The sequence below is a fragment of the Chiloscyllium punctatum genome, chromosome 5 (genome assembly GCF_047496795.1).
Source record: "Chiloscyllium punctatum isolate Juve2018m chromosome 5, sChiPun1.3, whole genome shotgun sequence".
Taxonomy (NCBI): domain Eukaryota; kingdom Metazoa; phylum Chordata; class Chondrichthyes; order Orectolobiformes; family Hemiscylliidae; genus Chiloscyllium; species Chiloscyllium punctatum.
In genome coordinates, this window is record NC_092743.1 from 74904354 (window position 1) to 75048532 (window position 144179).

Consider the following 144179-nt stretch of genomic DNA (forward strand, 5'->3'; position numbering starts at 1 on the left):
GAGCCAGGAGGAGACATGAGAAGTTGTTAGCGGATAGGATCAGGGCAAACCCTAAGGCTTTCTATAGGTATTTAAGGAATAAAAGAATGACGAGAGTAAGATTAGGGTCAATCAAGGATAGTAGTGGGAAGTTGTGTGTGGAGTCCAAGGAGATAGGGGAAGCACTAAATGAATATTTTTCGACAGTATTGACTCTAAAAAACGACAATGTTGTCAAGGAGACTACGGAGATACAGTTTACTAGACTAGGTGGGATTGAGATTCACAAGGAAGAGGTATTAGAAATCCTGAAGAGTGTGAAAATCCCCTGGGCTGGATGGGATTTATCCTTGGAGCCTCTGGGAAGCCAGGGAGGAGATTGTCGAGCCTTTGGCATTGATCTTTAAATCATCATTGTCTACAGGAATAGTGCTAGAAGACTGGAGGATAGCAAACGTGGTTTCCCTGTTCGAGAAGGTAACCCTGGTAATTATAGACCAGTGAGCCTTATTTCAGTTGTTGGAAAAGTGTTGGAAAAGGTTATAAGAGTTAGGATTTATATTAATCTAGAAAATAATAATTTGATTAGGGATAGTCAGCACGGTTTTGTGAAGGGTAGGTCGTGCCTCACATACCTTATTGAGTTCTTTGAGAAGGTTACCAAACAGGTAGATGAGAGTAAACCAGTTGATATGGTGTATATGGATTTCAGCAAGGCATTTGATAAGGTTCCCCACAGTGGGCTATTATACGAAATGTGGAGGAATGGGATTGTGGGAGATACAGCAGTTTGGATCAGTAATTGTACTGATGGGTCGGTGTTGGGTCCACTGCTGTTTGTCATTTTTACAAACGACCTGGATGAGGGCATAGAAGGGTGGGTTAGTAAATTTGCAGAGGACACTAAGGTCGGTGGAGTTGTAGATAGTGACGAAGGACGTTGTAGGTTACAGAGAGACATAGATAAGCTGCAGAGCTGGGCTGAGAGGTGGAAATGGAGTTTAATGAGGACAAGTGTGAGGTGATTCACTTTGGTCAGAGTAACCGGAATGCAAAGTATTGGGCTAATGGTAACATTCTTGGTAGTGTAGATGAGCAGAGAGATCTCGGTGTCCATGTACACAGATCCTTGAAAGTTGCCACCCAGGTTGACAGGGTTGTTAAGAAGGCTTACAGTGTTTTAGCATTTATTAATAGAGGTATCCAGTTCCAGAACCATGAGGTTATGCTGCTTCTGTACAAAACTCTAGTGTGGCCACACTTGGAGTATTGTGTACAGTTCTGGTCACTGCATTATAAGAAGGATGCAGAAGCTTTCGAAAAGGTGCAGAGGAGATTTACTAGGATGTTGCCTGGTATGGAGGGAAAGGTCTTACAAGGAAAGGCTGAGGGACTTGAGGCTGTTTTCATTAGAGAGAAGAAGGTTGAGAGGTGACTTAATAGAGACATATAAGATAATCAGAGGGTTAGATAGGGTGGACAGGGAGAGCTTTTTTCCAAGTATGGTGACGGCGAGCACGAGGGGGCATAGCTTCAAATTGAAGAGTGATAGATATAGGACAAATGTCAGAGGTAGTTTCTTTACTCAGAGAGTAGTAAGGGTATGGAATGCTTTGCCTGCAATGGTAGTAGATTCGCCAAGTTTAAGTACAGTTAAGTCGTCATTGGACAAGCATATGGACATACATGGAATAGTGTAGGTTAGATGGGTTTCAGATTGGAATGACAGGTCGGCACAACATCGAGGGCCGAAGGCCCTGTACTGCGCTGTAATGTTCTATATGTCTATATGAATTGGCCGTGCTAAATTGTCCATGAGTGTTAGGTGCATTAGTCAGAGGGGAAATGGGTCTGGATGGGTTACTCTTCAGAGGGTCGGTGTGGACTGGTTGGGCCAAAGGGCCAACTAGGGAATCTAATCTAATCTAAGTTCTGTGTTTTACAATCTTATGCTCCACAACCACCTGACATTGACTAGGCCAGATCACTCAAAACATTCTTAAACAGGTAGCCCAGACCGTAACTTTGCAATTTGTCTTGGTAAGTATATAGTGAAAATTACCTGGAATAATTTAGGTAGGTTGATTACCAGGCTTTAAAACAGACAAAAGTGTATTCTTAAAATTATGGAATGAAACTCAAAGAACAGACTATAGAATACGCACAGAACTAAGTCTATCCAAACTTGACTTAATTATGCTGTTTTGAAAGTACATAACCATCCCAATAAGCAAACCCCTTAAACATAGAGTAAAATTGAAAGAGAAGCAGCAGATTCAAACCACTACAAATGGCGGAGGAAAGATCACAGAAGTGCTTCACAGGAGGCTCCCAAGCACTGAGGATGTCACCTAGACAGGGGACGAAACATTTGCAAGTCAAATTCCCAGCTCGGCGAACAGAACCACAACAACGAGCACCCGAGCTACAAATCTTCTCCCAAACTTTGCCTTTGCTCTTTCTGACAAAGGTACCTGCCAGTAGCCTCTGAATAAGTCCAACTTAGTAATGTAAGTTACTTGTCCCACCTTTTCAACACAGTCTTCCAACTGTTGGAATTGGATTTGCATCAGTCTTTGTAATAGCATTGACTTTGCGATAGTCCAGGCATAACCATTGGGTACCATCTGGTTTTGGCACCATGACTATGGGTGAGCACTAGTCACTGTAACTCACTTCAATTATGCCATCTTGGAACATATGCCAACCTTAGAGGGTTATGCCTGTAAGGATGTGGCTTAATCAGAACAGCATCTCCTATATCTACATCATGCACAATTAGATTAGTACTTCCCAGTTTATTTTTGCATATGTGATAGTAATAACTCTTTAAGGTCATTTCGATTTTTCTCAGGAAGGTAACTCAATATAATTTATCCTAATTTTTGATGACTTCCTCATTGTCCAATTAGATGTGAGGATATTCCAATTCAGAATCCTCTGAACTTGATTCTTCCTTCTCGGTTGTAATAATTAACACCTCCTCCTTTTGCTTTCCTTCCCTATCAACATACCTTTTTGAGAAAATTCAAATGACACACTGAAATTTCTTCCTTTCTGGAGTCCCTATTAAGTAGTTCACCTCACTTAATTTCGTCTCTATTTGATAAGGTCCACTTAACCTTGTTTTTAAAGATTTGTTGATTACTGGAGGTAACATCAACACCTAATCCCCAATGGCAAAATTGCAAGTTTCTGATTTCTTATCTGCTTCTTGTTTCATTGTATGCTGCAATATGTTTAAATGCTGTCTAGCCAACTTCCCAGCTCTAGTTAGTCGTTCTCTAAAATTTGACACACAGTCCAAATGGGTGGTCTCTGAATTCTGACTAATTCATTTCTCCTTTATCAATTTTAACGGTCCTCTTACTTCATGCCCAAAAATTAATTCAAATGAACTGAATTTGGTCAATTGATTTGGTGCATCTCTGATCGCAAAAAGCACAAATAGAACTCCCTTATCCTAATCATCTGGATCATCCTGACTACAAGGTCTCAACATGGTCTTTAGTGTGTGATACCATCTTTCTCATGCTCCCTGTGATTCTAAATGGTATGCAGTAGATTTGAAATGTTTCATTCCCAAGCTATCCATAATCTCCTTGAATAGTTTGGATGTGAGGTTTGACCCTTGATCTTACTGTATCTCTATTGGTAGTCCATATCTAGTAAAAAAGCATTATGTAATTCTTCTACAACCTTTTTTGCTGTGATATTATGTAATGGAACTGCCTTGGGAAATCTAATTGATACATCCATCCTTGTTAACAAATACTTATTCCCACTTTTTGTTTGAGGTAGGGGACCTGTCGGAGAGCGGTGAGTTATTGATTTGAATCTTTAAAAACTTAATTCGAGCACGGGAGTCCTACATTTCTGTTTTTCAGCAGCAGCAGCAGCTTGAAGGGTAGGAGCTTGGAAAGGGGCCTCTTGGGAGCTATAGAGTGACTATATACCTGACATTGGAGAACAGAGGTTTCTGGAAAAAGACAGACTTTTTTTATTTCCATCCAGCTATATAAGTGAGTGTTTTCTAATCCCAAGACCCTACCTTTGTAGGGCCTCCCACTCAACCTTTTAACCTTAAACATCAGGTAAGCGTCTCCTTATCACATTCTGATAAAGGGATTAGCAGGGATGACAGTGCAGGGAGAGGAATGTTCATCCTGCATGATGTTTGAGGTAAGAGACACCAATAGTGTCCCACCCAAGTACATTTGCAGGAAGTGCACTCAACTCTTGCTCCTCCAAGACCACATTAGGGAACTGGAAGAGGAGTTGGATGAACTTCGGATCAGTCAGGAGACAGAGGCTGTGATAGATAAGAGTTACAGGGAAGCAGTTAACCTTAGGCATGAAGAAAGCTGAGTAATTGTTCGAAGGGGAGAAACAGTCAGCGCAGGGATGCCCTATGGTTGTTCCCCTGAAAAACAAGTATACCGTTTTGGACACTGTTGGGGAGGATGACTTACCTGGGGTATGTAGTGAGGTGCAGGTCTTAGGCACAGAGTCTGTCCTTGTTGCACAGAGGGAAGGAGGGAAAGGAGCTGAGTGTTAGTCATTGGGGAATCAATAGTCACAGCGTCAGGTAGAAAGTTTGTTGGGAACAAATGGTTGGTGTGTTGCCTCCCAGGTGCCAGAATCCGTGATGTCTCAGATCATGCCTTTGGGGTCCTGAAGGGAGAGGGTGACCAGCCCTAAGTTGTGGTCTGCATAGGTAAGAAGAGGGATGTAAGGCAAGATTTCAGGGAACTAGGATGGAAGCTGACAGCTAGAACAGAGTTATTATCTCTGGTTTGTTACCGTGTCACGTGATAGCTAGGTGGGAAATTTGCTGGTGTTATTCGGGTGGGTTTAAACTAACTAATGGGAACATGAAGAATAGTTCCAGTGCACATGAGGATGAGAGTAGGGAGGGCATAGACAGGATTTCATAGTCACAGGAACGTGCTGGCAGATAGCAAGCTGGTTTGAAGTGTGTCTACTTCACCATCAAAAAGTATCCGAAATAAGGTAGATGAGCTTGCAGCATGGATAGATACCTGGGACTTCGATGTTGTACCATTTCGGAGACATGGATAGAGCAGGGTCAGGAATGGATGTTGCAGGTTCCAGGGTTTAGATCTTTCATTAAGAACAGGAAAGGCGGTAAAAGAGGGGAAGATGTGGCCTTGTTAGTCAAGGACAGAATAACGGTGGCTGAAAGAACTTTTGATGAGGGCTTGTCTACCGAGGTAGTATGGACTGAGGTTACGAACAAGAGAAAAGAGGTCACACTGCTGCGAGTTGTTTTCCAGGAATTTGGAGGAGAGGATTGGCAAAACGATTCTGGCTAGGAGTGAAAGGAGCAGGATGGTCATTAAGATGGACTTTAACTTCCCCAACATTGACTGGAAATGCTATAACTCAAGTATGTTGGATGGATCAGTTTTTGTCCAATGTGTGCAGAAGGGTTTCCTGACACAGTATGTCGAAGGGCGGACAAGAGGGAAGGCCACACTGGATTTGGTGCTTGGTAATGAATCTGGCCAAGTGTTTGATTTAGTGGTAGGTGAGCATTTTGGAGAGAGTGACCATAATTCAGTTACATTTAGTTTAGCAATGGAAAGGGATAGGTACATGCCACAAAGCAAGAGTTATAGATGGGGTAAGGACAATTATACAGCAATTAGGCAAGATTCAGGATGCATAGAATGGGGCAGCAAAATGCAGGGGATCGGGACAATCGAAGTGTGGAGCTGGTTTAAGGAACAGATATTGTGTGTCCTTGATAGGTATGTCCCTGTCAGTTAAGGAGGAAGACGCAGGTATACGTGGAATGGTTGGTAAGTTTGCAGATGACACTAAAGTCGGTGGAGTAGTGGACAATATGGAAGAATGTTGGAGGTTTCAGGGATAAACTTGAATTGGGCTGAGAGGTGGCAAATGGAGTTCAATGCAGATAAATGTGAGGTGATTCACTTTGGGAAGAATAACAGGAAGGCAGGATACTGGGTCAATGGAAATATTCTTGGTAGTGTGGATATGCAAAGGGATCTTGGAGTCCATGTACATAGATCTAGACCATACAGAACCTCATTACCTCAGGAGATCTCCCACCCACAGCTTCAACCTCATAGTCCGGGAACCCCGCACTGCCCGGTTCTACCTCCTTCCAAAGATCCACAAGCCTGACCACCCTGGCCGACACATTGTCTCAGCATGCTCCTGCCCCACTGAACTCATCTCTACCTACCTCGACATTATCCTATCCCCCCTAGTCCAGGAACTCCCACATACGTTCGAGACACCACCCACGCCCTCCACCTCCTCCAAGACTTCAGTTTCCCCGGTCCCCAATGCCTCATCTTCACCATGGATATCCAATCCCTCTACACCTCCATCCGCCATGACCAGGGCCTCCAAGCCCTCTGGTTTTTCCTCTCCAGACGTCCCCAACAGTACCCTTCCACTGACACTCATTCGTTTGGCTGAACTGGTCCTCACCCTTAACAATTTCTCCTTTGAATCCTCCCACTTCCTCCAGACGAAAGGGGTAGCCAAGGGCACACGTATGGGCCCCAGCTATGCCTGTCTCTTTGTTGGCTACGTAGAGGAGTTTATCTTCTGTAATTACACTGGCACCACTCCCCACCTCTTCCTCTGCTACATTGATGACTGCACTGGCGCCACCTCGTGCTCCCGTGAGGAGGTTGAGCAATTCATCAACTTCACCAACACATTCCACCCTGACCTTAAATTTACCTGGACCATCTCTGACACCTCCCTCCCCTTCCTGGACCTCTCCATCTCCATTAATGATGACCGGCTTGACACTGACATTTTTGACAAACCCACCGACTCCCACAGCTGCCTAGATTACACCTCTTCCCACCCTACCTCTTGCAAAAATGCCATCCTGTATTCCCAAGTCCTCCGCCTCCGCCGGATCTGCTCCCAGGAGGACCAGTTCTACCACACAACACACCAGATGGCCTCCTTCTTTCGAGACCGCAATTTCCCTTCCCATGTGGTTAAAGATGCCCTCCAACGCATCTCGTCCACATCCCGCACCTCCGCCCTCAGACCCCACCCCTCCAACCGTAACAAGGACAGAATGCCCCTGGTGCTCACCTTCCCCCCACCAACCTTCGCATAAACCAAATCATCCGCCGACATTTCCGCCACCTCCAAACAGACCCCACCACCAGAGATATATTTCCCTCCCCACCCCTTTCCGTCTTCCACAAAGACCGTTCCCTCCGTGACTACCTGGTCAGGTCCACGCCCACCTACAACCCACCCTCCCATCCTGGCACTTTCCCCTGCCACCGCAGGAACTGTAAAACCTGCGCCCACACCTCCTCCCTCACCTCTATCCAAGGCCCTAAAGGAGCCTTCCACATCCAAAGATTTACTTGCACATCCACTAATATCATTTATTGTATCTGTTGCTCCCGATGTGGTCTCCTCTACATTGGGGAAACTGGGCGCCTCCTCGCAGAGTGCTTTAGGGAACATCTCCGGGACACCCGCACCAATCAACTACACCACCCCGTGGCCCAACATTTCAACCCCCCCTCCCACTCTGCCGAGGACATGGAGGTCGTGGGCCTCCTTCACCGCCGCTCCCTCACCACCAGACGCCTGGAGGAAGAACGCCTCATCTTCCACCTCGGAACACTTCAACCCCTGGGCATTAATGTGGACTTCAACAGTTTCCTCATTTCCCCTTCCCCCACCTCACCCTAGTTCTAAACTTCCAGCTCAGCATTGTCCCCATGACTTGTCCGGACTTGTCTAACCTGCCTATCTCCTTTTCCACCTATCCACTCCACCCTCTCGTCCCTGACCTATCACCTTCAATCCCTCCCCCATTCACCCATTGTACTCTATGCTACTTTCGCCCCACCCCCACCCTCCTCTCGCTTCTCTCTCCACGCTTCAGGCTCACTGCCTTTATTCCTGATGAAGGGCTTTTGCCCGAAACGTCGATTTCGAAGCTCCTTGGATGCTGCCTGAACTGCTGTGCTCTTCCAGCACCACTAATCCAGATCCCTGAAAGTTGTCATCCAGGTTGATAGTGCTATTAAGAAGGCATATGGCATGTTAGGTTTTATTAGTAGATGGTTTGAGTTCCGGAGCCATAATGTCATGCTGCAACTATAAAAAATGCTAGTGCGGCTGCACTTGGAATATTGTGTACAGTTCTGGTCACCCCATTACAGGAAGGATGTGGAAGCATTGAAAAGGTGAAGGGTTGACTTACCAGGGATGTTGCCTGGTCTGGAGGGAAGGTCTTATGAGGAAAAGCTGAGAAACTTGGGTCTGTTCTCATTGGAAAGAAGAAGGCTAAGAGGGGACTTGGTAGAGACATACAAGATGGTCAGAGCATTAGATAGGGTAGATAGTGAAAGTCTTTTATCCTAGGATGATGATGTCAGCTTGGATGAGGGGGCACAGGGCTCCAGTCTGAAAAACAACCCTCCACCACCACCCTCTATCTTCTACCTTTGAGCCAGTTCTGTATCCAAATGGCTAGTTCTCCCTGTATTCCATGAGATCTAACCTTGCTAATCAGTCTCCCATGGGGAACCTTGTCGAACGCTTTACTGAAGTCCATATAGATCACATCTACCACTCTGCCCTCATCAATCCTCTTTGTTACTTCTTCAAAAAGCTCAATCAAGTTTGTGAGACATGATTTCCCATGCACAAAGCCGTGTTGACTATCCCGAATCAGTCCTTGCCTTTCCAAATACATGTACATCCTGTCCCTCAGGATTCCCTCCAACAACTTGCCCACACAGCGAGATCAGGCTCACTGGTCTATAGCTCCCTGGCTTGTCCTTATCACCTTTCTTAAACAATGGCACCACTTTTGCCAATCTCCAGTCTTCCGGCACCTCACCTGTTTCTCAATTTCCCTCTGACTATTGGGGGGTCTATAATATAATCCCAATAAGATGATCATCCCTTTCTTATTTAGTGGGCGGCACGGTGGCACAGTGGTTAGCACTGCTGCCTCACAGCACCAGAGACCCGGGTTCAATTCCCACCTCAGGCGACTGACTGTGTGGAGTTTGCACGTTCTCCCCGTGTCTGCGTGGGTTTCCTCTGGGTGCTCCGGTTTCCTCCCACAGTCAAAAGATGTGCAGGTCAGGTGAATTGGTCATGCTAAATTGCCCATAGTGTTAGGTAAGGGGTAAATGTAGGGGTATGGGTGGGTTGCGCTTTGGGTCGGTGTGGACTTATTGGACCGAAGGGCCTGTTTCCACACTGTAAGTAATCTAATCTTATTTCTCAGTTCCACCCAAATAACTTCTCTGGATGTATTTCCTCGAATAACCTCCCTCAGCACAGCTGTAATGCTATCCCTTATCAAAAATGCCATTCCCCTCCTCTCTTGCCTCCCTTTCTATAGCATTTGTATCCTGGAACATTCAGCTGTCAGTCCTGCCCATCCCTGAGCCATGTATCTGTAATTGCTATGATATCCCAGTCTCATGTTCCTAATCGTGCCCTGAGTTCATCTGCCTTCTCTGTTAGGCCCCTTGCATTGAAATATATGCAGTTTAATTTATTAGTCCTACCTTGTCCCTGCCTGTCCTAACCGTTTGACTCACTTCTCAGCTGTACCCATCTCAGATCGATCTCTTTCCTCACTATCTCCCTGGGTCCCACCCCCCACCTTACTAGTTTAAATCCTCCCAAGCAGTTCTAGCAAATTTCACTGTCAGGATATTAGTCCCCTTCCAATTTAGATGCAATCCGTCCTTCTTGTATGGGTCACTTCTACCCCAAAAGAGATTCCAATGATCCAAAAATGTGAATCCTTCTCCCATACACCAGCTTCTCAGCCATGCATTCATCTGCTCTATCCTCCTATTCCTGCCCTCACTAGCTTGTAGCACTGGGAATAATCCAGATATTTCTACCCTTGAGGACCACCTTTTTAAGTTTCTACCTAACTCTCTGTAATCTCCCTTCAGGGTCTCAACCTTTTCCCTTCCAATATCGTTGGTTCCAATGTGGACAATGACCTCCTGCTGGACCCTCTCCCCCGTGAGAACATTCTGCACCCTCTCTGAGACATCCTTGATCCTGGCACCAGGGAAACAATGCACCATTCTGTTTTTTTCGCTGCTGACCACAGAAACGTCTGTCTGTACCTCTGACTACAGAATCCCCTAACACAATTGATCTCTTGGAAGTCGACATACCCCTCATTGCATTAGAGCCAGTTTCAATACCAGAAACTTGGCTGTTTGTGCTACTTTCCCCTGAGAATCCATCACCCCCTATATTTTCCAAAACAGCATACCTGTTTGAAATGGGTATATCCACAAAAGACTCCTGCTCTAGCTGCCTACCTCTCTTACCCTTCCTGGAGTTAACCCATCTATGTGACTGTATCTGAGACTTTCCTCCCTTTCTATAACTGCCATCCATCACATACTGTTGCTGTTGCAAATTCCTCATTGTTTCTATTTGTCTCTCCAACCGATCCACTCTATCTGATAAGATTCGCATCCAACAGCATTTATGGCAGATATAATCCGCAGTAACCCTTAAACTCTCTTTAAACTCCCACATCTGACAAGAAGTACATATCACTGCTAAGGCCATTTTTGCTCCTTCACAATCTACACACCCAGAAAATAACACCATCTTATTCCTCAACAAACACTGCCCCAGGTTAAATTAATAGCTATGGCTTATATTTTAAGTTTAATCAAGAGACTTATCTCCAAAAGCATATAATCAAGAAAGAATCCACTGTACCCACTACTGCAGCCTTTCTCTTGGACAGACTTAAAACAACAATTAACTTATCTGATTCTGTGCCCAACAGTTCCTCCAAGATTAGTTGTGAATTTCATTGTTTGTTAATTTTCCCAGATGCACTCCGATGTCCAGCGATACACGAATTCAAACAGCAAAGGCAGTAACTGTGCAGGTTTTTTCTCTCTCTCTCTCTCTCTCTCTCCTGCACTGTCCTCACCATGTGCTTCCTTTGTCTGTTCTTCTCCCTTTTCAACTGCTGTTGTTTTGACTTTTTTTTTTCCAACATTCCAAAACAATGCAACAGCATATAAAACAGTAATTGCTGCTCCTGGAATTCGACAAAATCACCTCCAATACCTAAAATACCTCAAAAAAAAAGGAGCAGCTTTTACAGCCAGAAATTTTTCCTGTCCTCCATTTTGGATTACCCAGAATCCTTCTCGCATTAAAACAAATGTGCCTCAGATCACCTGTCCCTTTGTATTATCATCTGCTCCCTGCCTATCCCAGTTGCACTGACTTCACTATCTAGTTCCTTACAGGCTTTAATGACTACCTCTTTACTGTCCACTAACCTCCTCATTCGGTTCTCATCCCCCTGCCACAGTAGTTTAAACCCTCCCCAACAGCATGGCACTGGTAACAATCCTGAGATTACTACCAATGATGTCCTATTTTTTAACTTGACTCCTAACTCCCTAAATTATGCTTGTAGGACCTCATCCCATTTTTTACTTATACATTGGTGCCTATACGCATCACGACAACTGTTTGTTTACCCTAGCCCTTCATAATGTTGCAGCCAATTTGAAACATCCGTGACCCCTGCCCCTGGAAGGCAACATGCCACTTATGAGTCTCATTTTCGACCACAGAACCACCTGTCTACTCCCCTTACCATTGAATCCCCTATGACTATACTCTTCCACTCTTTTCCACCCTTCTGTACAGCAGAGCCAACCACAGTGTCATGTAACTCCAAAATAAATACCTGTTTGGAGGGAGATGATTGCAGAGGACACCTGCACTTCCTTCCTACTCTTTCTCTGCCTTTTGGTCACCCATTCCCTTTCTCTGTCAGCAATCCTAATTTGAGGTGTGACCAGCCTAAACACACTATCCACGAACTCGTCAGCATCATGGGTGCTCCAAAGTGAGTCCATCCACAGCTCCAGAGCAGTCATGCGGTCTTTTATAATGCTTGAAAACAGTAGTAGGCTTTTTCATAATAGCTTCTTCAGTAAGTCTCCTGTTCTCTTAAATATAATGCGTTAACATTCTTTCACTCCGTATTAAAATTCATTATTTTTTCCACAATTATTTTTCTTACTTAGCAATGGAATTTTGAATGTCAGTCAATTCAGGTTTGAAGCTAGTTCAAATAAGTGTTGAAATAAAACAGAGTTCTGAAGAAACTCAGGTGACATGGTAGCATCCATGGACAACCAGTTGATGTTTTGAGTCAAATATGAATCTTTGGAAATGTTGAAAATCAATTCTGCTTAAAATATCAATACTTTTTCTGGTGATTACAATTATTTCTCAAAAATGGAATTACAGTACAAATAATTCCTAAATTTAAATTCCAAAATACACTATCTCTCATATCATTTAATTGTTCTTGTTATTTAAAATTGGAACATTTATGAAAAAAAAATCCTTTATCTTCTCTCCTCTTGAAACATTTAAGGAACAAAGTTAGCTGCAGGGTTGCATAACAACTGCAAAACTAATGATTTAACTGGTCGTTCAGTGAAATGGAAAAATGTCACTTGAGGGCAGGGAATGAAATGTGTAATTCCCAGATTAGATAAATCTATCCTCCAATTTCATTGGCTCTCCCTCAAGGATTTAATCTGAAATGGAACACTTTAATTGTTTACCTATTAAATGCAATGAACTGCCTCAAGCAGTTTCTGTTCTGCCAAATAAATTGCAAGTACAGCAACTGACAATTATTTGTTATAAAGAACAAAAGGCAGTCATCTGCTTTTAGTTTATACCAGTGGTTTTTAAACCTTTCTATTTGAACAGACACATGATAAATATCAACACTTGCTCAGGATTCCTTGTACTAACTTTCTCAGGATTCTCTATACTAACCTTAAAAAGAGTATGAAGTTTTTATTAATTACTCGATAGTTGATTTCTTCAAGTCCTATTTTTAAGTGAAAGCAGAGGACCAGGTTCATTAAAATAAGCAGTTTACATGTGGCATCACTGGTAGCAAGTTAAAAACTTGAATTCTGAATGTAATGTCACGTAGATTAGTTGTTCCTAATCTGGAGTCCTGAGAGACTTTGTAGATGATCTATGAAATATCTTCTCTTGTAGGTGCAAAAGAGAGAGAGAGAGAGAGAGAGAGAGAGCAAAAATAGAAGGGGAAAAAGAGAAGAAAAAATTCAAAGCAAGTCACCAGCTTTAAAAAGAATTAATAATCCTCAGTTTTTGTGGTGGCAACCACTTTGGCCACCAAAGTTTTCAGCGATGAATTTCAGATTTACTTCCAGCGGAGTGGTAGTGGAGGGTAGTTAGGAGGCCAGCTTCTGCTGAGATGACTGTGCATTCAATTTCAATACATGCAGTGACTGAGTGCCATTATGATGTTACATATCCTGCTTTTAATTTCCAGCTCTTTTGTTCTATTACATTAAACCCTTGTTGGTTTGATTGTTGTAATCATGCTACAATTTGACTTGGTAAATTTTCCACCATGTTGCAATAATGTAAATTCCTTGCGATTAAATAATGTTGAGAAACTATTTTGGATTGCACAGATCTGTAAAGTATTCTGAAAAGTATTTACATTCCCCTAAATACTCATTTTAATAAAATTGCAGGAAGGAAGCAACAATAGCTTATGATTATAAAGTTTCCAATTGAACCTGTTGGACTGTAACCTGGTGTTGTGTGATTTTTAACTTTGTCCACCCCAATTCAACACTGGCACCTTCACACCACTTTATAGAGTATATTTAACATCATAAAACATTCCAAAGCAATTCAGAAGCATTATGTAACAAATATGCCACAAACCTGTAAGGAGAAATTAAGGCAAATAACTAAAACCTTGGTCAAAGAGACAGATTTTAAGGAGTGTCTTAAAGGAAGAAAGTGAGTTAGAGAGCCAGTTTAAGATATGGAAAACTTACCACAAATGATTAAAAAGCTGCTGCTTTTCAGAAGTTTGAAGAGCTGGAAGAGATTGCAGAGATAGCAACAAGGCCATGGAGGGACTTGGATACAAAGAGAAGAATTTAAAATCAATGTATTGTTTGTTCCATTTCTTTCATTTGTAAATCGCAAAACATAACTTTGAAAAAAATGTTTGTGATTTACATATGAAAGAAATGAAGCTAACATGGTCATTCTAACAGATGAGAGACTTAACAAACAATCAAGGTATTTTCCATTGCATAATTTCAGTTACATCACACTGTAAACTTTTGCTATAAATTCTGTGTCTTACAATCGTGTAATCCACAACCACCAGATGAAGGAGCAGCACTCTGAAAGCTGGTGCCGTTGGACTATAACCTGGTGTTGTGTGATTTTTAACTTTGTACACCGGCATCTCCAAGTAATTTGTAGTTTAATTGCAAGCCAATGTAGGCGAGTGAGCACAGGTGATGTTCACCATATCTAATCCTCTGATTATCCTTGAATTATTACTAAGCAGTTGCCTGTTTTCTTAAAAGTATTATTCAAACATTGCATATATACAACTTTTTTAAATTTTTTGATTATTATGTAATTATATCAGTTAAATTGGAGGTTTGTGATTACTAATCTATTTGTAAGGGGATCCTTCAACCAGAACAACGTAAGAATAATTCATTTAGAATATATTAAAAGTGTCATGGATGTATGGCTGCTGAATAAGTGAAATTGATTATGATTGTGTAATATCCTGTTTCAGCTCTTGATTTGCAAAATGTGTGACTGCACACAATAATAACAAGTGCTCATACTGCAGATAGATAGAAGGTGCAGACAAAGGGAAATAAAGGTGTTTGAGTTGTGGAATGTGGAGGTATTTCAACTAAAAATGTCAAAAAAATTACCGCTGCATTTTTTTGATTGAACCATTTTTTTGTCACGTATTTTATGATGAGAAAACAGTAAAAGAGAGTTGAAAGCTTTTCCACTGGCACCACAATCTAGATCATTTAAAAATGTGGTGGAAGTTGGTACTATTGTGCCAAATCCTAAGATTAAGATTATGGAGTATCCGGAACAGTGCATGTGTTTGAGCTTGGAATGCTGAATATTTTAGGATGTATTACTAAAGGAAGTATAATACAGTATTAGTAAAAGTTAGTATGGTGGGTAGGGAATGCTTTGTGGCTCTCAACATCACCCTCCTTAACAACGTTTGGGCTATTAACCTTCATTTGTTTTTTTGACTCTGAAATGACTTTAGAACATAGAACATTACAGTGCAGTAACAGGCCCTTTGGCCCTCGATGTTGCACCAACCTGTGGAAGCAATCTGAAGCCCATCTATCCTACCATTCCATTTTCATCCATATGTTTATTCAATGACCATTTAAATGCCCTTAAAGTTGACAAATCTACTACGAGTTGTAGGTAATGCATTCCATGCCCCTACTACACTCTGAGTAAAGAAACTACTTCTGACATCTGTCCTATATCTATCACCCCTCAATTTAAAGCTATGTCCCCTCATGCCAGTCAGCACCATCCAAGGAAAAAGGTTCTCATTGTTCACCATATCTAATCCTCTGATTATCTTATATGTCTCAATTAAGTCACGTCTCAACCTTCTTATCTTTAAGGAAAACAGCTTCAAGTGTTTTCCTCATAAGACATTCCCTCCATACCAGGCAACATCCTAGTAAATCTCCTCTGAAACATTTCAAAACCTTCCACATCCTTCCTCTAATGTCACCAGAACTGTATGCAGAGTTTTGTACAGCTGCAACATGACCTCATGGTTCTGAAACTCAATCCCTCTACCAATAAAAGCTAACACACCATATGCCTTCTTAACAACCCTATCAACCTGGATGGCAACATTCAGGGATCGATGTACATGGACACAGGGATCTTACCATTAGCCCAGTACTTTTTATTCCTGTTGCTCCTTCCTCACACTTTTCTGCATTAAACTCCAATTGCCACCTCTCAGCCCAGCTCTGCAGCTTATCTATGTCCCTCTGTAGTCTGCAGCATTCTTCAGTCCTATCCATAACTCCACCGACCTTAGTGTCATTCGCAAATTTACTATTCCATCCCTCCACGCCCTCATCCAGGTCATTTATAAAAATGACAAACAGCAGTGTCCCCAAAACAGATCCTTGTGCTACACCACGAGTAACTAAACTCCAGGATGAACATTTCACATCTTTCAGCGACCTAATTTCTGATCCGAACTGCCCTCAATCCAATGCCTCCTACTTTGTGCAATAGCCTACTGTGGGGAACCTTACTGAAATCCATTTACATTGATACCTTCTACAAACCCACTGACTCCCACAGCTACCTGGACGGCACCTCCTCTCACCCTGCCTCCTATAAAAATGCTATCCCTTATTCCCAATTCCTCTGCCTCCAGGACCAGTTCCACCACAGAACACATCAGATGGCCGCCTTCTTCAAAGACCGCAATTTCCCCTCCCACATTATTGAAGATGTCCCCCAGTGCATCTCATCCACTTCCGTATCCCTCCCCTCCAACCGCAACAAGGACAGAACTCCCTTGTCCACACCTTGCCCCACCCCACCAATCTCTGTGTACATTGCATTATCCTCCACCATTTCTGCCACTTATACACAGACCCCATCACCAGAGATATACTTCCGTCCTCACCCCCATCTACTTTCTGTAAAAACCATTCCCTCCATGACTCCCTCGTTAGATCCATGCACCCCCCCCCCCCCCCCCCACCAACCCAGCCTTTCCTTCCAGCACCTTCCCCACCACCACAGGAAATGCAAAACCTGCACCCACACCCCCCAACACCTTCGTCCAAGACCCGAAAGGAGACTTTCACATCCATCAAAATTTCATCTGCACTTTCACACATTATTTACTGTATACATTGCTCAAAATGCGTTCTTGTCTACATTGGGGAAACAGGACACCTACTCACAGAGAGCTTCAGAAAACATCTCTGGGACATCCACACCAACCAACTCCACCACTCATGGCTGAGCACTTCAACATTCACTCCCAGTCTGCCGAGGACATGCAGGTCCTAGGTCCCCTCCATCGTCACTCCTTTACGACCCAACGCCTGGAGGAAGAACACCTCATAATCCACCTCAGGACTCTCCAACCCCATGGCATCAATGTGGATTTCACCAGTTTCCTCATTTCCCTCCCCCTACTTTATCCCAGATCCTACCTTCCAGTTCAGCACCACCCTTATGACCTGTCCTTCCCGTCCATCTTCTTTCCCACCTATTCATTCCAGCCTTGTCTCTGACCTATCACACTCTCAGCTACCTTCCCCCCAGCCCCACTCCCTCTCCCATTTATCTCTCTGGCCCCTAGGCTCCCAGCCTCATTCCTGATGAAGGGCTTTTGCCTGAAGCATTGATTCTCCTGCTCCACGGATGCTGCATGACATACTGTGTTTTTTATAGCACCACATTCTTGATTCTAATGTTCAGCAACTGCAGTCCTCACTTTCACCTCCATATACACCACAATCAACCACTTCACCCTCATCCACCAGTTTAGTCACCAACTCAAAGGACTCAATAACATTTGTGAGGCACAACCTACCCTGCACAAAACTGTGTTGTCTATCCCTTGTCAACTTATTCCTCTCTAGATGATTATAAATCCTATCTCTTGTAACCTTTTCCAATACTTTACCCACAACCAAAGTAAGGCTCACTTGTGTATAATTACCAGGGTTGTCTCTACTCCCCTTCTTGAACAAGAGGACAACATTTACTAACCTCCAGTCTTCTAGCACCGTTCCTGTGGACAATGATGACATAAAGATTAAATCCAAAGGCTCTGTAATCTTCTCCCTGGCTTCCCAAAGAATCCTCGGATAAATACCATCCCCAGCCAAGGGGACGTTTCTATTTTCACTTTCCAGAATTGCTAAAATCTCCTCCTCATGAACCTCAATTCTGTCTAGCCTAGCAGCATGGATCTCAGTATTCTCCTTGACAACACTATCTTTTTTGAGTGTGAATACTGACGAAAAATATTAAGTTAGCACTTTTCCTAACTCCTCGTACTCCACACACAATTTCCTACAAATATCCTTGATTGGCCCTAATCTTCCTCCTAATCTTTCTCTCGTCATTCTTTTATTACCTATGGAAAGCTTTAGGGTTTTTTGACACCTTACACTCTCCATCACAGAAACTGCCTACTTCCACCACCACCATATTTTTTATCTCTGTATCAACTGCTGAAACACTTACTCAGCAGTTACATTTCCAATGTTGTAAAATACTACAGATGCCCTGCCCAAACCAACCATACTTCATTGAATCCACAAAAGTACACAAAAACAAGCAAATCACCCTCCTTCCACTCATGATGATACAATTTGTCAAATACCATCTCCTCCCTGGAACAGCTTTCCCAACATCTTCCTTTATATCTGATCTTTTAAAAAAAAGGACAAATCTGATTACACATAGCATTTCTTTTTATCAGTAATTATAACCATTGATTTGCAATTCACAGTCAACAGTCCAGAATTTACAGCTAATTCTGGGTCTGGAGGATGGGAAAAGCTTCTGGCTATAAGATCTGCTCTTTTTTTCAGATATTTATGTTGTTGGAGGTGATTTCCTTGCATTCCAGGAGCAGCAATTACTGTTTTATATACTATTGCATTGTTTTGGAATGTTGGAGTAAAAAAATGTCAATGCAACAGCACTTTTAAAAGGGAGAAAGACAGATAAAAGGCAGCAACCATATGGTCATTGAAAGAAACCTGCACTGATAACTGACACAGCAGTGAGTCTGCACAGTTACTGCCTTTGCTGTCATGTATCTCTGGACATATGAGTGTGTCTAGGAAAAAATAACAAATAGCATAATTCACAGCTGACTTTGGAGGAAACTGTGTAGGAGAGCTCACAGCACAGGAACAGGTAAGTGTATAGTTTTTAAGTGTGACCTTGCTGTAAGTCTGCTTTAGTTAGTAGAGAGGGTTCTTCCTTGATTATGTGTTTTATTGAAATCTGTCTATTGATTAAATTTTAAAAATACAAACCATTAATACTAAGCTAGCCTGGAGAACTTTTTTTTAAAGAGCAAACATATGGTGCTGTTTTCTGGGTCTGTAGGTTGTGAAGAAGCAAAGTTGACCTTTAGTAGAGTAATATGCTCTTCCTGTTGGATGTGGGAATTTAGCGAGAGTTTCTATGTGACTGATGATTGTATCTGCAGGAATTGTCTTTGGCTACGAATCCTATCAGATTGCGTGGATCAGTTGGAGCCAGAGTTAGAGGCAATAAGGAATTTAAAAGAACTGGGGATGTGATAGATGGCAGTTCTAGGAAAGAAGAAAAGCCATAGACACAATCAGATAAATGGATTAACTCCAAGAAAGGTAGGAGGGGTTAGCAATAGTGCGGGGGTCTTCTGTGGCTATGCTTATTTCAAACAAGCATACTGTTTTGGAAAATGAAAGGGGTGATGGACTCTCAGGGAAATGTAGCACGTATAGCCAAGTTTCTGGTATCAACACTGGCTCTAATGTCATGAGGGGTACGTTGAATTTCAAGCAATCAATTGTGATAGGAGACTGTCTAGTCTGAGGCACAGACAGACATTTCTGCGACCAGCAATTAAAAATCAGAATGATCCTGGTGGCAGGCTCAAGGATGACTCAGAGAGGGTGCAGAATGTTCTCAAAGGGGAGAGGGTCCAGCAGGAGGTCATTGCACATATTCGAACCAATGACACAGGAAGGGTAAAGAATGAGACTCTGAAGGGAGAATATACAAAGTTAGGCAGGAATTTAAAAAGGAGGTCCTCGTGAGTAGTAATATCTGGATTACTCCCCGTGTTACGAGCTACTAAGGGTAGGAATAGGAGGAGAGAGCAGTGTAGCTGAGGAGCTCGTGCATGGGTGAAGGGTTCACATTTTTGGATCATTGGAATCTCTTCTTGGGTAGAAGTGACTTGTACAAGAAGGATGGAATGCACCTGAATTGGAAGGAGACTAATATACTGGCAGAGAGAGTTACTAGACCTGTTTGGGAGAATTTAAACTAGTAAGGTGGAGGGTGGGAACAGTCAGGGCAGAAAGGAACAAAGTAAAGAACAAGATAGGATTGATAAATTAAACTGCATTTACTTCCATGCAAGATGCCGAATAGGGAAGGCAGATGAACTCAAGGCATGGCTAGGAACGTGGGCCTGGGATATCATCGCAATTACTGAAATGTGCCTCAGGGATGGACAGGACTGGTGTCCATGTTAATGTTCCAGGATATAAATGCTGTAGGAAAGAGAGAAAAGAGGGCAAAAGATGAGGGGGTGTGGTGGTGTATTTCATAAAAGAATAGCATTACTACTGTACTAAGGCAGGATATTCCCGGAAGTACATCCAATGAAGTTAATTGGGTGGAATCGAGAAAGAAGAAAGATACGATCACATTATTGGGATTGTGTTATAGATCCCCAAATAATTAGTGGAAAATTGAGAAATAAATTTGTAAGTAGATTTCAGTTATCTGTAAGAGTAATAGGGTGGTGATGGTAGGAGATTTTAATTTTCCAAACATTGACTGGGAGTGCCATAATGTTAAGGGTTCATATTGAGATGAATTTGTTCAGTGTGTACAAGATAATTTTCTGATTCAGTATGTGAATGTACTTACGAGAGAAGGTGCAAAACTAGACTTATGCTTGGGAAATAAGACAGGGTAGGTGACTGACGTGTCTGTGGGGTGCATTTTGGGGCCAGCAACCATAATTCTATTCATTTTTAAATAGTGATGGAAAAGGATAGACTGGATCTAAAAGTTGAAGTTCTAAACTGGAGGAATGCTAATTTTGACGATATTAGGCAAAAACTTTCAAAAGCTGATTGGGGGCAGGTACTTGCAGGTAAAGGGACAGCTGGAAAATGGGAAGCCTTCATACATGAGAGAATGGACAGTATATTCCCGTTAGGGTAAAAGGAAAAGCTGTGGGTGTAGGGAATGCTGGATGACTACAGAAATTGAGGTTAAGAAAAAGGAAGCATATGTCACTACAGACAGGAGAGATTGAGTGAATCCTTAGAAGAGTACAAAGACAATAGGAGTATACTTAGAGTCATAGAGATGTATAGCACGGAAACAGACCCTTCGGTCCAACTTGTCCATGCTGACCAGATATCGCAACCTAATTTAGTCCCATCTGCCAGCACCTGGCCCATATCCCTCCAAATTCTTCCTATTCATATATCCATCCAGACGCCTTTTAAATGTAGCAATTTTACCAGCCTCCACCACTTCCTCTGGCAGCTCATTCCATACACGTACCACCCTCTGCATGAAAACATTGCCCCTTAGGTCTCTTTTATATCTTTCCCCGCTCACCCTAAACCTATGCCCTCTAGTTCTGGACTTCCCCACCACATGGAAAAGACTTTGTCTATCCATGCCCTTCATAATTTTATAAACCTCTAATAAGGTGTCCCCTCAGCCTTCGATGCTCCAGAGAAAACAACCCTAGCCTATAAAACCTGTCCCTATAGCTCAGATCCTCCAACCTTGGCAACATCCTTGTATATCTTTTCTGAACCCTTTCAAGTTTCACAACATCTTTCCTAAGGAAGAAGACCAGAATTGCACGCAATATTCCAACAGTGCCATAACCAATGTCCTGTGCAGCCACAACATGACCTCCCAACTCCTGTTCTCAATACTCTGACCTATAAAGGAAAGCATACCAACTGCCTTCTTCACTATCCTATCTACCTGCAACTCCACTTTCAAAGGAGCTATGAGCCTGCACTCCAAGGTCTCTTTGTTTAGCAACACTCCCTAGGACCTTACCAGTAAGTGTATAAGTCCTGCTAAGATTTGCTTTCCCAAAATTCAGCACATCATATTTATCTAAATGAAACTCCATCTGCCACTTCTCAGCCCACTGGCCCATATGATCAAGATCCCATTGTAACCTGAGGTAACCTTCTTCGCTGTCCATTATACCTCCAATTTTGGTGTCATCTGCAAACTTACTAACTGTATCGCTTATACTCACATCCAAATCATTTATATAAATGATGAAAAGTAGTGGACCCAGCACCGATCCTTGTAGCACTCCACTGGTCACAGGTTTCCAATCTGAAAACAACCTTCCACCACCATCACCCACTGTCTTCAACCTTTGAGCCAGTCCTTATCCAAATGGCAAGTTCTCTCTGCATTCCATGAGATTTATCCTTACTCATCAGTGTCCCATGGGGAATCTTGTCGAAAGCCTTACTGAAGTCCATATAGATCACATCTTCGCTCTGCGCTCATCAATCCTCTTTGTTATTTCTTCAATAAACTCAATCAAGTTTGTGAGGCATGATTTCCTGAGCATAAAGGCATGTTGACAATACCTAATCAGTCCGGTCCTTTCCAAATACATGTACATCCTTCCCCTCAGGATTTCCTCCAACAACTTGGCTACCACCAACGTCAGGTTCACTGTGGGAAGCTAGGGAAGTGATTGCTGTGCCCTTTGTTGACATATTTGTATCATTGATAGTCACAGCTGAGATACCAGAAACTGTTATTGGATTGTGCTTGGTATATGTTGGGGAGTCAAGCACTGAGTTACTCTCCAGAATATTCCTCGCTTCTAACTTGTTCTTGTCTCCAATGTGATCATGTTATGAGTCCAGTTGAGTTTCTAGTCAACTGAAACCTCCAGGATGTTGAGAGTGGGCGATTCAATGATGGTGATGCTACTGAAGGTCATGGGGAGGTAGTTAGATTGTCTGTTATTGGTGGTTGTCATAACCTGGCATTTGTGTAGTGTGAATATTATTTTTAGCCCAAGCATGGATACTATCCAGATTTTTTTTTTATCTGAACATGGATTGCTTCAGTCTCTGAGAGCTGCAAATAGCACTGAACATTGTGCAATTATCAACACACTTCCTTACTTCGATGTATATTAAGCTCATTTTTGAAGCCCCTGAAGAATGTTGAGCCTACTACACAAAAATGAGGAACTCTTACATAAATGTCCTGGAGCTGAGATGATTGACCTCCAAGAACCATTTTCTTGTGTCCCAGGTATGACTTAAATCAGCAGAGTGCTTGCCCCAATACCCACTGATTCCAGTTTTGCTAGGGCTCTTTGATGTCACACTCAGCCGAATGCAGCCTCAATGTCAAAGGCAGTCACTTTCACCGCACCTTTGGAATTCAGCTCTTTTTCCATGTTTGAACCAAAACTGTAATGATGTCAGGATCGGAGTGACCCCTGAGGAACGCAAACTGGACTTCACTGAACAGGTTATTTTTGAGCAGATGTTGCTTGTCATAGCACTATTCATGACATCTTCCATTAGAACTGATGATCAAGAGTAGACTGATGGGACAGGGTTCAATTTGTCCTGCTTTTTGCGTAAAGGGTACGCTTGGGCAATTTTTAACATTGACGGGTAGATACCAGTCTTGTGACTGTAAAGGAACAGCTTGCCTAAAGAAGTGGCAAGTTCTGGCTCACAAGACTTCAGTACCATTGCTAGAATGTTGTCAGGCCCCATAGTCTTTATAGTATCCAGTGCCTCCATTCGTTCCTTGATATCATGTGGGGTGAACAGAATTAGCTGATGACTGATATGTATATTACACAGGGCCACTGGATGAGGCCAATATGGATCATCCATCCATCACTTCTCACTCAAAATTGCTGCAAATTCTTCAGCATTATCTTTTACACTAGCGTGCTGGGTTCTTCCATCATTCAGGATGAGGACATTTGTGGAACCTCCTCCTTCAGTGAGTTGTTTAATTGTCCACCACCACAAATTCTTACAAGTTTGTTTCTCAATTTCCTGCTATGAGGGTTTCTATAGTTTTCCCTTTCCTTTTTCTCAATTCCAGGCAAATAACTTCCCTGGATGTACTCCCAGGAATAACCTCCATAAGTACAACCATAATGTTATCCCTAACCAAAAAGACACTCCCCCTCCTCCCTTGACCCATTTCTACAGAATTGTACCCTGGAATATTAAGCCTGCCTGTACTGTCCATCCCTAAGCCATGTCTCTGTAATCGCTATGATATCCCAGTCCCAAGTTCCCAGCAATGTCCTGAGTTCATCTGCTTTACCTGTTAGGCCTCTTGCATTGAAATAAATGCAGTTTAATTTATCAGACCTACCTTATTTTCTACTTTGTTATGACATGGCCTGATTGTTTGACTTGCTCCTTTTCCCAACTGCACAGCCTCAGACTGATCTGTTTCCTCACGGCAACCCCCGCTCCCCCCCACCCCCGCCTTTCTAGTTTAAATCCTCCTGAGCAGCTCTAGCAAATCTCCCACCAGTCCTCTTCCAACTCAAGTGCAATCTATCCTTCTTATACAGATCACTTCTACCCCAGAAGAGATTCCAATGTTCCAAAAATGTGAATCCTTCTCCCCTGCACCTGCTTCACAGCCACATATTTATCTACTCTGTCCTATTCCTACTCTCACTCACACATGGCACCAGGATATTACTAGCCTCAAGGACCTACTTTTTAAATTCCTGTTTAGTTTCCTATTTTGTCTCCTCAGAACCCTATCCTTTTCTTTTCCTATGTTGTTTATTGTAATGTGTACAATGATCACCTGAGAATATTCTGCACCATCTCCGAGGTATGTTTAATCCTGGCACCAGGGAGGCAACACACCATTCTGATGTCTCATTGTCAGGCTGCAGAAATGTCTGTGCCTCCGATAAGAGAGTCAATCAATTGCTTGGAACCTCATGCACGCCTCATTGCATTAGAGCCAATCTCACTTCCAGTAACTTGACTATGAGTCCGACATTTCTGAGAGTCTGTCACCTCCTACATTTTCCAAATCAGTAGATTTGTCTGAGATAGGAATAGCCACAGAGACTCCTGCAAAAGCTACCTCCCTCTCCTATTTTTCCTGGACATAGCCATCTACTTAACTGTATCTGCAGTTTTCTCCCTTCCTGAAACTGCCACCTATCACACCCTCTTAGCACCTGTAAATTCCTCATTGCCTCAGAAGTACTGCTCTAACCAATCCATGCAATCTGATAGAAATTGTAACCAAACACCCTTCCTGTGGACATAATCATCAGGAACATTGAAATTCTCCCAATCTGAAGGAAGAGCACATCTCTCCCCTGAAGGCCATCTTTGCACTTTAAAAATCTACAGACCCAGGAAAACAGCAGTCTTACTGCTCTAAAAAACACTGCTCCAGAATAAATTAATACCTATGTTTTATATTTTTAAAGTTTAATCACTTTTAAAATAAGCCACTTAGCTCTTCTGCTGCTGTGAGCAGGTTTCTTCAAGGTCAGCTATCTGTTTGTTTATTTGTTTGTTTCACTGTTTGTTTATTTTTCTCAGAACAAACTCTCTGAAGTCCAGAGATATTTGACACTCACAGCAGAGGCAATCAGCTGTGAAACTTCATTGTCATGTCAGACAGTGTGCACGTTTAATGATCTTTTTTTTTAACCTCCCATGCGTTACCGGTTTTGCCTTTTTTTAAAGTGTTGATGTTTGATCTCTTTGTTTCCCAAAATTACAAAAACAGTCAACAGCTTATGAAACATGAATTATTGCTCCAAGGATTCAAGGAAATCAGCTTGAACACTGAAATACGTCAAAAAAGGAGCATGTCTTACAGCCAGAACATTTCCTGTCCTGCACTTTGGATTCTGATTCTTGATAAATCTTAAGGGATTTGATCTGGACCATAATAAATTGGGGGTTCCTGTTGGGATCCACATCTCTAATTCCAGGTTAGGTTTAGGATAACTGAACTCAAAGAAAGTGAGTGGTGTGTGTTGATGTTCTCCTTTCAGGTGTTGCAAATGGATGTTTTCAGTAAGGAATACCAGTGGCAAAGAGCTTCTTGGGTATGAAAGAAGTCGCTTGGGGTGGTTTACAGAAGATGAGTAAGGCAAAGCATTCAGAATTGGCAGACACACTGGAGTTGAGGTTGAGGTTATCTGTGCCTGTGAGGAATGAGGAAGTAATTGCAGAATAGCTCAGTATTTATAATTGCCAGAAATGAAATTACAATCATTGGAAATAGCAAAAATTTAATTGTAAATGAAAGAGATTAAATTATAGGCAAAGCATAAGATAATTGCAGCAGAACAAAGGGCAAAATAACTAAAATAACTTCAATATAAAAATTAAATGAAACATTTTGAGTTGCAATTGAAATGAGAAAAAAAGGGATAAAGGGACAGAAGAAAGGAAGAAAGCAAGAATTTTTGAACTTCAGAATTTGCAAGTGAACAGTGAAAGTCAATTTAAAATGGCAGAGGTAAAAGTGAAAGGTGGAAGCAGTGTTGAGGATTGGTGGGGATATGTTTGAAAATGATCAAGTGTTGCTTAGGTTTGACAAGCCAACCTTGTCTATCTTAAACATTGCAGGCTAGAATGCCCTGCGGCATGGTATATTGGGGAAACCGAGCAAAGGCTACGGCAACGGATGAATGGGCACCGCACATCAGTCAACAGACAAGACTGTTCTCTCCCAGTTGAGGAAAACTTCAGCGGTCCAGGACCTTTGGGTGGCCATCCTCCAAGGCGGACTTCAGGACAGGCAGCAGCAAAACGTGGCCGAACAGAGGCTGATAGCTAAGTTCCATATCCATAGGGAGAACCTCAACCAGGACCTTGGGTTCATGTCACACTACAGGTGTCACACTATACACACACACACACACAGACACAGACACTTCTATACACACATACACATGGACACATATACACAGACACACACAGACACTCATACACACCCTCACAGACACACACACTCCAGCATTCACACAGGCATCCTCTCAGAGATTTAGACCACTCTACAATCATGCACACGCATATACACTCTCTCACACACTCTCAACCCCCAACCCAGACAGACAGACACAAATACCCACATGCACACATATTTTTTTGGGTGAATTTGTATTTGCAGAGTTACATTGTACTTTGCTCAAAAACTGTATTAAGTCATGTAAAACTCTTATCTCACTTTTTAGATTAGAATCAATCAAATATCATGGCACAGAGAGAGAATGCAGGGGCTAACACCTTCAACATATTGTCTAGCTAACACCAATTGTTACAGTTAACCTGAGAATGCAACTTTAAAAAAAAGGTTTTGTGATTTACACATGAAAGAAGTGAAACTACCATGGTATTCGAACAGATGAAAGACTCAACAAGCAATCAAGGTATTTTTCAATGTATAATTTTAGTTTCATCACACTGTAAACTTTTGCAATAAATTCTGTGCCTTACAATTGTGTCCTCCACAATCACTTGACAAAGGAGCGGCGCTCTGAAAACTCATGTCCTTTCAATTAAACCAGTTGGACTATAACCTGGTGTTGTGTGATTTGTAACTTGATAAAATTCTTGGCAGTGGAAATGAACAGAGACATCTTGGTGTTCAGGTGCTCAAACACCAGAAATTGGCACCCAGGTTGATAGGGTTTTTAAGAAGGCATATGGTGTGTTGGCATTTATTGTAGGGGGATTGAGTTTTGGAGCCACAAGGTTATGCCTCAGCTGTACAAGACACTGGTAAGGCTACACCTAGAGTGTTGCGTATAGTTCTGGTCACTGCATTATTGGAAGGATTATGGAAGACTGGGAAAGGTTAAGAAGAGATTTACCAGGTATGGAAGGAAGGTCTTACAAGGAAAGGCTGTGGGAATTGAGCCTGTTTTCATTGAAGAGAAGAAGTTTGAGGTGACTCAATGGAGACATAAAAGATAATCAGAGGGTTAGATAGGGTGGACAAAGGGGGCCTTTTTCTTCGGATGGTGAAGGCTAACACGAGGGGGCATAACTTTAAATTGAGGGGTGATAGATTTAGGACAAATATCAGGGGTCGTTTCTCTACTCAGAGAGTAGTAGGGGCATGGAACAGCCTGCCTGCAACTGTAGTAGACTCGTCGACATTAATGACATTTAAACAGGCATTGGAATTACGTATGGATAATAATGGAACAGTATTGGTTAGATAGGCATCAGATTAATTCCACAGATCGGCGCAACATCAAGGGCTGAAGGGCTTGTACTGCACTGTAATGTTCTCTGTTCTATGTTCTAAGATTATGAATTAGTCGATAAATCAAAGTTTGGCTTCAGACATCATTTTCAATCTGTGAGGATTTGAAACTGGGGAATGAGAAATTGTCAGGTGGTAAAGGAAAAGAAGATCGCATTGAAGATAATGAAGATTGTTCACCACAGGGTAAAAGGAACCCCTTGAGGTAGGGCAAAGAGGAGTAGAAAATGTTTGGTGTTTTCATTGTAATAAAGTAAGACATGTAAAATCAATGTGTACTTGGTTTAAAGCACTGGGAAGACAAATGTGGTAAAAGATGGTGAAGGAAAGCATGATGGAAACTGAAAAGTTGCAAAAGAATATACAATCTGGTCAGGGGTTATTTGCGAAGAAAGTGTCAGATTTCTACAAATAATTTAATTGTGTGGGTAAGATTTATTCGTGTACTAGGAGGAGCATGTAAAGAAATTAAGATTTTAAGAGATATGGAAGTAAGTCAATCTTTGATGGTGAATGATGAGGAGATATGTAATTCAGAAGGAGTATTGACAGAAAAGGTTACAATATGTGTAATTCATGGTGAGAACAGTATGTTTTATTATATAAGGTGAAGTTGCAGAGTCTGGTGAAAAGTTGCGAAGAGTAGTAAGGGTAATAGAAAAATTGCCTGTTCCGGAAGTACAGTTTATCCTCGGTAGTGATATAGCTGGATAGGAGTGATGCCTACTGTGGGTAAAAAGCCAGTGAAAAATCAGACAACAAATGTTACAGGAAGTAGATTCTCAGATATGACCTGACTGTGCAGTAATAAGGTCATAAATGCACAGGTTGAAACAGGGAGGAGAAATCAAAGAGTGAAGTTGAAGTTCAAATTATCAGAAACTACGTTTGATCAGGACAAGGAAAAGGATGACCTGCAAAATATGGCTTTGGATTGTGAAATAGATGCACAGAGGCCAATATTATATCACCAAGTCACCCTTTATTTATTTGTGCACAGTACACTGGCTGTGGCCAGCCACCTCGGAGTCAGTCCCTTGAACCAAGGAGATTCTAAATTCCTGTTTATGTATTGTGTTGATTCATAGTTATACAAAATATAACAGTAACAATACGCAAGAGAAATAGGGACACAACCATAAGGTGCCTGAAATCTCACAAAGCAAGCAGCACTATATCAAACATATATTTTTAGTTTATTAGCCAATATAAGTTACAAACAGAGGTTAATGTGAATTACAAGAAACAGCAATTTACAAGGAGAGGGGTGGCAAAGCCAGACCCAAACCCTACCATACAACTAATTTGCAGGGACATGAGGACAAACCTCAAATCCCACTTTCAGTCATCACAACAATAACAGTAACAAATACATATAAGACAGTCCAATCAAATAAGAAACAGTACATAGAATACAGATATTCTCCAGCAAGCCAACAAGCTACCCGTCCCTCTCACCTTCCAGCCACTCAAAGACAACCTGTCTCTACGCCCTTCCAGCTCTCCATCTGCCCCATACCTCTTCCGGCTCTTGGTTTGCCCTGACACACCTTCTGGCCACCTTTCGGACAGCCCATTCTAGTTCCCCACCCCCACCCCGACCCCGACCCCGACCCCGACCCCGACCCCACCTCACCCCCCCCACTCCGCCTCACCCCCCCCCCACCCCACCTCACCTCCCACCCCACCCCTTCAGGATGACAGTGATCAGGACGGCCTACCCACTTCCAGATTCCATAACCGCTCTTCGCTCCTACTGGTCACCTCAAGGATAGCCCGCCCCTGTACCTTCCGGGGTGACAGCGCTGAGGACGGCCTATCCACCTGCTGGCTCTTGTCCACCTTGATATGCCATCCCGCCTGTAGACTGCCCTGACACGTCCAGGCCACATCTAGAACAGCTCGTTCCGCCTCCCTGGGACGATGGCAAGCAGGGCAGCCCACAAGCCCTCTGGATCTCGGCCTGCCCCTACGCACCTTCTGGCTCTTGGCCACTCTAACAAACCATCTGGCCACCTCTAGGACAGCCTGTCTAGATTACCCCTTTTCGGGACAAAAACGCTCAGAACAGCCCACCAACATTCCGCCTTTCAGGGCGACCGGTCATCAGGGTAGTTTACCCACACTCCGGCTCTCGGGGTGACAGTTTTCAGAATGAACTATGAGCCTCCCAGCTCACAGTAAGGCCTGCCAGACCCAGCGATACACAAAACAGTGCAGGTGATAAATACAACAACCAAAAAGACAGACTCAATTACCAACAAGCAGAGTTGTTTCTGGTATACAGAGTCCATTAACATAAACAGTTCTCTTCAGAATGCTGAGTCCATTTCCAGGATAAGAGTCCACTCCAGTATGCAGAGCCCATTGCCAAAAACAGAGTCCACAACCGAAGGCAGAGTCTACTCTTGAAGACAGCAAATGCACACCCCACATCACACACGCAGCCTCCATAGAGGTCTGGTCCATCTATAGAGAACCAGGCCCACTCACGGGAATACAGTTTGTTGGAAAGGTTCAGTTAACTCACAGGGGTTTGGTCTATTCCCGAAGGCAGATTCCACTCCCGAAGGCAGATTCCACTCCCAAAGGCAGAGTCCACTTCAGCATGCAGCAAATGCTCACCTCCCAGCACACATAGAGATGTTCATTGTATACAGAGGCCTAGTCCACCCACAGAGGGACAGGCCTACCCATAGAGGAACAGTTCATTTAGAAAGGTGCAGTTGACTCACTGGGGCTCAGTCCAAACACCAAAACAAAAGTGAAAACATACGCAAAAAAAAAGAAAACCAGCATGCAAGGGCTAAGCCCTGCCCCAAAATCCTCAGCATAGTCCTTTTCTCAAAGTAAAAGAAAAGAGTAACACACAGGCTGTAACCAGCCAGGGAAACAACAATACCCTAATGAGAACTGAATTACACCTGAAACACATTAACTGTATAGATCAGGCAGTTCAGAAATCAGTCCTCAATAAAAAAAAGGAACACCAGTTAATACACTTGCTGTGTAGATCAACCGGTTTAGGAATCAGGTTTCCCTCAAAAAAAAGCAGAAACCAACAGCAGTACACAGTGACTGTGACAAGCCAGCTCAGAATCAGTCCCCTGAACTGAGAAGAATCCAAACCCCTGTTTATATTTTTTTTGACTCATTGTTATACAAAATATAACAGCACCAAAACACTAGACAAATAGAGACACAAGCATAAGGTACCTGAAATCTCACAAAATAAACAGCACTACATAAAATAAAAATAAAGTTTTCACACAAATCACACAAATCTTTTTAAAAGATACTACAATGAAATATATCTAGCAAAGAGTCTGTTTCAGTCCCTCAGGGCAAAGTTTACAGCAGGCAAAAGCCCACAATATACAATTGCAAACACTTTACATACTACTTGCACCCTGGCACAACAGAAAGCAGTCTACAAAATACAACATAGCCGAAAACAACATTCAACAATGAAAACCACTGATTACATAACTCAACTCCCCCCGACACCCTTCAGTCCCCAGGTACCCTACACATTGCCTGACACCGGTCCAAACTCCATACTGATCAGTAGCTTTCCTGCGGGATAGTCATCTGCCTTCCAGTCTTCAGCCATTTTCCTCCAGCCCGGTCATCAATCCTCTGGCTCACGTACTGGCTGGCCCTCCCCTGGCTAGCTTTCTTACAGGAATGCTGTTGGCTACCTAGCCCCTGGCCACCCCATGTCATTGACCTTCCAGCTCCCAGGTGCCCATGTACTGACAAGCCCACTCTGGCCCGTGTTCATCCAGATCAATTGTCGGCCACCTGGTCCCTGGCTTCCCCACGCACTAACTGGCCTGCAGCCTGTCTTCCAATCCATAGGCTGACCAAGGACTATCAATCCCACAGCACATCATGGTCCCCAGCTGACCTTCTAACTTCTAACTACCCAGCTCAACACACATGAAAACCCCAAACACAATCACTTTTAAGACCTATGTACAATAACGAAGTTTACAAAATCCTGACATAATAGGGATTCCCAACACCTAGGCAAAGTCCATACCCAAAGACAGAGCCCACATCCAAGAGCAGACATGAAAGCAAGTGCACGCACAGAAGCAAAGTTCACTCACGAGAATAGATTCCATCAGCAGAAACATGGTCCACACACAAGAGATTAGCCGACCTGCAAGGGCACGACCCACAAACCTACAACACAAGGCCGGGCTGCATCACCGAGTCATCCTGGAACTCACAGGTCTCTCCAACAGTATCATTGGCTGTTTATCCAGTCATTTCAGGAACCAGTTCTAACAAACAAACAACAGTACATACTGGCTGCAACTCAGCCAGCACAGAAATCAGTTCTCATCGCCAGAGTCAGTCACCTGAACTGAGGAGTTTCTAAACACCAGTTTTTTTTTAACACGTCATGTGTCTGCAGGTGTAGGACACAATGAAGAACAACGATTGCCATAAATCTCTATTCATATTCCACCACTAGGAAGGAAGAAAACACCCGCCTGGCCAGTGACAAGCAGTGCCCACCTCAACAAAGGGTAATGTTGAGTGATCAAATATTGGAAAGGGAGGGCAGGGATTAAATCAAAACAGTTGTAGGGGGAAATAAAACCCTCCACTCCCCGCAGTGCCCACCTCTCTCTGAAAACCTCAAGGGTGTTAGTAGATACCACGTGCTCCTTCCAGAAGGACATCTGGGCCTGCACATAACTGCAGAAGAGGGTCAGGCAATTGGCCATTACCACCTCCCCCACCCCACCCTCCCTGCGCTAGCCAGCTGCTTGGAACTGTTTATGGCAGAGTGGTGCTGGAAAAGCACAGCATATCAGGCAGCATCCAAGGAGCAGGAAAATCAACATTTCAGGCTAAAGCCCTTCATCAGGAATAGAAGGGCTTTTGCCCGAAACGTCGATTTTCCTGCTTCTCTGATGCTGCCTGACCTGCTGTGCTTTTCCAGCACCACTCTGATCTAAACCCTGGTTTCCAGCATCTGCAGTCCTCACTTTTGCCCACTGTTTATGGCCAGCCTGTCCTGTCCCAAGATCCTTGAGAATGTCATCTGACCTGCCCTCCCCCAATGTACTGGGCGAACACAATGTATTTGGAAAGGCAAGGACTGATTCGGGATAGTCAACATGGCTTTATGTGCGGCAAATCATGTCTCAGAAACTTGATTGAGTTTTTTGAAGAAGTAACAAAGAAGATTGATGAGGGCAGAGCAGTAGATGTGATCTATATGAACTTCAGTAAGGCTTTCGACAAGGTTCCCCATGGGAGACTGGTGAGGAAGGTTAGATCTCATGAAATACAGGGAGAACTAGCCATTTGGATACAGAACTGGCTCAAATGTTGAAGACAGAGAGTGGTGGTGGTGAAGGGTTGTTTTTCAGACAGGAGGCCTGTGACCAGTGGGGTGCCACAAGGATTGGTGCTGGGTCCACTACTTATCATTTTTATATAAATGATTTGGATGTGAGCATAAGAGGTATAATTAGTAGGTTTGCAGATGACACCAAAATTAGAGGTGTAGTGGACAGCAAAGAAGATCTCCTCAGGTTACAATAGGATCTTTGTCAGATGGGCCAATGGGCTGAGAAGTGGCAGAGGGAGTTTAATTTAGATAAATGTGAGGTTCTGCATTTTGGGAAAGCAAATTTTAGCAGGATTTATACACTTAATGGTGAGGTCCCAGGGAGTGTTACTGAACAAAGACACCTTGAAGTGCAGGTTCATAGCTCCTTGAAAGTGGAGTCACAGGTATATAGATGGTGAAGAAAGTGTTTGGTATGCTTTCCTTTATTGGTCAGAGTATTGACTACAGGACTTGTGGCTGTACAGGACATTGGTAATGGCATTGTGGGAGTATTGCATGCAATTCTTAATTCTTTCCTTTGTAAAGATGTTGTGAAGCTTGAAAGGGTTCAGAAAAGACATACAAGGACGTTGCCAAGTTTGGAGGATTTGAACTATAGGGAGAGGTTGAATAAGCTGGGGCTGTTTTCCCTGGAGCGTCGGAGGCTGAGGGGTGACATTATAGAGGTTTACAAAATTATGGGGGACAGGGATAGGATAAATAGACAAAGTATTTTCCCTGTGGTGGGGGAGTCCAGAACTAGAGAGCTAGTGAGCGGGGTTTAGGATGAGCGGGGAAAGATATAAAAGAGACCAAAGGGGTAACCTTTTCACACAGAGGGTGGTACACGTATGAAATGAGCAGTCAGAGGAAGTGGTGGAGGCTAGTACAACATTTAGAAGGCATCTGGATGGGTATATGAATAGGAAGGGTTTGGAGGGATATGGGCCGGGTGCTGGCAGGGGGGACTAGATTGGGTTGGGATCTCTGGTCAGCATGGATGAGTTGGACTGAAGGGTCTGTTTCCGTTATGTACATTTCTATGACTCTATGACTGGGAAAAGACGGCAGGGCGTGGGACGGTGTAGGAGAAGTAGGAGAAAGACATGCGTGGCACTTTCTGTCCCACCCCTTGGTTATCAGTGATTGTGGGCAGTGCAGGGGTCCAATCCCCGTACCCAGGATGCAGAGACATAGCCACTGCAGGATGCAGGGCAGCAGTAGACCATCCCAAGGTCAGTGTTGGAGTCCGGATCAGCAGGGCAGCTCCTTGGCTCAGGGGCCTCAGGGCCAGGTGTCGGGAGGTGATGGCTAGGCACAGAGGCCCTAGGGTCACCCACAATCGGGCGGGGCCAGGACACCAAATCAGGGGGCCGTGGGGCCCTGTGGCCACGGGCCCAGTGTGGGACAATCCTGGCGCAGCCAGAAGGGCACTGCCAAGCCAGGGCGAGAGTCCGACTCCAAGGGGGTCACAGGTCTACACCCACGGTGGCAAGCCTGACATAGCACATCCTCTGCTGCACCCCCTGCGCTGTTTGCTCACCCTGCACCTGTCAAAGGCTGATGCACCAGCCACCCCTGGCCTGGATCCCACTGACGCTCCACGACACCATCCTGAAGGAGGGTGAGAGGGTGCAGCAAGACCACCTGCGACTGCCAATGCAAACAGGACAGCCTCCTGGATGGGGCAGCCCCCAACATGTCCCACCTCACGGCAGAAGTGACACCGCATGCCATCCACTGTCCAGAAGGCATGTTAGGCCACGCCCTCATGGAGTACACTCATGGTAACCTCCTCCCATCCCAGGCAAATAAACTCCTGGAGTGTACGTTTGAGGACTGGTCCATCAGACTGAGCACGAGCTGCTCAACTAAATCGACTTTCCCCGAGAGGTTGGAGAGCGGTGAGGAGGTGCTCATAGGCAATAAAGGGTGGATGTTGGAGACTACAAATTCCTGGACTGTGACCTTCAATGGGTCGATGGTAAGAAATGTCTTGCCCTTTCAGCCTGTTCTGCACAACCAGGTGGACTGCCTGCTCGGTCCGAAGGAAGAATGTATGTGGGCCACAGCGATGATGGCCCAGGGACCGAACACACCAGCCACAGCCATGCCGGGGCGAGAAGAGGGTCGAGGCCACAGCAAACGAGCCCAAGGCAATGGCCACCCTGGCACAAGCATGGCCTGGACCCGCCACACCGGGTCCGCCACTGCGTGCCACTGGACGACTCCAGAAGATCTTCAGCACAGGAGGCCAAGACTGCACCTGTGGATCTGGGGATGTCCAGGCCCCTGAAGCAGCAGCAACAGCTCACAACCCAAAAACAACAAAAAGGCAATGCTGAGTGATCAAAAAAGTAAAAGAGAAGGGGGCAAGGATTAAGTCAAAATAGAGTCGAAGGAAGAAATAAAGGACTCCAAACGTCCCGGTGCCCACCTAGAGGGTGTTGGTAGACACTGCATATTCCTTCTCCAGGAACACCTGGGCCCACACATAACTGTGGAAAAGGAGTAGGCAATTAGTCATAATGACGTCCTCCTTGGCTTGCTGCCTAGACCTGTTATGGCCAGCCTACCTAAGCAGGGAAGCAGACTTACGAGGTGGTCTGACCTGCCGTCCCCACCCCTATACATCAGGTGTCCAGCGTGAGGCTGAAGTGCAACCAAGAACATAAAAGAAAGTCTTTAAGGAAACTAAGAAAGGAGTGCAAACGCTCACACCCCATATTTGCATGGTGCACAGACTCCACAGCACGACAGAACAAGCAGTAGGGCTGGGTGCCCATGAACCACTGCAATCTGTGTTTGCAGGAGTCTGCTGCATGCAACTCTGTTTAACCCAAGTCCTCAAGTGAAAGGGGAAGGATTCCTGCATAGAGAGCCCTCCACTGGGGGCCCCTACCCCTGGTGGCAAATGGGCATGCCAAGGCATGTCCGGATGGTGGATAAGGGAGAAGAGGTGGACAGTATGCAGCAGCAGTTAATGCAGGGTCCGCCATTTTATGTCCCTAAAGGGGACAAAACTAAAATTCTGGAGGTGTCACTGGTTGTGGGGCACAGGCTCCTGAAGGAAGCATGGAACCTTGGGGCCAATGTGAAACCCCGGCTGGGCAGGGATATTGCATGGATGGGATTCCACTGCACACCTGAGCATCCTCCAACTGGTGCACTATGTTGTGACCAAGTACTGCTGTCTTAAGACGTCGAATGGCAGTGGCCATGAACCGAATGTCTACCACTTCCCTGCTCACCAAATCGTGTGGCAGCATCCAGCCCAGGCCACCGCCACCCAGCACGTGAGTACAGAGGTGTGTATTCCTGAGCGACGGCTCCCTACAATAGCTACTGCTTTTGTCTGCTGCTTCTGTTGGAGGGTAGGTGCGATGTGATTTCACCATGTTCCAGACAGTGATCAGGTAAAGGAGAAGCAGCGTCCTGAAGCCAACGTCCAAATTATCATGACCAATAAACAGGAGCTGCGTGCTGTAGTTGAGGTTGGGCACATGGTGGAAATAATACGTCGCCAAAGCACACCACCAAGGAGGAGGCTCAACATAAAAGTATCATTGCAAGGTCTGAATGTGGAAAGTCACCACCTGGTTGTGGGCACACACCAAAGGCTGACTGCTCTCCTCAATAGTGAAACTCAGAACCTGTGTTATGATCTAGTGCATCTTTTTGTCCCAGAAGAAGCGAACCAACGTTCTCTGGATTTCAACGACATAACCAGGAGGAGGGACAAAAGGGACCAGCTGGTACCATAGCATGACAGTCACTGGCTGGTGTTTGAGCAGCACTCAACTCCTGTAAGACAGCACTCAGAACAGTCCTGTCCAGCGGCCTAGGCGAGCCGAGACTTTGGCCTCCAGCTCCTGCCAATTGGTCAGCCAGGATTCCTCAGCCGGGCTAAGGTAGACCCCCAGCCAGAGGAGATCGGTACGACTCCAACTGAACTCCCATAACTCCTTTGGCAGAGAGTCCACCTGCCACAGACCAACCAGTAGTCCAGAACACTTAACCCACTTAATCCTGGTAAAAGATGCCACCAAGTGTACCGCCTGGCACTCGTGCATCCTCCACAAGTCAGCTGGGTTGTTGAAAGTGAGTAGCACTTTGGCATAAGGCCAGAGGACCACCCCCATGTCCACACAATGCAGAACCAGCCCCAATAACCTTCTCCACAAGAGGCACAGGAAAGGCTCCATGCACAGGGAATACAGTTGCTTGACAGGGGGCAGCCTTGATGTACCCCTCTCCCAAAGCGAAGGGGCGCTGTCAGGGACCTGTTAACTTTAATCAGACACTCTGTGGCGGTGTACAAAGTTGGATCCAGGTGACAAACTGCATCCCAAACCCCAATGCCTGCAGAGTCCTGAGCAGATACTCATGCTCAACCCTGTCAAATGCCTTCTTCTGATCGAGAGACAGGAAAGCACTTGGCAGATCAGCCTGTCGACAGAAATGAATCAGTTCCTGGACCAGAAGGGCACTGTCGTGTATCCTCTAGCCTGGGACCGTGTAGGACTGGTCTGGATGAATCATGTGGATGAATCAGCACAGAAACCAGGTGAGAAGGCAACACCCTGGTGAAAATTTTGTAATCCATGCCAAGGAGGGAGACCACAGATGCCAGTTCTTCAGAGAACAAAGGTCCCATGTCTTCAGCAGCAGGACAATGAAAGAGCACCAAGAAAGAGCAGCTCTCCCGCTGTGAGACACTCCTTCAGGACCTGCGTGTGGTTGCTCCCCAGGATATCACAGATGCGCTGAAGAACTCCACAGTGAGCCCATCTAGCCCTGAGGATTTGCCTCTCAATAACCAAGTGCGCTGGTTAGTGCCTCCAAGCTGATATGATCATTGAGCCTTCCTGCATCCTCTAGGCTGAGCTGCGGCAGGTCCTCTCACAGAACTCTGTGAGCAACCTAGCTGGATAGATCGGAAGAGAACAGGGCCATGCAAAAGGAGTGTAAAAGTCCTGATGCCTTCCGGATCTGAGATGAGGGACCCTTCATCAGCCAGCTGCTGACAGGTGCCGCACCTTCTTTCCAGCGAGTAGAAGGGCAAGCGGCATTCCAGGTTCTGGAGGGGCCCGATCCATGACCATTGGATCAGAGAGGTCCCAGAGAGCGACCTTTTTCTCTTCTTACACACCGCAGGGCTGGGTCCACGTTGGGCTGATCGAGACATGACTCCAGGTCTTCTCCAACTTCTCGATCCTGCATTTCCGCCTCTCTGTCAACCCTCTCGTGTACACCTGACAGAAAAGACGACGTGTGCCTTGCCCATGTCCCAACATAGCATCAGTTGCTCCAGAATCAGCAAACGAGTCCTGGAACTGCTTGTCCTCCAGCAGCAGATTGTTATAGTGCCAGTATGCAGATCTGAGCCAGGCGCTGAGTGGAAGGAGTTCCGCCTACAGCAGGTGATGTCTGAGCACAGTGCCTGTCACATTGAGGCCGCTGGAAAGCAGTAGGCATATGCCTATGAAACGTACAGGTGATCAATTCTGTACTTACCAACTCCAGGCCTCATGAAGGCAGTATGGATATTCCAGCAGACACCCACCAGGTTGAAGGATTGACTAAGTCCCCAGTCCTCCTCCCTGACACCAAAGCAGATCATAGTCCCTGTCCGTGAGGATGCAGTTAAAATCCACCCCCCAAGGACAACATACTAGCCTTCTTTGATGGAGGAGAGATGAGTGGACACTTCTTCGTAGAATTATATTTGCCTGGGAATGTAGATGTTCATGAAATGACGCATCACGCCCTCCAGCCACACAGTCAGATGAAGCAAATGGCCTGGCACAGGCTCCCCTGCCCCCAAGATCTCCGGCTGAAAACGGGGGGCCAATAAGATAGCCACAATGTCAGATCTGCAGGTGAAGTGACTCATGTAGACACCCACTTGTCACTTCAAAAGCCAGGTGGCTTCATCTCCCGAAGTGCTGTGCATTTCTTACTGGAAGGAATGACAAGATCTGGAATCTGTGCTGTGACTCCCTCCTTCCTTTGATGTTGAAGCTGTCTATGGTAGTCTTCATGCTAGCAGTAGTGTGTAACCACCATCAAAACAGTTCAAACTTAATACTTTCTGGGAGGACGAGGGAGGGGCGCAAAGATTCGTCATCATCACCAGGAGTGCACCAAGGAAATTGCTGACCCTCTTTCACTCATTCAGGTGCTTGGTGAGCAGCCTGGGCCAACCTGTATATCTGTTCAAAGGATCTCCAGTGATTGAGCGCCTGCTGGGCTCTATTTCGACGACTGATAGTTTCCTTGACACAATCCCAGAGATCCCCGAGGGTGAAGATGGGGGAACTCGGGGTAGAGTTGTGGGTTTTGGTACCTGGGAATCAAAGACCTCACTGGAGAGGGACTCCGTGTCATCCCCAGTGCCCACCACAAAGCCTGAATCCTCCTCTGGGCATTCACCCTTGGTCACTGGTCCCTTCCCCACCGTGAGAATGGGGGCTGGTCCAGCACCACCAGGTGGCCTCAAACCCCCAGCAACCCCACACCCAGAGTCATCGGCTGGGACTTCCTCTGTGCACTCCATCCAGGAGTGCCCCAAGGTCATAGAGTCATAGAGATGTACAGCACAGAAACAGACTCTTAAGTCTAACTTGTCCATGATGACCAGGCATCCCAACCCAATCTAGTCCCACTTACCAGCACCCAGCCCATATCCCTCCTGTTCATATGCCCATCCAGATGCCTTTTAAATGTTGCATTTTACCAGCCTCCACCACTTCCTCTGGCAGCCCATTCCATACACACATGACCTCTGCATGAAAATGTTGCCCCTTAGGTCTCTTTTATATCTTTCCTCTCTCACTTTAAACCTATGCCCTCTAGTTCTGGACTGCCCCACCCCAGGGAAAAGACCTTGTCTATTTACCCTATCCATGCCCCTCATGATTTTATAAACCTCTATAAAGTCATCCCTCAGCCTCCAACGCGCCAGGGAAAACAGCTCTGACCTATTCAACCTCTCCTTATAGCTCAGATCCTCCAACCCTGGCAACATCCTTGTAAATTTTCTCTGAACCCTTTCAAGTTTCACAACATCCTTCCAATAGGAAGGTGACCAGAACTGCATGCAATATTCCAAAAGTGGCCTAACGTCTTGTACAGCCGCAACATGACTTTCCCAACTCCTATACTCAATACTGTGACCAATACAGGAAAGCATACCAAACGTCTTCTTCACTAATAATGTGCGACTCTACTTTCAAAGAGCTATGAACCTGCACTCCAAGATCTCTTTGTTCAGCAACACTCCCTTGGACATTACCATTAAATGCATAAGTTCTGCTAAGATTTGTTTTCCCAAAATGCAGCACTTTGTTGCATTTAAATCTAAATTAAACTCCCTCTGTCACTCCTTGCCCATTGGCCCATCTGATCAAGATCCTGTTCTAATACGAGGTAACCTTCTTCACTGTCCACTACACCTCCAATTTTGGTATCATCTGCAAGCTTACTAACTTTACGTTTTAAGCTCACAAGCAAATCATTTATATAAATGACAAAAAGCAGTGGATCCAGCACCGATCCTTGTAGCGCTCCACTGGTCACAAGTCTATAGACTGAAAAACAATTTTTCACCACCACCTTCTACCTTTGAGCCAGTTCTGTATCCAAATGGCTAGTTCTCCCTATATTCCATGAGATCTAACCTTAATAACCAGTCTCGCGTGGGGAACCTTGTCGAATTCCTTACTGAATTTCATTTAGATCATGTCCACCGCTCTGCCCTTACCAATCCTCTTTGTTACTTCTTCAAAAAACTCAAGTCAAGTTTGTGAGACATGATTTGATATGGTTACTACTTTTACGTGGCTGAAATTCATGCACAATGAATTACGGTAATTCCACAAGTGCTATGGGGAACTGAACCCAGCTGAGCTGAACACAAAGGGAGGGTGTCACCTGACTGACCTGATGCATCTTAAAGGTTTGCATCAAATTCTTGTATTTCCCGGTTTTCTCTCATCTACTGATGTTTTAATTTTTTTAAGCTGACATTTTAAGTTTTTATTTCTGATAAGAGTTATCAGACATTTGACTCAGCCTTACTGATCATTGTTGCCATGAGAAATTGTTGAAGGCTGCAGGGTAATTATAGTGAAATAAATGCATATAGGCCTATCTATATATGGAAAATGATTGCGTGATAAACTTTGCATCATTTTGAACTAATTATAGTTCTCCCTCAACAAAGAACTTCAGAAATCCATAGCCTAACAAGAGTGGGGATTGCACATCAAATATAATAGCACAAAAAATGTTACATTGAGCCAATTAATTTATGCACAGGATAACACTGTGACTCAAATGTTGATCTATTACCTGTGAAGATATTTACAAGCATGTTGCCAGGGTTGGAGGATTTGAGCTATAGGGAGAGGCTGAACAGGCTGGGGCTGTTTTCCCTGGAGCATCAGAGGCTGAGGGGTGACATTAAAGAGGTTTACAAAATTATGAGGGGCATGGATAGGATAAATAGTCAGTCTTTTCCATGGGGTTGCAGAGTCCAGAACTAGAGGGCACAGGTTTAGGGTGAGAGGGGAAAGATATAAAAGAGATCTAAGGGGCAACGTTTTCACACAGAGGGTGGTACGTGTATGGAATGAGCTGGCAGAGGAAGTGGTGGAGACTGGTACAATAGCAACATTTAAAAGGCATTTGAATGGATATATGAATAGGAAGGGTTTGGAGGAATATGGGCCAGGTGCTGGCAGATGGGACTAGATTGGATTGGGATGACTGGTCGGCACGGTTGCACCGAAGGGTCTGTTTCTGTGCTGTACATCTCTATGATTCTATGACTGTATGTGGAAAATTCCAGATTTTTTGGCCAGCACGATGGCTCAGTGTTTAGTACTGCTGCCTCACAGCACCAGGGTCCCAGGTTCAATTCCAGCCTTGGGTGACTGTCTGTGTGGAGTTTCCTCCAGGTGCTTGGTTTCCTCCCACAGTCCAAAGATGTGCAGGTCAGATGAATTGGCCATGTTAACTTGTCCATAGTATTAGGTGCATTAGTCAGAGGGGGAGTGGGTTGCTCTTCGGAGGGTCATTGTGGACCTGTTAAGTTGAAGGGCCTGTTTCCATGTTATAGAGAATCTAATCTAATCTAAAAAATGGGGGTCGACTTTTACATGAGATCAACTTTTATGTGAATATATGTGTAATTTGAAGTAGCAGCAAAAGTGATAGAAGGAAAAAGGAGTGGATAAGATGTAGGTTTGCTCGCTGAGCTTAAGGGTTCATTTCCAGACATTTCATCACCCTCAAGGTAACATCTTCAGTGGGCCTCAGGTGAAGCACTGCTGAAAATTCCTGCTTTCTATTTATATGTTTGGGTTTCTTTAGGTTGGTGATGTAATTTCCTGTGGTGATGTTATTTCCTTTGGTGAAGTCACTTCCTGTTCCTTTACGCAGAGGGTGGTAGATGGGGTCTAACCCAATGTGTTTGTTGATAGAGTTCCAGTTGGCATACCATGCTTTTGGGAATTCTTGTGCATGTCTTTGTTTGGCTTGTCCTAGGATGGATGTGTTGTCCCAGTCAACGTGATGTCCTTCCTCATCCGTATATAAGGATATTAGTGAGAGAGGGTCATTTGTTTTGTGCCTAGTGTGCCTAGTTGGTTTTCATGTATCCTGGTGGCTAGTTTTCTGCCTGTTTGTCCAATGTAGTGTTTATTACAGTCCTTGCATGGTAACTTGTAAGGGACATTAGTTTTGCTTGTTATCTGTATAGGGTCTTTCAAGTTCATTAACTGCTATTCTAGTGTGTTGTTGGTTTTGTGGGCTACCATGATGCCAAGAGGTCTGAGTAGTCTGGCAATCATTTCCGAGATGTCTTTGATGTAGGGGAGAGTAGCTAGGGTTTCTGGGCATGTTTTGTCTGCTTGTTTGGGTTTATTGCTGAGAAATCGGTGGATTGTGTTCATTGGGTACCCATTCTTTTTGAATACGCAGGATAGGTGATTTTCCTCTGCTCTGCGTAGTTCCTCTGTGCTACAATGTGTGTTGGCTCATTGAATTAATATTCTGATGCAGCTTCATTTGTGGATGTTGGGGTGATTGCTTCTGTAGTTCAATATTTGATCTGTATGTGTTGTTTTCCTGAAGATGCTGGTTTGAAGTTCCCCATTGGCTGTTGGCTCTACTGTGACATCTAGGAATGACATTTTGTTGTTGTTTTCCTCCTCTTAAGTGAATTTTATGCCAGTAAGGGTATTATTGATAGTCTTGAAGGTTTCCTCTGATTTGTTTCGTTGAGTGATGACAAAGGTGTCATCCACATAACGGACCCAAAGTTTGGGTTGGATGGTTGTCAGAATTGTTTGTTCAAGTTTCTGCATTACTGCCTCTGCTAAGAACCCTGATATTGGAGATCCCATGGGTATTCCATTGGTTTGTCTGTAGGTTTTGTTGTTGAAGGTGAAGTGTGTGGTAGAGCATAGGTCCACTAGTTTGATTATACTGTCCTTGTTGATAAAGTTAGTGGTGTTTGGTGTATGTGTCTTTGGGTCTTCTCATAGTGTGGGAGTGGATAGGATTTGGGAGGTTGGTTCAGTCGAGGATTCAAAAAAGGAACTTGGATTATTATTTAAACAGGAGTAAGGTAAAGGGTACAGGATAAAAGCAAGAGAACCACTGGGAGACTCTGAGGAACAGAGGGGTGAATGTTGAAGACCAGGTTAATAAGGTACTTAAGACAAACAGGACCCTTGCCTTGATCAGTCATCACATAAGAGTAGGAAAGTCATGTTGGAGCTGTCCAGAACTATGGTTAGGCTACAGCTAGAGTGCTACCTGTAGTTCTAGTCACCACACGGTAGAAGGAATGTGATTGTAGTGGATGGGGTGCAAAGGAGATTCACCAGGATGTTGCCTAGGATAGAGCATTCAATTATGGAGAGAGTCTGGATAAATGCAAGTTTGTTTTCTTTGCAACAGAGGAAGTCGAGGGCATGGGCGAGTGGGTGTGTTATTGGGAGAAGACCTGAAAGGTGTATAACAGGAGGAGAGGGAATAGCTGCTCTCTATTCGCCCTTAGTCGAAGGTTCAATAACAAGGAGGCATCATTATAAAGTGAAAGACAAAGGTTTAGGAGGAGATTTAACAAAATCTTTTCACCCAGAGGACGGCGAGGGTCTGAAAGAGTACCTAAGGCAGGAAACAATCTTAAAAAGTACTTGGATGAGCATTCAAATCATAACATTCAAAGCTTTGGGCCTAGCGCAGGAAAGTGGGACTAGTGTAGATAGTAGCATACTTTTTACAGTACAGACTCAATGTGAAGGGCTTCTTCTGTACTGTATGGCTGTAATTTTATAGCGGCACGAGGTGAAATCTTCATTTGGATAGCCTGTGCAGACATAATAGACCAAACGGTCTCCTTTGAGTGTTTCAAAGTTGAACTTAAATCAAGCTTCAACAGTTATCAAAAGTAAATGCCTTAGGGGTTCATGTAGCTGGGGGAGGAATAAAAAGGAGAAAAGATTAACATCATATAATTAAGGATACTTTAAACCTCATCTATATATTTAATATATAGCTTCTGAGTGTTCCTAAGTAAATAAAGCCTTACAATATAAAACTATCATTTTCAGTTAAATTCTGAAGTTAAGAATTTATCTCATTTACTCTATTTCCCTATTTGAATTAAATTTGAAACACTGGTTTTATACTCAAACATCAGAACTTCTGCATAATACATGCTCCATCACATTTTGCAAACTTCAACTCTAATACTTAATAATAGAATTAGGTACATAATCACAAAGAGTATGTTAAAATAATTTAAAATCAGTAAAATCACCAATCAGATTAAAACAATCTAAACATTGATATGAGCATATTATGCAATAAAAAGCTACATTCATCCCATGCGTATACAAACACCCACCCACCATCTGGAAATATGCTAGAATCTTACTCAAGTCAAATATGCCACAAGTACAATGTGTTGTTTGGCTGGTCACAAAGTCCAAGTAAGTCAATAACAGTTGCAGGTTAAATAAATAGAACCTTGTTTTAGAACCTGACTGACAATGCCATACAGCAGGAAACTGATCTGCCTTAATCACAGAAATACTGGCTATTCTGGATGTACGTATGCTCGCTGAACTGGAATGTCCATTTCCAGACGGTTTGTCACCCTACTAGGTAACATCTTCAGTGGCCCTCCAGGCGAAGCACTGCTGCAGATTCCTGCTTTGTATTTGTATGTTTGGCCTTCTTTGGGTTGGTGATGTCATTTCCTGTGGTGATTCCATTTCCTGTTCTTTTTTCGAAGGGGTGGTAGAGGAGATCTAACTCAATGTGTTTAATGATAGAGTTCCAATTGGAATTCTCATGCATGTCTCAGGCGAAGCACTGCTGAAAATTCCTGCTTTCTATTTATATGTTTGGTTTCTTTGGGTTGGCAATGTCATTTCCTATGGTGATGTTATTTCCTGTGGTGAAGTCACTTCCTGTTCCTTTATGCAGGGGGTGGTAGATGAGGTCTAACTCGATGTGTTTGTTGGTAGAGTTCTGGTTGGAAGGCCATGCTTCGAGGAATTCTCATGTGTTTCTTTGTTGGACTTGTCCTAGGATGGATGTGTTACCCCAGTCAAAGTGGTGTCCTTCCTTATCTGTATGTTAGGATACTAGTGAGAGAGGGTCATGTTGTTTTGTGGCTAGTTGATGTTCATGTATCCTGATGGCTAGATTTCTGCCGAGTTGTCCAATGTAATGTTTGTTGTATGATACATGAACATCAACTAGCCATAAAACGATATGACCCCTCTCAGCAGTGAAGGCAACCCAGGTAGCAGCAGCAAAAGTCTTGACTGTCGGTGGGGTCCAGGCAGCATCAGAATAGGTAGAGTCCAGGCAGTCTCAGTGGAGGCAGGCCCTGGCAACAATAGTGGAGGTAAACCAGGTAGCAGCAGTGAAGGTAAGCCCAGGTAACGGTGGGGCCCAGGCAGCAGTCGTGAAAGCAGGCACAGGCAGTTGCAGCAGCAACAGTCCTGAGTATTGGTGAGGTCCAGGCAACAGTAGAATAGGCGGAGACCAGGCAGTAGCAGTGGAGGCAGGCACAGCAATGGTATTGGAGGTAGGCCCAAGCAATGGTAGTGGAGGCAGGTCCAGGCTGCAGCAGCAGTCCTGAATGTTGGTGAGGTCCAGGCAACAGAATAGGTCAGACCCAGGCACCAGCAACAGTCCTTGAAGTTTGGGCGGGGCCTAGACAGCAACAGTTAAAGCAGGCCTAGACGTTGGTGAGGCCTGGCTACAGCAGGAGCAGTGGTGGCTACTCATGCAGCTTAATATAGCCCAGTAAGAGAGAAATAAAATACAAAAATAAACAGAGGATAAAAAAGAGAGAAATAAGGAAGGAGAGGATCAAATATGAAGGTAGACGAGCCAGTAATATTAGAAATGATAGTAAAAGTTGCTTTCAATACATAAGAAACAAACGACAGGCAAAAGTAGACATTGGGCCACTTCAAACTGATGCTGGAAGCCCAGTGGTGGGAGATAAGGAAATAGCAGGAGAACTTAATAAGTACTTTGCGTCAGTCTTCACAGTGGAAGACATGAGTAATATGCCAACAATTAAAGGGAGTCAGGGGGCTGAGTTGAGTATGGTTGTCATTACAAAAGATAAAGTGCTAGAAAAGCTAAAAGGTCTTAAAATTGATAAATCTCCTGGCCCCGATGGGCTACATCCTAGAGTTCTGAGGGAGGTGGCTGAGGAAATAGCGGAGGCGTTGGTTGAGATCTTTCAAAAGTCACTGGAGTCAGGGAAAGTCCCAGATGATTGGAAGATCGCTGTTGTAACCCACTTGTTCAAGAAAGGATCAAGACAAAAGATGGAAAATTATAGGCCAATTAGCCTAACCTCGGTTGTTGGTAAAATTCTAGAATCCATCATTAAGGATGAGGTCTCTAAATTCTTGGAAGAGCAGGGTCAGATTAGAACAAGTCAACATGGATTTAGTAAGGGGAGGTCGTGCCTGACGAACCTGTTGGAATTCTTTAGAGATGACAAGTAGGTTAGACCAGGGAAACCCAGTGGATGTGGTCTATCTAGACTTCCAAAAGGCCTTTGATAAGGTGCCACACGGGAGGCTGCTGAGCAAGGTGAGGGCCCATGGTGTTCGAGGTGAGCTACTGGTATGGATTGAGGATTGGCTGTCTGGCAGAAGGCAGAGAGTTGGGATAAAAGGTTCTTTTTCGGAATGGCAGCCAGTGACAAGCGGTGTCCCACAGGGTTCAATGCTGGGGCCGTAGATGTTCACATTATATATTAATGATCTGGATGAAGGAACTGGGGGCATTCTAGTGAAGTTTGCCGATGATACAAAGTTAGGTGGACAGGCAGGTTGCAGAAGGATCTAGACAGTTTGGGAGAGTGGTCCAGGAAATGGCTGATGGAATTCAATGTGAGCAAATGCGAGGTCTTGCACTTTGGAAAAAAGAATACAAGCATGAACTACTTTCTAAACGGTGAGAAAATTTGTAAAGCCAAAGTACAAAGAGATCTGGGAGTGCTAGTCGAGGATTCTCTAAAGGTCAACATGCAGGTTGAGTCCGTGATTAAGAAAGCGAATGCAATGTTGTCATTTATCTCAAGAGGGTTGGAATATAAAAGCACCATTGTGCTACTGAGACTTTATAAAGCTCTGGTTAGGCCCCATTTGGAGTACTGTGTCCAGTTTTGGTCCCCACACCTCAGGAAGGACATACTGGCACTGGAGCATGTCCAGCGGAGATTCACACTGATGATCCCTGGAATGGTAGGTCTAACATACGAGGAACGGCTGAGGATCCTGGGATTGTATTCATTGGCGTTTAGAAGATTAAGGGGAGATCTAATAGAAACTTACAAGATAATACATGGCTTGGAAAGGGTGGACGCTAAGAAATTGTTTCCGTTAGGCAAGGAGACTAGGACCTGTGGACACAGCCTTAGAATTAGAGGGGGTAAATTCAGAACAGAAATGCGGAGACATTTCTTCAGCCAGAGAGTGGTGGGCCTGTGGAATTCATTGCTGCAGAGTGCTGTGGAGGCCAGGACGCTAAATGTCTTCAAGGCAGAGATTGATAGATTCTTGATGTCACAAGGAATTAAGGGCTATGGGGAGAATGCGGGTAAGTGGAGTTGAAATGCCCATCAGCCATGATTGAATGGCGGAGTGGACTCGATGGGCCAAATGGCCTTACTTCCACTCCTAGGTCTTATGGTCTTATGGTCTTAAAACCAAAAGTAAATGAGAAGTCAAATGTTTCCCCATCCAAGGGAACTCTCTTCTTCCCCACAGTGCACTGGCTGTGGCTGGCCAGCTCAGAGTTGGTCACCTAAACTGAGCAGATTCTAAACTCCATTTTTTAATGAAACAATACAGAATACAAACAGTTAACAGTAAACGAAAATCAGCAATTCACAAAAAAAAACACTATTTACAGGGGAAGGGGCAGCAAGGGCAAACCACACCATTCAATCAGTTTTCAGGGAAAGGAGAGTGAACCTCAAATCCCACCTTTAGTCATCAAAAAGGAAACAGTAACAAACACAGACAAGACAGACCAATCCAATGAAAAACAGTACTTAAAACACAGACTCCCCCCTCCCAGTAACCCATCCGAACATCCCACCGTCTGACCACTCAAAGGTAACCTCCCCCTCTGTCTCTTACAGCTCTCAGTACACCCCATGTCCCTTCTGGCTTCTTGGTCCACCCAAATGCACCGTCTGGCTCTCGCACACCCCGACTCAGTGGAGGGGGGGGGTGGGAGGGGGGAGGGGGGAGGGGGGGAGTGGGGTTGGGGGGTGGGGGGGGGGAGGGGGGGGGAGGGGATGGGCTGGAGGGGGGTGAGGGGGGAGTGGGGTGAGGGGGGAGTGGGGTGGGGGGAGGGGGAGTGGGGTGAGGGGGGAGTGGGATGGGGGGGGAGTTGGGTGGGGAGGGGGTGGGGGGTGGGGGGGGGAGTTGGGTGGGAGGGGGGTGGGAGGGAGGGGGTGGGGGAGGGGGGAGTGGGGAGGGGAGGGGGGAGTGGGGGTGGGGGGGGTGGTGGGAAAAGGAGTGGGGGGAGTGGGGGGGTGGGGGGAGTGGGGGGATGGGGGAGTGTGGGGTGGGGTAAGTGGGGGGGAGTGGGGTGGGTTGGTGGGGGGGTGGAGTGAAGGGGGCGGGGGTGGGGAGGGGGGAGTAGGGGGTGGGTGGGGGGATGGGGGGATGGGGGAAGTGGGGGGGGAGTGGGGTGGGCTGGTGGGGGTGGGGGTGGGGAGGTGGGGGTGGGGAGGGGGGAGTGGGGGGGGGGAGTGGGGGGTGGGTGGAGGGGGATGGGGGATGGGGGGAGTGGGGTGGGTTGGTGGGGGGTAGAGTGGGGGGGGAGGGGGGATGGAGGGGAGGGGGGGATTTGGGGGAATGGGGGGTGGGTGGGGGAGTGGGGGGGGTTGGGGGGGATGGGGGTGGGTGGGGGAGTTGGGGAGGGGGAGGAGTGGGGAGGAGTGGGGGGTGGGGGTGGGGGTGGGGAGGGGGGGAGGGAGTGGGGGAGGGAGTGGAGAGGGAGTTGGGGGAGGGAGTGGCGAGGGAGTGGGGAGGGAGTGGAGAGGGAGTGAGTGGGGGGGTGGGGGGGGGAGTGGGGGGGAGGGAGTGGAAGGGGAGGGAGTGGGGAGGGAGTGGAGAGGGAGTGGGGAGGGAGGGAGTGGGGGGTGGGGGGAGGGAGTATGGGGGTGGGGGTGTGAGGGGAGTGGGGGGTGTAGGGAGGGTGGGAGGAGTGGGGGGGAGGGAGTGGGGGGAGGAGTGGGAGGGGGAGGGAGGGAGTGGGGGGGAGGATTGGGAGGGGGAGGGAGGGAGTGGGTGAGGAGTGGGAGGGGGAGGGAGGGACTGGGGGGGAGGAGGGGAGGGAGGGAGGGAGTGGGGGAGGGAGTGGGGGAGGGAGTGGGGGGGGAGTGGGAGGGGGAGGGAGGGAGTGGGAGGGGGAGGGAGGGTTGTTGGGGGGGGTCCCAAGATGTGTGCTCAGTTCATTGCTGTTCCTGACACAGGACCGTGCAATGATGCACAGCTCAAATCATTTTAGGTTTGCTGATGACATGACAGTAGTGGGTCTCATTAGCAAGAATGACAAGTCAGCATACACAGAAGAGGAGCAGCAGCTAATAGACTGGTGCAGAGCCAACAACCTGTCCCTGAATGTGGACAAAACGAAAGAGATAGTTGTTGGCTTCAGGAAGGCACGGAGTGATCACTCTCTGCTGGACATCGATGACTCCCCCATGGAGATCATGAACTGCACCAAATTTCTTGGCGTTCACCTGGTGGAGAATCTCACTTGATCCCTCAACACCAGCTTCATTGCCAAGAAAGCGCAGCAGCATCTCTACTTTCTGCATGGGGTTGAGAAAAGCCCATCTCCCATTCCCCCATCCTCACCATATTCACAGAGGGTTTATTGAGAGTATCCTGAGCAGCTGTATCACTGCCTGGTTTGGTAATTGCACCGTCTCAGATTGTAAGACAGATAGTGAGGACAGCTGAGAAGGTCATCAGGGCTCTCTTCCCTCCATTACAGACATTTATGCCACATGCTGCATCTGCAAGGATAACAGCATTGTGGATGACCCCACACATCCTTCATTCAAATTTTTTTCCCTCCTGCCATCTGGCAGAAAATACTGGAGCTTTTGGTTTCTCATGGCCAGGCGGTGCAATAGTTTCTCCCCCAAGCCATCAGGCTCCTTAGCACTGTATGATTATTCTCTATTCTATTTGCAAGTTTCAGACGACTTTTTGAATTGCTGCTAAAATAATGCTTTATTAATGATCATTCATTATTACATTGTAATTTGTCCGCCACTGTGCCAATTGTCTTGTCTTGTCGTGTCAGGAATTACTGTGCTGTCTTGCACTTTTTGCATTTTTATATGCACTTTATGCTGCTCTGTGTATGACTGTACTCTTGTGTAGTCTGTGTGTTCATATATCACCTTGTCCTGGAGGAACACTGTCTCATTTTTATTGTACCAGCTGTATATGGTAGGCAGGTGGGACTAGATTGGGTTGGGATATCTGGTCAGCATGTACGGGTTGGACCGAAGGATCTGTTTCATGCTGTACATCTCTTTGACTCTATGAACATACACTGCCCGCCGAAGTGTCTGGTCCAGCCAACACCTTTGATAGAAATGCTAACAGCTTGATACAGATTCAACACAAAATGCTAATAACCACGGTTGCAGTAATTGTCCTTCTCAGGAAGAGCGATTAGTACCCATTACTGCAGCAATGGACTTCCACGCAGACATTGAAACTGACAATGTCTGCATTGAAACTAACAACAACTGTGCTGAAATTAACAAAAGCTGCGCTGGAACTGACAATGACTGTATCAAAACTATCAACAATTCCGCAATGATTGCCATAAACAAAACATGTTACAAAGATAATAATTGTATCACTGACCTATTGTATCACAGGATGTATAAAAGTATCTTGACATGTGCTCTGGGTGGAGAGAAGAATCACAGCTGACCACTGTGTTGTTGGCATCTCTCTCTCCCCGGAGCTCTGGTATTTCCTTATACAATAAACTCTGTCATTGAAACCCAATGCTGATCACTCTGGCCAAGAGCCAAACCTCAGTGGAATGCACGTTCCTAGGTGGAGAGTGTGGACACTGTAAATAACCATGATACCCTGTCAGCCCATAGTAGCATGACACAGATTGAGTAATGGTGGTGGTCGGGTGGGTAAAAGGTCCCACCGGTAGAGAGCACACGGGGCTTGAGTTGGTTTCTGGACCTATCAGGAGGCGCTCATTTAGTAGAGGTGGCCGGGAGAGTAGAAAAGTTCTACCCTCCCATAGGGTGGCACGGTGGCTCAGTGGTTAGCACTGCTGCCTCACAGCACCAGGGTCACATGTTCGATTCCAGCCTCAGTTGACTGCCTGTGTGGAGTTTGCACATTCTCCCCGTGTCTGCATGGGTTTCCTCTGGGTGTTCTGGTTTCCTCCCACAGTCCAAAGATGTGCGTTTCAGGTGGATTGGCCACGTTAAATTGCCCATAGTGTTAAGTGCATTAGTCAGAGGGAAATGGGTCTGGGTGGGTTACTCTTCGGAGGGTCGGTGTGGAGTTGTTGGGCCGAAGGACCTGTTTCCACATTGTAGGGAATCTAATCTAATCTAAAAGTCTCACCGGTAGAGAGTACACCCTATTGAGCCAGCAGTCCCAGCCAACCGGTAGTTTCCGACTGGTAGTGGTGGCCGGTAGGGTAGAGAAGTCCCATCGGTAGAGGGTACACCTTGCTCGGAGGCTGCTACAACCGTACGGATGGTGCTGAGACAGTATTATTGGCCAGGGGGTAGAGAAGTCCCCACTGATTAGGAACACTTTACTGTTGGTGGTATTCGGGGTACACAATCTGCTAAGTGGCAGATCAAAGTTTTAAAGGGGACACTGCAAGTTTCCTTATTGAGAAATACAAGGCAGAGCAAATGAAAAAAAGTGGTTGGGATCTATCCCAGACATTAGTGCAATAGAGAGAGTGGATAGATAAGCAGAAACGGAATGAAACTAAAAAGATAGGGATAATGTTAGTATACCAATTAACAGGCCTAATTAAACAACTGAGTGCCTCTATGAGTAGGTAGAGAAAGGACTAGGAACAAGTTAAAAACTGGAGAGCAGAATGAAGGATCTAGAATTCACATTAGAAAGAACACAAGAGGAGAGAGAAATTGACACAGTCAAAGGTTTCTGATCTATCCATTACACCCTGAGTCCCAGAACAATTTGCTTTTACAGTAAGGAACAGGCAGTACACGTGGACTCACCTGCCAGAAGGGTTCCACAACAGCCACACTATTTTTGACAGGGTGACGAGCGACATTCCTGATGAAGGGCTTTTGCCCGAAACGTCGATTTCGAAGCTACTTGGATGCTGTGCTCTTCCAGCACCACTAATCCAGAATCTGGTTTCCAGCATCTGCAGTCATTGTTTATACCAGAGAGTAACTCTGCCCTCCAATATGTAGATGATATTCTAATTGTCTCAGAGTCGGGGCCTGGGCACCAGGAAGCTTTATGTCCAGTATTACATGAATTGACAACTGCAGGGTTAAAAGTCAGCCCCACAAAGGCACAGATTGGCAAAACACAAGTCTTATACCTGGGACACCTTATTTCACACAGACTCAAAAAAACGCCCAGTGACCGCAAGAAGGCAATCCAACAGATTCCACAACCTGCTACTGTCAGGGGAGTCAGAAAGGTTATGTGGTTATTCAACTAAAGTTGGAGCTTTATACCAGAGTTCATGAAATTGGCTAAACCAATCCAGAGATTAACTAAAGGAGGCAAGCCACTTTGGAACCTATAACCTGGTGGCCAGAACAGGAGGAGGCACACAGTCAACTTAAAACTTGACTCATATCGGCTCCCGGGCTAGGGCTGCCAGAACCCACCAAGGATTTTCACACCTATTGTAGTAATGAGGGAGGATTTTACTCCACAGTGGTCACCCAAGACCAGGTAACAGGAGAAGGCCCGTAAGGTATTACTCAACTTCAGAAGGGCCAGTTGTCACCAGGTTGATCAGGTGCATAGCAGCCTTAGACTGCACTGCTTGGACCATTAGGGTTAGCGAGCCATAGTAATGACAGGGAATGTCATCCTCCACACTAAACACACCCCAGTAGAGATGCTAAACACAGGGAAACTGAGGGCCATCTCCAATATGAGAAGGGCAAAGTGGGAGGCAGTTCTTTTATCCCCAAGTCAGTCTGTGGTAATAGTTAATACGGGAGAAAACCCTGCTGAGGGAATTCTAGATGCAGGGGATCTACACAACTGTGGGGATATAGATGGGGACAAAGATAGAGGGAGAGTAAAAGAAACCCCACTAGAGTTGTGAGTATATATACACAGACAGTCAATATGTCTTCAGTGCAGTCACTACATGGTGGCATGGGGTAGCAGAGGGTTCACCACCATGGGGGGACACCCTATCAGACACCAATTAAGAATTCCGGCACTATTGCATGCCAGTGAACAGCCAAAAGAGGCAGTAGTAATAAAAATGAAAGCCCATCGAAAGGAGCCAGCAAAAGAGAGCCCAAGTTGGCTAAAATTTAAAGGAAACCAGGCAGTAGACCAAGCAGCTCAGAAAGCTCTGGAACAAGAAGCCTGTGACTTGGCTGCAACAGCCGCTATTGAATTAGCAAAAGATACTATCCAAATTCAGCAGCTACAGGAGGACACCCCGCAGGAAGAGAGAGAGCAATGGAAACTGCAGGGGGCATTTAAAGGGGATGATGGTGTCTGGAGGTGAGCAGACAAAGTTGTAGCACCAGCGTGTATACAGAATACATTCCTCGAATTGCACCATGGGCTCTCCCATACAGGTAGTGAGGCCGTGATAGCAAGACTAGGGAGAGAGAGTGGCGGTGGAAGGGAATGGGAAGAGATGTGGCCAAGTACTGCCGCAGAGGCATGGTTTGTGCACAATATAACCCAGGGAGACCCATAAAAGTTAAGATGGGACATCAGCCCAGACCAAAGGGACCCTGGGTACACCTTCAGGTATATTTTACAGGGCCACTGCAACCTTCCTGTGGGTAAAAGTATTGCTTGATCATCATCGACCAATTCACCCGTTGGGTAGAAGAATTCTGACCAAAAGCTGCACTGTGACCACTGTAGCCAGAATATTCGCGGAGGAGATAATCCCTAGGTGGGGGGGGGGGGCACGCCTTCAGATCGACTCCGACCAAGGGACACATTTGACAGGCAAGGTCATGAAGACTGTCTGCCAATTACTCGGCATTAGACAAAAATTTCTCATCCCGTATCACCCCCAGAGCTCAGAGATGGTCGAGAGAATGAATAGAATGCTCAAAAATACTTTAGCTAAGGCTATACAAACCTCAGGCAGAACATGGGCCATACGGGCTAACACCATATGAATTAATGATTGGGCGAGCAATGCAATTGCCAGAGACAATAATTACAGGTGGCACCGATGTGAGTCCACTAAAAGACAAAATTCGGTGATATGTGATAGAATGGAGCTTCCAATTGAAAGGGATATAGAAATCTGTAATTGATAAATAAGATAAAAAGGACAACGCAGGGGAACTCAAATTCTTCCCTGAGGTCCCATCAGCAGGAAGCCACGTCCTAGTGCGAGCATTGCCTGACAAACCAGGCTTTGCCCTAAAATGGAATGAGCCATACAACATGGTTATAAATGGGGATACCTGTACATGCATAGATATGAAAGGAAAAGGCACATGGAAGCACTGGAAGTGTTTAAAGGCTCCCGTGAACAAATTAATGTCATTAACCATTCCCCAGGTGCAAACAGGAATGGTGGACAAGACAGTCATCCCGGGAGGAATACCGAAATCACACTAGAAACATGACTGCACCTCCTGACACAAGCAAAAACTTTAACTGATAACTTTATTTTGACTGCAAAATGTATATATCTGTATGTCTTTCACTGCGTTTAAGTGTCACAGCTGTCAGATTTGAGGATAACCTCTTCTATAAAACCCACCTAAGCTTGCATGGGAACCGAATTGTCTGCTACCCACTGGCATGATCGGTGGAATCCCTACTTGTGGCCACCCTGGTGTGGACCCCTTGTGGCCTGTATACAGTGGACACCTTGGGAACGCTGTGTAAAAGGCAGTTAGCGAAATACAAGCATAGACTGCAAGGTAAATGTGTGCAGCCAACTGGACCACCGGCCTGTGGGGCTGGGCCCACCAGCCTAGGAAAGGGAATACCTATTTAAAACACAGTAATTCCCCATTCTGTTTCACAGGACAGGGATGGGGATGTGTTTATGCCCTGGTTCCCAAAAATGACTCATGTGTCCAGACTCAGAGCGCTTATCAGCATTGTACAGTCACCAGGGGATAGCTTACTTGCACCTGCCGTGAGCAGGCATGCTTGAATGTGACCGCAGGCACCCATGTCATCTCTGCCACCTGTTCGATACTCACGAGCTCGGGGGAGCACCCAGGGGATCATGGGCAATGTGGGTGGACAGACGGACAGAAGGACAGGACAATGTATGTTACCGAGCAGCGAAGGGATTTGTTTATCTATTTAAGGGAACTTATGCGACAGACACCCCAGACCTCCCAAACCTGTTCGCAACCGGTGGGGGACATGGTTGAAGAAGGATAGTGACTCACTTCATCAGTCAGGAGTTCTGTGCTGACTGGCAGGTTCCCACCACTCTGGGGTCATCATTGGGATATGGATTCTTGGGATCGCTGTCTTTGGGGTGCACAGCATAGGTCATCAGCGCTAAAAACCTAAATTACCTTGTATGTGGCCTGACAATCTTAGGCAATAGTACCTCAAAAGCTCTAGAAGCAATGAATACAGAGCTGGATTAACTCAGATTCTACATGCAACAGATAAGTTATGCGGCGCATTATCAATTTGCACAGCAAGGAGGAGTTTGTATAATTATTGGTGACAATTGTATCACCCAAGTGATTTATGCCTCTTATAACATTACAGAAGCCATAACTTCGGTGGTCATGAAGTGCTTTGAAAGGCTGGCCATGGCATTAAATAACTCCAGCTTCCCCACGACTCTTGACCCGCTCCTATTTGCCTATTGGACCAACAGATCCATGTCAGATGCCATATCACTTGCCCTTCACTCCTCCCCAGAACATCTTGACACCAAGAACAGCTATGTAAGAATCCTACTCATCGAGTTCAGCCTTCAACACTTACATTCCGTAGAAATTGATTACTAAACTTAGTGATCTCGGAGTAAGCCCCTTTCTCTGCAACTGGATCCTCAGTTTCCTGATCCACAGGCCACAATCGGTGAAGATTGGGGACAATATTTCATCCTCACTAACATTCAATACTGAAGTCACCACCACACCCCCCACCCCCCACCCCCTCGGGGGGGTGTACTCAGCCTTCTACTGTACTCACTGTATATCCATGACTGAGTCACCAAATACCAGACTAATGCCACTTACAAGTTCGCTGATGACAGCACCATAGTCGGTCAAATCTCAGATGGTGACAAAACAGACTACAAACAGGAGGTGGAACACCTGAGAAAATGGTGCACTGACACTGAGAACAACCTAGATCTCAATGCCAGCAAAACCAAGGAACTCATTATTAACTTTCAGCAGGATGTTATTCATGCCCCCCCCACACATTAACAGCACAGAGGTGGTACGAGTGGAGAGTGTCAAGCTCCTGGGAGTGGTCATCCACAACAAGCTTTCTCGGACTCTGCATGTGAATGTGCTGGTTACATCTCTTCTTCCTCAGGCAGCTGAGGAAATTTGGCATGATGGCGAATACCCTTGCCAACTGTTATTGGTGCACCATTGAGAGCATTCTGTCTGGATGTATCACTACCTTGTATGGCAACTGTAACATTCAAGATCAGAGACAGTTACAGAGAGTGGTGAACTTGAATTAACAAAGGCTGCACTGGAACTGACAATGACTGTATTGACACTGTCAATGATTGCCATTAACAAAACATGTTGCAAGACAATAATCACATCACTGACCTATCGTATCACAAGAAGTATAAAAGTATCTTGACATGTGCTCCGGACAGAGAGAAGAATCACAGCTGACAGCTGTTTTTCTCTCCCTGGAGCTCTGATATTTCCTTGTACAATAAATTTGTCATTGAACCCGACTCTGACTCCGAGACTGATGAGTATTGGTGGTGGAGACAGTGAATTCAATAGCAGGCTGTATAATGGCTTAGTATCAAGAGGCAAAGTTTGCATTCTTTCTTTCTGGAGATGGTCATTGCCTTGCACTTGTGCAGCATGAATATTACCTGCTACATGTGGGTTTTATGCTGTTTACAGAAAGACAAGAAAGAGCAAAGAGTATGATGATGCTAGCGAACGAGAATTTGATACTGTTCAGGTCTTGTGGTACTTGTGCTGCTGACGTCCCCGACTCCCTCATGTGCAAGAAGTGTGTCCAGCTGCAGCTCGTCTTAGACCACATCATGGCTCTGGAGCTGCAGATGGATTCACTTTGGAGCATCCGCGATGCTGAGGATGTCGTGGATAGCATGTTCAGCGAATTGCTCACAACGGAGATTAGGATTGCTGAGTGAGAAAAGGAATGGGGTGACCAAAAGGAGCAGGAAGGTAGTGCAGGATACCCTGTGGTAATCTCCTTCCAAAACAGGTTTACTATTTTGGATACTGTTGAGGGAGATGGCTCACCAGGGGAAGGCAGCACTAGCCAGGTTCGTGGCGCCATGGCTGGCTCTGCTACACAGAAGGGCGGGAAAAAGAGTGGAATGGCTCTAGTCACAGGGAATTTAATTGTAAGAGGAGTAAATACATAGTCCTGTTGTCTAAAATGAGGCTCCTGAATGGTATTTTGCCTCCTAAGTCAGGGATGTTTCAAATCGGTTACAGAACATTCTGAATGGGGAGGGTGAACAGTCAGTTGTCATGGTGCATGTAGGCATCAATGATATAGATAAAAAATTAGATAAGACCTGACAAGCAGAATTGAGAAAGTTAGGAGCCAATTTAAAAAGTAGGACTCAGTAACCTCAGGATTGCTACCAGTGCCACGTGCTCATCAGAGTAGAAATGGAAGAATAGGCAGGATGAATGCTTGAAAGATGGTACAGGGTGGGGGTGGGGTTCAGATCATTGGGACATTGAGACTCATTCTGGGGGAGGTGGGACTATTACAAATTGAGTGGTCTATATCTGGGCCAGACTAGAACCAATGTCCTTGGGGGTGCTTTTGCTAACGCTATTAGGGAGGGTTTAAACTATTTTGGCAGGGCGATGGGAACAAAGTGAGGAGGTTAGTGGACTGTAAGGAAGTAGTACCTAAAGCCTTTAAGGAAATAAATAATGAAATCAGCATGAGTTAAGGTTAGGGTGATGCTGGAAAAGCACAGCAGGTCAGGCAGCATCCAAAGAGCAGGAAAATCAATGTTTCGGACAAAAGCCCTTCATCAAGAATGTGGCTGGGAGCCTCAGGAGTGGAGCGATAAATGGGAAGGGGGTGGGACTGGTGGGGAAGGTAGCTGAGAGTGCAAGAGGTGGATGGAGGTGAGGGTTAAGGTGATAGGTCAGAGAGGAAGGTGGTGCAGATAGGTTGGAAGGAAGATTGACAGATGGGACTGGTCAAGAGGATGGTGCTGAGCTGGAAGGTTGGAACTCGGGAAAGGTGGGGGGAGGCAAAATGAGGAAGCTGGTGAAGTCCACATTGATGCCATGGGTTTCGAGGCAGAAGATTAGGCGTTCTTCCTCCAGACATCAGGTAGTGAGGGAGGGGTGACGGAGGAGGCCCAGGACCTGCATGCCCTCAGCAGTGTGGGAGTGGGAGTTGAAATGTTCGTCCATGGGGCAGTGGAATTGATTGGTGCAGGTGTCCCGGAAATCTTCTCTGAAGCACTCTGTGAGTAGGCGGCTGGCCTTCCCAATGTAGAGGAGACCACATCGGGAGCAACAGATACAGTAAATGACATGTGGAAGCTCTGATGGATGTGGAAGCCTCCTTTGGGGAGGGAGGAGGTGTGGGTGCAATTCCTGCTGTGGGAGGGGAAGGTGCTGAAAGGGGAGGGTGAGCTGTTAGTGGGCATGGACTCAACCAGGTAATCGCATTGCAATTCCTGTGGTGAAATCATCATGATCTGGAGCAAGATATAGGTGGTCTGAATAGCAAGTTTGCAGATGGCACTAATATTGGTAGATTAGCAGATAGTGAAGAGGACTGTGAGAGAATGCAGCAGAATATAGATAGATTGGAGAGTTGGGTGGAGAAATGGCAGATGAAGTTCAATCCAGGGAAATGCAAAGTGATGCATTTTGGAAGATACAATTCAACATAAATGGAAAAGCTCTGGGGAAAATTGATGTACAGAGAGATCTGGATGTTCAGGTCCCTGAAAGTGGCAAAGCAGATAGATAGAGTGGTCAAGAAGGCATACAGCATACCTTCCTTAATTGGACAGGGCATTGAGTAACGTCATGTTGCAGTTGTATAGGACTTTGGTTTGGTCACATTTAGAATACTGCATTCAGTTCTGGTCACCATATCATTGAAAGGATGTGGATGCTTTTGTGCCCAGGAAGTTGTCTGACATGAAGAGCACAAGCTATGATGAGAGTTTGAGTAGATTAGGATTAGTTTCATTAGAAAGACAAAGGTTGAGGGGGTACCTGATTGAGGTCTACAAAATCATGAGAGGTATAGACAGAGTGGATAGCAAGAAACCTTTTCTCAGAGTGGGGGACTCAATTAGTTGGGGTCATGAATTCAAAGTGAGAGGGGAAAGGTTTAAGGGAGATTCACGTGGAAAGTTCTTTATGCAGAGGGTGGTTGGTGCCTGCAACACATTGCCAGCAGAGGTGGTAGAGGCGGGCATGATAGAATCAGTTAAGATGTATCTAGACAGTTATATGAATGGGCAGGGAGCAAAAAGATACAGATCCTTACAAAATAGGTGACAAGTTTAGATTGAGGATCTGGATCGGCACAGGCTTGGAGGACCGAAGGACCTATTCCTGTGCTGTAATTTTCTTTGTAATTCAGTATTCAAAGATTAGTACTGAACATTATGCAGTCATCTGTGAACTTCCCTACTCTGACATAATGATGGAGGATGGTCATTGATAAAGCAGCTGAAAATGGTTGAACCAAAATACATTCTGTAGTCATACATGAATCAATCTCTCATTCTGTCTGTATTGTGCAGGTGACCTCTGCCCCAAAGTAAATATGAATTATCCAGAAGTATGAATCCTTGTCTCCTGTACCAGCTCCTCAAACACATATTCATCTGCCTATCCTCCTAAACCAACTCTTAATAGCACATGGGACTAGGAGTAATCTCAGCGATTACTGTCCTTGAGGTCCTGCATTTTAACCTCCTGCCCAACTCCCTTTATCAACTCTACAGGACTTCATCCTTTTCTCCATCTATGTCATTGTACCAATATGTGCAACAATCTCTGGCTGCTTATGCTTCCCTTTGAGATATTGCTGCAATCACTCTGAGATGATGTGCTTAACCCTGGCAGAATGGAGATAACACACCATCCTGGAGCTGCAGAAACACCTGTGTGAGCTCCTGACTAGAGAGTTTCTATCACAATTTCTCATTTAGACTTTGCCATGTACTGCTTTACAGCAGAGCCAATTGTTGTACTAAAGACTGCTATTTTTCTCTGAAAACCCCCCAACAGAATCTAAAGTGGTATAATTGTTTCAGAAGGTGATAGCCACTGGCGATTCCTGCACTACCTGGATACCTTTCCTGGAGGCCACCCAGTTACCTGACTGAGGCTGTGGGACCACTGCCCTGCTAGCTATCTCTTTCTGCCTCCTGCATGCTCCTCAGTGTGTCCAAATGCTGCTTCAACCAATCCATACAATCTGAGAGGCGCCGCACCCAGACATACTTCCTGCAGACATAGTCGCCAGAGACACTTGACATCTCCCTGATTTCCCAGATTTGATAGGAGGAGCATACTACTCCACTAACTGTCATACCTGCCCCTTTAACAACTAGCAGACTTAGGAAAATAAAGATCTTGCCCTTACCTTATTTCTGTTCGGCCTCCTCAACAAAGCCTTGTATTCACCAAGGCCCACGTTTAGACCAGCAAAGCAGCACCTTTCAAAATAGCTGTGAAAATAGGTGGGAGAAGACATAGTAATTCCTCCCTCCCTCATTTCCCTAAACTCTCACAGCTCAATCCTAACATTTTCATCTCTGCAGCTCACACTCGGTGTTGGGAGCACTTTAGGCCTTGCTTTAACGCTTGCAATAGGAAGTAATTTCTCTTTCTCACCTTTTCGCAGGTTGCAGCCTAACTTTAATACCATTGTTGGCCATTTTTCTCAAAAACTTTCTTATAGGTTCGGTGAGATTAATAAAGTAAAAATTCCCATGCCTAAGAAACACTGACCAGGCTTCAGAAATTGAATTGATGTTCCAATGGCTCGAGAGTCAATTAGAGTATCATGGCCTGGAATATGTATCAATACCCGTGGAATCACTGACACAGCTGATTCTGAGAACTGCCCAGGATATTGAATTTTCCAATAGGAATTTCGCTGCTGCTGGAAGCCTCTGAAACAGTCTATTAAAGTCAGAGAATTCGGAGAACTTTGATTCACTAAAGCCTAATTGCTCATGGAGAAATGTTAGACAATAAAAAAGGATAGTCAAATCTCTAAATAAACACTAAATTGACTTTCCTGACTCATCATTAACCCACCTCACCTCCCTTTCCTGGTCAGACCTTGTACCGAGCCTAGTTAAATATACAGTATTTGCACGAGCGAACATTCCCTACTTCAGGCTGATCCTGATGAACCCTTTCCCAGGTTATGGTGCAGCTGTAAAGCCTGCTGACCACACCTTCACCCCCTTCTCCCCCACCACTCCTGCTGGAGGCAATAATACATCTCCTAAAGTGTAGTGGCAAGTGTCATGAAAGAGAAGCATGACTTGATCTGTCGCATTACTCACATGCAACTCGGATTTCTTCCTGGTTATCACTGATGGATGCATTCAGAACAGGCCTGACTTGGAATCTCGGCCAGAAAAGATGCCGACAAATAAGTGGGTCATTTTAAGAATGATTAGCACTTTTGAAACTGCTACAACCATAATCGGAATATCTGAGCTGTCATTTACATGCTTATATGATGAAAATTCATTGATGGCTTTTGTCTTCCTTGCATCCACCACGGTAACTTTTCCCATGATACGGTGTCGACGTAATCATCCTCTAGAGATTTGGCATTTCTCATTTAGTGTGAAGCCTGCATTCTGCAGGTCCATTAACATGTCCATTTAATGATGTTTCTTTTTCATTTCATCATCCATATTGCAAATTATTCCAGTTTCTATTCTAGGATTTTTGAGTCATCGAATCCCTACAGTATGGAAGCAGGCCATTTGGCCCATTGAATGCACATCTCCAAAGATCATCAAACCTAGATTCGCCCCCCTCCCTGTCCCGGTCACCCTGCATTTTCCATGGCTAACCCACTTAACCTGCACATCCCTAGACACTATGGGCAATTTACCATGGCCAATCCACCTAACTTGCATATCTTTGGATAGGGGAGGAAATGGGAGCACCCAGATGAAACCCATGCAGGCATGGGGAGAATGTGCAATCCTCAGACAGTTGCCTGAGATTGGACTTGAACACATATCCCTGGCACTTTGAGGCAGAGATTTGGAAATCTTTGGTGCAGAGGAAATCATAAATGGTAGGCAAATGAAGTAATATCACCCATAAGTTATAAAGTATCACTGGGTCAGAATCCTGAAATTCGCTTTCTAGATACATTGTAGGTCAACCTACAGCAAATAGTTTCACTAGTTTAAGAAGGTAGCTCAATAACATTTTCTGAACAGCAACAAGAAATTGGCAATGAATGCTGGCCCAGCCAGCATTACCCACATCCCAAACAGTAGTCAGCAATCTTAACTCTGGGTCTAAGGGTATCTGTCAGAATCCACTGTTGGTATCCAATTTTGCAAAAAAAACTTCCTTGTTGTCAACCTTTGCAGCAATTGTTGACAAATGTAAAGGATGGATTTCTCTTCCAATTTCTGTGTTTAATTGAGTGAGATCCAAACACATTCATAGTTCTGCATTTGTCTTAGGAACAGTTATTAGCTGTGAGCAGCATTGTTGGTTCTGGCACTGGTAATATGGTATCACTTTCTATCAAACTGTCAAACTAATATTTTACATTTCCTGTAAGAACTCTAGGAACACTCCTGGGAGCATACAAGCTGACATGCTGAACATGACTGCTTCTTCAATTTCCATAAAACTTTGGAAATTCTTGAAAAATTATTGCTGTCTTCATTCTAATGTACCATTCTTTCTAAGAGTCAAGTCTTCTAAACAAATTGCAAAAGAAGTTAGAGTTAGAAGTTAGGGCGGCACGGTGGCACAGTGGTTAGCACTGCTGCCTCACAGCACCAGAGACCTGGGTTCAATTCCCGCCTCAGGCAACTGACTGTGTGGAGTTTGCACGTTCTCCCCGTGTCTACGTGGGTTTCCTCCGGGTGCTCCAGTTTCCTCCCACAGTCCAAAGATGTGCAGGTCAGGTGAATTGGCCACGCTAAATTGCCTGTAGTGTTAAGTAAGGGGTAAATGTAGGGGTATGGGTGGGTTGCGCTTCGGCGGGTCGGTGTGGACTTGTTGGGCCGAAGGGCCTGTTTCCACACTGTAAGTAATCTAATTCTAATTCATTATAAGATGAGTAAGATGTTAGCATTGGAGGAACTTTGGGTTACAGGAGATTATACAGGTAGGAAGAGGCAGTATCATGAAATGATCCAAGTACATAGCTGATGATTCTACATTTTAAGACTTCAAAATGAGCTTAGAGGCAATAATGAGAGTTAGGATATGTCACACAGAGTATTGAGTAAACTGAAGATTATGGTGGGTGGGAGAACTGAAATGTTGCTATCAACTAAATCTATCAACAAAGAGAAAAAGAGAATGCATGTGCAGTTTTCCTTTTCTCTAGATTTTCAATTCCATGATTCATAGTATAGCTTTTGGCATAGCATGGCACAGTAAGTACAGGGGTCATTTCTTTTTATTTTACTTTTTCTCAAAGAAATAACAAAAGCCATTTGTTCAAAGATTTCTTCTAACAAAAAATCTTGACAGGGGATAAGCAACTGAATTTTCCATTCAACTATGAGGAATCTTTCTTTAATTTTACCTTTTGTTACAAGACTTGCATGAGCAAAATGTACAAAGGCTCAGGATGGTCTACAAAGGAAAGATCTTTTGATTGGATGTGAAGTCTTTTCATATCACAATTGATCTCCAATAATCATTTTAGTTAATTTTCATGCTGGGTAGAATAAAGCCAGATGCAGCCTTTCAAATAGAACAATTTGCGTATAAGCGCATTTGATTCCATAAATTTCATGTGTCCCAATTGTAGAAGTTGGCGTCATATTAAAAACAAAACTCATACTAATTTTTGTCCTTTTCCCATGGTGCTTCAAAAATTAGAGCAATGTAATTTTCTGAAATAAAAATCTGTTCTTAATCAGTGCATGCATTAAAAAAAACATTGCAACTGAAAGAAAGCTATATTTTGACCATAAGGATGAATGATTATAAAATAAATTTGATATTGATTCAAGATAACATTAATGTGCACTTTTTTTAATGTAACCAAATATCCCATGAAGGCTGAAAGGATATCTGACACTGAACAAGAACTGAGTGATGAGTTAGGGTGATTGATCGAAGCTGTGAATCAAGAAAGCAAGCTTTTTTTAAGTCAGTGTCTGTAGTTAGGAAAAGCTGTCACAAAACAGGGGGTGGCAGTAGATTATAGAATCCCTACAGTATGGGAGCAGGCCATTTGGCCCATCAATTCCACACCAAGGCCCACCCCATCTATGCCTGTAACCCACATTTCCCATGGCTAATCCACATTACCTAGACATCCCTGGAACTATGGGTAATTTAGCATGGCCAATCCACCTAATTTGCACATCTTTGCACTGTGGGAGAAAACCCACACATACATGGGCAGAACGTGCAAACTCCACACAGATAGTCACCTAAGGCTGAAATCAAACCTGAGTCCATGGTGCTGTAAGACAGCAATGCTAATCACTGAGTCACTGTGCCATATATTGGAATGAAGCTCTGGGGTGAAGAATGAGGATTTGACATCAATGACAGGATATAGATAGCAGATATGCAGGACTTAATATCGGGGGACATCTGCTGCTTTGAGCCACTTGGATAAAACCAGAAAGATTGAGGATAAAATAATTTGAATAATCAAAGCTTGTGGTGATGATGACATTGTAATTTTGGTGGGAACAAGCATACAGTGGAGATGAATATATTGTGATAAAAGTAACTGATGAACTAGAACATGGTTCACAGTGGAATTTAGAACTGAATTCAGTGTGAACAAAATCACAGTAGATTTGGACTACACTGAACAAAGCTGATATGGGGAATGGAATTAGCTGATTTGTAAAATTTCTGAGTTGTAAAATCATAGATCTTACCAATATTTGACTAAGATAACTTTGTCCCTCAGATATCAAGCTGTAATAGGTTCAACAGCAGAGTTGAGAGTGGTGGAGGCACACACATAGAAGATAACCTATTGCTTAGTGTTAGTGTGGCCATGATGCAGTACATAGATCAGAAAAAAGAGATTGGAACCTGAGAACATGGAGGAGAAGAAAATAAAGGAGATGTGCTGAATATATTAACGTAGGTAAAAATGTGTGGAGTTTGCACATTCTCCCCGTGTCTGCGTGGGGGTCCTTCAGGTGCTCTGATTTCCTCCCACAGTGCAAAAAATGTGCAGGTTAGGTGAATTGGCCATGCTAAATTGCCCATAATGTTAGGTGAAGGGGTAAATGTAGGGGAATGGGTATGGGTGGGTTGCTCTTCGGAGGGTCGGTATAGATTTGTTGGGCCGAAGGACCTGTTTCCACACTGTAATCTAATCTAATCTATCTAATCTGTAAATGATTGGTGGATTACAGAGAAAAGCAGTGGAGGAAAATAATGTTATCAACTAGAATGAAATATTCAGACATTTCAAAACAAATGAGAAGGATTCACAACAATTCACAAGCCTAAGGCATGCTTACCTTCATTGGAAAGGGCATTGAGTATAAGGATAGGAAAGTTAATCTGCAGATTTAAAGAACTTCAGTTGTGTCACGTTTGGAATATTGCATACAGTTCTGGTCACCACACTTCCAGAAGGATGTGGATGTTTTGCAGAGGGTACAGAAAATGTTACCAGGCTGTTGCCTGGTTTGGGGGATTTTAGCAATAAAGAAAGGTTGGATAGATAGGGTTTGTTTTCACTGGAATGCAAGAGGTTGAGTGGCGAGCTGATAGAAGTTGATAAGATTATGAATAGCATTAATAGAGTGGAAGGTAAGAGGCTTTTTTCCCAGGTTGGACAGGTCCAATACTAGGGGACACAGGTTCCCTAGTGCTGGGGTGGGGTTAGGGAGTTTACAAGAAATGTACAAAGCAAATTTTTCACACAAGAAGCAGTGAGTGCCTCGAATGCACTGCCAGAGGAGGTGGTGAAAGCAGACACAGTAGCAGCATTCAAGAAGTACTTGGACATATAGATGGAACAAATAGATAGATAGAACAATACAACCCTGGCCCTTTGACCCTCGATGTTGCGCTGACCTGTGAACTAATCTAAGCTCATCTCCCTACACTATCCCATCATCATCCATGTGCTTATCTAAGGATTGTTTAAATCTCCCTAACGTGGATAAGTTAACTACATTGGAAGGCAGGACATTTCATGCCCTCTGAGTAAAGAACCTGCCACTGACATCTGTCTTAAATCTATCACTCCTCAATTTGAAGTTATACCCCCTCGTACAAGCTAACGTCATCATCCTTGCAAAAAGACTTTCACTGTCTACCCTATCTAATCCTCTGATCATGTTGTATACATGAACAGAAAGGCAATAGAGAGGCTTAGAGGGCCAAAGGGCCTGATCCTCTGCTGTATTGTTCTTTGTTCTTATGTTCTTATAAACACAAAGATTAATTGTAATGAGTGGAAAAGACTAGATTTTTTTAAGCCATTATCTGCAATAATTTGCAATTCTGGACTATTCTTGTTTTAATACAAATAATTCAGAATTTCCTTGGTCCTTTACTGCCTTTGTAACTTTGCACCAACTGCCTCACCCTCCTGGGAATCACACACCTATCTGGATGGATCTTTGGTGTGACCACGTCCTTAATACTCCTGTCTATAAATCTTTCTGCCTCCTCTATGCTCCTCAGTCCAATATACCCTAAGTCCAATGCTGCTCTAACCAATCCATGTGAGGTCTGAGAGGAGCTGCAGTTGGACAGACTTCCTGCAGACATAGTTTTCAAGGATATTTGACTTCTCCCTGATCTCCTACATCTCATAGGAGGATTATACCAATAACTGCTATTGCTACCCTCTGGATTAAAAGAAAAAGTAAGATCTTACCTTTCCATACCTTGCTGCTGTTGGCAATCTTCTGCAAAGCCTGCATTTGACTTCAACAGTAGCATGTCGACCTCAATGCTAAGACTCTACTAATTCTAAGCCACAACCAAACTTTATAATATTCTCTCTCCTGTGTTTTTTTAGTTGAAGGGGGAAACAGGAAAGGATTCAGCACAATTAAAATTAACTCTGGTATGATCATCTTGCCTGGTCTACATGTGACTCCAGACCCACAGCAATGTAGCAAAATCTTAACGACCCTCTGAAGTGGCCTAACAAGTCACTCAGTTCAAGGAAAATAAGAATGGTCAGCAAATGGTCAACCCTTATCAGTGATAGACATCATGTGAAAGAATCAAAATAAATAGATCCAAAAAGGATGGATTAATATCACACCAGCTAGGGGCTAGAACAATTCTTTTCCATACTATCAATCATAAACAACAAATTTTATCTATTCTAACTTATTCTTGCACGTGATACTGTTTTGATATAGAATCCCAACAATGTGGACGCAGGCCCTTCAGCCCAACAAGTCCACACCAACCCTCTGAAGAACCCACCCAGACCCATTCCCCTACTGCTCTCCATTTACCCTAGATTAATACACCTAACCTACACATCCCTAAATACTGTGCACAACTTAGGCATAGCTAATTCTAACCTGCACATTTTTGGACTGTGGGAGGAACGTAGAGCACCTGGAGGAAACCCACACAGACACAGGGAGAATGTGCAAACTCCACACAGACAGTCACCTGAGGCTGGAATTGAACCCAGGTCCCTAGCACTGTGAGACAACAATATTAACCACTGAGCCACAATGCCATCATTTATGCTCCATCTAAAGTCTATGTTAATTCAGTGTTATCGGTCACAACCTAGCTGGTGGGTTGGTTCATTCACACTGACAGACAGAGATTGAGAGTTTGAGGTGATGGATGGCTTAGTGGCATTGTCTGATGCCTCTGCTTCAAAATAGGAAAATATTATCGAAAATAATAGTTAGTATTTTGTTTCTGTTTGCAATTTCTAATGGTAACTCGGATCCCTAAAGAATAAAAAGTAAAATGTGCATCATTCAGACTTCTAAATTAGTGCCAAATAACTCTGTACTTTTATTTTACAATGCTGACATACCTTGATCATTAAGCTGGAACACAAAAATCACCTCAGAATTATAGATTTATGATTCTGTGACAAGGGGATTTCTTACCCTAAAGGATTAAGGACTTAACACTTGCTGGCAGGGTGTACAGGAGGGTCTGAAGAAGGGTGGCATGGTGGCTCAGTGGTTAACACTGCTTCCTCACAGCACTAGGGTTCCAGCTTTGATTCCAGCCTCAGGTTTGTATGTTCTGCCCGTGTCTGCGTGGGTTTCCTCTTGCAGTTCAGGCGAATTGGCCATGCTAAATTGCCCATAGTGCTAGGTGCATTACTCAGAGGCAAATGGATCTGGGTGGGTTACTCTTCAGTGTGGATTGGTTTCCACACTGTAGGTAATCTAGTCTAATAAGGTGCTGCATTGTACTTCAGTATTATTTTATTGCCTTTGTGCTGTACATAGCGCATAGAACATAGAACATTACAATGCAGCACAGACCCTTCCGCCCTCAATGTGGGTCCAATCTGTGAAGATAATCTGATGCCCATTTAACCTACATCATTCCATTATTATCCATATATATTTCTAATGCCCATTTAAATGCCCTTCACGTTGGTGAGTCTACTACTGTTGCAAGCAGACCACTCCACACCCGTACTACTCTCTGAGTAATGAAACTACTCCTAATATCTGTCCTCAATCTATCACCCCTCAATTTAAAGCGATGTCCCCTCATGTTAGCCTTCACCATCCGAGGTAAAAGGCTCTCACTGTCCACGCTATCTAACCCCTGATTATCTTATACGTCTTGATTAAGTCAATTCTCAACCTTCTGCTCTCCAACAAAAACAACCTCTATTCCCTCAGCCTTTCCTCATAAGATCTCCATTCCACACTAGGCAACATCTTAATAAATTGCCTCTGAACCTTTTCCAAAGTGTCCACATCCTTCCGATAACGTGGTGACCAGAACTGCACTAGTGAAGCCTTACTAGAGTGTTATACATCTAAAGCATGTCCTCATGGCTCCAAAACTTAACCCCCCTACTAATAAATGCCAACACACCATATGCCTTTTTAACAACCCTATCAACCTGTGTGACAACTTTCAGGGATTTATGAACCTGGACACCAAGATCTATCTGTTCATCTACACTGCCAAGCGTTTTACCATTAACCCAGTACTCTGCATTCCTGTTATTTCTTCCAAAGTGAATTACCTCACACTTTTCTGCATTAAACTCCATTTGCCATTTCTCAGCCCAGCTTTACATCTTGTCTATGTCCCTCTGTGACTCACAACATTCTTCAGCACTATCCACAATGCTGCCTACCTTAGTATCATCCACAAATTTACTAACTCATCCTTCTACGCCTACATCCAGATCATTCATAAAAATGACAAACAGTAGTGGCCCCAAAACAGATCATTGGTAACTGAGCTCCAGGATGAACATTTCCCATCAACCTCTGTCTTATTTCAGCTGGTCAACTTTAGATACAAACCATTAAATCACCTTCAATCCCAAAAATCCATATTTATTACAATAGACTAGCATGTGGAACTTTATCAAATGCCTTACTGAAGTCCATATACATCAAATCAGCCACTTTACCTTCATCCACCTGTTTTGTCACCTTCTCGAAGAACTCAATAACGCTAGTGAGGCATGGTCTATGCTTCACAAAACCATTTTGCTTATCCTGAATCAAACTATTCCTTTCCAGATAATTATAAATTCTACACCTGACCCACAATCGAAGTAAAGCTCACTGGCCTGTAAATACCACAGTTGTCCCCACTCCCCTTCTTAAACAAGAGAACACTTGCTATCCTCCAGTCTTCTGGCACTCCTCCTGTCAACAATGATGACATAAAGATCGATGCCAAAGGCTCTACAGTCACCTCTCTGGCTTCCCAGGGAATCCGAGATTATATCCCACCTGGCCCAGGAGTCTTATCTATTTTCAGATCTTCAAAATTGCTAAAACCTCCTCTTTGTCAACCTCAATTCCATCTAATCTTGTAGTCTGTATCTTCATATTCTCACTAACATTTCCCCTTTTTAGTGTGAATACTGACGAAAAGTGTTCATTAAGCGCTTCTCCTATGCCCTTTGATTCCACACAGAACTTTGCATTATTATCTTTGATTGGCCTTAATCTTACTCTAGTCATTCTTTTATTCCTGATACATCTATTGAAGGCCCTAAGATTTTCCTTGATCCTATCCGCCAACAACTTCTCATGTCCCCTCCCGGATCTTCTTAGCCCTCTTTTTAAATCTTTTCTGGCTAACTTATAACTCTCTAGCCTCCTATCGGAGCCTTCATGCCTCATCCTCACATAAGCCTACTTCTTCCTCTTGACAAGAGATTCAACTTCTTTCGTAAACCATGACTCCTTCTCTCCTTATCAAGGACCCGCAATAGCTGTGCCTTGAATAAACTCCATATTTCAAGTGTTTCCATGCCCCTGCAGTTTCCTTCCCCATCCTATGCATCCTAAACCTTGCCTAATCACATATAACTGCCTTTCCCCCATTTACTCTGCTTTCCCTGCGATATATACCTACCCTCCTATTGCTATAGTAAACATGACCGGATTATGGTCACTATTGCCAAAGTGCTCAATTACCTCCAAATCTAAAACCTGGCTGGGTTCATTCCCCATTACCAAATCCCCGAAAAGGCATTGCCCCTTGTTGGCCTGTCTACGTACAGTGTCAGAAAACCGTCCTGCACACATTGCACAAAAACTGACCCATCTAAACTACTTGAATTATCATATTCCCAGTTAATAATTGGGAAGTTAAAGTCCCCCATAACAACTACCTATCGAGAATCATATCAAGAATTATCTTTGTTATTCTTTCCTCTACATCTCTGGAACAATTCAGAGGCCTATAGAAAACTCCCAACAGGGTGATCTCCCCTTTCCTGTTTCTAACTTCAGCCCATACTACCTCAGTGGGTGAGTCTCAAATGTTCACTCAGCTGCTGTAATACTACCCTTGATTTACAATGCCACCCTGTGCCACCACCACCCCCCTTGCCCCCCCGGCCCCCACACCCCACCCATCATTTACCATCATCTCTGTTCTTGCTGAAACATCTAAATCCCGGAATCTGTTCCTGTCCATCCTCTAGCCATGTCTTTTAAACGGCCACAAATTCAAAATCCCAGGTACCAACCCATGCTGCAAGTTCACCCACCTTATTCCAGATGCTCCTGGCATTGAAGTATATGCATTTCAAACCAACATCCTGGTTGCATGGGCCCTCTCGCGACCTAGTAAACCTATCCCTGAGCTCACTACCTTCAACCTCCTGTACCCTCAGCTAAAATTCAGGTTCCCATCCCCCCTGCTGCATTAGTTTAAAACCCCCCCGAAGAGCATTAGCAAAGTCCCTCCAGGATATTGGTACCCCTCTGATTCAAGTGAAGTCCATCCTGTTTGTAGAGATCCCACCTTCCCATGAAAGAGCTCCAATTATTGAAGATGCCAAAACCCTCCCTCCTGCACCATTCCTGTAGCCACATGTTCAGCTCCGCACTCTCCCTGTTCCTTGCTTCAGTAGCATGCGGCATGGGCAACAAACCAAATATAACAACTCTGTTTCTTCTCGCTCTAAACTTCCAACCTAGCTCCCTGAGGGTCTTCCTTAGAACCCCACCTTTCTTCCTACCTATGTCATTGGTGCCTATGTGGACCTTGACTTGGGGCTATTACACACCTCCCCCCCCCCCCAACCCCACCCCCGAAGGATCCCGAAAACACAATCAGAGACATCACAATCCCTGGCACCTGGGAGGCGACAAATTAATCATCAGTCTCTCTCGTTCTCACAAAGCCTCTTATCTGTCTCCCTGGCTATGGAGTCTCCAATGACTAAGGCTCTTCCCTCTTCCCTCTTCCCTTCTGAGCAACAGGGACAGTCTCTGCGCCAGAGAGCTGTACCCCATTGCATACCCCATAGCAGAATCCAAAACAGTGTACTTGTTATTGAGGGAAACCACTATAGGAGATCCTTGCACTGCCTGTCGGTTCCCTTTCCTACCACTAATGGTAACCCATCTACTTTCTTCATGTAGCTGTCAAGTAACTACCTCCCTGAAACTCTTCTCAACAATTGTATCTGTGTCTCTTTTCTCTTCCTCTTTCTCTGCTTCTATTCTGTGTTTTCTTTGTTCTTTTTATGGTTATACCTCCATATTCCTTTGTCTTTTACCTAACTACAAAATGTAGAATATTAATTTAGAGCAAGAATTGGTTTGGCCACAATTAAAGTATTATGTGTATTTTGGAAATGCCATTTTAGAAAGGATATTAATGTTACTGAGAGCATAAAATGTGGATGTACCAGATGATTCCAAGAATATAAATTTACCTTTTGCATTAGACATTGGAGATACTGGAACCACTCATCAAGGCTTCAATATCAGGACTTCAGCACAAAAATTAAGCTATAGTAGTGAGGGTGCGTGCTGTACCAGCAGAACTGCCATCTTTTGAATGAAAGATACTTTTTCCCTTGCAGATGTAGATAAATAATACTGCAGTCTATTGTGATGAATAGGAGGGGAGACATCCCTTCATGAACATCACAAAAACAGATTACAACATACTGTTTGTGGGTGCGTTTATGCACAAATAGAGTGTTTTGGTTTCTACATAAAGTGGTGGCTATATTTGAAAGACTTCATTGTTTGTAAAGCATTTTGTCTGCAGGCACCTTAGTCAACTTATCAAAACTGAAAACAGAAAGTGCTGGAGAAACTCAAGAGATCTGGCAGCATCTTTGGAGAGAAAGCAGAGTTAATATGTTAAGTCCAATGACCCTTCTTCAGAAGAGAAGGCTAGAAATAAATTTATTATAGCTTTAATTCATTTATGAAGCTTAGCTAAACACTAAGAGACAAGAATGGAAATTAGAAGAAATTTGTTTGTAGAGATGGTAGAAAGTTATTGGAGGATTAAAGGTTGATAGTTGATATAAAAGGAATAATAGATACAAGAGCATTGCAATTCTCAAAGAAAAAAATGTATACATATTTCAAGAATGGTGCCTTGGTGGTTAGCACTGCTGCCTCACAGAGTCAGGGACCAGGGTTCGATTCCAGCCTTGGGTCACTGTCCGTGTGAAGTTTGCACGTTCTCCCCGTGTCTGTGTGGGTTTCCTCCCACAGTCCAAAGATGTGCAGGTTACGTGAATTGGTCATTTTAAACTGCCCATAGTGTTCAGGGATGTATAGGCTTGGTACATTAGTCAGCGGAAATGTAGAGTAATAGATTAGGGGAATGGATCTGCGTGGGATACTCTTTGGAGGGTCAGTGTGGGCTTGTTAGGCCAAATGACCTTTTTCCACACTGTAGGGATTCTATTCTATATAAGCAGAAGAAGTTGCAAAGTTACGGTACAGACACAGGGCATGGGATTAGTTTAAGATCGTTCATGCAAAAAGCTATCAGAGGCATATAGGGCTGATTAGTATTCATAGAACATATATCATAGAACAATACAGCATAGTACAGGCTCTTTGTCTCCCTGATGCTGTACTGATGTTTTATCCTATTCTAAGATCAAACTAAACTACATACTCTTCATTTTACTATCATCCATGTGCCTATTCAAGTGTCACTTCAATGTCCCTAATGTTTCTGACTTTACTATTACTGCTGGCAGTGCATTCCATGTATCCACCATTCTCTGTGTAAAGAAACTACCTCTGACATATCCCCTAAAATGTCCTCCTATCACCTTAAAATTATGCCCCCTCATGATAACCATTTCCTCCTCTGGTTGTCTACTCTATCTATGCCTCTCATAATCTGGTACACCTCTTATCAAGTCACCTCTCATTCTTCATTGCTCCAATGAGAAAAACCTGAGCTCCCTCAATCTTTCTTCATAAGAAATACCTTTAGTCCAGGTAGCATCCTGATAAATCTCCTTTACACCCTCTCTAAAGCTTCCACATCTTTCCTATAATAAGGCAAACAGAACTGAACCAATATTCCAAGTGTGCTCTAACCAGGGCTTTACACAGCCTCAGTATAACCTCTTGGCTCTTAAACTCAATCCCCCTACTAATGAAAGCAAACACACCATAAGCCTTCTCAACAACCCTATCAATTTGTTTGGAGGGATCTATGGATCTAAGATCCAAGATCTCTCTGTTCCTCCATACTGCCAACAATCCTTCTTTTAACCCTGTAAGCTGTATTCAAATTTGACCTTCCAAAATGAATCATTTCACATTTTCCAGATTGAATTCCATCTGCCAGTTCAGCCCGGTTCTGCATCCTGTCTATGTCCCATTACAACCTACAACAGTGCTCCACATTATCTACAACTCTATCAATCTCTGTGTCTTCAGCAAACTTACTAACCCACCCTATTGCTTCCTCATCCGAGTCATTTATAAAAATCACAATCACTGGTCACCAAGTTCCATGCTGAATACTTTCCAACCTCTGTCTTCTATGGGCCAGTCAATTCTGTATCCAGACAGCCAAATTTCCCTGTATCCCATGCCGCCTTACTTTCTGAATGAGCCCACCATGGGAAACCTTATCATATGATTTGATAAAATCCACATGCACTACGTCCACTGTTCTACCTTCATCGATGTATTTTTCACATCATCAAAGAATTCAGTAAGGCTTATGAGGCATGACCTGCGGCCTCACAAAGCCATGTTACCTATCTCTAATCCAATTATGCTTCTCCAAATAATCATAAATCCTGCCTCTCAGAATCCCCTCCAATAATTTGCTCAACACTGACATAATACTGACTGGTCTGTAATTCCCAGGGTTACCCCTATTCCCTTTCTTGAACATTTGCCACCCTCCAATCATCTGGTACTACTCTAGTGAACAGTGAGGACACAAAGATCATTGCCACAGGCACAGGAATCTCTTACTTCACTTCCTGGGTATATCCTGTCTGGCCCAGGGGACATATTTTTTTTGAGTGCGAGCAGCAGCGGAGGTAAGACGAACCCGGAAGATTGCAGGTAAGGTAAGGCAGTTTTTTAAAAATTACTTACCGGTAGCAGACAGCAGTGTTTTCCCTTTCACGGAAGGAGCGGGAGCAGCGGGGGAAGTGACGAGGACCAGAGGGGCAGCCGGGAAGGAAAGCAGTGAATATAAATACTCACCCTTCGACGCCAATGGCCATTTTGAGTGCAAGCAGCAGCGGAGATAAGACGAACCCGGAAGACTGCAGCTAAGGTAAGGCAGTTTTTAAAAAATTACTTACCGGTAGCGGACAGCGGTGTTTTCCCTTTCACAGAAGGAGCGGGAGCAGTGGGGGAAGTGACGAGGACCTGAGGGGCAGCCGGGAAGGAAAGCAGTAACCATATATATCAGCAAGGCGGCTAATTGACAGGAGTTACCTGGAGTTGGTCACTCCTAAGGCTCAGGACAAGGATAAATGGGTTACAGTTAGGGGGAGGAAAGGAGACAGTCAGACAGTGCAGAGATCCCCTGTGGATATTCCCTGCAGCAATAAGTTTGGATACTGCTGGGGCAGGGGGGCTGACCTACCAGAGGAAAGCCATAGCAGTCAGTTCTCTGGCACCGAGCCTGACTCTGTGGCAAGGAAGGGAAGGGGGCAGAATAGAAAAGTACTCGTGGTAAATGACTCGATAGTTGGGGGAATCGACAGGAGATTTTGTGGTCAGGATCGGGATTACCAGAAGGTATGTTGCCTTCCTGGTGCCAGGGTCCGGGACGTCTCTGATCGGGTGTATAAGGTTCTAAAAGGGGAGGGCGAACAGCCAGAAATCTTGTTACATATTGACACTAATGATATAGCCAGGAAAAGGATCGAAGATATAAAAAGTGATTTCAGGGAGTTAGGATGGAAGCTGCAAAGCAGGACGAACAGAGTAGTGTTCTCTAGTTTCCTACCGGTGCCATGAGATAGCGAGACGAGGAACAGGGAGCGGGCACAGCTTAATGTGTGGCTGTGCAGCTGGTGTAGGAGGGAGGGCTTCAGATATGTAGATAATTGGGATGCCTTCTGGGGAAGGTGGGACCTGTACAAGAAGGACGGGTTGCATCTGAACTGGAAGGGGACCAATGTCCTGGGTGGAAGTTTTGCACGAGTAGTTTGAGAGGGTTTAAACTAGTATGGCAGGGGGTGGGAACCTGAGCTGTATACCGGAGGTGAGAGTTGATGCAGATGAGGCAATAGCAAGAGGTAGACCAGCTAGTGGGCAGGATTTTTCTGGGAAGGAACCAAGGGATCAGTTAAAGTGTGTTTGCTTTAACGCAAGGAGAATCAGGAATAAAAGTGATGAACTTAGAGTATGAACTTAGATCAGTACCTGGTGCTATGATGTTGTGGCCATAACAGAGACATGGGTTTCTCAGGGGCAGGAATGGTTGCTGGATGTTCCAGGGTTTAGAGCATTTAAAAAGAATAGGGATGGGGGGAAAAAGAGGAGGGGTGTAGCACTGCTAATCAGAGAGGGTATCACAGCAACAGAAGCTTCCATTGTCGAGGAAGATCTGCCTACCGAGTCAGTATGGGTGAAAATTAGGAGCAGTCACCTCTTTGGCAGTTTACTACAGGCCCCCCAATAGCAGCAGGAAGAAAGCATAGCTCGGCAGATTTTGGAAAAGTGTGAACGTAGTAGGGTTGTTGTAATGGGTGACTTTAACTTTCCCAATATTGATTGGAACCTCCTTCGAGCAGAAGATTTGAATGGAGCTGTTTTTGTAAGGTGTGTTCAGGAGGGTTTCCTAACTCAGTACGTTGCCAGGCCAACGAGGGGAGAAGCCATTTTAGACTTGGTGCTCGGCAATGAGCCAGGGCAGGTATCAAATCTTGTGGTGAGAGAGCATTTTGGTGATAGTGACCACAACTGCCTCACATTCTACATAGCTATGGAGAAGGAGAGGAGCAGGCACAATGGGAGGATATTTAATTGGGGAAGAGGAAACTATGATGTGATTAGACATGAGTTAGGAAGTATGGATTGGGAGCAATTGTTCCATGGTAAAGGCACTATAGACACGTGGAGACTGTTTAAGGGACAGTTGTTGTGAGTGATGAATAAATATGTCGCTCTGAGACAGGCAAGAAGTGGTAAGATAAAGCAACCTTGGATGACGAGAGCGGTGGGGCTTCTTGTCAAAAGGAAAAAGGTAGCTTACGTAAGGTGGACGAAGCTAGGGTCAAGCTCAGCTCTACAGGATTACAGGCAGGCAAGGAAGGAGCTTAAAATGGTCTGAGGAGAGCTGGGGGAGGGTGGGGGGCATGAGAAAGGCTTGGAAGAACAGATTAGGGAGAACACAAAGGCATTTTACACTTATGTGAGGAATAAGAGAATGGTCAAAGAAAGAGTAGGCCCGATCAGGAATAGCATAGGGAACTTGTGTGTGGAGTCTGAGGAGGTAGGGGAAGCCCTAAATGAGTTTTTTGCTTCTGTCTTTACGAAAGAAACAAACTTTGTAGTGAATGAAACCTTTGAAGAGCAGGTGTGCATGCTGAAATGGATAGAGATAGAGGAAGCTGATGTGCTGAAAATTTTGTCAAACATTAAGATTGACAAGTCGTCAGGCCCGGACCAGATTTGTCCTCGGCTGCTTTGGGAAAGGAGAAATGCAATTGCTTTGCCACTTGCGAAGATCTTTTCATCCTTGCTCTCTATTGGAGTCATACCTGATGACTGGAGAGAGGCAAATGTAATTCCTCTCTTCAAGAAAGGAAATAGGGAAATCCCTTGTAATAACAGACCAGTAAGTCTCACGTCTGTCGTCTGCAAGGTGTTAGAAAGGATTCTGAGGGATAGGATTTATGACCATCTGGAAGAGCATGGCTTGATTAAATGCAGTCAACACGGCTTTGTGAGGGGCAGGTCATGCCTCACAAACCTTGTCGAGTTCTTTGAGGATGTGACCAGAAAAGTTGATAAGGGTCGAGCTGTGGATGTGGTGTATATGGACTTCAGCAAGGCATTTGATAAGGTTCTCCATGGTAGGCTCATTCAGAAGGTCAGGAGGAATGGGATTCAGGGGAACATAGCTGTCTGGATACAGAATTGGCTGGCCAACAGAAGACAGCGAGTGGTAGTAGAAGGAAAATATTCTGCCTGGAAGTTTGTGGTGAGTGGTGTTCCACAGGGCTCTGTCCTTGGGCCTCTATTGTTTGTAATTTTTATTAATGACTTGGATGAGGGGATTGAAGGATGGGTCAGCAAGTTTGCAGATGACACAAAGGTTGGAGGTGCCGTTGACAGTATAGAGGGCTGTTGTAAGCTGCAGCGAGACATTGACAGGATGCAGAGATGGGCTGAGAGGTGGCAGATGGAGTTTAACCTGGATAAATGTGAGGTGATGCATTTTGGAAGGTTGAATTTGAAAGCTGAGTACTGGATTAGGGATAGGATTCTTGGCAGTGTGGAGGAACAGAGGGATCTTCAGGTGCATGTACATAGATCCCTTAAACTGGCCACCCAAATCGACAGGGTTGTTAAGAAAGCATATGGTGTTTTTGCTTTCATTAACAGGGGTATTGAGTTTAAGAGTCGTGGGATCTTGTTGCAGCTCTATAAAACTTTGGTTAGACCGCACTTGGAATACTGCTTCCAGTTCTGGTCGCCCTATTAGAAGAAAGATGTGGATGCTTTGGAGCGGGTTCAGAGGAGGTTTACCAGTATGCTGCCTGGACTGGAGGGCTTGTCTTATGAGGAGAGGTTGACTGAGCTCGGACATTTTTCATTGGAGAAGAGGAGGAGAAGAGGGGACCTGATGAGGTATACAAGGTAGTGAGAGATGTAGATAGAGTCAATAGCCAGAGACTATTTCCCAGAGCAGAAATGACTAACACGAGGGGTCATAGTTTTAAACTGGTTGGAGGAAAGTATAGAGGGGATGTCAGAGGCGGGTTCTTTACACAGAGAGTTGTGAGAGCAATGGAATGCGTTGCCAGCAGCAGTTGTGGAGGCAGGGTCATTGGGAACATTTAAGAGACTCATCAACATGCATATGGTCACAGAAATTTGAGGGTGCATACATGAGGATGCACAACATCGTGGGCTGAAGGGCCTGTTCTGTGCTGTACTGTTCTATGTTGTATATCTATCCTCATGTATTTCAAAATTTCCAGCACATCTTCCTTCTTAACATCAACATATTTGAGCATATCAGCCTGCTTCACACTGTCCTCACAAACAAAAAGGTTCTTCTCACTCGCGAATACTGAAGCAAAACATCCATTAAGGACCTCCCTTACACCCTCTGACTCCAGGCACAGTTACCTCCACTATCCCTGATTGGCCCTACCCTTACACTGGCCATCCTCTTGTTCCTCTCATAGAATGCCTTGGGGTTTTCCTTAATTCTACCTGCCAAGGCTTTTTCATGCCCCTTTCTAGCTCTTCTAAGTTCATTCTTCAGTTCCTTCCTGGCTACCTTGTTACCCTCTAGAGCTGTGACTGATCCTTGCTCCTCAACCTTAAGTAAGCTTCCTTCTTCCACATCTCTTTTTCATCCAAGGTTTCTTCACCCTACCATCCCTACCTTGCCTAAGTGGGACAAATCTATCCAGCATTTGCAGCAAGTGCTCCATAAACAACCTCCACATTTCTGTCCATGTTTCCACCCATGTCTTAAATGTCAATCCAGCAATTTTAGAAGGGGACTAAATGTAATTGACAACCCTGTCACTTATGTGTATTAGTTTAAGCTACAGTTCAGTCGTAAGTTTTTTAATTATTAAAAGTAACCATGGACTCTATGGATTCGAGCACAAAGGTAAAAATTAATATTGGTATTCTTGAGTATTGCTGAAAAGTACATGGTTTGTTGAAATTTTTGTCTTGTATTCAAAATATTTGACAAGAAATACCATTGTAAAGGGCAAACAACATTTATTCAGCATAAGAGGAGATTGCTGATTAGTTGAGAAGTGGTCTGTTATTGGTAGATGGTGCAATGGAGATTCAACAGTTAATGATGGCTAATTGTTAACTAAGTCTAGTTTAGGTTTTAATCAACGAAGGTTGGTCAAGGCATTGCCTAAAAAAAATGCACCAGGAAATAGCTATATTTTGTGGGCGGCACAGTGGCTCAGTGGTTAGCACTGTTGCCTCACAGCGCCAGAGACCCGGGTTCAATTCCCGCCTCAGGCGATGGACTGCGTGGAGTTTGCACGTTCTCCCTGTGTCTGCATGGGTTTCCTCTGGGTGCTCTGGTTTCCTCTCACAGTCCAAAGATGTGCAGGTCAGGTGAATTGGCCATGCTAAATTGCCTGTAGTGTTAGGTAAGGGGTAAACGTAGGGGTATGGGTGGATTGCGCTTCGGCGGGTTGGTGTGGACTTGTTGGGCCGAAGGGCCTGTTTCCACACTGTAATGTAATCTAAATCAAATCTAATCTAATCTAAATCTGAAGCAGGTACAGTATGTATGCAGGAAAAACACAGCCGGCCAGGCAGCAACCGAGGAGCAGGAGAATCGACGTTTCGGGCATAAGCCCTTCTTCAGATTCTCCTGCTCCTCGGATGCTGCCTGGCCTGCTGTGCTTTTCCAGCACCACATTTTTCAACTCTGGTCTCCAGCATCTGCCGTCCTCACTTTCTCACAGTATGTATGCAGGTTATTTCTGGCAGCAAATGAAAGGGGCCTGTGTATAGATTCCAGTACATGTAAGAATGCCATATTATAAGCCTGACTGACAGTCCTAAATTGGTTGCCAGCATAATTGTTCATGCATTTGGTGTTTTGTGGAATCACGTCTAATGTCAATTAAGATGCTTTGAGTTTGCAAGCACGAATTGATTGGTTACAGGTCATATGCTGACGATTGCGAACAGCTAAAGGGAGTTGTTAGAGAAAAGAAAAAAAAAGTAGTTGTTATTTGATATGATCCACTGGTCTCTGGAATTTACAGCATATATTACAGCAGCACTGAAATCCATGTATGTCATTGCTCATTTATGTGATAAGCTCAGAGCTTAACACCATCCAGGACAAAGCAGCCCACTTAACCGGCAAATCATTCAACTCCTTAAAATATTTATTTTTCTCCACCTTTAGCACACAATAGCAACACTGTGCATCATCTACAAGATGTACTGCAGCAAATTACCAAGGTTCTTTTGACTTGAAAAGGACAAGGGACAGCACCACCTGCTGGAGTGTTCCTCCATCCCAATCACATTACAGCTTGACTTGGAGCTATATGAACATTCTTTCATTATTACTGGATCAAAATCCTGAAACTCCCTCCCTATTAGTATTGTGGATGAACCTGTACCATATGGATTTCAGGAATTAGAGAAGACAGCTCAGGTACAATTAAGATGGTCAATAAACATTTGCTTTGCCAGCAACGTCCATTTCATAAACAAATGCATATTAAATAGAGGCTCGTTCTCTTTAGAATTTATCACCACATGTTTATTTTCTTTGGTATGTTTTCTATTTCTGAGATTAAAAAAATGTCCTGTGCCATATCAGATTGCATATGCATGACTGAGAATGCACTCACAATAAGAAACAATTTGTTCATCACAGTACTAAACAAACAGATGTATTCAAGTGAAATTTAAAAGAATAATTTCAGAGGCTGGATTAATTTCATAAGAAACAAATCAAACAATTCTGATAAATGGGTATGGTATGTAAACTATGTGGCTTTAAAATGGTATTCCACTTATGATTATGATTCTTAAAACAAGTCTATCTGACTGACCATTATTCAATGTGAAATTCCAGAAAACTAAAGTGACAAGAAAGCGATTGACAAAGCTGTAATTGCTAACTATTTTTCATACCATGCTTTTGACAAGATGATGGTGTTTTATATATATATGACTTTGATCATTATTTTAACAATTTAAGAGAGAGATAGAATGTTTAATTACCTCAGGTTTTCTATTCTCATTAAACAAAGAAAAATTTTAAATGCTACAATTACTCTTTATCTAAAAACTGCTTTTAGCTTGGAATGGTGAATTTATATACATCACTTTTGAACTCAAAAGCCTTAAATTGCCTCTGTCATCCAGTGAAAAATCAATTGAAAGGAGTAATGAATACCTTGTTTACTGGATGTATTTTTTTCCCCTTTTTGCACAATCACCTTCTCCAACCTGAAGGCATATTTCTGGCAATGTGAAGCATGGATATTTTCTTGTGACAGTTCGACTAAATGAAATTGTCAGTCTTTATTCACCTCTGACTTTAGCAAATGATGCCCTTTTCCACTTGATTGTGCACTGAGAAGAACTATAATAGGCATTTCTTGATAATGGCTCAACCATTTTGTGCCTTTTGTAGACTCTGTGATGATATTTGGTTCTGCCTGATCAAAAAGCTTCTAATGGAACACTTGAAATAAAATATAACAAATACAACATTCAGGAGAATAACATTTTCTTAGATTACTTACAGTGTGGAAACAGGCCCTTCAGCCCAACAAGTCTAAACCGACGCGCAACTCACCCAGACCCATTCCCCTACACCTAACACTACAGGCAATTTAGCATGGCCAATTCACCTAACCTGCAAATTTTTGGACTGTGGGAGGAAACCCGAGCACCCGGAGGAAATCCACGCAGACACGGGGAGAATGTGCAAACTCTACACAGTCAGTTGCCTGAGGCAGGAATTGAACCCGGGTCTCTGGCGCTGTGAGGCAGCAGTGCTAACCACTGTGCCACCATGCCGCCCACTATTTTATTGTGCAGCTTCATTTTTAAAAGTAGTATTTTGATCTGTTCTGACTTCAATCCATGAAATGTGTTTCTTTGTAATCCAATATTTGAATACTATACAGTAATTGCAAAATTGCGACCATAATTCACTTCAACTGATTATTGATAATTCCTGTTGATTACATCATTAACTAAACTACACAAATACCATCAAACCAGTAAGTTAATAACTCAAAATTCCCCCAAAATGTGAAATTACTTTTATCTTAATTTTTGTGTACTAAACATAACTACTTTACTTTCGAAGTATGTACTACTTCCAAGAGAAACTAGGAATGTCAATAAAATGCTGTTCCAGCCAACAATGCCCACAAGGAATAAAACTAAAACATAAGGAAAATAATGTTATAAGGACATAGGGATGGGGCTGGAGATTAAGACTGATTGAATTGTTCCATGGAGAGCTGGAATGGGTGGGATGGGCCAAATAATGACTCTGCCATTATGACTCTTTGATTATTATATAATCGAGAGTTGAGTGACTCTGCCAAAACAACAGTTAAAAATCACACAACACCAGGTTGTACTTTGTACACCCCAGTCAAACACCAGCATCTCCAAAGCAAAACAAAAGTTCGCATCAAGCAAACAAATAATTATCCAGAAAGTGCTGTTTATTGTTGACCATCTTTTCTATTACAATGTGAATGATGATAGATGGGAATTAAAAGTCCCAGAGGCTTGGATTTGCCTACTTTTTGGGTTACGTTCTGTTTCAGGAATGATTTCTGCAGACAGTTAAACAAAAACTAATGCTAGGACAATTCCTGATGTGAAAAAAAAGCAAGTACTGGATAGCATCCAAAGCATGATTTATTGACCATCATGAAACAGGTTAGAACAGTCACATTCCTGAAATTGTTAAGCATAGAGACATTTTTCTTAAAAGATCTATGACTACATGAATTCTTGACATGGGCAGATACTCACCACCTTTGAAGATTACCATTATGATTACATGCCTTGCTGTTTCTGATCCACTTGAATGTTTGTTACAGCTCTCTCAATGTTGGTAGTTCACCTATGGAGAATATCACAGGATATTGAGATATAGCCTGAAGAATCAATTGCCACTGAGAATTGATGATTGTGAAAGTAATTTCTAACATTGATGAATAGCATTATCGTTATTTCAAAGTGAAACTCCGTTCTGACAAAAAAAAGAGTCTCTTATAAGAAGATCTCCAACACCAACAGCCCTGGGAGCTGTCAGGAACACTAGCAGAGGCACCAGCAGAAGATACCAGGCTTTCACTTCAGTCACATCAGAAGGCAAGGTGAAAACTGACTTCCCATTTACAGGAGATATAGATGTCTATTACAGAGTTTCCTATCAATACCTTCAGGGATGGATACATCTGTGACATTTAGATTGTTGAGGACAATGTTTTCTTTCCTCTTGATTTTTTCACTGCCTGATACAGAGTCTGTCAGTACTTGTGATATCAAAACATTCTTGACGATAAACATTGAAATGCCCAACCAAAGCCAATTCCAATGCTACTTCTTCCAAGATGTGTTTAACAGAGAATGATTAGATTCATCAGTTGAGGGAGGTTGGTAAATCATAATCACTGAGATCTTAACATATGAAATTTCATGGGATCCAGAGTCAAGATCAAGGACACCTTGGACCAATCCATCCCAACTGAAACACCAAAACTGATGGGTCTGATATGCAGGTGCCACAGGGTATATCCATGCGTCCAGTAATAGGAGTGAATAGGTATGATTCTGAGAGTCTTATATTAGATTCCTTACAGTGTGGAAACAGGCCCTTCAGCCCAACCAGTCCACACCTACCCTCTGCAGAGTAACCCACCCAAATCTATTTCCCTTTGACTAATGCATCTAACACTATGGGCAATTTAGTATGGCCAATTCACCTGACCAGCACATCTTTGGACTGTGGGAGGAAACCGGAGCACCCAGAGGAAACCCACGCAGACACAGGGAGAATGTACAAACTCCACACAGACAGTTGCCCGAGGATGGAATTGAACCTGGGACCCTGGTGCTGTGAGGCAGCAGTGCTAACCACTGAGCCACCGTTTTATCATTTACATAATTAGTCTGTGGTCAGTAAAATTATTTTGCAGGAATGATTGGCTTGGCTACTTGTATGAATCTAGTGCCTAGGTTGTTTTACTAATATTTTGATTTAACACAGTAGATTGAAGGATCATTTCAGAGGCTGTGAGTCAGAGTCACCTAGTTAAATGTAGAAAAGTACTGCACAGAAACGGGTCCTTCAGCCCATGATGTTGTGCCAAATATGATGTCAAATTAAACTAACCTCTTCTGCCTGCCCTTGATCCATATCCCTCCATTTGAACTAGGTAAGAATGGCATTTCCTTACTTCAGGGTTGAGAGAGCAGAATGGACTTTTAAACAGTCTGGCAGTTGCATGGTCATTATTACTGATTCTAGCTTTATGGACTGAAGTATTAACTTTGAGAAATTTCATGGAAGATATGAAAATTCTATTGTGTTATCTCACACAATTCTCTTCTGTGCACCTCACCATGTATCCATTATACCTTTATGAAGACTTATTCATACTATCATGCATTCAGCAATGGCAAAACTACTCACCACTGCACCTTTACCTCATAGGTACCTCGTACAGCATGGAAACAGGTTCCTTGGAGCATGCCGACCAACAAAGACCAAATTACACAAATCCCATTTCACTGCACATGGTTCATAACTTATTTTGCCCTAGCATTTTAAGTGCTTATCCAGAATGCCTCTTAAATCTTGTGAGAGCAGCTGCTGCCACCACCCTCTTAGACAGCACATTACATATTTATACCATTTCTACCATTTTAAAAGAACAAAAGAGAAGTACAGTACAGGAACAGGCCCTTCTGCCCGCCAAGCCTGTGCTGATCATCATGCTCTAACTAAACTAAAAAATCAAATTCTCCTCTTATTCAGTCCATGTCCCTCTATTCCCTCCCTTTTCATGTAACCATCCAGATGCCTCTTAAATGTTGCCATTGTGCTTGCTTCCAATACCTCTTCTGGTAGTGGAGATTTTCTTAGAACTCCTCTAAACCATTTATTCCTCACCCTAAGTTTATGCCGTCTGGTCTTAGACACGTCTGCGATGGGGAAAAGATTCTTACAATCGACTTGATCTATGGATCTCAATGTTATATACCTCAAACAGACCACCCTCAACCTATATTGCTCCAAGGATAAAGGAAGGCAGCCTATGCACCGCCTCCTCATAAGTGAGGCTTTGCAACCCTGGCAACATCATGGTGAATGTCTTCTGCACCCTCTCCCTGTAGGAATGATAGAAAGGTAGGTAAGACAGGAGAAAAAGTGTCATTTTTGATTAGGAAAACATCACTGAGAGGATATTCCTCTAGGCTTATTCACTAATGCTATATGGGTGGAACTGAGAAATAAGAAGACTGTATTCACTTTGATGGGATTGTACTATATAACCCTCAGCAGTTAGCAGGTAATTGATGACAAAATATGTAGAGAGGTCACAACTAGCTGCAAGAATAACTGGATTGTAACAGAAGGGAATTTTAACTCTCCAGGTATAGACTGGGACTGCCATAGTGTTAGCAACTTGGATGGGTAGAAATTTGTTAAGTGGGTTCAGGAAAAATTACTCAATCAATATATAAATAGCCCTACCAGAGAAGGGGCAAAATGTGACCTCCTCCTGGGAAATAAAGCAAGGCAAATCACTAAGGTGTTAGTGGGGGAGCATTTTGGCACACTTGCCTTCATCAGTCAGGAGTTGGGACATCACGTTACAGCTATACAAGATATTGGTAGTTGGAGAATATGACCATAATTATATTAGTTTTAAGTTAGTTGTGGAAAAGGACAGGTCTAGCTCACAAACTGGGGAAAGGCCAATTTCAATGGTCTTTGGTAGGAGCTTTCGAAAGTTGATTCGGGGAAGCTGTTCACAAGTAAATTGATGTCTGACAAGTGGGAGGTTTTCAAATGCAAGATAACAAGTGTTCAGGGCCAGCATGTTCCTGTTAGTGTGAATGGCAAAGTTGACAGGAGTGGAAACACTGGATGACAAGAGATATTGAGGCTCTGGTCAAGAAAAAGGCATCTATCAAGTATTGACAGCTGGGATCAAGTACTCCTTGCGGATCATTGGAGGTGAAGGAGTACATTTAGGAAGGAAATCAGGAGGACAAAAAGGGGACATCAGATACCTTTGGCAAATAGGGAAGAAGAATCCAAAGAGATTCTGCAGCTATATTAAGGGCAATAAAGTAACTAGGGAGAGAATAGGGCTCCTTAAATATCAATGAGAACATCTATGACTGAAACCACAAGAGATTGGTGAGATCCTAAGCAATTATTTCTCATTAGTATCTACCATGGAGAAAGACATGGAAGCTAAGGAAACTGAGAAAATAAATAGCAATGTTTTGAAAAAAAATCCACATAACATAAAAGGAGGTGTTAGGAGTCTTCAAATGTATAAAGGTGATAAACCTGGAACCTGATCAAAAGTATCCCAAGACATTGTGGGAAGCTATGGAAGAAATTGCAGGGCTCCTAGTAGAGATATTTGTTTTATTAACAGTCACAGTTGAGGAGCTGGAAGACTGGAGGGTGGCTAATGGTGTGTCATTATTTAAGAAAAGCTGCAAGGAAAAACCAGGGAACTACTGACCACTACGTCAGTTGTTAGAGGGGATTCTGAGAAACTCGATCTGCATGCATTTGGAAAAGAAAGAAATGAATAGGAATAGTCATGGAAATCATGTGTCATAAATTAGTTTGAGTTTTTTAAAAGAGATGACCAAGAAGGGCAATGTGGACTTCAGCAAGACCTTTGACAAGGTTCTGCATGGTAGACTGCTTAGTATGGGATTTAGGGAGACCTAGCCAATTGAATACAAAATTGGCTTGACGGGAGTAGAAAGAGTAGTGGTAGAGAATTGCTTTTCAGTCTGGAAGCCTGTGACCAGTAGTATGTCACAAGAATAGATGCTGGGTCCACTGGGTGACCTTATAGAGGTTTATAAATTCATTAGGTGGTTAGATAATATGAATAGCCAAGGTTTTCTCCCCATGGTAAGAGAGTCCAAAACTAAAGGTTTAAGTTGAGAGGGGAAAGATTTTCACACTGTGGTAGTGCATATATGGAATGAGCTGCTAGAGGAAGTAGTAGAAGTGGATACAATTACAACATTTTAAAAGACATTTGGATAGGTACATGGATAGGAAAGATTTAGAGGGATATGGGTAAAATGCAGAAAATGGGATTAGTTCAGTTTAGGAAACCTGGTCAGCTTGGCCATGTTGAGCTGATGGATCTGCTTCCATGCTATATGACTCCATGACTCTAAGTCGTTAATATAACTGGCAAAAGCAAGCGTCCCAGCACCAAACTCTGTGGTACACTGCATGTGGCTTCCAATTACAAAACGTAACCCTCCACTATCACTCTTTATCTCTACATTCTACATTCATATCCAATAAGGCACCATAAAGGTATGGAGAATACATGGTGAGGTATGCAGAGGAGAATTGTGCGCAATAATCTGCTTGAAGTCACAGAGAGAAATCCTCCAAATCCATGCCTTGGAATGTCTGATACATTGCCATATTTAAAGCCCAGATAATCACTGCCACGACTGCACATGAGGGGAGTGTATGAACAAAAACTCAGAACTGATAGGTGGTGCAAGTGACCCTCCATTCCAAATATAATTGCACATTCATAACTGTATTACAGGCTGGTAACCTTTCTCTGTACATCCAAAACCTAAAACTGGAAGTCTTTTTGAAAGTGAACCCAAACAGATCTGTAAACAAGCTGAGATCTGACCCTTTGGAAAAATACTTTGCTTGGTCCAAATGGACTTGAAGGGACATGAAAGCAATTTTGTTTTGTCCCAAATAACCCATCTTACCATTTCAATGAGTCTACAGGTCCATTTGAAGTTTTCTTTAGGTCCATTTGGGTGAAGCAAAGTTATTTTCAAAGAACCCTGAACGTACGATAGAGGACACAAACTATAAATGTTCTCAGAAACCTGCTGTTTCTGAGCTTTTTCGATGAGTGATTCCTGACATGTACTAACTTACATCATAACCCATCTGATCGATTGTCTCAGAATCTACAGGTTTCTATGGTTTCATTCTGGTATCCCCGATACTTTGTGTTGGATCTGGGCAGTGATCCAAATTCACTCCACACTAGGGAGAAATTTGTCTCACAACTGCACCTTCTCAGAATGATATAATTGTGTGCCCTTTATCCGCATTGAACTGCATTTCTCTACTGTTGGTCTTGACCATCTGATGGGAACAGTATTGTGGCTCTGCCAAGGATCTCTGGTCAGAACAAAGAGAACAGGATTACCAACTTCAACATCACCAGCAGAGCACCACCTTTCTTCACCTGAATCACATGCCACTGTATATAGACATTAGGGTGGGAACAACATCCCAGCACTGTAGGTGGCCCATGTGCTCTAGTCAAGGGACAGGGCCACTGTGCTTAGATTGGGGATTGGTGTGACTGTTCTCCGTTCAGGAGCCTGATCCTGACTGGAGAGAACAGCAAGGTCAATAATTTCTGTCCCTGTCCATAACAATGCACTCACCTTTCTCCAGCAAAAGCGGTTAATCGTTATCCTGTTTGTAGCATGCTCATTAATGTCATATGCTGTGAGATCATGTATACTTGAACCTGAGGGAAGAGGTTCTAATGGAATTCTGCTGAAACACATCCATAAAGAGTTAGTAACTATTCCTTAGTTTGCACTAGTGCTAATTTGTCACAAACACCCAGTACCTGGTGGTAATATTTATACATGGTGACAGCAAACCTCAAAAACTTTTACTGAGGATCATAGCAAAGCAGAGATGTAGTCAGAGAGTGTGGTGGCCACTGAAATAACTCTACAGACGTGGTATCCCATCACCATGTCACCCTCTATTTACACATGGAGAGTCCTTCATATTGATCCAACTACCTGAGAGCCAGCTCTCAGAGTGAAAGGGATAGCGGACATTCCACTTCTTTCTTTTTTCTTCATTGTTTAAAGTGAACAGAACCTCTGACATTCCAGTTGAGATAGATATTTTTCCTTGCCCACACTACTGCCAAACAGTGGGAATGCTTCTTTATCCCCAGCACTCATATTGTGTGTTCAGGTGTAAGACACAGTGAATGAACAATGAAAGCAGAAAACTTTATTCATGTTCCATCACCAGGAAGAAAGGAAACACCCAAGTTAATAGTGACAAATCCTTCTCATCAAAGGGCAATGCTATGTGATCAAAAAGTGAAAGGGGAGGGCAGGGACTAATCAAAATAGAGTCGGAGGGGGAATTAAAACACTCCACACCTCGTGGTGCCCACCTCTTGCTGAAAACCTTGAGGGAGTTGGTAGACACCATATACTCCTTCTCTCAGGGCACCCAGGCACAGATGTAACTGCGGAAGAGGGGCAGGCAATCTGACATAATGATCTCCTCCACCAATCACTGCCTGGACCTGTTTATGGCCAGTTTGGCCTGAACTGTGCTCCTCCTTCCGGGGGTGCCCAATGCTCAGGAGGGTGGGGCTGAAGTCCAACCAAAAACGGAGGAGAAGGATTTTCAGAAAACTAAATAAATGAGTGCAAACACCCAGTATATACACAGTCCATCTGCTGGGTTCCTGGGTGGGGGTGGGGCGGGGCGGTGGGGTGGGGTTTGTATTCTGTGCACTGTTTCTTATCTTTTCTTTTCTATGTTTTTTCCTTTCTTCTTTCCCCTTCTCAACAAAGGGCAAACGCTCCTGTATTTTTCTTTTTCTTCCCTTTCTTTCTTACCACCACACTACTGCCTAAACAAGTGGACACTGTGCAGCAGCAGTCGATAAATGGCCTGCCATTTTATGTCCCTGTAGGGACGTAAAATTTTTTTTGTTTTTTTTCTTTTGAGTGGGAGCAGCGGCCGAGTAAAAGCGAACCCGGGAGACTACAGCTAAGGTAAGACAGTTTGCTTTAAAATTACTTACCTGTAGCGGGCAGCGGTGTTTTTTTTCTCTCTCTTCACAGAAAGAGCGGGAGCAGCAGAGGAAGTGACGGCAAGCAGAGGGGCAGCCAGGAAGGAGAACAGTGAGTATAAATACTCACCCTTTAATCACCAACGGTCATTTGAGTGGGAGCAGCTGCGTGAGCTGGGCGGAAGTGAGGTTGGAGCACATAGCTGGGCGGGAAGGTAAGTGAGTGGGTGTGTTCTAGACCCCAGGTCCTACTTTCGTAGGGCCTCCTCTAACCTAAACTTTAAAGTCTACAGGTAAGTGACTCAGTGTTATTGACTCAGTGTTCTTGTTTTTGGAGACAGTGTACAGTCATGGCAGCGCAGGCGGTGGAATGTTCCTCCTGCAGGATGTTTGAGGTAGGGGTGACCACCGATCTGCAGGAAATGCAGTCAGATCCTGATCCTCACCGAACGAGTTAGGGAACTGGAACTGGAGTTGGACAAACTGAGGATTATTCGAGAGGCTGAGAGGGTGATTGATAGAAGCTACAGGGACATAGTTACGCTGGAGAACCGAGGTAGCTGGGTAACAGTTAGAGGTGGGAAGGGGAAGAAGCAGGCAGTGCAGGGTTCCCCTGTGGTCGTTCCCCTAAAAAATAAGTTTACAGCTTTGGAAACTGTTGGGGGGGAACAGCCTTGCAGGTGTAAGCTGCAGTGAAGGGGTCTGTGGCTCTGAGACTCAGAAGGGAAAGGGGGAGAGGAGGAGAGCGCTAGTTATAGGAGACTCTCTAGTTAGAGGGACGGACAGGCGGTTCTGTGGACATGGGCGAGACTCTCGGATGGTTTGTTGCCTCCCAGGTGCTAGGGTCCGAGACGTCTCAGACCGTGTCTTCAGAATCCTTAAGGGGGAGGGTGTGCAGCCAGAAGTCGTGGTACACATTGGCACCAACGACATAGCTAGGAAGAGGGGTGGGGAGGTCATTCAAGAGCTCAGGGAGTTAGGCTGGAAGCTAAAAGCTAGGACAGACAGAGTCATCATCTCTGGGTTGTTGCCGGTGCCACGTGACAGTGAGGCAAGGAATAGGGAGAGAGTGCAGTTGAACACGTGGCTGCAAGGATGGTGTAGGAGGGAGGGCTTCAGGTATTTGGACAATTGGACTGCATTCTGGGGAAGGTGGGACCTGTACAAACAGGACGGGTTGCACCTGAACCAGAAGGGCACCAATATCCTGGGGGGTAGATTTGCTAGCACTCTTCGGGGGGGTTTAAACTAATTTGGCAGGGGTATGGGATCCAACCTTGTAGTCCAGCAAGTAAGCTAGCTGTGTGTCAGGATGCCCAAGACTGTAGGGAGGCTGTGGAGAAGGTAGCACTGACAGGGACTACTTGCGGACACGGAGATGGGCTCAAGTGCGTATACTTCAACGCAAGGAGTATCAGAAATAAGGTGGGTGAACGTAAGGCGTGGATCGGTACCTGGGACTACGATGTTGCAGCCATCACGGAAACGTGGATAGATGAGGGACAGGAATGGCTGTTGGAGGTTCCTGGTTACAGATGTTTCAGTAAGATTAGGGAGGGTGGTAAAAAAGGAGGGGAGGTGGCATTGCTGATTAGAAATGGTATAACGGCTGCAGAAAGGAAGTTTGAGGGGGATCTGCCTCTGGAGGTAGTATGGGCTGAAGTCAGAAATAGGAAAGGTGCAGTCACCTTGTTGGGTGTTTACTATAGGCCCCCCAATAGCAGCAGAGATGTGGAGAAACAGATTGGGAAACAGATTTTGGAAAGGTGCAGAAGTCACAGGGTCGTAGTCATGGGCAACTTCAACTTCCCAAATATTGATTGGAAGCTCTTTAGATCAAGTAGATTGGATGGGGCGGTGTTTGTGCAGTGTGTCCAGGAAGCTTTTCTAACGGATGAGGGGTGACTTGATAGAGGTTTATAAGATGATCAGAGGAATAGATAGAGTAGACAGTCAGAAACTTTTTCCCCGGGTATAACAGAGTGTTACAAGGGGACATAAATTTAAGGTGAAGGGTGGAAGGTATAGGGGAGATGTCAGGGGTGGGTTCTTTACCCAGAGAGTGGTGGGGGCATGGAATGCGCTGCCCGTGGGAGTAGTAGAGTCAGAATCATTGGCGACCTTTAAGCGGCATTTGGATGGGTACGTGGATGGGTGCTTAATCTAGGTTAGAAGTTCGGTACAACATCGTGGGCCGAAGGGCCTGTTCTGTGCTGTATTGTTCTAAGTTCTATGTTCTATAAAACTAAATTTCCAGAGGCAGCTCAGGATTTGGGGCACAGACTCCCATGGGAAGGATGGGACCTTGGGACCAATGTGAAATTCCATCCAAGCAGGGGTAAGCGCAGATGGCATTCCACCGCACATCTGAGCATCCTCCAACTGGTGCACCATGTCGGGTCTGAGCACTGCTGTTTTAAGACATCGAATGTCAATGGCCTGAACCAGATGTCTACCACTACCCTGCTCACAAAGTCATGCAGCAGCGTCCAGCCCAGACCACTGCCACCCAGCACGTGCCAGGCCCTGGTCACCCTCGCCACCACGTCCCTCCCCTCCGACAGACACTCAAATTCGCAAGTACGAAGGTGCAGATTCCTGAGCAACAGCTCCCTGACAACAGCTGCTACTCCTGCGGGAGTGTTGGTGCAACGTGATTCGATCATGTTTCAGGCAGTGATTAGGTCCTGGTGAAATACAGGCAACATCCTGAGAGCAACCTCCAGATAGTCACAGTTGTTAAACAAGAGCTGCATATCATAATTGAGGAAAGGCGCACCAACTAGGAGGAGGCTCAACGTAAAGGTTTTGCTGCAAGGTCTGAAGGAGGATAGCCGCCATCTGAGTGCGAATGCACACCAACGACTGATCGCCCTCCTCAATAGGGAGATTCAGAACCTGCACAGTGACCCAGTGCTTTTTTTTGTTTCAGAAGAAGTGAACCAATGTTCTCTGGTTGTCAGCAACATAAGATGGGAGAGCGAAGAAAGGGACCAGCTGGTACCACAGCATGACGGCCATCAGCTGGTTTATGACCAGCACTTGACTCCTGCAAGAGAGCACTTGGAGAAGTCCTGTCCAGCAGACTAAGCCAGCTGAGACTTTGGCCTCCAGCTCCTGTCAATTCGTTAACCAAAATTCCATGCCGGGCTGAGATAGACCCTCAGATAGAGGGGATGGGTGGTACCTTGTAACTCCTTCAGCAGAGAGTCCTCCTACCATAGACCGATCAGTAGTCTGGACCATTTGGCTGATTTGATTCTGGTTGAAGATGCCACCGAGTACACCAACTGGCACTCGCACATCCTCCCTAGGTCAGCCAGGGCAGTGAAAGTGAAGAGCACATCACCAGCGTAAGCCAAAAGGGCCACCCAGGCTGTGCAAAACCAGCCCTCGACAACCTCCTCTGCAAGAAGCACAGGAAAAGCTCCAAGCACAGGGAATACAGCTGGTCAGACGAGGACAGCTTTGATATACACCTCTCCCAAAGCAAAGGGGCACCGTCAGGGACCCATTAACGTTAACCAACACCCTGTGGTGATATACAACAGTCAGATCCAGTGACAAAGTGCATCCTGAACCCGAATGCCCGTAGAGTCCCGAGTAGATATGCGTGATCAACCCTGTCAAACACTTTTTCCTGATCGAGAGACAGGAAAGTGCTCAGCAGACTAGCCAGTCATCAGAAATGGATCAGGTCCCAGATCAGATGTGACACTCCTGGGAATGTGTAGGACTGGTCTGGGTGAATCATGTGGGCCAGCATGGTAGCCAGACGAGAAGCCAACACCCTGGCAAAAATGTTATAATCCGTGCCAAGGAGGAAGACCGGACGCCAGTTCTTAAGAGAATGAAGGTCTCCTTTCTTCAGGAACAGGACAATGACAGCACAAGGACCTGTTGATGGGTGCCACATCTTTTTTCCAGTGAGAAGAAGAAGGGGGAGCCACAGACCAGGTCCTGGAGGATCCAGATTCATGACCTCACGTCTATGCCCTGGACCCTACAAGCTTCAGGTCTTTTCTTCATACACACCCTGCAGGGCTGGGTCCACGTCGGGCTGACCGAGATGGGAATCCAGGTCAAACACTTCTTTCTTCAACTCCTTGATCCTGGATTTCCACCTCTTCGTCAACCTCCTTGCATACTCCTAACAGAAAATCTGGATGTGAAATTTGCCCTCGTCCCACCACAGTCTCAGGGAAGGGTAGCTTCCCTGCTTCCTTCTCTAGCTGGCCCAGAACCAACAAAACAAGTCCCAGAACTGCTTGTCCTCCAGCAACAGGTTGTTGAAGTGCCAGTACGTAGACCTGAACCAGGCACCAAACGGAAGGTGATGGTCCGTGCACAGCACCTGCCACATGGAGGCACTGGAAAGCATGAAGCATACACCTGTGAAACATACAGGCAGTTGATTCCGGACGCTCCAATCCCAGGCATCTCAAAGGTGAAGACGACGGAGTCAGGATAGAGATTTCGCCAGATGTCGACCAGGTCGAAGGACTTGACTAAGTCCCCCAATGTCCTCCCAACACCGGGCCAGACCATGCACCACTATGATTCCTGTCCTCGAGGATGCAGTTAAAATCTCCTGAGGACGATGCACTGGCCTTCATCAACGGAGGCGAGATCAGTGGACACGTCTTCACAGAAGCGCATTTGCCTTGGTCCGACCATGGGAGTGTAGACATTCACTAAGTGAAGTACTGTGCCCCCAGCCACACCATCAGATGAAGCAAACGGCTCCCTGACCCCCAAATTCTCCAGCTGGAAATGTGGAGCCAACAAGATAGCCACCCCGCCAGACCTGTTAATAAGGTGACCCTGCTTTGCCACTCCAGGAGCGAAGTGGCTTTGTCTCCCAGGGTAGTGTGGGTTTCTTGCAGGAAACGTACCTCATACTTCCTGTCCTGAAGGACCAAGAAGGTCTGGAATCTGCACTGTGATTCCCTGGTCCCGCTGATGTTGCAGCTGGCAATGGTTGTCTTCATATCAGCAGTATTGTGCAACCACCACCAACACAATTAAAACTATGCATATTTACTGGGAGGACTGGGAGGGGCGCAAAAGTCCCTCACCCTGACGAAGAGTGCATTGAGGAAGTTCCTGATCCGCGTTCGCTCATTAATGTCCAGCCCAGGTGCTTGGCATGCAGCCTGGGCCGACCAGTACACTTGCTCAAAGGAGCTCCAGTGGGCAAATGCCAGCTGGGCTCTATTCTAGCGATTGAGTGTCTCTTCAATAAAGTCCCAGAGATCTCCGAGGGGGATGAGGGGAGCTCAGTGGGGGCGCTCCTGGGAATCAAAATCTTTGCTGCAGACAGACTTCGCGTCATTCCCATTGCCCACCAACAAGCCCGAACCCACCACCAGGCAGTCGCCCTCAGTCACGGACCCCTCCCCCCGCTGACAGAATGGAGGCTGATCCAGCACTGCCAGCTGGCCTGAAACCCCCAGCAACCCCAACCCAGGGTTACCAGCAGTAACCTCTGCAGTGCACCTTTTCCTGGAATGTCCCAAAGTCCGTCATCATGTAGTGGAGTCTCAGGTCACCTCTCCCGAAACTGGGACCCCCGACTCCATGCAGAAAAGGTCTTCCCCCAACGCCAAGGTGCCTGGAAAAATGTCAGGGGGGGAGGAGTGTGGATAACACCTTCCTCCCCTCCACGGCTCAATGACCCAGCAGGATTAAAACTGTTACAGGACTCCAGCTTTTCCCCAGGGACTGGTGGATTGGCAGCAGCAGGGGAACCTGCTGTAACCACCAGGACTCCAAATAAGTCAGGCAGCGGCTTGGGAAGCACAGGAGATGCTGCAGACTCACCCTTAGAGATGGACAATGCTGTCAGTGTGCATAGGGGAAGTCCTCTTCCTCCTGAGAGTGGTAATTCTTCCCCAAGGAACAGCACCTTTGTGGGCATTGTTCCTTCCCCATCCTTCTTGGTAGTCATGGGACCTAAGGCTCCTCCTTCCAGCTTCTTTTGAAAAGTGATTGACTAGGGGAAGGCAGGGGGTGTGGCAAAAGCCATATGTGTCACTTTCTGCCCCACGCTGGGTTTTCACGTAGCAAGCTTCTTGCCCAGGACCCAGAGACAATTGCTGCAGGATATAGGACAGCAACAGCTTCTCCAAGGCCTGTGTTGGGGTCTGGATGGGTTGGGCAGGGTTCAGGCCCAGGGATCCTTGAGTTAGATGTTGTGGGGTGAGGGTCAGACGTGGATGTTCTTGGGTTGCCATAACAGAGCAGGGTTTGAGCACGGGATCAAGGTGCATGGATACCCCAGGGATCGCTACAACAGGGTGGGGGCTTGGGTTCAGGATTCCCGTGCTAAGATGGTGCTGAAGTGATCACAGAGGCATTTTTGCACTGGGGTGGGACAGGGTGAGGGTTTGACCCTGAGGGGGGATATGGGGTTCCATCCATGGTGGTGGACTCTGCATGGTGTGTCTTCTTCTGTGCCTTCTGCCAGCTGCCCCCCCCCCCCACAACTCCCACCCCACACCAGCCCTGTCAGAGGCTGAGGCACATGCAGCTCCTGGCTTAGACCTTGCTGATGCGGCCTTTGATGTTGTCTTAGGTTGAGGGAGAGAGGGAGAGGGAGTGGGTGTGGTGGTGTCAACTGTTACTGCTGGTGTGGGCTGTGCAGCTTTCTGGGTTCTTTCTTATATGCCCAACCTCGCAGCACATGTGGCACTGCACGCCATCCAGAAGAGGTAATAGGCTGAAACCTTGGAGGAGGGTAAAGGAGCCGTCAGTGAATTTCTCCCGTCCAGGCAAATTAATACCTGGTGCTGGAGGAGTAAACATGTCTTAAGCATTGCCCTTTGTGAAGGGCACTGCTTGTCACTGGCCACTCGGGCGTTTCCTTTCTTCTTGGTGGTGGAATATAAGTAGCTTTACACAATTGTTGTTTTTCACTGTGACTGACACATGACATGGGTGCTAGAGAAAAAGAAAAAAAAAGGAGAGTCAGACATCCTGCTCACACTGAGAGTTGACTCTGAGGAAGCTGGGTCTGTGTCAAGGACTTTCCACGTTCTCTTGTTCTTTTTTTAATCTACCCTCACATTACCGCCAAACAGCAGTAGTGCTTATTTTCACCCCAGCACCCATGTTGTGTGTGTGTGTGCAGGTGTGAGACACAGTGAAAAACAACAAGTGCATAAATCTTAATTCATTTTCCAACACCAAGAAGGAAGGAAACACCCAAGTAGTTAGTGACAAGCAGTGCCCTTCTCATCAAAGACCAATGCTGCATGATCAAAAAGTGAAAGGGGAGGACAAGGACTAAATCAAAATAGCGTCAGAGGGAGAAATAAAACACTCCAGACCTCGTGGTGCCCATCTCTCCCTGAAAACTTCAAGGGAGTTGGTAGATACCACATACTCTTTCTCTAAGGACACCCACGCACAGATGTAACCACAGAAGAGAGGCAGACAATTGACCAGAATGACCCCCTCCATGGCCCACTGCCTGGACCTAGTTATGGCCAGTTTGGCCAGACCCAGGAGCAGGCCCACAAGGAGGTCGTCTAATCTGCCCTCCCCTCCTGCATCGGGTGCCCAAAGATCAGGAGCATGGGGCTGAAGTGCAACCAAAAGCAGAGGAGAAGGTTTTCCAGAAAAGTAAAAAGGAATTGCAAATGCCCACACCCCATGTACACATAGTCCAAGGATTCTGCAGCACCACAGAACAAGCAGTTGGGCTGGGAGTCCATGAACCACCGCAATCTGCGGTTGCAGGGGACTGCTGCATGCAGCACCCTCCATCCCAGATCCTGAAGAGAAAGGGTAAGGACTCCTGCATAGAGATCCCTCAACTGGGGAGCTCCACTGCCTAGTGGCAAATGAGCAAGCCACGCCGGGCAGTGGATGACAGAAAGGAGGTGGATAGTGTGCAGCAGCAGTCTGTATAGGGCCTGCTGTTTCACATCCCTGAAGGGGACAAATCTAAAATTCTGGAGGCAGCTCTGGTTGTGGGACACAGGTTCCCATGGGAAGAACAGGGCCTTGGTTCCAATGTGAAATTCTGTCTGGGCAGGGATATGCACAGACAGGATTCCACTGCACACCTGACAATCCTCCAACTGGTACACCATATCAGGTCTGAGCACTGTCATTTTAAGGCATCGAATGGCAGTGGCCCAAATCAGATGTCTATCACTAAATCCAGTGGCAGTATCCAGCCCAGACCCTGCCACCCAGCACATTCCCAACCCTGGTCACCCTCGCCTCCATAGACCTCCCCTCTGACAGCCACTCAAACCCCTGAGCACAGAGATGCAGATTCCTGAGTAACAGCTCCCTACAATAACTGCTGCTCCTGCTGGAGGGTAGGCATGGCATGATTCAACCATGTTCCAGATAGTGATCAGATTCTGGTAACGGTCCTGAGAGTGACCTTCAAACCATCACGATTAATAAACAGGAGCTGCGTGTCGTAGTTGAGGTTACGCATATAGCGGAAAATATACGTTACCAGGGCACACCACCCATGAGGTGGGTGGCTCAATGTAAAGGTATCGCTGCAAGGTGTGAAGTCGGAAAATCGCCACCTAGGTGCAGACGCACACCAACAACTGACTGCCTCAGTGCCATGACTCAGTGCATCATTTTGTTCAGAAGACAATATGTTTGGTCTTCCTCTGCGCCTTCTGTCTGGCTGGATGCTCAACCCCTCCATGCCAGAGGCCAAGGCCGAGGCACTAGCAACCCCTGGCATAGAACCGACTGATGGAGCCCTTGATATTGTCTTGGGTTGGTGGAGAGGGGGAGTGGGAGCACCATGCCACCCTTGACTGCCAGTGTGGGCTGGACAGCATTCTGGGTGAGCCAGGTCTTCCTTATGTGCCCCACATTGCAGCACAATTGGCACCACACACCATCCACCATACAGAAGATGCAGTAGGGCACGGCTTCATGGAGGAAGGTAAAGGATCCCTCAGTGACCTCCTCCTAGCTCAGGCAAATGAACACCTGGCACCAGAAGGAGTACATGTGTTTGAGGGGCAGAGGAGTAGGCGCAGCTGTACACCTGACTGGATCTTCCCTCAGGGTTTGGAGATTAGGGAGAAGGAGCTAACTGGCAATGAAGGGCGGGATCCTTTGAAATTGCAACCCTCTGGTCCGTGACCCCCTTCAGCTTGGCCAGGTGGATCTCAAACTCAGTCTTGAGGAAGTAAACGGCCTTCTCATACATGCGAGCTGTAGCGAGTGTTGGCCAGTGGGCCAACCACACTAGTCATGGCTTAACTGCAGGTCTCAATCATAATATTGTGTTGGAGATAGGCCTTCTCCCTCAGGTTCTTGGTTAGGTGCCTGAAGATGTTTGGTGTTGTAGCCAAGGCTGGAGCAGCCAAGCCAAAGGCAGCGGCTACCCCAGCATAAGTGCAGCTAGGACCTGCCATTTTAGGGCTCACCATCGTGTACTGCTTGGTAGTGCCAGGTGTTTTTCCTCCTCTTCAGGCAATGGTGATGAACTGGATGGCCCAGGCAGCAGTAGCAACAGTCTCAGGCGCTGGTAGAGCCTCAGGCAGTGGCAGTGGAGGCAGGCCCCATGCTGTGGCAGTGGATACAGGCCTCAGGCACCAACAACAGTGTTCAGGTGTGGGTGAGGCCCAGGCTTCAGCAGTAGGAGCAGGCCTAGGCAGCAGCAGCAGCAGCGGTGGTGGTGTTAGCTGCTTGTGCACCTGAACACAGCTCAAATTAAAGGAAAAAAGAAAGAAAAAAACATGAAAAAAAAGAATGCAGTAACAAACAATATAAACTTCAAATATTTCCACAGAAGCTGGTATTCCATTACCAAGTCACCATTTATTTACATATGGAGAATCTTTGACATTGATCCAGCTCCCTCAGAGTCAGCTCTCAAGGTGAACAGAAATGTTGACACTTCTGTTTATATTTTTTCTTCTTCTATAAACCCCATACTACTGCCTAACAGCAGTAGTGCTTATTTTTCCCCAGCACCCATATTGTGTGTAGGACACAGTGAATAACAAGTGCTTAAATCTTTCTTTATATTCCACCACCAGGAAGAAAGAAAACATCAGAGTCACCAGTGACAAACAGTGCACTTCTGAAGGAAGGGCAATGCTGCATAATCAAACAAAGTGAAAGGAAAGGCATGGATTAAATCATATTGAGTTGGAATTGGAAATAAAACACTTCGTTCACCTCTCCCTGAATAACTCAAGGGTGTTGGTGGACACCACGTGCTCTTTCTCCATAGACACCTGGGCTCGAACGTAACCATAGTAGAGGGGCAGGCAATCAGCCCTAACCACCCCTTCCATGGCCCGCTGCCTGGACCTGTTTATGGCCATTTTGGCCAGGCCCAGGAAAAAACATACAAGGAGGACCTCTGACCTCCGCTCCCTTCTCTGCACCAAGTGCATAAAGATCAGGAGCGTGGGACTGAAGTGCAACCAGAAACAGAAGAGAAGGTTTTTAAGAAAATCAAAAAGGGCGTGCAAATGCCCACACTGCATATAGTCAATTGATAATACCACTAGGCCATTGACTGTCCAGAAACTTTCATTCCTTGACTGGGAGAAACCTACATGACACACTTTGAGCTGTCCACTGAAGGCATGTAAGAAAAACAAACAGTGAAAGACGGAAAAAATAAAAGCAGACGAGTTCCAGTCTTCACACTGTGCTGCTATTCCACTACCATCTCTTAGTTGTGGATCCATTGATGATAATATAATTGAAGCTAAAGAGGAGATGGTTGGCTTCTCTCTCATGGAAGACAGTCATTGTCTGACATTTTTGTAGTGTGCATAGTGTAATGTCCATATGCCCCAATATCCAAGCCTAGATATAAGTGACACAAACTGCTCCAGTACCAGAGATGTGGACCTTATGATAAAAGGAATGTCATTGATGAATTAGCTGAAGAGCTTAATTCAATACACAGAGGAAGTTGTTTCAGCCATATCCCAGGACTGAGTTGTATTATCCTTGTGTGACATAAAAATCTGAGAAAATGTAAACAGATGATTTTGCATTCAGGCAGTACTTTTTATGATTTCAGTACATCCCCAAAGTGCTGAAAGTAAACTGATTACAACAATGACTTTACTTCAAAGATAATTTAGTAATGTACATCAAATTCCCAAAACAATCGTATAATAATAATCTTGATAATCTAATTTTCATAATGTTTACTCTGGAATAAATTTTCACCATAACATTGGAGATAGCTTCCTGCTCTCATTTGAAAGAATTTCTGGGATTTTATTATTTAATGGTGAGAGCCGGCAGAATCTTAATTTGACATTTAATCCAAAATTGACACCTCAGACAACGTTGCACATTCACTGTAACTGGAGGGTTAGTTTAGATTTCTGTGCTCAGATCCTGAGCTTGAACCATATCATTCAGAAGTGAAAATTGCTCTTGTAGCCAGAAATCATGGTTATTATGTTTCAGAAATACTTTTCTATAATTACTGTCATAAGCATATTATGATTCCTGTTGACGCAGATAACCTTAAAAAAAATTGAATTCCCAAAGGGCAACTTAAAACTTGAAATTTTTTAGTACATTTCCTTTAAGATTTGTACTGTTATAAACAAACTAAAAACAACTGTCTATATTTTACCAAGTTAAAAATCACACAACACCAGGTTATAGTCCAACAGGTTTATTTGAAAGCTTTTGGAATACTGCTTCCTCATCAAGTGGCACCTCCAAATCATGTCTATTTTGTAGGCAATTCATATCCTAAAATGCAGGTACACTCCATGCTTAATGCTTTTGTGTGAAAATCTTTTCTCTGCGATCTGTGTTTTTTTCCCAAGGGGGCAGAATAGAAAAGCGCTAGTGGTAGGAGACTCAATTGTTAGGAGAATTGACAGGAGATTTTGTGGTCAGGATCGAGATTCCCAGAAGGTATGTTGCCTCCCTGGTGCCAGGGTCTGGGACGTCTTTGATCGGGTGTATAAGATTCTGAAAGGGGAGGGCGAACAGCCAGAAATCATGTCACATATTGGCACCAATGATATAGCCAGGAAAAGGATTGAGGATATAAGAGTGATTTCAGAGAGTTAGGGTGGAAGCTGCAGAGCAGGACGAACAGAGTAGTGTTCTCGGGTTTACTACCGGTGCCACGAGATAGCGAGGTGAGGAACAGGGAATGGGCACAGCTTAACGTGTGGCTGCGCAGCTGGTGTAGGAGGGACAGCTTCAGATATGTAGATAATTGGGATGCCTTCTGGGGAAGGTGGGACCTGTACATGAAGGACGGGTTGCACCTGAACTGGAAGGAGACCAATGTCCTGGGTGGAAGGTTTGCTCGAGTGGTTCAGGAGGGTTTAAACTAGTATGGCAGGGGGATGGGAACCTGAGCTATATACTGGTGGTGAGAGTTGATGGAGATGAGGCAATAGCAAGAGGTAGCGCAGCCAGTGGGAAGGAATTTCCTGGGAAAGAACCAAGGGATCAATTAAAGTGCGTTTGCTTTAAATGCATCAGGAATAAAAGTGATGAACTTAGAGCAGGGATCAGTACCTGGTGCTATGATGTTGTGGCCACAACAAAGACATGGGTTTCTCAGGGGCAGGAATGGTTGCTGGATGTTCCAGGGTTTAGAGCACTTAAAAAGAATAGGGAGGGGGGGGGAAAGAGGAGGGGGTGTAGCACTGCTAATCAGAGAAGGTATCACAGCTACAGAAGTTACCACTGTCAAGGAGGGTCTGCCTACTCAGTCAGTATGGGTGGAAACTAGGAACAGTAAGGGAGCAGTCACCTCATGAGGGGTTTACTACAGGTCCGCCCCAATAGCAGCAGGGAGACTGAAGAAAGTATAGGTCGGCAGATTTTGGAAAGGTGTGATTGTAGTAGGATTGTTGTAATGGGTGACTTTAACTTTCCCAATATTGATTAGAACCTCCTTCGAGCAGATGGTTTGGAAGGGGCTGTTTTGGTAAGGCATGTTCAAGAGGGTTTCCTAACTCAGTACGTTGACAGGCCGACGAGGTGAGAGGCAGGTGTCAGATCTTGCGGTGGGAGAGCATTTTGGTGATAGTGACCGCAACTGCCTCATATTCTACATAACCATGGAGAAGAAGAGAAGCAGGCACAATGGGAGGATATTTAATTGGGGAAAAGGAAACTATGATGCTATCAGACGTGAGTTGGGAAGCATGGACTGGGAGCAATTGTTCCATGGAAAGGGCACTATAGATGTGTGGAGACTGTTTAAGGAACAGTTGTTGCGAGTGATGAATAAATATGTCTCTCTGAGACAGGCAAGAAGGGGTAAGATAAAGGAACCTTGGATGATGAGAGCAGAGGAGCTTCTCGTCAAAAGAGAGAAGGCAGCTTACATAAGGTAGAGGAAGCAAGGGTCTTGCTCAGCTCTAGAGGATTACAGGCAGGCGAGGAAGGAGCTCAACACTGGTCTGAGGAGAGTCAGGAGGGGGCACGAAAAAGGCTTGGCAGGAAGGATTAGGGAGAATCCAAAGGCATTTTACACGTATGTGAGGAATAAGAGAATGATCAAAGAAAGAGCAGGGCCGTTCAGGGATATCATAGGGAACTTGTGTATAGAGTCTGAGGTGGTAGGGGAAGCCCTAACTGAGTGTTTTGCTTCTGACTTTACTAAAGAAAAGGACCTTGTAGTGAATGAAACCATTGAACAGTACGTAAGCATGCTGGAACGGATAGAGATTGAGGAAGCTGATGTGCTGAAAATTTTGACAAACATTAAGATTGACAAGTTGCCAGGGCCAGACCAGATTTGTCCTCAGCTGCTTTGGGAATGAGAAATGTGATTGCTTTGCTGCTTGCAAAGAGCTTTGTATCCTCGCTCTCCACCGGAGTCATACCAGAGGACTGGAGGGAGGCAAATGTAATTCCTCTCTTCAAGAATGGAAATAGGGAAATCCCCAGCAATTACAGACCAGTCAGTCTCATGTCTGTCATCTGCAAAGTGTTAGAAAGGATTCTGAGGGATAGGATTTATGACCACCTGGAAGATTAAATGCAGTCATCACGGCTTTGTGAGGGGCAGGTCATGCCTCACAAATCTTATTGAGTTCTTTGAGGATGTTACTAGACAAGTTGATGAGGGTCGAGCGTTGACTGTGGTGTATATGGACTTCAGCAAGGCATTTGATAAGGTTCCCCATGGTAGGCTCATTCAGAAGGTCAGGAGGAATGGGATACTGGGAAAGTTAGCTGTCTGGATACAGAATTGGCTGGTCGACAGAAGACAGCGAGTGGTAGTGGAAGTCAGTGGTGAGTGGTGTTCCACAGGTCTCTGTTCTTGGGCCTCTACTCTTTGTAATTTTTATTTAATGACTTGGATGAGGAGATTGAAGGATGGGTTAGCACATTTGCAGATGACACAAAGGTTGGAGGTGTCATTGACAGTATAGAGGAGTGTTGTGACATTGACAGGATGCAGAGATGGGCTGAGAGATGGCAGATGGAGTTCAACCTGGATAAATGCGAAGTGATGCATTTTGGAAGGTCGAACTTGAAAGTTGAGTACAAGATTAAAGACAGGATTCTTGGCAGTGTGGAGGAACAGCGGGATCTTAGTGTGCAGGTACATAGATCCCTTAAAATGGCCACCCAAGTGGACAGGGTCGTTAATAAAGCATTTGGTGTTTTGGCTTTCATTACAGGGGGATTGAGTTTAAGAGCCGTGAGATCTTGTTGCAGCTCTATAAAACTTTGGTTAGACCACACTTGGAATATTGTATCCAGTTCTGGTCGTCCTACTATAGGAAAGATGTGGATGCTTCAGAGGGTTCAGAGGAGGTTTACCAGGATGCTGCCTGGAATGGAGGGCTTATCTTAAGAAGAGAGGTTGACAGAGCTCGTACTTTTCATTGGAAAAAAGAAGGAAGAGTGGGGATCTAATTGAGGTGTACAAGATAATGAGAGGCATAGATAGAGTTGATAGCCAGAAACTTTTTCCCAGAGCAGAAATTGTTAAAACGAGGGGTCAAAGTTTTAAGCTGTTTGGCGGAAAGTATAGAGGGGATGTCAGAAGCGGGTTCTTTACACAGAGAGTTGTGGGAGCATGGAATGCGTTGCCAGCAGCAGTTGTGGAAGTGAGGTCATTGGGGATATTTAAGAGACTGCTGGACATGCATATGGTCGCAGAAATTTGAGGGTTCATACATTAGGTTTACCTTACATGAGGATCAATGGTCGGCACAATATCGTGGGCTGAAGGGCCTGTTCTGTGCTGTACTGTTCTATGTTCTATGTTCTAAAATCAGTCCAAAGTGATGTTTAGCTCCTGAGGGCTTGCTTCCATTATTTTCTTTATCCTCCAATATTTTCTATCTCTAAACTGATTTTTACAATCAAGAGTTTCTTTCCTTCACCCATAACTCAGCAAATTTTCCAGTCTGATTTAAATCCTCACTAGCATAACCACTTCAATCCAGCATGAACTTCTGATTGTCTTCTTTCACAGCAAGCCATAAAGATTTGCTCCTTCTACTTTTCATCTCTCACTTAATTCTGGCAGACACAGTCCCTGTGCCTGTGATAAGTTAAGGTAAAACTCTGTAAGCTGCTCCTACAATGGCTTTCTATGGAGCCTCCTTCTGTCACTGTCTTTTCTCCATGGCAAAATGAAGTGCTTGCACCCAGTAGGAATTAATTAGTTACTTAATTATTTTATTTGTTACTTCCAATGTCATTCTATTTTGAAAATAAGCAGTTAGCCTAAAGTATAAACATTAATAAGACCTGATATTAATAACTTTTTTAATGGGAATTTGGAATGCACCATCAACATGCTTCCTTCTTCTTGTCTGCAAACATGAACAGCTTATATAATCTTGATGAGGAAATGACTTCTACTCCTCTTTAAGTTTTTAATATTCAAGTTCAGTGTAATTCAGAAGAGTCATTTTAATTCTTTGATTGTATCCTAAAATTAAAGACGGTCCCAAAACAGATCAATTTTAGAAAAGTTTTCATTTGTAACAAGCATTAAGTATTTTTTGTTCTTGTTTTCATTACTGTTGGACTTGCATTTAATCGAAATGTTTTGTATAAAATATGATTTTTTTCACTTCTTCTCTTCACTTTCTTATTGTATCCACACTACCCAAAGCCTCTGACTATCATCCTTTCGATATGTACCCAAGAAGATACCCTTTCAGTTGAAGTTCATAGAGATGCTTTTTAGTGTCCTATGGCTGATCCATGTTACTCAACACAGATTCAAACCATAGTTTTTTGTTCTCTGTGGCTGTGTATTGTCTGAGCACTCATACAAATTCACCAATAATCTAGCCTTGCCAAGATAATTGTGTTCACTGATTTAGCATTCCATGAAAAGAAGCAGATGAAAGCAAATGTCCACTGTTCAAACAAAGCTTTTACTACTTAAATTCAATCAGCCTATCTCAAATTAGCTGTTATGAATAGCACTGAGTGAAAAGCTGCATTAACAAATGGTGCTGTTTGCAATTCAAACTAATTATCTGTACCAATTAGGAAAAAGTTAAGACGTTACCATAGAATTACCACTACACCATTATAAATGATACAACAGATGTATATTTTGGGAGCAGATTGCCTGAAGATTTATTGTACTGTTCAAGTTTAATTTCTCATAATGTACACCCAGAGTGTGTACAGTTTTACATTAAAACAAAAGTGAACAATTCTGATTACAAATGTGCCAAAAGAACATTCTGTTATGGACATATTCTTTGTTCAGCTGTGAAAGACTAATCCAACAACAATTTGTAAAATGACTAATTTTGTAGCTATGCTTTTTGTTTCCCAATGCCATCCTACCACGTCTTAGCATCTTTCTCGTCCAAGAAAATGTGAGAAACAAGACTCCCCAAAGGGAGTTTATTACTGACCCATGGAGACCAGAAAGATCCCAAATTTGACTTCTGAGTCTGTTTAAATTATTTGATATTGTTATAATCCTATTTGAAACAATCAACATTTAAAGGAGAAATCCGGACATGGTGTAATTAACATCACAAGATTGTAATGGTTTTAATTAGAAACAATTGTCTTTGTATGTGCAAAAAGAAATTACACAAAGTAAGCACAATTAGCCTAACATAGCTCATAAAGTCTTATACAATAAAACTCAATTCCACGTTTCTATTTCCAAAAAGACCTGGATTGTTTGTTAAGTCTCTTATTTTTCAGCATGACCATGTTGGTTTCAGTTCTTTCACAAATCAATCACAAAACTTTTCAAAACGTTACATTCTCAAGTGGTGTCATGTCAGCCCAGATAATATATTGGATGTGTGAGCTGCCCTGTGTGAGACTTTCTGTGCCACAATTGTCAGACTGATTCTAATCCTAAAGACAGATTCATAGAATCGTACACAGATTCATGCAGACTTTGAGCAAAGTAAAATGTAATTCTGCCAATATCAAACAATGGCCGAGCAGAGGCTGATAGCCAAGGTCGGCACCCATGAGGATGGCCTCAACCAGGACCTTGGGTTCATGTCACACTACAGGTGACCCCATTGCAGTACACACACATAGACACTCCTACATGCACATGCACACATACACACACACCCCTGCAGACCCTCTATCATATGCTCACACATACACTCCCACACACACCCTCTCACAGACATTCATAATCCCCCCCCCCCCCCACCCCCACACACACATGCACATATACACCTATAAGTTTGTGGGGTGAATTTGTCCTTGCAGAATTATATTTTACTTTGCTCAAAAACTGCATGAATCCATGTAAGATTCTGTAAATCCATTTTTTTAGATTAGAATCAGCCTGACCATTGTGGGACAGTCTCACCAAAGTCAGCTCACACCTTCAATACATTATCTGGGCCTAAGTGACACCAACTGTTAAAGCTTACTTGAGAATGTAACTTTTAAAAATGTTTTGTGATTTACATATGAAAGAACTGAAACCAACATGGTCATTCTAAAAGATAAGAGACTTAACAAACAATCCAGGTCTTTTTCAATATATAATTTCAGTTACACCACACTGTAAGCTTTTGCTATTAATTCTGTGTCTTAATATCTTATACTCCACAACCATCTGATAAAGGAGCAGCGCTCTGAAAGCTAGTATTTCCAAATAAACATCTTGCACTATAACCTGGTGTTGTGTGATTTTTTTGCTTTATCTAACAGCTTGCAGGGAGCTACAACCTACATAAGATCCAAAGCTAGCATGGCCTAGATTTCTCCAGAGTTATGGAGATTCGATGGGTCTTTTAAAAATGGAAGGTGGAACCAGGATGTGGAAGTTCTGCCCTAATTTCTGATAAATCCCAAGGGCAGTGCGGATGGAGGAAGTTGATGGTATGAAAGAAATTCAAACTCGCTGCTTCATTTTCGGGAGCAACAAGAGAGAAAACCAGGGGACTGCCAGGAAGGTAAATTTCCTTCTTAAAAGGGCTTACCTCAAACATCAGCAGCCTTCATTTGCAGCAGTGGCAGGAGCGGTGAGAGTGAGGAGCTAAGTGGGAGGAGTCAAATTGCGCTCCGGGAAGGTGAGTCATAGAGTCATAGAGATGTACAGCATGGTCCAATCCGTCCATGCCGACCAGATATTCCAACCCAATCTAGTCCCACCTGCCAGCACCTGGCCCATATCCCTCCAAACCCTTCCTATTCATATACCCATCCAAATGCTTCTTAAATGTTGCAATTGTACCAGCCTCCACCACATCCTCTGGCAGCTCATTCCATACATGTACCACCCTCTGCGTGAAAACGTTGCCCCTTAGGTCTCTTTTATACCTTTCCCCTCTCACCCTAAACCTATGCCCTCTAGTTCTGGACTCCCCGACACCAAGGAAAAGACTTTGTCTATTTATCCTATCCATGCCCCTCATAATTTTGTAAACCTGTATAAGATCACCCTTTAGCCTCCGACGCTCCAGGAAAAACAGCCCCAGCCTGTTCAGCCTCTCCTGTAGCTCAGATCCTCCAACCCTGGCAACATCCTTGTAAATCTTTTCTGAACCCTTTCAAGTTTCACAACATCTTTCCGATAGAAAGGAGACCGGAATTGCATGTAATATTCCAACAGTGGCCTAACCAATGTGCCGTACAGCCGCAACATGACCTCCCAAGTCCTGTACTCAATACTCTGACCAATAAAGGAAAGCATACCAAATGCCTTCTTCACTATCCTATCTACCTGCGACTCCACTTTCAAGGAGCTGTGAACCTGCACTCCAAGGTTTCTTTGTTCAGCAACACTCCCTAGGACCTTACAATTAAGTGTATAAGTCCTGCTAAGATTTGCTTTCCCAAAATGCAGCACCTCGCATTTATCTGAATTAAACTCCATCTGCCAATTCTCAGCCCAATGGCCCATGTGGTCCAGATCCTGTTGTAATCTGAGATAACCCTCTTCGCTGTCCAATACACCTCCAATTTTGGTGTCATCTGCAAACTTACTAACTGTACCTCTTATGCTCACATCCAAATCATTTATGTAAATGACTAAACATAGAGGGCCCAGCACCGGTCCTTGTGGCACTCCACTGGTCACAGGCATCCAGTCTGAAAAACAACCCTCCACCACCACCCTCTGTCTTCTACCATTGAGTCAGTTCTGTATCCAAATGGCTAGTTCTCCCTGTATTCCATGAGATCTAACCTTGCTAATCAGTCTCCCATGGGGAACCTTGTCGAACGCCTTACTGAAGTCCATATAGATCACATCTACCACTCTGCCCTCATCAATCTTCTTTGTTACTTCTTTAAGAAACTCATTCAAGTTTGTGATACATGATTTCCCACGCACAAAGCCATGTTGACTATCCCGAATCAGCCCTTGCCTTTCCAAATACATGTACATCCTGTCCCTCAGGATTCCCTCCAACAACTTGCCCTCCACTAAGGTCAGGCTCACTGGTCTATTGTTCCCTGGCTTGTCCTTACCACCCTTCTTAAATAGTGGCACAATGTTTGCCAACCTCCAGTCTTCCGGCACCTCACCTGTGACTATTGATGATACAAATATCTCAGCAAGAGGCCCAGCAATCACTTCTCTAGCTTCCCACAGAGTTCTCGGGTAAACCTGATCAGGTCCTGGGGGTTTATCCACCTTTAACCATTTCAAGACATCCAGCACTTCCTCCTCTGTAATCTGGACATTTTGCAAGATGTCACCATCTATTTCCCTACAGTCTATATCTTACATATCCTTTTCCACAGTAAATACAGATCCAAAATATTCATTTAGTATCTCCCCCATTTTCTGTGGCTCCACACAATGGCTGCCTTGCTGATCTTTGAGGGGCCCTATTCTCTCCCTAGTTATCCTTTTGTCCTTAATATATTTGTAAAACCCCTTTGGATTCTCCTTAATTCTATTTGCCAAAGCTATCTCTTTCCCCGTTTTGCCCTCCTGATTTCCCTCTTAAATTAAGGGGGGGTAGATATAGGACTGATGTTAGGGGTAGGTTCTTCACTCAGCAAGTCGTAAGTTCATGGAATGCCCTGCCAGTAGCAGTGGTGGACTCTCCCTCTTTATGGGTATTTAAGCGGGCATTGGATAGGTATATGGAGGATAGTGGGTTAGTGTAGGTTAGGTGGGCTTTGATCGGCGCAACATCGAGGGCCGAAGGGCCTGTACTGCGCTGTATTCTTCTATGTTCTATGTTCTATACTCTTCACTCAATCTATCCTGTCTGTACCTGACATATGCTTCCTTCATTTTCTTAACCAAACCCTCAATTTCTTTAGTCATCCAGCATTCCCTCTAGCTACCAGCCTTCCCTTTCACCCTGACAGGAATATACTTTCTCTGGATTCTTGTTATCTCATTTCTGAAGGCTTCCCATTTTCCAGCCATCTCTTTACCTGCGAACATCTGCCTCCAATCAGCTTTTTAAAGTTCTTGCATAATACCTTCAAAATTGGCTTTTCTCCAATTTAGAACTTCAACTTTTAGATCTGGTCTATCCTCTTCCATCACTATTTTAAAATGAATAGAATTATGGTCGCTGGCCTCAAAGTGCTCCCCCACAGACACCTCAGTCACCTGCCTTGCCTTATTTCCCAAGAGTAGGTCATGTTTTGCGCCTTCTCTCGTAGGTACATCCACATACTGAATCAGAAAATTGTCTTGTACACATTTAACAAATTCCTCTCCATCTAAACCTTTAACACTATGGCAGTCCCAGTCAATGTTTGGAAAGTTAAAATCCCCTACCATAACCACCCTATTATTCTGACAGATAGCTGACTATTGGGGGGTTTATAATATAATCCCAATAAGGTGATCATCCCTTTCTTATTTCTCAGTTCCACCCAAATAACTTTCCTGGATGTATTTCCGGGAATATCCTCCCTTAGCACAGCTGCAATGTATCCCTTATCAAAAATGCCACTCTACCTCCTCTCTTGCCTCCTTTTCTATCCTTCCTGTCGCATTTTTATCCTGGAACATTAAGCTGCCAGTCCTGCCCATCCCTGAGCCATGTTTCCGTAATTGCTATGATCCCAGTCCCATGTTCCTAACCATGCCCTGAGTTCATCTGCCTTCCCTGTTAGGCCCTTTGCATTGAAATAAATGCAGTTTAATTTATTAGTCCCACCTTGTTCCTGCCTGCCCTGACTGTTTGACTCACTTCTGTTTTCAGCTGTACCCGTCTCAGATCGATCTCTTTCCTCACTATCTCCCTGGGTCCTCCGCACCCCCCACCTAACTAGTTTAAATCCTTCCAAGCAGTTCTAGCAAATTTCACTCCCAGTTAGTCCCCTTCCAATTTAGGTGCAATCCGGCCTTCTTGTATGGGTCACTTCTATCCCAAAAGAGAGTTCAATGATCCAAAAATGTGAATCCTTCTCCCATACACCAGCTCCTCAGCCATGCATTCATCTGCTCTATCCTCCTATTCCTGCCCTCACTAGCTTGTAGCACTGGGAGTAATCCAGATATTACTACCTTTGAGGACCTCCTTTTTAAATTTCTACCGAAACTCTCTGTAATCTCCCTTCAGAGTCTCGACCTTTTCTCTTCCAATGTCATTGGTTCCAATGTGGACCATGACCTCCTGCTGGCCCCTCTCCCCCATGAGAACATTCTGCGCCCTCTCTGAGACATCCTTGATCCTGGCACCAGGGAAACAACACACCATTCTGCTTTTTCGCTGCTGGCCACAGACTACAGAATCCCCTAACACAATTGATCACTTGGAAGCCGACGTACCCCTCATTGCATTAAAGCCAGCCTCAATACCAGAAACTTGGCTGTTTGTGCTCCGTTCCCCTGAGAATCCTACATTTTCCAAAACAGCATACCTGTTTGAAATGGGTATATTCACAAAAGACTCCTGCTCTAGCTGCCTACCTCTCTTACCCTTCCTGGAGTTAACCCATCTATGTGACTGTATCTGAGACTTGCCCCCTTTTCTATAACTGCCATCCATCACATACTGTTACTGTTGCAAATTCCTCATCGTTTCTATTTGTCTCTCCAACTGATTCACTCTATCTGATAAGATTCGCAATCCAACAGCATTTATGGCAGATATAATCTGCAGTAACCCTTAATCTCTCTTTAAACTCCCACATCTGACAAGAAGTACATATCACTGCAAAGGCCATTTTTACTCCTTCACAATCTACAGACCCAGAAAATAACACCGTCTTATTCCTCAACAAACACTGCCCCAGGTTAAATTAATAGCTATGGCTTATATTTAAAGTTTAATCAAGAGACTTATCTCCAAAAACATATAATCAAGAAAGAATCCACCGTACCCACTATTGCAGCCTATCTCTTGGACAGACTTAAAACAACAATTAACTTATCTGATTCTGTGATGTGAACTTCGCCCAACAGTTCCTCCAAGATTAGTTGTGAATTTCACTGTTTGTTAATTTTCCCAGATGCACTCCGATGTCCAGCGATATCTCTCTATCTCTCTTGCACTGTCCTCACCATGTGCTTCCTTTGTCTGCTCTTCTCCCTTTTAAACTGCTGTTGTTTTGACTTTTTTTTCCCAAGTTCCAAAACAATGCAACAGCATATAAAACAGTAATTACTGCTCCTGGAAGTCGAGGAAATCACCCTCAACACCTAAAATACCTCAAAAAAAAAGGAGCAGCTCTTACAGCCAGAAATTTCTCCATTCCTCCATCTTGGATTACCCAGAATCCTCTGAACCAATATATTTTGGCAGCAGCTGAACCCGAGACATTACACACATAGTCTCTCCCACCCACCCTCTTCCTCTAACCAAATAATCAGCTTTGTAGTTATAAGGTAATGTTGATAAGGCAAGGTTTTCTCTATTTCTTTTTTCATCAAGTGATTGGTAAAAACTTTTATTTTCTGTCTTTTCCATTTATCTAAGTTAAGCTTAAGATTAAAAATGGCAGGCTATCTCAGATCTGTGTTACACTTCTCTTGCTCAATGTAGGAGCTCAATGGGCGGCACAGTGGCATATGGGCAGCACAGTGGCACAGTGGTTAGCACTGCTGCCTCACAGTGCCAGAGACCTGGGTTCAATTCCCGCCTCAGGCGACTGACTGTGTGGAGTTTGCACATTCTCCCCGTGTCTGCATGAGTTTCCTCCGGTTTCCTCCCACAATTTTTGCAGGTTAGGTGAATTGGCCATGCTAAATTGCCCATAGTGTTAGGGGCAGGGGTAAATGTAGGGGAATGCATTTGGGTAGGTTGTGCTTCGGCGGGTCGGTGTGGACTTGTTGGGCCGAAGGGCCTGTTTCAACACTGTAAGGATTCTAATGTTAAAAAAAAGCTCAGGGACACAGATGATGACCCTGACTCCTTAATGTGCAGGAAGTGTGTCCAGCTGCAGCTCTTGTTAGACTGCATGACAGCTCTGGAGCTGCAGATGGGCTCACATGAGAGCACAAGCAATGCTGATGCCGCAGATTAGGATTGCTGTGGGAGAAAGGGAATGGGTGACCAAAAGGCAGAGAAAGAGCAGGAAGGCTGTACAGCTGTCCCTTGCTGTCATCTCCCTCTCAAAAAGTGTACTGATCTGGATACTGTTCGGGGAATTGGCTCACCAGGGGAAGGCAGCAGTAGCCAGGTTCATGGCACCATGGCTGGCTCTGCTGAACAGAAGGGCAGGAAAAAGAGCGGAAGGGCTTTTGTCATGGAGATTCAATTGTAAGGGGAGTAGACAGGCAGTTCTGTGGTTAAAAATGAGAATCCCGAATGGCATGTTGCCTCCCAGGTGCACCGGTCAGGAATGTCTCAGATCGGCTGGATAACATACTGAAGGCGGACAGTGAACAGTCAGCTGTTGCGGTGCATATAGGCATCAATGATGTGGGTCAAAAACTAGATGAGGTTCTGGAATTCGAAGAAATCACCTCCAACACCTAAAATACCTCAAAAAAAGGATCAGCTCTTACAGCCAGAAATTTTTCCATTCCAGAATGTAGAAAGTAAGGACCCAAGCTAAAAAAACACCTCAGAGCTAGTAATCTGAGGACTGCTACCAGTGCCACATGCTAGTCAGAGTAGAAATGAAAGAATAGGCAGGATGAATGCCTGGCTTGAGAAATGGTGCAGGAGGGAGGAGTTCAGATTTTTGCGACATTGGGACAAGTTCTGGGGGAGGTGGAACTATTACAAATGGAGTGGTCTACACCTGGGCCAGACTGGAACCAATGTCCTTGGGGCTGCTTTTGCTAACACTGATAGGGAGGATTTAAACTAATGTGGCAGGCGGCTGGGAACAAAAGAGGTTAGTGAACAGTAAGGAGGTAGTAATTAAAGCCCGTAAGGAACCAGATAGTGAAGTCACCATGACTAAGGGGAAGGGTAGGCAGGAAGCAGATGATGAATGCAAAGGGACTGGTGGTCTGAGATGCATTTGTTCTAATGGAACAAGTGTAGTATGTAAGGCGGATGAACTTAGGTCTTGGATTAGTACCTGGGCGTATGATGTTATTGCTATTACTGAGACATGGAGGAAGGATTGGCATGGTTGGCAACTAAATATCTCAGGATAAAGATGATTCAGGTAGGATAGAAATTGAGTTAAAAGGGGTAGAGGAATTGCATTACTGGTCAGAGAGGATATCACATCTATGCTGAAGGAGGGCACTATGGAAGACTCGAGCAGTGAGTCAATATCAGTCTAGCTCAAATATCGTAAGGCTGTGGTAACAATGTTGGGGCTGTACTACAGGCCTCCCAACATCCAACGTGAGATAGGGATACAATTATGTAAACAGATTATGGAAAGATGTAAGAGCAACAGGGTAATGGTGATAGGAGATTGTAATTTTCCCAACATTGACTGGGATTCACTTCGTGTTGAAGGCTAGATGGATCAGAATTTGTAGCAAGCATCCAAAGGGTCTGCTAGAGCAGAATGTAAATAATCCAAACTCAGGAAGGGGCCACACTGGACTTGGTCTTGGGGAATGAACCCAGCCAGGTGGTTGAAGTTTCAGTAGGGGATTGCCTTGGGAAGAGTGATCACAATTTCGTAAGTTTTAGAATACTCATGGACAAGAGTGGTCCTCAAGGAAGAGTGCTAAATGGGGGGAAGGCCAACTATACCAAAATTTTGCAGGAGCTGGGGAATGTGAATTGGAGCAGTTGTTTGAAGGTAATCCACATTTGATAAAAAGCAGGATGCTTTTAAATGGGGGTTGATTAGAGTACAGAAGAGACATGCTCCTGTGAAAATGAGGGATAGAAATGGCAAGATTAGGGAACCATGGATGACAGGTGAAATTGTGAGACTAGCTAAGAGGAAAAAATAAAGTCCAGGTGCCTCAAGACAGATGAACCTTTGGAAGAATATTGGTAATGTAGGACCCAAACTGAAATGAGGAATTACGAGGCCTATAAGGGGTCATGAAATATTTTTAGCCATCAAGATTAAGGAAAATCTCAAAGCCTTGTATTTATTTAAAAGGAGCAAGAGGATAACTAGAGACAGGGTTGGCCTAGTCAAGGAAAAAGGAGGAAAATTATGCATGAAGGCAAAGAAAATCAGTGAGATTCTTAACAAGTACTTGGCATCAATATTCTCAAGGAAAGGGATATGACAGATGTTGTGGTTGGGGATAGATGAAAAGAAAATAATTATTTCCAGATGTCATTAGTAATGCCTAAAATGTTTAAAGATGTCTTGGGAAATACTAGCCAAGACATGTATAAGATTGTTCATCAATATGTGGAGATATGTGAATTTAGTGGAAACCCTATGTCAATGATAGTTTCTAGGGTGAGACTGATAGCACATGTCACACTTCACAGACTACCACACACAGGTGCATAAAGGAGGTGAATGATGGTTTACTTACGCACAGAGTCATACAGTATTGAAACAGACCATTTTGTCCACGCTGAACATAATCCCAACCTAAACTAGTTCCAAATGCCTGCTCCTGGCCCAAATCCCCACCAAACCTTTCCTATTCATCCACCTGTTCAAGTGTCTTTTGAACATTACAATTATACCCACGTCCACAACTTCTTCAGGATGTTCATTCCACCTGCAAACCAACCCCTGTGTAAACAATGTATTCCTCATGTCTTTTTCAAGTCTCTCTCCTCTCACCTTAAAAATGAATTGAAATCCCCCCTCCTAGGGAAAAAGGATTAAACTGACATTAAACCTATCTGTACCTCTCATGATTTTATAAGCTTCTATAAGGTCAACCCTTGACCTCCTAATCTCCAGTGAAAAAAGTTTCAGCCTATCCAGCCTTCTTTTATAACTCAAACTTTCCATGTCCAGCAAATCTCCTCTGAACCCTTTCCAGCTTAATAATATCTTTCCTGTCACTGAACAACCAGAACTGGATACAATACTCCAGAAGAGACCTCACTAATATCCTGTAATAACTTCAATTTTCCAACTCCTATACTCAAAAGACTGTGCAATGAAATCAAGCCTTTTAATGCCTTTTAAACCAGTCTGTTTATACGTGAAGCAAACTTTAAAGAATTATCCAGCTGAACCCCTCGGATCTTCTGTTCTACAATAATATTCAAGGTCCTACTTTTAATTGTGTAAGTCCTACCAATATTTGTTGTACCAAAATACAATGCCTCACAATTGTCCAGATTGAACTCTGCTATTTTTCAGCCCATTGACTCATTTGATCAAGCTCCCTTTGTAATCTTAGAAAATCTTCCTCACAACTTACTATGCCACTCAATTTTGTGTCATCAGCAAACATATTAACCATGCCTTCTGTATTGTCTTCCTAATCATTTATATAAATGACAAATAAAAGAAGACCAAGAACCAATCTTTACCAAACAGCATTAATGACAGGCCTCCTGTCCGATAAACAGCCCTCCACCACTACTCTGTGTCTCCTGCTTTAAGCCTGGCAAGCTCACTAGGAATGATGTGTCCTAACTTTACTAATTAGTCTATCATGTCGAACCATGTCAAAGGCTTTACTAAGTCCAATTGTATGTGATTTAGGATGTTTGCCTTCATTATGTAGTTCCGGATATTGGTGATGCCTCTTCTGGAGTACTGCCTCCAATTCTGGTCATCCAGTGATAGCTCTCTAGATACAACCATATATCTACATTTGTAGATTGTAAAGGGTTTTGCTCAATGAAATTCAACATGAGAGATTTAGGTATTTCAAGAGGACCTCCATTGATGCATCTGAGAAAGAATGGTGGCTGTTCCAGCCTTTACCACTCAGAGGGTAGCCCTATTAAATGTTCACTGCACTGCCCTCATCAATCTTTTTGTAACTTCCTCAAAAAAGTCAATTAAGTTTGTGAGACCAGATTTTCCTCGCACAAAACCATGCTGACTATCCCTAATCGACGTTTGCATTTCTAAATGTCTATAAATTCTAACTTTTAAAATCAACTCCATGTCAATAATTTTATTTAACTTCACCATTTCATCACCATCAAATTCAGACAGGCTAAAAGGTCAGATGTATTCTGTGTTGTTACTGGGTTTCTTTAAATATAATATATTATCAACACTCATACAGCTGTAAAAGCTTTCTAGAAACAACCAAAAATCTACATTTGCAGATTGTAAAGGATTTTGCTCAATGAACATTCAACATGAGAGGTTTAGGTTTTTCAAGAGGACCTCCATAGATGCATCTGAGAAAGAACGGTGGCTGTTCCAGCTTTTACCACTTAGAGGATAGCCCTGTCACTTGTTGGTCATTTCTGTCAATGCTTTATGAAACAAAATATATTCTTTTAAATGATTACCAATTCTATAAAGAGGAAATATTACATTTCCCTTCTTCACAGAACAGTCATCTCAGACTTGAACATTGACTTTGTTTCTCTCCCCACAAATGATGCCAGGTGTGTGGAGCATCTCCAGCACTTTATGTTTTTCTTCCAGATTTAATTAACATGCAGTAATTTGCTTTTTATTAAATTTCATGCAGAGCAGTAATAACATTACAAAGAAGAGCAATGATGTTCCAACTCCGTACTGCATACTTAATGATGACCTGAGAAATCAGCTTTATGGCAATGCAATAATATTAGACAGTCAGCAATCCCACAAAACCACTAATAATACACCTAACTCTGATTCACGTAAGTGATTCAGCCCCTCAAGCCTGCTCCAATAAATTTATGGCTGATCTATTTGTGTTTGAAACTTCACATTCACATCTACCCCAAAAACCTTTGATTCCTTTGCTTAGAAAGAATCTAGCAACTTTCATCTTAACAAGAAGAATTAATACACTTCTATCATTTTCTCAGGCATAGTTGCAAAGTTGTACAACTTTGTGAGAAAATAAAGCCTTATCTCCATTCTAAAAGGGTAACACTCTTCTACTTTCTACTTTCTACACTTACCCAACAAGAGGAAACATCCTTCCACATTCATCTTGTCAAGACCAATCAAGATCTTATAAAATTCAATTAATTCACTCATGACTCTTTTAGATTTCAATGGAATCACCTCTAGGATGTCCAATTTGACCTCATCAGACAGCATTCTAGGTTTCAGTCCAGTTACCCTCATCTGAAGTGCCTCCAATGTATTTTCATACTATCATAAATTAGATGAGCAAAACTGACCGCATTCTTTGAGCTGTAGTGTCACAATTTGTCCTCTATAATGGAAGTATAGTAGAGGATAGCTGAAAGAGAGAGAGTGGGATGAAAGTAGTGGGAAGTTGTGTGTGGAATCAGAGGAGATAGGAGAAGTACTAAATAAATATTTTTTGTCAGTATTCACAATGGAAAAAAGACATTTTTGTCAAGGAGAATACTGAAGTACAGGCTACTAGACTAGACGGGGTTGAAGTTCACAAAGAGGATGTGTTAACAATTCTGGAAAGTGTGAAATTAGATAAGTCCCTTTGGCCCATTGTGACTTATCCTAGAATTCCCTTGGAAGCCAAGGAGGAGATTGCAGGGCTTTGAACTTTATGTCATCATGGTCTAAGGAATAGTGCCAGAAGACTGGAGGATAGCAAATGTTGTCCCCTTATTCAAGAAGGGGAGTAGAAACAACCCTGCTAGCTTTCAATCAATGAACCTTACTTGGTGGTGGGTGAAGTGTTGGAAAAGGTTATAAGAGATAGGATTTTTAATCATCTAGAAAGGAATAAGTTGATTAGGGAGTGTCAATATGGTTTTGCCTCACAAACCTTATTGAGTTCCTTGAGAAGGTGACCAAACAGGTGGATAAGGGTAAAGCGGTTGATGTGGTGTAGATGGATTTCAGTAAGGCATTTGATAAGGTTCACCATGGTCACCATGCGGATAGTGCCAAAGGATGTTGCAGTTTACAGAGTGTCATAGATAAGCTGCAGAGCTGGGCTGAGAAGTGGCAAATGGAGTATAATGTGGAAAAGTGTGAGGTGATTCACTTTGGAAGGAGCAACAGGAATACTGGGCTAATGATAAGATTCTTGGTAGTGTAGATGAGCAGAGAGATCTTGGTGTCCATGTGCACAGATCCCTGAATGTTTCCACTCAGTTTGTTAGGGTTGTTAAGGAGGTATTTGGTGTATTGCCTTTTTCTGTTAAAGGGATTGCATTTCAGAGCCATGTTGCATCTGAAAAACTCTGGTGCAGCCATGTTTGGAGTATTGTATGCAGTTCTAGTCATCACATTATAGGAAGGATGTGGAAGCTTTGGAAATGGTTCAGAGGAGATTTACTAGGATGTTGTCTCGTATGGAGGGAAGGTCTTATGAGGAAACACTGGGGACTTGAGGCTGTTTCATTAGAGAGAAGAAAGTTGAGAGGTGTCTTAATTGAAACATATAAGATCATCAGAAGGTTAAATAGGGTGGACAGTGAAAGCATTTTCTTTTAATGGTGGTGGCTAGCGTGAGGGGACACAGCTTTAAATTGAGGGGTGATAGACATATAAGAGATGTCAGAGGTAAGTTTCTTTACTCAGAGAATAGAAGAGATGTGGAATACATTGCCTGCAGCATTAGTAGACTCCCCAACTTTAAGGGCATTTAAATGGTTGTTGGATAAACATATGAACGAAAATAGAATAGTTTAGTTTGGATGGACTTCAGATTGGTTTCACATGTCAGCGCAACAGCAAGGGCTGGAGGGCCTGGAATGCGTTGTAATATTCTATGTTCTACATTCTAAGTTAGTTGCAGCTGACTATATTGCCTGATATCTTGCATCTGCATACTAACATTTTATGTATTTGTGGGTTTACAAGGGCTTTTACATATGTGTTTATGCAAATTATTTTATACAGCACTATAACTTCAATTGTTTGGAAAACAAAAGTCAGAACGATAGTCCAGGGCACATGTGAGAATAAATGATCTCATGTCATAAGTTTTGCATGAATCAGTTTCAAAGAAATTACTGGTCAGAAGAGTGCATTTAGCTCATTATTTGAGACAATGCAGTGTACTTTGTTATGAATGTTATGAGAACAATTACACAGAGATTAAAATGTATTGTGAACATTACTCTTCTCTTTCACATAATATTTATCAAATAAATTAGCCCCTTTTAGTTAATTACCAATATGGCCAGATAGTTTAGGGTCTGAAACAGTTAGGCCTGAAACCAGAATGGGCAGCATTTGAGCAACCAGATCCAACTGGGCTTTCAGGACAGGTCAAGCACAAAGCACCTGCAGAAGGCAAAGGCAGACAAGGACAAGCCCCGACTTGCCCTGGAAAATGAAACTGGAATACAGCAAGCATAATCACTGGAGCCCTGCATTCTCGCCATGACAATGTAAGGAGAGATGATGTTGGGCTGTTGGGAACCCATTGGACACTGTGACCTTGACCTAGAAGATCGATTGGCTGAGGGGCAAAGAAAATTCTGAAAGGATGCAGCAGGGTGGGGCAAAATGGGACATTTGGTGGCCATTTCCTCAGTGAAGACTCAACTTGGTCCATCAGCAGAATTCTGATTAACTGAGGAGAGAGAGAAAGAGAGAGAGAGAGAGAGAGAGCAAGAGAGTGTGTGTGTGTGTGTGTGTGTGTGTGAGAGAGAGAGAGAGAGAGAAGATTACCACAAGCAAGACCAACATTCAGCAAGTTCATTGCAGATGACTATACAGCCTGGTTAGATTCAAATCCACTGGTAATATTTGGTCCTAGTCTAGCAGCTGTAATGAAGAAAAGTTGAGGCAGAGATGATGAACAGTCTGTTTAGAAGCCAATTGAATAAAAAGCTTGTGTGCCCATGGGTTTTATTTTCATCTGGAACAATAGAATCAGCTTGAATTGGTGGGGTTAAGCTCCCAAAGAACCCAGATTTTTAGTTTTAGCTTTTTGCAGTTACTGGAGTCTTGAAGCTGGATGTGGAAGCTTTTAAATGTCTCTCTGTTATATCTAATAGCTGGGGTTCTCTTCTTGCTGCAAGAATTGTATGTGAGGCAATCTGTTTTACTGACTTTGTCTTTGCCAAAGGTGCAATTATCGGATGTCACTATATTGGAGCAGTTGATTAGTAATAGTTAACATGTTATTTTTATTACATGTTTTGATAAAGCATCAGTTAAGCCAGTTCTTTTCTTTTTTATTTTGTCTGTGCTTTAACTGCAGTGTAAAAATAAAGTGTGTTTTGCTTCACATTGACCAGTTGAATTACATCTGAAACGCAAGTAAGAAAAAGTTAATATCTAGATCATCTTCTTAATGTATTTTGAGGGGATTTGGTCTGACCCATAACAAACTCACAGCTAATTCAGAATAAAAGTCTTTAATTCGAGGTGGGGTTTAGGAATTTTAGAATCAAAGGCAGTAGGTGTTTTTTTTTCAATTCAGTGATGCATTTGGTTGGTTTAAACAAGTGTGCCTAATGTACTAATGGCCCTTTCAATTGCTAAGATTTTCTGGAAGTGGAAGAAGTCACTTCAGGTGTTTTACAGAAAGTGAGCAAGGCAAAGCTTTCAAAATTGGGAAGGAAGTTAAGGTTGGAGTTGTTTGTATCTGAGGAAAGAGGAAATAAGTGCAGGCATAAGTCTACATTTACAGTTGCCAGGAATGGAATCAGAATCATTGTCAGTTGCTAAAATTCAATTGGAAATGAAGCAGCTTGAATTAGAGGCAATATCAAGGGAAAAATAAAAGGAATTAATAGCCCTGGCAGAACAAAAAGAAGGACAAAGAAATGAAACTGTCCTAATTACAATTAAAAGCAATGGAAAAAGAAAAGGAAACAATGGTTCTAGTAGAATAAAGGGAGAAAGCGAGAGTGTTTGAACTTCAGAGATTGGAACTGAAAACTCAAAGTCGACTTAAAAAGGTGGAGGTCGAGGTGAAATGTAGGAGTAGTGATGTGGACAATGATAGAGCTTAATTCCATCATAGCTAAAGGATCAGTTGGGATCTGTTTAAGTATTGTTATCTAAATTCGATGAGAAGAATGTAGAAAACTTTTTCTTTTCATTTGAGCAAGTAGCTAAAGAAATGAAGCCAGTGATCATGTGGGTAATGTGGACCTGAAGAAAGTTGATGGGTAGAGCTAATGAGGTATTTGCATCATTATCAGAGGAGGTATCTATCAAGTATAATGAGATGAAAAAATCCATCATATGTGCATACGAGTTAGTAGCAGAAACTTACAGATAACAGTTTAGGAACATAGAGTTCAAAAATTCTTTTCCTGAAGTATTGAAAACTCATGTGTAAGAGTAGAGAATTAAGGTTGCAAGATTAGCAATGGAAATAGCAGATGATTATGAGTTGGTCCATAAATCAAAGTTTCACTTCCTGCATCTATTTCAATCTGTGAGGGATAGAAATCTGGAGAAAAGAGAAATCCTCAGGTGGTAAGGGAAAAGGCAATCTCACTGAAGATAGTAAAAATAGTTTACCACAAGGTAAAGGAAACCCATGAGGGGAAAGAAAAGTAAAAAAAGCTCAGATTGTTTCACTCCATAATACAGTAGACTACATGAAGTCACAGTGCTCGTTGTTTAGAAAAAGCACTGAGAAGACAGATATAGGAAAAGAGAAGACAGATATAGGAAAACAAGATATGTCAGTGAGTTTTGTTGAAGTGACAAAGGAAAGCACTATGGAAAGAACAAGATCACAAAGCCACACGATATAGAAAGAAGAGAAATCAAGGAGTAAAGGTAAGGACATTAAAGTTCAATTATCAGAAACTGTGTTTGATCAAATGGTTGAAAAAAATAGTAGAGGTGGAGGACAAAGTGGGTATTTTTAGTTCAGAGAAATTAACTGAACTACAACAGAAAGACAAAACTTAAGCAATTATAACACCAAGCAAGCTCCCTGAATATTACTATCTTAAAAATGATGTCTTGATGTGGCAATGGAGACTTATCACATATTCAGGCATATCAGAAATGGGCCAAAGTTCATTAAGTGGATTATAGAAAGGAGGTATTGTGGGTACCACATAAATTACTAATATGAGTTCATTTGGAAGTAAGGAAAACTCAAGCCAAAATACAAAAACATTTTATTGGCCTGGACTGCATAAGGATGTGGGTAAATTTTGCCCAAGTTATATGTATCAGCTAATTAGAAAACCTCAAAAAGTGATAAAACCAGCACCCTTAATGCACATTCCCTCATTAAGGAACCTTTTATAACAGCCTTAATTGATTCCATTGGATCTCTCCCTAAAACAAAAGCAGGGAATCGGTATTTGTTAACTATAATGGATATGTCTGTCAGTTTTCCAGGGGCCATTCGATTATACAGTACAATGGCAAAAAACAAGTGTTTCTCAAGTTTTTTACTTGATATGGATTACCTGCAAAAATACAATCAGATCAAATGTTGCGCCTGCCACACAATGTGTTTAAACTTTGACTCTGAGAAAGGAACTGTGAGTTGACTCTTATAAACAATAATATTCATTTATTGAACACAATTAATATTAGACCAATAAAGTATAGCATAAGCAAACGATGAACACTACAAACTATTTTATGCTTTAACTTAACTCTGTAAAGATAATTTACCACAGGGTAAAACGGAAACCCATGAGGGGAAAGAGAAGTAAAAAAACTCAGGTATTTACACTCCCTTATACAGTATATTATGATACTAGAGCTTGACCGGGCTCCACCTGGTCACGTTTTCTTTTTCTTTTGATGATGTAAGAGGTGTCTTCTCTTTCAGTGGTTATTCTCGAGTTACCATGCTAAGTAGGGTTTTGTGGCAATTCTTATCCTTCTGAGTTTTTGTGCCTTTTTAGGAGAGTCTTGAAGGTCTGCCAATGCATTGATCAAGTTTTATTACTCTGATGAATCAGACTCAACCAGGTGTTGGTAAATTTATGGCAGGCTGGCCATTATGTGTCCATTATGGTAAGTGCTGGGTCTTCCAAATAAGGGTGCTAGGCACCTCTATGTCTGACAAATGACTGAATACTCCCGATTGTCCCAAGGGTGACATTCCATTCTCAAATTCAAGTTCAACTTCAGGTATGTATCGCACGGTCTGCAACTGTCAAATTTGTTTGCACACTGCCTGTAGGCAGCTGCTGCCTTTTGGATTCTGTGGCATGTGGATTGACACAGTCACTGTAGTCAATGTTGGCATGTTCCCAGCATGCTTTAATTTATGGCCACTTTATCAAAGTTCATCATAAACCAATTATTTTGGGTGGCTTGTCCAGCCACAGTCTTGATCCAGAACAAGAATTTTGATGGATTACATAATAAAAGACCAATCTCTGTGCAGTGGGTATACGACCATTCAAGCTCAAGTAAAACACAATAATACTTAAACAATGGAATTGTCACAAATGTTATGAGAAAACTATGTTTAACTAATATCAGAAAATAAAATAAATAAGATATTGGAGAACCAGGCAATTACAAGGCAAATTGATAGTGAAATTACAATGGTCAGACATGTTAAAATTCATAAAATAAGTAATTAATAATAAATAAAAAATCAAACATGCATTCGGGTGGCTAAGATTAATTAGCCTGATCAAATGAGAAAAACATAAAATAGCAAAGCTAAACAACATTATAAAATTAGAAAAAATATTGTAAGAGATTTTCAAACAGGTAATTTGAAATTGAATGAATGTTATACAGCCAGGAAATATTTTACCCATTAGAGAAATGGCAAAAAAATGCCGTGGTTCTGTAGTATGATTTCATGGTATTGTAGAATTCCTACAGTGTGGAAAAACGCTATTAGACCCAACAAGTCTGCACTGACCCTTCAAAGTGGAACCCACCTAGACTGCATCCTATTACGCTATATTTATCCCTGACTAATGCACCTAACCTAGACATCCCTGAATACCATTGGCAATTTAGTTTAGTCAATTCGCCTAACCTGTACATCTTTGAATTTTCTAAGGGTCTGTATCCGTCTGTCCCCTGCCCACCATGTATCTGTCTAGATACATCTTAAATGATGCTATCGTGCCCGCCTCCACCATCTCTGCTAGCAACGTGTTCCAGACACCCATCATCCTTTGCATAAAGAACTTTGCACGCATATCTCCCCTATACATTTCCCGTCTAATTTTGAACTCATAATAAGACCATAAGATATAGGAGTGGAAGTAAGGCCATTCGACCCATCGAGTCCACTCCACCATTCAATCATGGCTGATGGGCATTTCAACTCCACTTACCCGCATTCTCCCCCAGCCCTTAATTCCTTGTGACATCAAGAATTTATCAATCTCTGCCTTGAAGACATTTAGCGTCCCGGCCTCCACTGCACTCTGCGGCAATGAATTCCACAGGCCCACTGTTGAAGAAATATCTCCGCATTTCTATTCTGAATTTACCCCCTCTAATTCTAAGACTGTGTCCATGGGTCCTAGACTCCTCGCCTAATGGAAACAATTTCCTAGCGTCCACCCTTTCCAAGCCACATATTATCCTGTAAATTTCTATTAGATTTTCCCTTAATCTTCTCAACTCCAATGAATACAATCCCAGGATCCTCAGCCGTTCCTCGTATGTTAGACCTACCATTCCAGGGATCATCTGTGTGAATCTCCGCTGGACACGCTCCAGTGTCAGTATGTCCTTCCTGAGATGTGGGGACCAAAACTGGACACACTATTCCAAATGGGGCCTAACCAGAGCTTTATAAAGTCTCAGTAGCACAATGGTGCTTTTATATTCCAACCCTCTTGAGGTTTATAATCCCTCGCAATTGTATCCCCCCACTCTTAGAAAAAGCTTCTTGCTCTCCACTCTTTCTTTATCTCTCTTGATTTTGCAGGCCTCAGTCAGATTCCCCTCAATTTCTGCCTTTCTAATGAAAATAATCGTAACCTACTCAACCTGTCTTCAAAGCTAGCATCATCCATACCAAGTAGCAACTGGAGGAAACCCACGCAGACACAGGGAGAATGTGCAAACACCACACAGACAGTTGTGTGAGGCTGGAATTGGACTCACAGTCCTGATGCTGTGAGGCAGCAGTGCTAACCACTGAACCACCATGCTGCCCTAAGTAACACCAGATAGGCCAAATCAAAACAATCCATTGCTGCACCCTTGTGGTCAGCAGAAATTCACAGGGCAGGAAAAAAAATCAAAGGAGAGAATTAATTAATCAGGATAGAAAACTTAATTAGATCAGAATTAAAGTTTTCAGTAGCAACAATAGTGACAAAAAGAAAAGGGACCTAAAGAGAGCTGGTGGCAGGATAGCCTAACATAATAAAAGCCCCAGGACACTCAACAGGAGATAACCACAGAATAGCTACATGTGGTCACAAGCATTTAGCTGAACAAACATTCTCAGTCCTTGTCTCCATGGGGCATTCAGCAGGAGGTAACCATAAAACATCTGTCGGTGGTCTAAAAGCACTTGAGTGCACAACAGTGGGTGACCACAGAGTGGAAGAAAGTGAGCACTGCAGATGCTGGAGATCACAGTCAAAGAGTGTGACACTGGAAAAGCACAGCTGGTCAGACAGCAACCAAGGAGCAGGAGAATAGAATCAGTCACAGGAGGCTCCCAAACACTGAGGATGTTACCTAGACAGGGGACGAAACATCTGCAACACAAATTCCCAGCTCGGCGAACAGAACCACAACAAACTATTTGCATTACTCAGCTGGTGAAATTGATTCACTGATCTGACTCGATAATGCAGGGTCAATCCCATCTCATGTTGTGTTAGGACCTGTGCTGTTACTCTGGCTGTATCTACCCATTGGGAAAAAGAACATAGAACAGTACAGCGCATAACAGGCCCTACGGCCCTCAATGTTCCGCCCACCTGTAAATTATTCTCAGCTCATCCCCCTACACTATCCCATCATTATCCATGTGCTCATCCAAGGATTGTTTAAATCTCCCTAATGTGGCTGCATTAACTACATTGGCAGGTAAGGCACTCCATGCCCTTACCACTCTCTGAGTAAAGAACCTGCCTCAGACATCTGTCTTAAATCTGGCACCTTCAGTTTGTAGCTATTACCCCTCATACAAGCTGACATCATCATCCTAAGAAAAAGACTTTCACTGTTTACCCTATCTAATCCTCTGATCATCTTGTATATCTCTGTCAAGTCCCCTCTTAGCCTTCTTCTTTCCAATGAGAACAGACCCGAGTATCTCTGCCTTTCCTCAGAAGACCTTCACTCCAGACCAGGCAACATCCTGGTAAATCTCCTCTGCACCTTTTCTAATGCCTCCACATCCTTCCCGAAATATGGCGACCAGAACGGTACACAATATTCCAAGTGCAGCCACACTAACATATTGTATAGTTGCAGGATGAACTCAATTCCTCTACCAATGAAACCTAACACACCGTATGCCTGCTTAAAAGCACTAACCACCTGGGTGGCAACTTTCAGGAATCTATGTACATGGACTCCAATATCCCTCTGCACTTCCACACTACCAAGAATCTTTCCATTTTCCCAATACTCTGCCTTCCTGTTATTCTTCCCCAAAGTGAATCACCTTACAGTTAGCTGTTTTGAACTCCATTTGCCACCTCACAGCCCAATTCTGCAGTTTATCCAAGTCCTGCTGCAACCTGTAACATTCTTCTAAGCTGTCCACTACTCCCCTGACTTTAGTGTTGTCTGCAAATTTACTAATCCATCCACCTACACCTGAGTCTAAGTCATTTATAAAAATGACAACCAGCAGTCGTCCCAAAACAGATCCTTGTGGCACACCGCTAGTAAACGGACTCCAGGCTGAATATTTCCCATCAATCACCACTCGCTGCCTTCTTTCAGAAAGCCAGTTTCTAATCCAAACTGCTAACTCATCCTCAATCTCATGCCTCTGCATTTTTTCCAACAGCCTACCATGTGGGACTTTATCAAAGGCTTTACTGAAGTCCATGTATACCACGTCAAATGCTCTACCCTCATCTACATGCTTGGTCATCTTTTCAAAAAGCTCAATGAGGGTTGTGAGACATGACCTGCCCTTGACGAAAACATGTTGACTATCTGAAATCAAAGCACTGCTTGCTAGATTATTACAAATCTTACCTCTTATAATCCTTTCCAAAACCTTTCCTACAACAGAAGTAATGCTCACTGGTCTATAATTACCTGGGTCATCTCTACTGCCCTTCTTGATCAAGGGCGCAACATTTGCAATCCTCCAGTCCTCTAGTACTAAATCTGTAGACAATGATGACTCAAATATCAAAGCCAAAGGCTCTGCTATCTCCTCCTTAGCTTCCTAGAGAAAGCTCAGATAAATCCCATCCATCCCAGGGGACTGGGAAAAAGCTTATCTCTATCTACCCTGTCTATACCCTTCTTGATTTTGAAAACTCAATCAGGTTCCCCCCTCAATCTCCTTTTCCCTAATGAAAACAAACCTAACCTACTCAAACTCTCTTCATAGCTAGCACCTTCCACACCAGGCAACATCCTCGTAAAACCTCTCTGCACCATCTCCAAAGCATCCACATCTTTTTGGTAATGTGGCAACCAGAACTATGCACAATATTCTAAATGCGGCCGAACCAACGTCTTGTACAATTTTAACATGACCTGCCAGCTCTTATACTCAATACCACGTCCAATGAAGGCAAGCATACCATATACCTTCTTGACCACTCTATCCACCTGTGCAGCAACCTTCAGGGTACAATGGACCTGAACACCCAGATCTCTCTGCTCATCAACTTTTCCCAAGGCTCTTGTGTTTACTGTATAATTCGCTCTATATTTAGACTTCTCAAAAGACATAATTTCACTTTTACCAGGCTTGAACTCCATCTGTCACGTCTCCGCCCAACTCTCCAGTCTATCTATAATTTCCTGTATTCTTTGACAGTTCCCTATGCTTTCTGCTACTCAGCCAATCTTCATGTCATCTGCAAACTTGCTGATCATACCAACAGTGCCCTCTTCCAGATCATTTATGTATATCACAAACAACAGTGCCCTCAGCACTGATCCCTGTGGAACACCACTGGTCACGTCTCTCCATTTTGAGAAACTCCCTTCAACTACTACTCTCTGTCTCCTGTTGTTCAACCGGTTCTTTATCCACCTAGCTAGAACACCCTGCACACCATGTGACTACACTTTCTCAATTAGTTTACCATGAGGAACCTTATCAAACGTCTTACGAAAGTTCATGTATATGACATCTACAGTCCTCCCTTCATCTATCAACGTGGTCACTTCCTCAAAGAACTCTATTAAATTGGTAAGACGCAATCTCCCTCACACAAACCATGTTGTCTATCACTGATAAGCACATTCTTCTCTAAATATAAATAGAATATATCACTCAGTATCTTCTCCAGCAACTTTCCCACCACTGACATCAGGCTCACTGGTCTGTAATTATCTGAAATATCCCTACTATCCCTCTTGTACAGGGGGACAACTGGCACCTCTGGCACCTCACCTGTGTTTAAGGATGCAACAAAGATATCTGTCAGGCTCACAGTTATTTCCTCCCTTGTCTCCCTCAGCAACTTGGGATAGATCCCACCCAGTCCTGGGGATTCCTCCACCTTAATAACCTTTAGCCTACCCAACACATCTTCCCTACTTATGTTAACGTGATCCAAAATAATCAAACTTCTGTCTCGAATCTCAACATGTCCCTCTCCTCAGTGTACACTGATGCAAACTAGTTGTTCAGAATCTCACCCATTTTCTCAGGTTGAATTCACAGCTTTCCTTCATTATCCTTTAGTGAGCCAATCCTTTCTCTGGTTACCTGCTTGCTTCTTATATAAGAATAAAAAGCTTTAGGATTCTCCTTAATTCTGCTTGTGGAAGCGATTTCATGACCCCTTTTAGCCCACTTGATTCCTCATTTAATATCAGTCCTACTCTTCCGATATTCCTCCAAGGCCTGTTCTGTTCTTAGCTGCCTGGACCTTACGTACGCTTCCCTTTTCCTCTTGGCTAGTCATACGATTTTTCCTGTTATCCACAGTTCACAAATCTTGCCCTTCCTATCCTTTTTACGACACGTCTGGATCGTAGTAACAGGATAGGTCAGAGTCAGCATGGATTTATGAAGGGGAAATCATGCTTGACTAATCTTCTGGAATTTTTTGAGGATGTAACTCTGAAGATGGACGAGGGAGATCCAGTAGATGTAGTGTACCTGGACTTTCAGAAAGCTTTTGATAAAGTCCCACATAGGAGGTTAGTGAGCAAAATTAGGGCACATGGTACTAACTTGGATTGAAAGTTGGTTGGCTGATAGGAAACAAAGAGTAGTGATAAACGGCTCCATTTTGGAATGGCAGGCAGTGACCAGTGGGGTACCGTAGGGATCAGTACAGGGACCGCAGCTTTTTACAATATATGTTAATGATATAGAAGATGGTATTAGTAATGTGGTTACTTTAACTTAACTTTGTAAGATCATATATCACCACACTAGAACTTGTCCAGACTCCAAGTGGTTCAGTCTTCTTCTTCTTATGACGGTCTTGGAGGTGTCTTCCCTTGCAGTGTTTATTCTCAAGTTACCTCCCTGAGCAGGCTTTTGCTGTGATTCTTATCCTTCCGAGTCTTTGCTCCCTTTTTGGAGGGTCTTGAGGATCTGCCAATGGATTGATGAGGTTCGATTACTCTGATCAATCAAACCCAATCAGGTTGATGGCAGGGTGGCTCTATGATGTCCGTTATGGTAGGTGCTGAGTGCATGTAGCATCCTTCAAATAATGGCGCTAGGTGCTTCCATGTCTGGCGAATAGCTTGATGCTCGCAACTGTCTTGAGGGCAACATTCTATCGTCCCATTCAAGTCCAATTTTGTATTGCAAAGTCTGCAGCTGTCAAGTTTGTTTGCAAACTATCTATGGGCAGCTGCAGCCTGTCTGGATTCTGCAGCATGTGGATTGACGCAGTCACTGTAGTCAAGGCTGGCTTCTATTCCCATCATGCTTTAGTTTAGGGACCCTTTATCAAAGTTTATCACAAATCAATTATTTTTGGTGGTCTGTCTGGACACACAAAGAAGTTATGAAAACTTAGGAACAAAACAATTCAAATTCACTGCATACCATCCACAATTTCAGGAAGCATTAGAACAATGGCATCCAATTTAAAAGACTGTGTTTAAAAAGGTGCAGGTCATGTGGAGTGGACATGCTAAATTGCCTTTAGTGTCCAGGAATGTGCAGGCGAGGTGGAGTAGTCATGGGAAATGCAGGGATAGCATAGGAGGGTGGGTATGCGTAGGATGCTCTTTGGAGGTTCTGTGTGAGCTCAATGGGTTGATTGTCCAGCTTTCACTCTTTGGAAATTCTATTATTCAATGTTTCTATGTTGAGGGCTCATAGTCAAGACTATCTAGAGGATTAGGATAGAGGAATTCCATTTGTGCAATTAGGGATACACCTAATGATTTAACTTAAATCAGTCAACTTGAATTATTTTTTAGGAATGATGTAAGAAGATCACTGAAAGTAATTTTAAAAAATTGGTGACTCAGAATTGAATGACCAGAATTTTGGGTGGCACGGTGGCACAGTGGTTAGCACTGCTGCCTCACAACGCCAGAGACCTGGGTTCAATTCCCGCCTCAGGCGATTGATTGTGTGGAGTTTGCACATTCTCCCCGTGTCTGCGTGGATATCCTCCGGGTGCTCCAGTTACCTCCCACAGTCCAAAAAAAATGTGCAGGTTAGGTGAATTGGCTATGCTAAATTGCCTGTAGTGTTAGGTGTAGGGGAATGGGTTTGGGTGGGTGTGCATCAGTGTGGACTTGTTGGGCCGAAGAGCCTGTTTCCACACTGTAAGTAATCTAACTAATCACAAATTTGAACACTAAAATAGGTGATATCATGGACATTGAAGAAGATTATCAGAAATTGCAACAGGACTGGGGAAGTGAGCCAAGAAATGGCAAATGGAGTTTCATGTGAGTGGCACAATGGTTAGCACTGCTGCCTCACAGTGCCAGAGAGCCGGGTTCAATTCCCGCCTCAGGTGACTGTCTGTGTGGAGTTTGCACATTCTCCCTGTGTCTGCGTGGGTTTCCTCTGAGTGCTCCGGTTTCCTCCCACAGTCCAAAATTGTGCAGGGTAGATGAATTTGCCATGCTAAATTACCCGTAGTGTTAGGTGAAGGGGTAAATGTAGGGGAATTGGTCTGGGTGGGTTGCGCTTCGGCAGGTCGGTGTGGACTTGTTGGGCCGAAGGGCTTGTTTCCACATTGTAAGTAATCTAATCTAATATGGATAATATTAGATTTTGCATTTTGGAAAGTCAAATCAAGGTAAGAGCTTCATGGTGATTGATTGGGCCTTAAAGAGTCTAATGAAACAGAGGGATCTCGGAGTTCAGTTTCACAGTTCTCTGAAAGTGGAGTCTCAGGTGGACAGGGCAGTGAAGAAGGATTTTGGCGCACTGGGAAATTATGTTGCCTTTATACAGTGAGGCTGTAATTGGAGTATTGTGTTCAGTTTTGGTGATCTTGTTATATGAAGAATGTTATAAAACTGGGAAGTGTGCAGAAGAAATTCACAAGGATTTTGTCTGGACTCAATGGTCTGAGTTAAAGAGAGAGGTTGGACAAGCTAGGACTTTTTTCTTTAGAGCATATGAGACCAGAGGAGGACTTGATAGACCTTATGAGAGGCATGGATAGGGTGAATACCAGTGGAAGCGAGGATGAGAGGGCATTAGTTTAAGGGGCAGGAAGGACTTTTGCCTGAAACATCTATTTTCCTGCTGCTCATATGCTGTACTTTTCCAGTGCCACTCTAAACTTGACTCTGAATTCCAGCATCTGCAGTCCTCACTTTTGCCCAGTTGATTTTAACCTTACTGCGAATCCTCTTGCAAGGATGCCTACCTTGAAGAGGTTCTCCTCTTCTCTCTACAAAGGTTTCAGTGAATCTCTCTCTCTCTCTCACTACAATCTCCAGGTCATCTCCTCTGCCCTGAAGCCCTTCAAATAAGTCCTGAACCAGACTCACTCTTAGCTACCTTCTCCCCAGGGCAATCCCCTCCCATTTATCACTCCACCCCGAAGGCCCCCAGCCTCATTCCTGATGAAGGGTTTTTGCCTGAAATGACAATTTTCCTGCTCGTCAGGTGCTGCTTGACCTGCTGTGCTTTTCCAGCACCACTCTAGTCTTGACTCTGATCTCCAGCAACTGCAGTCCACACTTTTGCCTGGTATTAGTTTAAGGTTGGAGGAGAAAGAATGAAAGGGAATCTGAGGAGCAACTATTTCACACAGAGGGTGGAATGCATATGGAATGAGCTGCCAGTGGAAGTGTTTGAGGTGAGTACATTTATAACACTTAAAAGGTATTTGGACAAAAACAAGATAGAGTTGTAGAGATGTACAGCATGGAAACAGACCCTTCAGTCCAACCCGGCCATGCTGACCAGATATCCCAACCCAATCTAATCCCACCTTCCAGCACCCGGCCCATATCCCTCCAAATCCTTCCTATTCATATACCCATCCAAATGCTTCTTAAATGTTGCAATTGTACCACGTCCTCAGGCAGCTAATTCCATACACATACCACCCTAAACCTATGCCGTCTAGTTCTGGACTCCCCAACCCCAGGGAAAAGACTTTGCCTATTTACCCTATCCATGCCCTGCATAATTTTGTAAACCTCTATAAGGTCACCCCTCAGTCTCTGATGCTCCAGGGAAAACAGCCCCAACCTGTTCAGCCTCTCTCTATAGCTCAAATCCTCCAACCCTGGCAACATCCTTGTAAATCTTTTCTGAACCCTTTCAAGTTTCACAACATATTTCCGATAGGAAGGAGACAAGAATTGCACGCAATATTCTAACAGTGGCCTAACCAATGTCATGTACAGCTGCAACATGACCTCCCAACTCCTGTACTCAGTACTCTGACCAAAATGTCCATCCATGCTAACCCCATTTGGCCCATATCCTTCTAATGGAGGCCTGTGACTGGTAGAGTGCCACAAGGATCGGTGCTGGGTCCTCTACTTTTTCTTATTTACATAAATGATTTGGATGCTTGAACCAAACACCTTCTTCACTATCCTATCTACCTGTGAGTCCACTTTCAAGGAGCTATAAACCTGCACTCCAAGGTCTCTTTGTTCAGCAACACTCCCTAGGACCTTACCATTAAGTGTATAAGTCCTGCTAAGATTTGCTTTCCCAAAATGCAGCACCTCGCATTTATCTGAATTAAACTCCATCTGCCATCTTAGCCCATTGACCCATCTGAAAATGTATTGCTGGAAAAGCAAGCAGGTCAGGCAGCATCCAAGGAGCAGGAGAATCGATGTTTTGGGTATGAGCCCTCATTCCTCAAGAAGGGCTCATGCCTGAAACATTGATTCTCTTGCTCCTTGGATGCTGCCTGACCTGCTGCGCTTTGCCAGTAATAAATTTTCAGCTCTGATCTCCAGCATCTGTAGTCCTCACTTTCTCCTCATTGACCCATCTGGTCAAGATCCTGTTATAATCTGAGGTAACCCTCTTCACTGTCCACTATGCCATCAATTTTGGTGTCATCTGCAAATTTACTAACTGTACCTCTTGTGCTCACATCCAAATCTTTTATGTAAATGAGAAAAAGTAGAGGACCCTGCACCAATCCTTGTGACACTCCATTAGAAGGATATGGGCCAAATGCAGGGAAGTGGGGTTAGCATGGATGGACATTTTGGTCAGCCTGGACCAGTTTGTGCCAAAGGGCCTGTCTCCATGCTGCAGGACTGTATGACTCTCTGACTCTATCTGTCAAATTCTAGGGGAAGATTATATTGAATGGATGAGTTGACATTTGAAAATTGTATAGCATGTGATGAAACACAAAGCAAATGAGAAATCAAAAATTCATAATTTTGCTCAAGATAAAATATTAATGTTACCCCAATGGTACATGTACCTTTAAAAGCATGGCTTAGTGGGCGTGATCAAATCAAAATGAAATTGAGTGATGTGAGAAATCTCACAGAATGTGTTTATTGTTTAGAAAGGAGAATGTGTTACTGACTCCAAAGCAGAGTGAAGAATCTAGTTCAGATTATTTTGAATTAGACATTCCTTAAATTAGATTTGAAATGAGCAAGTTCCAAAAAAATGGATGAATTATTGAGTTACCTTACACAGGAAAATGAAAATGACCACAAAGAGTAATGACATTCACATCGGGAGATATGTGGGAATTACATGGGATGTACTAATCTGATATGAAATGCTGTTCCAATTAAGCAACGTCGTTATAGACTTCACCCTTTAAAGTTGGCACAATTTCAAAAGAAGTGCACCCATACTATTGGTGCCAACACCAGACCAGATTAGGTGTGGACTATCATAAAGTCAATGTAGTTATGAAATTTGATTCATATCCTATTCCATGCTTGAAAGATTGTATTGAGAAGGTGGGACAAGAAATTTCTAAGTTAGATTTACTCAGAGGATACTGGCAGTTAACTTTATTTGAAAGAGTGAAAAATATTTTAGCGTTTGTGACACTGAATGGACTGTACCAGTTAAAAATATACCATCTGGTGTGAAAAAAGCACCCAACAACTTTCCAAAGACTAACCAATAAAGTCAAATCAAGGTTGCCCAATTGTGCAGTGTAGATCAACGATCTGGTCATTTTTAGTCACACATGGAAAGAACATTTGGAGCAACTATTGGAGTTATTCAATCAACTTCAAGAGGCAGGATTGGTGATAAACCCGACTTAGAGTGAGATTGCAAAAGTGCAAATCATATTCTTGGTTCATGTCATTGGACAGGGACAGGGACAAATGGGTCCCCAGGATGTGAAAACAAAAGTTATTTTCCATATCATTGACAAAGAAGGAAGTTCCACATTTCCTGCGACTGGGTGGTTTTTATTTGAAGCTTGTCCAGGGTTTAGCAGTGTGGTTGCTCCACTGACTGACTTGTGGAAGAAGTGGAGAAAATGCCAGTGTAATTTGAAATGTCAGAAGGCATTTCACAGCCTGAAATCTGCCCCAGTGTGAGCCACACCTAATTATGCAAAGCCATTCAAGGTGTGAGTGATGTGGGTGCCAATGCAAAAAGACTCCTGCAAAAAGCTGATAAGAACACAGAAAGACCTATTTGGTATTTTTCCAGAATATTAACTAATCATCAACAGAAATATTTCACAACTTTGAATGAGACATTGAGTCTGGTGTTGGTATTGCAACATTTCAACATTTATACTGCCAACAAGTGTCTGAGATAACTTATGTACTGATCATAACCCCTGAAATGTACATGCTAAAGTGTTCTTATGAATTTGATGAAGGAAGACAGAAGCGTTCAGTGGTGGGAAAAGACAGACTGAAGTGGACTATAGCAGTTAATGTGGTTCTAGAAAATAAAGGCCGGACAGGCAGCATCCGAGAAGCAGAGAGTCAACATTTTGAGCATAAGCTCTTTATCCTGGTGAAAAGCTTATGCTCAAAATATCGACTCTCCTACTCCTCAGATGCTGCCTGATAAACTGTGCTTTTCCAACACCACACTCTTCGACTCTGATCTCCAGCATCTGCAGTCCTCACTTTCTCCTATAGCAGTGAATGCTTGATTGGTTAGAGTCAATATAATGTATATGTATTATAGTGTACTATATAAGAATAAAATCTTTTGAAAATGAAGCTATCTTTCTATATTGATGGTTCATTTCTTATAGGTGGCAGGTGTAACAATACATTGACTTCAAGAGGTGTATTTTGTCGTGACTTTATTTAGAGAGAAAGGTTGAGACAGAGGTGTCGAGTGTTCTGTTCAAAATCCAATAAAGTAAATAGCTTGTAAGGCTTTGGATTCTTTTAGAAGTTGTGACAATAGAAGAGCCCGAAAATGTGGAGTCAAGCTCCCACAGAACCAGGATTTTTAGTTTTATCTTTCTGCAGTTGCTGGGGTCTTGATGGTCTCTCTGTTGCAGCTAAAAGCTGGGGTTTTCTTCCTGACGTTAGAATTGCATGCAAGACAATCTGTTTTACTGAACTTACCTTTGCTAAGGGCATGTTTTTGGGCTGTTACTATATTGGAACAGTTATTTAATGGTAGTTAATTAAGTGGTTGAGTAGTTGGCCGGATGGAATTGCATCTGGAACACAATGCCTTACACTTTCCTTTAAAGTAAGAAAAAGTCAGTGTCTAGACTATTTTCTTAACATATTTTGAGGGGGTTTGGTTTTGTCCATAACAGAGTCAACTGTAGTTTAGAAAGGAATTGTGACAATGACCTAATATTGCTAATGATAAAGTAGTCATTGTTAGAATCAGAGTTTTTAATGTGAAAGAGTAAGGTTTCTCAAAATATTCAGACGTATGGCCCCAATTGTGTCTTTTGTATAGTTTGTGAAAGAAATTGCATTGAATTGTAATTGATATCCTGATCAGTATAAAAGGTTATGATCAACATGTGAGTATAAAGGGTCAACTTGACCCTTTCATTTATCTCACAAGTAACACGAGTAACATAGCCCGAGTTCACGTAGAAACTGTTCGGTACATCCAAAGCACAGACGATATTTGTATCCCTGAACATGCTTCAATGAGAAGTGGCCACCAGCCTTGTATTCCTGAACACGTAGTGTAAACCTGATTTAAGAGGACAGCTGGACCACAGGACGGTCTAGGATTCAAGTCCTATTGGTCCATAGGTTCAAGTTCTAAACTGGGACAATGCACATTTAGTGGAATTAGACAGGAGCTCTCAGAGGTTGACTGGAGTAGTTTGTTTGCAGGCAAAGGGACCTCTGGCATATGGGAGGCCCTTAAAAGTGAGATAGCAGGAGTTCAAGGTCTATATGTTCCTGTGAGCATGAAGAGCAAGGTTGACAGGAATAGGAAGCTCAGAATGACAAGATATATTGAGGATTTGACCAACATGAAGACTTGGAAACTTGGGAAATTTGTGGTGATATCTTGGTGACAGTCCACATCACAGTAGAGGAGATGTTGGCTGTATGATTTTGGTTAAAGTTCCTGGTCTGACCAGGTATATCCAAAAACACTGCAATAGACTAGAGAAGAGGTTGCAAGGGCCCTGGCTGATATTTTTGCATCATCATTAGCCATGGGTAAGATCCCGGAAGACTGGAGGGGAGCAAATGTTGCACCCGTATTGATGCTTGGTTAGTTGATGGGAGTATTGAATCCAGTTGATAGCTGGAAAAAAAGGTTGGGATGTAGAATGGAAGGGATGAGGCAGGACTGGAAAGGGAGCCAGGGGCTGGGTGGAAATTGGAGAATCAGTGTTCAGTCCTCTGGGCTGTAATCTGCCCAGGCAGAAGCAGTGTGAGGGAGAGTGAAGGACGTCTGGAAAGGTGAGTCTAACTCTTTAAAAGACTTACTTCAGGCGTCGGGGCCTCTATTTGCTGAGAGATTTGAGGGAAGAGCGAAGGACTTCTGGGAATGTTTTATGTGTGTGAGATCTAAATCCGGGACCCTATACCGTAGGGCCTCCCTCCCACCCACCTCCTCTACCTTACTAAGAGTCTGTAAACTAAGTAAGTTTTCAGGTTTCGCTTTTTTTTACTTCTCCTCCTTTGTTTTGTTCTGTGCGGGCTTTCAGAGTAATGGGTTTTGGATGTTAGGGCAGTTGCATGTTCCTCCTGCAGAGTGTGGCAGGTGAGAGACACTTCACATGTCTCTGCCGACTACATCTGCGGGAAGTGCACCCAACTCCAGCTCCTCAAAAACCGAGTTAGGGAACTGGAGCTGGAGCTGGAGCTGGATGAACTACGGGTCATCCGGGAAGCTGAGGGGAAATTGACAGGATGTACAGGGAGGTGGTCACTCCCCAGACTCAGGATAAGGACAGCTGGGTTACTGTCAGGGGTAGGATAGGGAACTAATGGTCACAGCAGGGATCCCCTGTGGCCATTCCCCTCAGCAATAAGTATACCATTTTGTGTACTGCTGGTGTGGAGAGCCTACCAGGGGAAAGCCAGAGTTGTCAGGTCTCTGGCACTGAGCCTGGCGCTGTGGCTCAGAAGGAAAGGGGGAATAATAGAAAAGCGCTAGTGGTAGGGGACCCAATAGTTAGACAGATTGACAGGAGATTTTGTGATCAGGAACGGGACTCCCAGAAGGTATGTTGCCTCCCTGATGCCACAAATGTCGCCGATCGGGTTTACAAAATTCTGAAGGGGGAGGGTGAGCAGCCAGAAATCGTGGAACACATTGGCACCAATGCTTTAGCCAGGAAAGGGATTGAGGATCTGAAAAGTGACTACAGAGAGTTAGGTTGGAAGCTGAAGAGCAGGACGAGTAGAGTAATGATCTCAGGTTTGCTACCGGTGCCACGAGATAATGAGATGAGGAACAATCAGCGAATGCAGCTTAACACGTGGCTGTGAGGCTGGTGCAGGAGAGAGGGCTTCAGATATCCAGACCATTGGGATACGTTCTGGGGAAGATGGGACCTGTACATGAAGGACAAGTTGCACCTGAACTGGAGGGGGAAATGTCCTAGATGGGAAGAGTTGCTTGGGAGAGTTTAAACAAGTTTGGCGGGAGGAGGGAATCAGAGCCACATGTCTGAGAGGGGGTCAGTTGCAGACAGGACAGTGACAGGATATATTGAATCTATCAGGAAGGTTTCTCACACGATGAAACAAAGGGATCAGTTAAAGTGTGTCTGCTTTAATGCAAGGAGTGTCCAAAATAAGAGTAACGAACTCAGAGCATGGATCAGTACTTGGGGTTATGATTTCATGGCCATAACGGAGATGTGGGTTTCACAGGGGCAGGAATGGTTGCTTGATGTTCCAGGGTTTAGAACATTTAAAAAGAACAGGGAGGGTGGAAAAAGAGGAGTGGGTATAGTATTGCTCATCAGAGAGTGCATCACAGCTACAGAAATGAAGGTTGTTGAGGAAGGTTTGTCTACTGAGTCAGTATGGATGGAAGTTAGGAACAGCAAGGGAACAGCCACCGCATTGGGAGGTTTCTACAGACCACCTAATAGCAGTAGAGAGATTGACGATCTCATAGGCAGGCAGATTCTGGAAAACTGCAAAAGTAGCAGGGTTGTTATTATGGGTGATTTCAACTTTTCCGATATCGACTGGAACCTCCTATGTACAGATGGTTTGAATGGAGCCGTTTTTGTCAGGTGTGTTCAGGAGTGTTTCCTTACTCAGTATATAGACGGACCAATGAGGGGAGAGACCATTTTGGATTTGGTGCTTGGCAACAAGCCAGGACAGGTGTCAGATCTCGTGGTGGGAGAACACTTTGGTGAAAGTGATCACAACTGCCTCACATTTAGCATAGCCTTGGAGAGTAAAAGGAGCAGTTACCTAGAGAAGACATCTAATTGGGGAAAAGGAAATTATGATGCTATCAGACAGGAGTTGGGAAGTACAGACTGGGAGCAATTGTTCCACAGAAAGGGTCCAGCAGACATGTGGAGACTATTTAAGGAACAGTTGTTGCGAGCAATGCACAAATGTGTTCCTCTGAAACAGATAAGAAGAAGGGACCTTGGAATGATGAGAACAGAGGAACTTTTCATCAAATGGAAGAACACAGCTTACATAAGGTGGAGGAAGTAAAGATCTAGCTCAGCTTTAGAGGCTTGTTCAAAAGGAGCTCAGAAATGGACTGAGGAGAGCCAGGAGGGGGCATGAGAAAGGATGAAGGAGAACTCAAAGACATTTTACTCATTTTTATTTTGCTTCTGTTTTCACTAACGAAAGGGAACTTGTTGTAAATGAAAACTTAGAGAAGCTGGGACACAATCTTGACCAGATCAAGACAAATGAAGTTGATGTGCTAGAAATTGTGGAAAACATTAAGATTGATAAGTCTCCAGGGTCAGACCAGATTTATCCTAGGCTGCTCCGGGAAGTGAGAAAGGAGGTTGCTAAGCTGCTGGCGACAACATTTGCCTCCTCACTCTCCACAGGAGTAGTACCAGAGGATTGGAAGGAGGCAAATCTTGTTCCTCTTTTCAAGAAGGGTAATAGGGAAATCCCTGGTGAAATCCCAGTCAGTCTTCCATCTGTAGTCAGCAAATTTTTGGAAAGGATTCTGAGGGATAGGATTTATCACTATTTGGCAGAGCATAGTGTGATTAAAGGCGGTCATGGCTTTGTGAGGGGCAGGTCATGCCTTACAAATCTTATTGAATTCTTTGAGGAGGTGTCAAGACAGGTCGATGAAG